The 144,179-nt window shown below is 36.7% G+C and overlaps 8 protein-coding genes and 3 pseudogenes across 10 annotated transcripts; 5 read left to right on the plus strand and 6 right to left on the minus strand.

Annotated features, from left to right (window-relative positions):
- The first annotated feature begins 26,869 nt into the window (after positions 1-26,869).
- Positions 26,870-28,833, plus strand: LOC143633436 (protein RGF1 INDUCIBLE TRANSCRIPTION FACTOR 1-like). Its single transcript, XM_077101753.1, has 4 exons — positions 26,870-26,884; positions 26,970-27,170; positions 27,387-27,602; positions 28,444-28,833. Exons 1-4 carry the CDS (start codon positions 26,882-26,884, stop codon positions 28,669-28,671), a joined length of 648 nt encoding a protein of 215 aa, XP_076957868.1. The 5' UTR covers positions 26,870-26,881; the 3' UTR covers positions 28,672-28,833.
- Positions 28,834-36,755: 7,922 nt separating this feature from the next.
- LOC143633437 (uncharacterized protein At4g17910-like) lies at positions 36,756-41,258 on the minus strand. The gene is made up of 16 exons (XM_077101754.1): positions 41,138-41,258; positions 40,990-41,053; positions 40,845-40,887; positions 40,638-40,765; positions 40,448-40,518; positions 40,266-40,341; positions 40,083-40,172; positions 39,893-39,966; positions 38,692-38,779; positions 38,482-38,608; positions 38,288-38,392; positions 38,052-38,175; positions 37,928-37,979; positions 37,522-37,566; positions 37,113-37,211; positions 36,756-37,014 (listed from the first exon to the last, which is right to left on the minus strand). Exons 1-16 carry the CDS (start codon positions 41,185-41,187, stop codon positions 36,862-36,864), a joined length of 1,389 nt encoding a protein of 462 aa, XP_076957869.1. The 5' UTR covers positions 41,188-41,258; the 3' UTR covers positions 36,756-36,861.
- Positions 41,259-49,441: 8,183 nt separating this feature from the next.
- LOC143633475 (nucleolar protein 12-like) lies at positions 49,442-54,681 on the minus strand. Its single transcript, XM_077101781.1, has 6 exons — positions 54,676-54,681; positions 50,732-51,322; positions 50,592-50,650; positions 50,431-50,500; positions 50,053-50,178; positions 49,442-49,687 (listed from the first exon to the last, which is right to left on the minus strand). Exons 1-6 carry the CDS (start codon positions 54,679-54,681, stop codon positions 49,535-49,537), a joined length of 1,005 nt encoding a protein of 334 aa, XP_076957896.1. The 3' UTR covers positions 49,442-49,534.
- An 11,371-nt stretch (positions 54,682-66,052) lies between these two features.
- On the minus strand, positions 66,053-69,830 carry LOC143633457 (uncharacterized; annotated as a pseudogene). The gene is made up of 5 exons (XR_013153672.1): positions 69,160-69,830; positions 67,946-67,982; positions 67,422-67,658; positions 67,272-67,319; positions 66,053-66,489 (listed from the first exon to the last, which is right to left on the minus strand). The product of XR_013153672.1 is annotated as an uncharacterized LOC143633457 (transcript).
- Positions 69,831-75,337: 5,507 nt separating this feature from the next.
- Positions 75,338-83,058, plus strand: LOC143633458 (inactive poly [ADP-ribose] polymerase RCD1-like; annotated as a pseudogene). The gene is made up of 7 exons (XR_013153673.1): positions 75,338-75,465; positions 75,562-76,670; positions 76,765-77,005; positions 77,079-77,173; positions 82,562-82,741; positions 82,814-82,909; positions 82,993-83,058. The product of XR_013153673.1 is annotated as an inactive poly [ADP-ribose] polymerase RCD1-like (transcript).
- Positions 83,059-84,670: 1,612 nt separating this feature from the next.
- On the minus strand, positions 84,671-87,771 carry LOC143633476 (delta-9 acyl-lipid desaturase 1-like). Its single transcript, XM_077101782.1, has 5 exons — positions 87,418-87,771; positions 85,651-85,791; positions 85,428-85,568; positions 85,239-85,345; positions 84,671-84,902 (listed from the first exon to the last, which is right to left on the minus strand). The coding sequence occupies exons 1-5, from the start codon at positions 87,769-87,771 to the stop codon at positions 84,680-84,682; spliced, it is 966 nt and encodes a 321-aa protein (XP_076957897.1). The 3' UTR covers positions 84,671-84,679.
- A 1,101-nt stretch (positions 87,772-88,872) lies between these two features.
- Positions 88,873-90,845, minus strand: LOC143633439 (delta-9 acyl-lipid desaturase 1-like). The gene is made up of 5 exons (XM_077101755.1): positions 90,400-90,845; positions 90,047-90,187; positions 89,817-89,957; positions 89,626-89,732; positions 88,873-89,183 (listed from the first exon to the last, which is right to left on the minus strand). The coding sequence occupies exons 1-5, from the start codon at positions 90,751-90,753 to the stop codon at positions 88,961-88,963; spliced, it is 966 nt and encodes a 321-aa protein (XP_076957870.1). The 5' UTR covers positions 90,754-90,845; the 3' UTR covers positions 88,873-88,960.
- Positions 90,846-106,900: 16,055 nt separating this feature from the next.
- Positions 106,901-107,803, plus strand: LOC143633477 (protein MOS2-like). Its single transcript, XM_077101783.1, has one exon. The coding sequence runs from the start codon at positions 106,901-106,903 to the stop codon at positions 107,801-107,803; it is 903 nt and encodes a 300-aa protein (XP_076957898.1).
- Positions 107,804-120,766: 12,963 nt separating this feature from the next.
- LOC143633440 (binding partner of ACD11 1-like) lies at positions 120,767-123,526 on the minus strand. Its single transcript, XM_077101756.1, has 5 exons — positions 123,417-123,526; positions 122,806-122,909; positions 122,652-122,727; positions 122,485-122,568; positions 120,767-121,268 (listed from the first exon to the last, which is right to left on the minus strand). Exons 1-5 carry the CDS (start codon positions 123,420-123,422, stop codon positions 120,777-120,779), a joined length of 762 nt encoding a protein of 253 aa, XP_076957871.1. The 5' UTR covers positions 123,423-123,526; the 3' UTR covers positions 120,767-120,776.
- Positions 123,527-124,907: 1,381 nt separating this feature from the next.
- On the plus strand, positions 124,908-131,270 carry LOC143633459 (transcription initiation factor IIE subunit alpha-like). Its single transcript, XM_077101767.1, has 10 exons — positions 124,908-124,930; positions 125,022-125,144; positions 126,340-126,460; positions 126,575-126,700; positions 127,529-127,638; positions 127,718-127,901; positions 128,711-128,902; positions 129,880-130,104; positions 130,196-130,364; positions 130,974-131,270. Exons 1-10 carry the CDS (start codon positions 124,908-124,910, stop codon positions 131,066-131,068), a joined length of 1,368 nt encoding a protein of 455 aa, XP_076957882.1. The 3' UTR covers positions 131,069-131,270.
- A 2,510-nt stretch (positions 131,271-133,780) lies between these two features.
- On the plus strand, positions 133,781-135,093 carry LOC143633441 (akuammiline synthase 1-like; annotated as a pseudogene).
- Positions 135,094-144,179: the final 9,086 nt, after the last annotated feature.

Raw genomic sequence — 144,179 nt, forward strand, 5'->3', positions numbered from 1 at the left:
AAGCGCCACATTGCGCCCATTGCCCAACGCCCTTTGCCCAAGCCCGCGCCCGTGTGCGTGCGCGTTGGGTGCTTCGCACTCTCCGCTAGGACCACTGGGTGCATGCTAGGCATATAAGAATATTATTATGGAAAATCTCTTCCTTATAAAGAGCTTCCATTGCTTTACCACTTTCCATGTGGGATGAGTTTTAATTTCCTTATTTATACCCATGTGGATGCTTTCACTTTATTACATCTTTCAATGTGGGATGGAATTTTTTTATCCCATATCCTTAACATATGGTAACTTTATTTAAATTTTCCCAACACTTATTTTAGGGAATTATTTTAATCTTTCAACATTACTTAGTTGTCAAATTTTGGATCGAAATTTTGGGGATGTTACAACAAGGGATGATGTAACTTCGCCCCGCCTCCTAAAGTGTGTGAGTCATGCAATCGTACGGGTCATGCGGCTGCTGACTGTCGGAAGAAGAAAATGACGTGCTACAATTGTAAGGAGATGGGACGCTTGAGTTTTGAATGCCCCAAGAACAAACCCGCAACTGGTGGTGCGGGTGGAAGTGGCAAAGATAAGAAGGGAAATGCTCTAGTCTTCATACTCGACACAAAGAAAGCCGCTGACATGCCGGAAACCATTACCGATACGTTTCTAGTCAACGCACCTATGCTAGAGTTTTATTTGATTCGGGGCCAATTTAAGTTTTATAGATTATAAATTTTGTAGTCTATTAAACGAACATTTAACAAAGTTAGATAAAACTCTAAGCGTCGAGACTGCTAGTGGCGAAATCATTAAGATCTCCGAAGCCCTTGAAAATGGAAAGGTTCTTTTAGCTGGTTATATTCTGCCTATCTGTTTGTTGCCCATGAGACTAGCTGGTTTTGATATTGTACTTGGTATGGATTGGTTATCCAATAACCATGCCCGTATCATCTGCAATAGCAAAACCGTTGAACTTCAAGCCCCCAATAAACGAACAATTCGAATTGAAGGGGACAAAGACGCTGGCCAAGTTAGCCTAATTTCTATTATTAGGGCTAACAAATATTTAAATCAAGGATGCTTAGCATTCATGGCCTACGTCACTGAAGAGTCAAAGCCAAAGGAGATAAAGGACGTACCTATAGTCTCCGACTTTTCCGATGTCTTTCCTGATGAACTTCCCGGAATCCCTCCCGATCGCGAAGTAGAGTTTAGGATCGATCTTATTCCTGGTACCGCTCCGATCGCAAAAGCACCATATCGCCTTGCTCCGACATAGATGAAAGAATTAAAGAAACAACTCGATGAGCTCATGGAGAAAGGTTTCATCCGACCAAGTTCGTCACCTTGGGGAGCGCCAATCCTATTTGTCAAGAAGAAGGATGGTTCCATGCGTATGTGTATCGATTATCATGCGTTGAACAAAGTCACTATCAAGAACTGTTATCCACTCCCTCGAATCGATGATCTTTTCGATCAACTTCAAGGTGCTAGCTTCTTTTCTAAAATCGATCTTCGTTCCGGCTATCACCAACTCAAAGTCCAATCCGAAAATATTCCAAAGACTGCGTTCCGAACAAGGTATGGACATTATGAGTTCACGGTTATGCCGTTTAGACTTACTAATGCTCCAGCCACGTTCATGGACATGATGAATCGTATTCATCGACGATATACTTATTTATTCTAAGTCTAAGGCTGATCATGAAGTCCTTCTTCGAACTCTACTCGAAATTCTTAGAACCGAGAAATTGTATGCTAAATTTTCCAAATGCGAATTTTGGTTACATGAGGTACAATTTCTTGGTCACATCATCAACATCAACGGTATCCAAGTCGATCCCGCTAAGATTGAAGCTATCTCTAAGTGGGAGATTCCAAAATCGCCAACCGAGGTCAGAAGTTTCCTAGTTTTGGCCGGCTATTACCGTAGGTTCATTGAAAACTTTTCCCGAATCGATGTTCCCTTAACCTCCTTAACTCGTAAGAACATCAAGTATGAATGGGGAACAATGCAACAAGAGGCGTTCGATATACTTAAACAAAAGCTTACTCAAGCACCGATACTGGCCTTGCCAGAAGGTACTGAAGATTTTTGTTGTATTTAGTGACGCATCTCACTCTGGTTTGGGATGTGTACTAATGCAACGCAAGAAAGTAATCTCTTAAGCCTCTCGTCAACTCAAATTACACGAGAAGAATTATACGACTCACGATCTAGAGTTAGGCGCCATAATGTTTGCACTTAAGATATGGAGGCATTATCTCTATGGAGTAAGATTTAACATGTACACCGATCATAAGAGCTTAAAACACATCTTTGATCAAAAAGAGCTCAATATGCGTCAACGACGCTGGATGGAGACTCTCAACGACTATGATTGTGAGATTGTCTATCATGAAGGCAAAGCCAACGTCGTGGCTGATGCCTTAAGTCGTAAAGAGCATGAGAATCCAAAAAGAGTCGGAGCATTGAGGCTAGAACTCCAAGTTGATATCTTCGAACAAATCAAATCTGCTCAAATCCAAGCGATCAATGAAAACCAAATCTCCTACGAAAAACGTAACGGCACCATTGACTCGCTAGTCAAGGGTGACAATGGTATCCTTAGACTTGGTAAAAGGATTTGGGTACCAATCGTTGGAGGTTTGCGTGAGAAAATTTTGAACGAAGCTCACAAATCCAAGTATATGATGCATCCCGGAAGCGACAAAATGTACCATAACCTCAAAGCAAACTATTGGTGGAATGGGATGAAAAGGGATGTCGCTTCGCATGTGGCGAAATGTTTAACATGTTTGAAAGTCAAGGCTGAACACCAAAAGCCTTCGGGATTGCTTCAGCAACCCGAACTTCCCGTATGGAAGTGGGAGTTGATAACCATGGATTTCATTACCAAACTCCCTAAAATGACTCGACAACACAACCCAATTTGGGTTATCGTGGACCGATTGACAAAGTCCGTACATTTCATACCCATTAACGAATCATACTCTATGGATAGATTAGCACGTATCTATGTAAACACTATCGTTGCTTTGCATGGAGTACCGCTGTCTATAATCTCTGATCGAGACAGTCGTTTTACGTCTCATTTTTGGAATAGCTTCCAACAAATGCTTGGTACGAAGTTAAACCTTAACACCGCCTATCACCCACAAACTGATGGTCAAAGCGAACGGACAATTCAAACGTTGGAAGATATGCTTCGGGCTTGTGTGATTGACTTAGGAGGAAGTTGGGATGACCACTTACCCCTAATGGAATTTTCGTATAACAATAGCTATGACACAAGTATTCAAGCCGCACCATTTGAGGCGTTATATGGTTGAAAATGTAGGACGCCCGTGTGTTGGTCTGAAATCGGATACAGCCAATTATCTGGACCCGAGATAGTCTAAGAAACCACCGACAAGATTCTACAAATATGAGAACGACTTAAGACGGCACGTGATCGCCAAAAGAGTTACGCCGATGTCCGTCGTAAGCCGTTGGAATTCAATGTTGGTGACAAAGTATTATTGAAAGTCTCTCCTTGGAGAGGCGTTGTTCGCTTCGGTAAGAAAGGAAAATTGAGTCCTCGATTCGTTTGACCTTTTGAGGTACTTGAACGAATCGGCACTGTTGCATACCGTTTGCGACTGCCCGAGGAAATGCAAGGGATACACGATGTGTTCCACGTTTCGAATCTGCGTAAATGCTTAACTGATGAATCATTAGCTATGCCATTAAAAGACGTTGAAATAAATGAAAATTTAAAATTTGTAGAACGTCCAATTCAAATTGAAGATTCGAAAACAAAGAAGAACATTGAAAATTGTGAAAGTAAAATGGGTCTCGCGTAGAGAGCCCGAATATACTTGGGAACTTGAATCGGAAATGAGAAAAAAATACCCCCAGTTGTTCTTGTAAAGCAATCTTGAGGACGAGATTTGTTTCAAGGTGGGGAGGATGTAACATCGAGAAAATTTCGAGATCTAAATGTCAACTTTCCAAAGTCAAGGGACCAAACATGCCAAATTCCAAACCTTAGGGTTTAAAGTGAAAATTCTGTTTTCTTGTCCTATCGCGATACGCGATGGGACAAAGTAAAATCCCATTGTGTATCGCGATGGGGCTTGGTCAAAGGTTCTGGAAGTAGTCAACAGCGATACGCGTATCGCTGTTGAACCAAAAGTCATCGCGTATCGCGATGACGTGGCCTGACACATTGTGACACGTGTACCGCGTGGCACACGGTGGCACCGTCTGCCGCCACGTGGCAACACGTCAGCCACGTGTCTCCACGTGGCAGGTCTATATGGTGACACATATTGCCTACATCGCGATACGCGACGGGCCAGGCCAGAGAGCCATCGCGTATCGCGATAGGCTCCAATTTTTTACTATAAATAGAAGGTTACGGGTTCAGTCCATTCATACCTCAATTCACACACACAATCATCTCTCTAACATCTCTCTACAATTCCACAATCATACCCTCGATCCGTCTCGTAAAACATGCCCCGATTCCTCGATTTGCGTGCCAACATTTCCTCGAAGTACGTGCCACCCTCCACTCACATACGACCAAGTAAGGTGTTTGTTCTCGGAAGGCGTGTCATCAATTTTCAAAGATTGGTGTTGTCATTGGCGTGTCCAAATTATCGAGAAAGCGAAGCGGCGTTGGAGTGCTGCTCAAGTTCTAAGGTTTTCTAAACGCCAACAAGGTTAGGCGTAATGACAAATGAATATAATATAATATTAGGCTTAAGCCTTAAGTCGATGTTATACTCGATACCTCGATAAAAGAGAAATAAACATAACAAAGAAAAGAATAAAAGAATGAAGTGTAAATACGTATATACGTGTGTAAGTATATATGTATATTCTTTGTTATGAAATTATTATTTAAGTAATAATGAGTATTCTTAAATAATAAAAGAAAAGAATACGTTTCTTTGAGAAGAAGAAACGTTGGGTTTTTATATAAACTAAAGGTTTATAATTTACTTTTAAACTAAAGGTTTTCAAGTAAAAGAAATATATAAACTAAAGGTTCATCGAGATAGAGATATAAAATAAGACTAAAGGTCTTAAGCCGGATTGTATATCCGACTAACAAATGTTTATACTCGTACTATAGGTGCGAGATAAAAAGGGAAAGACCCTCGGACGGTGAGTGAAGCCGATCCCAAAGCGATAAGGTGAATACGCCCCAAACTTTTATAAATTTGTTTTCAAACGAGTCAAACATGTTATATGAAAATTGTTTACAAGGAACTACGTGTTCCTAAAACCATTATAAATGAAAGTATAAACCTAGCCCTCAGGCTGTGGTATACATATGTCTGGATCCTTACATAGGTGGTACTACGCGATGGGCACATCGCACCACCCTGATCGTAGGACGCTTTCCAGCGGGAAGTACGATCGTTGTGTATATTTACAAGTACTTAACTAAGTCAAACGCTGCGGTGTTTGCTGAGATGACCTAGAGTAGAGACTTGAATTTATAAATGTGTTATTTGACTTTGTTATTCCTAAGCCACGATGGGCCGAGGTAGGCGTAGTCTCGAGGGGTAATAAAGTAAAAGAAAATATTTTAGCGTCAGCGTGTTCACCAGCATTCGTTGATGACGTATTTTATTTACATTTTGCAGGTGAACAAGATTAGCGCTTGGGATGTCGAAGTGCTACTTATATCCGATGGCTCGGATTTGTTTTGTATAAACCTTAATATGTAAAAATTGTGGTTTGTAATTAAAACAAGTAATCTTTTGAACTTAAACGGGAATCTTTTATAATCCCGTATTTTGTAATATTACAACTTTGATCCATATATTTTAAGACTTCCGCTAATCAAACGTAACTCTGATTTATATACAAATGTGGTACCAACTATTGGGTCACACGCCTAGGCCCTAAGTAGGGGTGTGACATCTCCGAACACTAGGCTTGTATCACAGACCTCCGGCTTGTATAACAAACACCCATGTGCATTCAATCCGACACCTTTAAACTTTTAATACTTCTATGAACACGACACGTACTATACTAAAAGACCTCTAGTGATTAAATATTAAGTATTATACAATCTGTTTACATACACTCTTTAAACTTAAAATATTATCTTGTATTCTAAAAGTTCATACTAAAATTCAATACTAGTCATAAACAATATTTTATAACACACCGGGGGCTTTTGTGGGTGCATTTGGGTTCATTGTTGTGGCTCGTTTTGGGGTGGGACAAGGTGTTCATTGACTTGCAACACGTGGTTTTACATATTTACATTGGGTGTTCAATTGCTTGTATTTGTGTGAGCAGTTGAAATCATAGAGCGTATGAACCATGACTATTATTTGAGACCATGTCCTGAAACGAGGGGTGTGGGTAAGGGTAAATATAAGGCGCATATATTGCATTTGGCTTCTTGGAATGTAGGAACACTAAATAGTAAGTTGCTAGAATTGGTAGATGTACTTAAAAGACGTAAGGTTCAGATAGCATGCCTTCAGGAGACTAAGTGGAAAGGGCATAGAGGAGCCGAGTGTAATGGATATAAGTTGTGGTACTCGTGGTCTGATGGAGCTAGGAATGGAGTGGGGTTTCTAGTGGCTAAGGAACTACAAACTAGTGTGGTGGAGGTGACAAGACATAACGACAGGATTATGGTGCTGAGATTAGTATTAGGAGAGGAAGTAGTAGCGATAGTTTGCGCTTACGCACCTCATATAGGCTTAGGGGATCAGGAAAAGAGAGAATTTTGGGATTGCCTAGACGCAGTGGTAGGGGGCATACCTAGGGGTGAGAGAATTCGTATAGGAGGGGATTTTAATGGACACATTGGTAGAGTTAACGATGGTTTTCAAGCCGTACATGGGGGTTTCGGTTTTGGTGATAGGAATGAGACCGGAACAGAGCTTCTAGAGTTTGCGGTGGCCCATGACCTAGGTATTTTAAATTCGTATTTTAAGAAAATAGATCCCCATTCACTTTCAGCAGTGGCGGACGCAACACGCAAATTAACTACCTTTTGATAAGGCAAGGAGACCGACGTTGGTGGAAGGACTGCAAAGTCATACCTAGGGAGACGGTTGTGGCTCAACATCTACTGCTGGTAGCAGATATAGGCTTCAGAAATAAGCTGACGTTTTGAGAAAGGAAATGTACACCTAGAATTTGTTGGGGATACTTGAAGGACGAAAATCTTCCACTATTTAAGGATAAACTCATGTTATAAACATTAGCTAGACTAAATGAGGACTCAACTCAGATATGGGAAGCTATGACGACAAAGATCATTCAAGTAGCAAAGGAGACTCTCGAGGTCACAACAGGAAAGACATGTGGGCATAAGTAGTCTTGGTGGTGGAATGAGGTCGTACAAACAAGATAAGGGAAACACAAGTAAGCTTTAGGGAGCTTATGAGGTGCACGCATGAGGAGGAGCGAGTGGAATTGAGGGAGACTTACAAAACGGCCAAGAGAGAGGCGAAGAAGGCGGTGTCGGAAGCAAAAAACGAGGCCTATAAACGAATGTATGAACGTTTAGAAACAAAACAGGGGGAACATGCTATGTTTAAGATTGCCAAAGCCAGGGAGCATAGAAGACAAGATCTAAGGCCTGTGAAGTTTATAAAGGATACAGAGGGTCATGTACTTGTTAAGGAGCAGCATCAAGCTAAGATGGCAAATTACTTCCACAATCTTTTTAACAATGGGAGAGTCTACCAAGAAGAACATGACAACACAACCTCCCAACGACAACAACCGAATAACTGCTACTGCCAACGGATCACACGAGAAGAGGTGCAGACTGCACTTAGGAGGATGGGAAGGGCTAAGACTGTTGGCCCAGACAACATACCCATCGAGGTGTGGAAGTGTATGGGAGAAGATGAGTCATGTGGTTAACTACTTTGTTCAATATTATCCTCAAATCTGCTAAGATGTCAGACCAGTGGAGGACCAGTGTCATAGTTCCAATATATAAGAACAAAGGAGACGCTCAATGTTATGGTAACTACCGTGGAATCAAGCTACTAAGCCATACTATGAAGCTATGGGAAAGAGTGATTGAGGCTAGACTTAGACGGGAAACTCAGGTTATGTTGAACTATTTTGGATTCATGCTGGGGCGTTCCACCACAGAGGCAATACACATTATAAGAAGATTGATGGAAAAGTATAGGGAGAAGAAGTGCGACCTTCATATGGTGTTCATTGACCTAGAAAAGGCGTACGACAGTGTGCCACGCAAGTGCTTTGGAAGTGCCTACAGGGTAGAGGGGTCCCGAGGAAATATATAGAGATAATTATAGATATGTATACCAGGAGTGCAACAAGTGTCTGTGCGCCCATGGGGGATACCGATTTCTTCCTATGGAGGTAGGCCTTCACCAGGAGTCAGCGTTGAGTCCGTTTCTTTTTGCAGTAGTCTTGGATGAGCTATCAACGTCGATTCAAGAGACACTCCCATGGTGCATGATGTTCGCAGACGATATTGTGTTAGTTGCTGCGAGTAAACAAGATCTAAGCGGGAGGCTAGAGGAGTGGCGAACAGCCTTGGAGACCAAAGGTTTAAGGATTAGTCGATCTAAGACGGAGTACCTCCACTGTGATTTTAGTGGGGTAAATGACAATGAGGCGTTCAGATCACCATTGAAGGGCAAGTGGTTACGCAGGTAACGAAGTTCAAGTATCTAGGATCATTTGTTCAGAGCAATGGAGAATTAGACAACGATGTGGCCCATCGAGTTCAAGTAGGATGGTGTAGATGGAAAGCAGCCACAGGTATATTGTGCGACAAGAGATTTCCAACTAAACTTAAGGGAAAATGTTATAGAGTCGCAGTTAAACCTGCAATGTTATATGGAACAGATTGTTGGGCCATCAAGAAGGCACAAGAGCGGAAAATGGAGGTAGCAGAGATGAGAATGTTACGCTGGATGTGTGGGCACACAAGGTTATACCGAATAAGAAACAGTGTGTTTCGGGATAGATTAGGGGTAGCTAACATATCCGACAAGATAAGAGAGTGGAGATTGAGATGGTTTGGACATGTGAAGAGAAGACAGACGACGAACCCTGTTAGATCCGTAGAAAACATTACTGTAGAGGGGAAGAGGGGTAGAGGCCGACCTAAATTGACTTAGGATGAGAGGATTAGACATGATTTGTTAGACCTAAACCTCTCAGAGGACATGGGTGAGGATATGAATTTTTGGAGACTTAGAATTAAGGTTAAGGATTTTTAGGGATAAATGAATACCTTAGGGGTTTTTCTTTACCTTATTTTTGTCACACACAATTATGTTTTTCTCTTTTCATATATCTCTATATTGTTATCTACTCATGTATTAGTATTATTAATTTTACGACGTGCTATTATCAATTATATTACTATTGAACTTTCATGCCCTCTTATTTCTCTCATACATATGTTTCTTTGAGCTGAGGGTCTCCCTGGAAGCCATCTCTCTATTCTATTGGATAGAGGTACGGTGTGCATACATCCCACCCTCCTCAAACCCTACTTATAATTTTGCTATTGATGGGATTCCATTAGGTATGATTGATTGATTGATAATTTGGGTTAAATAAGATCACATATTACTTAGTGATACCGTCGCCCTCCCAACCCTATTGAATACATATATTGAAAATTGCATACACAGCCTATATATATATACACGCGTATATATATATACTTTTCATTATAGGTTTATACATTTCTGGCTACACAATCATACATAAATTGACTCACCTTACCTTTCAAGTTTCAAGTAAGATACCATAATAATTCCATATGTGTAAAGTAGATTGGGACAATGAATGTTGTAATACTTGCTAAAAGGGCGATCAATTAAGAGTTCAAATATAGAGGTGCATGTAACACACATAGCCCTAGAAATTTTCTTGAGCTTGTGACCAAAAGATATTGCTCCCACGATCAACATAGAACGATGCACCCTAAATATAGTAAATCATATAGCTTAAAGAACTTCACCCTGATTTAATTTTATTACCATAACTCATTATAATATTTTGCAACCAACGTTTTTGAAATTTGAATCCGTTATGAACCAACCATATCACGGGTTCGCCAGTTGGCCGACCGGCGACATCATAACTAATTAAATTCGGAATGTGTTTACACATAAATGTTTTATATTTAGCATAGCAGAAACTTACTGTTAAATGATCAAAAGAATAATTTGTTTAAGAATATATAATTTAGATTTTTAATTAGAAATACAACATAAACATCTTATATTAGTTAATAAACGCTTTTCATGTGTGAACAAGAGGCTGTTAAATTCAAATCTTATATTAAAAAAACACATATTAAGTATTCTTAAGTATTACGAGATCATTAGAACATGAGACACTTTTAAAGTAGTATAGAAGTAAGTAAAATTAGTTGTTCTATTTGTTAAATACTATATATATCATCAACTCCTAATCTCCTATATTATTTAACAATCAAACTCATATACTATATATATATATTTAATAAATAAATTACAGAGGGAATATGATGAACACTTGGTGTAAAAAAAACAAAAGGCGACAAGATCACATCAAATCTTTATAATAGTTTAAGATTATTTGAACAAGTACCACCTTGAAATTATAATGTGGTTAAAAAAATATTAACCACATGAAAAACCTAATCTGTACTATAACATATGATATACTCAATGATTGTAACATGTTACATATATTTATGTTGCCACAGCCCACATGTTAATATAACATTAAATAAAAAACATATATCCTGCGCACAATAATGCAAAAAAGCCATAATCATATATAAGTTGAACATATTCAAACTAATGTGTCAACGAATTCCATCTCAAATTAATCTAACTGCTTTCTAATCCTGATCAAGAAACGTGACATCACAAACACCAAAACTATTGTCCTCTTTCATTCTTGACAAGAATTAGCAGCCAATTACAATATTACAAAACTTTTATGTGTCATTGCAATAATGTATAGTTACAAATTTACTTGACATTACAATAATATATATATATAATTACAAACTTGTTACAATAATATTCATTAAAAATATAGGAATATTGGATTTTAATAATTCCTATTAAATGATATTGGCCGATAATAATTCCTATTCGTTTTATCGCCACTGGCGGTCCCAAATTCAAAAAAGTTGGCCCCCAATGGTCCCCCGTTAAAAATGACTTAACGGCGTTATAGTTTTTTCTAAATTTCAAACCAATGTTTTAGGGCTTTTGATCGTTAGGAGGATAGGAGTCGATTAGTGTAAAACTTAGCTCGAAACAATAATCCAAACGACTTGATTTTGGTTAATTGTAAGTTCAAACACCCGAATTGAAGCACTGTTTCGCCATTTTGAAGCAGCTTCAAAATGGCGAAACAATGCTTCAATTCGGGTGTTTGAACTTACAATTAACCAAAATCAAGTCGTTTGGATTATTGTTTCGAGCTAAGTTTTACACTAATCGACTCCTATCCTCCTAACGATCAAAAGCCCTAAAACATTGGTTTGAAATTTAGAAAAAACTATAACGCCGTTAAGTCATTTTTAACGGGGGACCATTGGGGGCCAACTTTTTTGAATTTGGGCCGCCAGTGGCGATAAAACGAATAGGAATTATTATCGGCCAATATCATATAATAGGAATTATTAAAATCCAATATTCCAAAAATATACTATGTGAACACTCCTCTTCCCCCCTTTTTCACCTCTCCCATAACTTCTTCGATGAAAATCTTTCACACAAACGTATTTTCCCTCTTTCCTTCACGTAAGCTTAGAAACATCTTAAAGCAAGACGTTGGGGATAATTTGAAAGTACATGATAATTATTGTATACATAAACCTAAGTAATTATGGATCAAAATTTATTTTGAACTAGAAACAAAAGGAAAATATAACAAATCTGTTATATTTTTATTAATTTGATAATAATAATAATAATTTGTTGAAGAAAAAATCAAGACTATTATGTAACAGTGACAGATAATGGAGACTTGGAATGACGAAATGCGTTGATCGGACTTGGAAAGTACCACCCTTTATGCTTCGAACTCGCCGGAGCTAACCGGTTTCCGCCACCGACCGCCACCGATCTTGACCGCATCATCATCGAACTATTATTATTATTATTGTTGTTATCATCATCCTCCTCATCCACAACCATCATATCATCACTCTTAGTATTTGAAGGGGTATGCACCCGCCTTAACATCGAGCGGGACGGGTCAACCCACAAGATATAGACAAGAGGCTTGAAATCAGGATGTCATGAAGACACAAAGCCAAAACCTATGCACAAGCGCATGAAACATCTGCGCGTGGCGCATATCACATATGCACACAACACACACATTTAGTGTGAGAATAAAGAGAAGACCTTGCGCATCCCCGGGATAGGCGCATAAAGGCCGCGCGTAAGCGACACACAACAAATGAGACAATAGTCTAATCCAAATCAGGATAAGGACAACCATGATTGTACTCATCAGACAACCTTCCAGAAGGTATCTTTTAAGGAATAAAGAATGTGCTGATGTTGACAGCTGCCAATGAAGGGTGGACAACTCAGCAAAGCCCATGTGCCACCGCGTGATGGCACATGGGTCAGGTGAAATACCTTGGTCAGAGAATAATCAATGAAAAAGCACCATGTGTCCTAAGTACACGTGGCGTGAAGCAATAGGAGGAGGCCAAAAAGGCCCTAATTGGGTCTGAGCCCAATCAATGGAAACCCTAATACTATAAATACCACACCACCTCCACAGTTGGAGGCAGGCAAGAAAATATATTCTAAGTCCTTTACTCATTTTCACCTTCTGATGATCCTCTCCTACAATATCTGATTCTCACACCGGAGGGTTACTCCAAAGAGGACCCCTCTGTCCCTTTCTGAGGGGTAAGCTCACGGTGCTGTTCGTTTTGTAGGTGGAAGAACTCGTATCTCGGAAAACCATCGGTGATATAGCACACTCGTACCCGAGGAACGTTGATCGTATACAAGTAAGTCGATACACGCTTCTTCATTGGCGCCATCACCTGTTACAACGGCAACAAAACCACTATTTCATCAATTTTCTCTCTGAAAATCTTCACCATGGTTTCCGGTGTTCGAAACAACGATCAAGTTTTGGAGGATAATGAGCTTGAGGATGTTAATGAGGGACATCAGGTTCTGAGGGCGCCGCGTGACACTGCGTGCACCACCAGTAACCATCCCTTCAACACAACACCTCATAGTCAAACTTAAACTCCCCCAGACGATCTCACGTTCCAAAATCTGACTGGTACAAAACAAAAAGGACCAATGGGCCCGGAAGTTGAAACCAATGACCCTAAAGAATGGCTCATAAACGAACAACGGCGTTTAATGGACAAATACAATGAGTTGGTAAAACACAAAAAGTTAGCCGATTTAACGCAAAGGCTCGCATTTGATAAACAAACCATTCAGGGAACAACAAAAAAGACGCGCGCGCAGGAAGACGGTCATTCTGTTCACACCGAACAAGCTGATATTAGTGATGAGGAAGAGGTGCACAGCATGAAGAAGACGCGAGATACTCATGCAGGAGGTTCACAGCTTCGCACACACATGCACATAGCACCTGGAGCCAAAGCTGATATGGATTTATACACACCATACAACCCACAAGCGAAAGGGCAAGTGGACGTAACCACACCATATAGGCCAACCATCTTGGTAAAACATTCAAAATTCGTTGAGCGCATTGCGAAGGCTCCCATTCAACACAAAACCAAGATGCCAAGTGGTTTAGGCAAGTACGATGGTACAACAGATCCAGATGATTTCTTACAAGGTTTTTATAACACTGGAAACTTAGAAAGCTGGACGATGCCAACATGATGTCACATGTTTGCTCGCTGTCTCACGGGTGCAGCGCGTGTCTGGTTCGAAAGCTTGCCGACAGGACAAATCGATGGGTTCGAAGAGCTATTGGAAAAGTTCCAGGCTCACTTTGTACAGCAGCGCAGACACACGCGCGACCCCGATGACATCATGCACTGCGTAACTCGTTTCAATCAGGAATCTCTTGCAATTGGAGGCATCACTGAACAACTCTTACGCGTGGCCTTTATACAAGGTGCGCGCAGTGATCAACTCCGCAGAGCTCTCGTGAGCAGAGAAGGCATGCCAACCACTTGGGCTAAGCTTATGGAAGCATCGCGAATCTTCGCGCGAAATGAAAAACAAATTGCCTAAGACAGAGCAAGAGATAAAGGGCATCAAACAGAAGCACCACGCAACAATGAAAGGAGGGGCAAACAAAACTCCGTATGGTCCAGGTTGCAACAAACCAATTATTCTCATGCAGAAAAGCAAGCGCAACAAAGTTCACCCCAACCCAAAAAATACATTCTTAATCGCGGAGAAAGTGACAAGAAGGAAGGCGGCAGAGAGCCTAACAGACCTCTACCAAGAATATGGACTCCCCTCACCAAAACGCCCTCGCAAGTGTTAAGCACAGAGAATGTCCAGTTTAAAAACCCCAGGCCATTACTCCATAAGGGACCACCGAACAGTGGCAAATATTGTGAGTTTCACAAATCCACAGGGCACAACACCGATGCATGCCATCATTTGAAGTATGCGATCGAAAAAGATGTGAAATCAGGCAAGTTGGCTCACCTGGTAAAAAATCCAAGACCAGAGAACGAACAACCAGACGGAGCCTCAGCCAGTAAAAAATTCAAAAGAATCTGTGTAGCTGAAGAAAGAAGGCAAGGGCAAGGATCGAGGAAGAGAAGCGCGCAAATCCAAGGGGATTGGCGCGAGCAACAAGTAATCTTTCCAAGAATCAGAGGAGGCCCGTCTATCAGCAGTCCTCTAGTCATCACTGCACACATCACTCATTATGAGGTGTCAAGAGTCCTGGTGGACACCGGTAGTGAGTCAGACATCATGTATGAGCAATGTTTCAGGAAGTTGGATCCAGCAGACCAAGCAAGGCTCGAAGTTGTGAATGCACCAATCTCGGGTGTCTCAAACGAAATTATTCACCCCCTAGGTCAGATACAATTCGAACTAACTATGGGGGATGAGAAGCACAAGCGAGCTGAAATTGTCAACTTCCTGGTCTTGCCCACCACTTCATGCCATAGTATGATCTTGGGTAGAGGAACGATTGCCCAATTCAACGCCATACCGTCACCAGCGCGTGGCGCGTTGGGGTTCCCAACACCAACAGGAGTAACATTTGTGTACCGAGATCATTTATGCGCAGTAATAAGTATACCTCGAGAGGGGAGAATGAAGCTTCCAGTGGCAAACAACGCGCCAGAGGAATGGATTCTCAACCCAAAATTCCCAGAACAAACAATCACAATCGGAGCTAAGATATCAGATGACACAAGAGTGAGAATGAAAAGATTGCTCACAACGTATATGTCAGTCTTCGCGTGGCAACATTCTGATATGACTGGGGTTCCGCGAGACCTGGCGCAGCACTCTCTCAACACATTCAAGTCCGTGGAGCCAATTGCTAAAAAGAAAAGAGTCATGGGAAACGAGAAGACAGAGGCCATGAATGAGCAAGTAGAAGATCTACTGCGCGCGAATATCATTCGCCCAATACGATATCAAACATGGGTAGCCAATCCTGTGATGGTAAAGAAGAGCAATGGGTCATAGAGAATGTGCATTGATTTCAAGGACCTCAACAAGGCGTGTCCAAAAGATTGTTACCCCCTCCCAAACATTGACATGAAGGTGGACTCTGTGGTGCCATTTAAGCTCAAATGTTTCCTGGATGCCTATAAGGGCTATCACCAAATTCAAATGGCACCACAGGATGAAGACAAGACTGCTTTCAGAACTGACAAGGGTGTTTTCTGTTACACAAAAATGCCCTTTGGTTTGAAGAATGCAGGAGCCACTTACCAAAGACTCATGGATGTAATTTTCAACGAGCAGATTGGAAAAAACTTAGAAGTCTACGTGGATGATTTGGTGATTAAAAGCAGGGAGGAAAAACAAATGCTCAAAGACATCGAAGAAACCCTTTGGCGCCTAAAGGAAGTAAACATGAAGCTCAACCCGAGCAAATGCACATTCGGCGTGGAAGAAGGGAAATTTCTCGGCATAATGGTCACCAAGGATGGTTTCAAGGTGAACCCAGAGAAGGTGGAGGCTATCCTCGGCATGCCCTCACCATCCACCATGAAGGAAGTTCAAAAGTTGAATGGTAGATTGGTATCAATTAACAGGTTCCTAGCAAACCATGCAAGCAAATCTACCCCATTCATTAACACATTGAGAAATTGCTTAAAGAAAAGCCAATTCAAGTGGACGCCTGAGGCCGAGCAAGCTTTCAGTGAGATAAAAGAATGTCTGATAAATCTGCCTGCGCTCACAGCTCCACTACCTGATGAAACTTTAACGTTGTACCTGTCAGCAGGAGAGCGCGCCATTTGCGCAGTATTATTGGTGGATCGCAAGGGAATCCAAACACCAATTTATTATGTAAGTCGGGTGCTGACAAATCCTGAGACGCGCTACACCATCATAGAAAAGTTAGTTTTATCACTAACGCATGCGTCGTGCAAGCTTCACAGATATTTCAATGGTCATCCTATTGAAGTCCTGACTGATTACAACATCCAGCAAGTCTTGCGACGTCCCGCGCTCTCAGGAAGGCTGACAAAATGGGCGCTGGAATTAGGGGAGCACACGATCACCTATAAGCCTCGTCCAGCAATCAAGGGACAAGTCTTAGCTGATTTCATCGCAGAAATCCCTAAAAGAAAAGTCGAAGAGGCTCAGCGCGAAGTAGACCCTCCGCAAGCCAATAATGAAAAAAACGTTTGGAGATTATTCTATGATGGAGCTTCAAACAACGAAGGGTCCGGCGCAGGCCTCAAACTGGTGGATCCAAAAAATCATGAGTATACTTACGCAATCAGGTTGGATTTCAAGAGCACCAACAATGAAGCTGAGTATGAAGCCCTGCTGGCTGGTTTGCGCATCGCGCACAAGTTCGGAGTTAAAAAGCTAGAGGCTCATGTAGATTCATACCTGGTAGCAGCATAAGTCAATGGCCTTTATGATGCCAAGGAGAACACCATGCCTCTGTATCTAGAGCATGCGAAGAAACTCACCGAACAATTTGACTTTTTCAGAATCATACACATTCCGCGCAGTGAAAATAAGTCTGCCGACGCGCTAAGCAAGATGGCATCAACCAGCTTTGATCATTTTGGCAAAGATGTCAGGGTGGAAGTAATGAGCAACCCGTCAGTGGGAGCGAAGTCTGTTCTTGTAATTCATACAACACCTTCATCATGGATAACTCCAATAATGGAATTCTTGAAAGAGGGAAAGGTACCAGACGATCGCGCACAGGCGAGGTAGATAAGACACAAGTCGTAGAACTACGAAATGCTCGATGGTACGTTATATCGACGCTCTTATCTTGGACCACTCATGAATTGCCTAGACGCTGAGGAAGCAAGCTATGTGATCAGAGAGATACACGAAGGAATCTGTGGAATACATGCTGGCCCGCGCATGGTGATCGCCAAGGCAATGAACGCAGGTTACTATTGGCCAGGCATGTACTTGGACGCGTTAAAAGAGATCCAAAAATGCAAAGCGTGTCAGAGCTATGCGCCAAATACCATGCGGCCAAAGAACAACTTGATTCCGGTGACCTCTGCATGGCCTTTCCACAAGTGGGCAATCGATATTGTGGGTCCCTTACCACAAGCGCCAGGGCGAGTAAAGTTTTTGGTAGTGGCAGTAGACTATTTCACAAAATGGGTTGAAGCCAAGCTACTGGCAAAAATCACAGCCGAGGCAATGAAGCAATTTATTTGGAGCCACATCGTATGCCGTTTTGGCCTGCCCATGGAAATCGTGAGCGACAATGGCAAACAATTCACTGACAGGAAGATATCCAGTTGGTTCAAGGAATTGCACATCAATCAGGTCTTCACTTCAGTATACCACCCTCAAGGGAATGGCCAAGTGGAACGCGCGAACCAAACTTGTTGAATGGGCTGAAGAAAAGGTTGGAGGGAGAGTCCCATGCATGGGTCGAGGAGTTACCTAATGTCCTGTGGGCGCACAGGACATTAAGAAAAACCAGCAATGGCGAGTCCCCGTTCAGCCTAACCTATGGAACGGAGGCTATGATTCCAGCAGAGATTGGATGCCCATCCTATAGAGTGCTCATGATGAGTAAGACGGATAACGAGCAAGAAAGGAGGTTGAATCTCAATTTACTTGAGGGACGCAGAGAGGCGGATATCATCAGTGAAGCCAAATACAAGAAAAAGCTAGAAAAATACTACAATCAGCGCGTGAAAGAATGCCACTTCAAGAAGAATGATTTTGTCCTTCGGAACAATAAAGCTAGTCGCGCAATACCCCCGGGAAAGATGTCTCCCAACTGGGAGGGACCTTATCAAGTCTCGGAAGAATTGGGAAAAGGCGCATACGCTTTAAAAGATTTAAATGGAAAGAAGATCCCGCGCACATGGAACGCAGCACAACTTAGAAAATGTTTCATGTAAAAGTTGTCAAGTTTGTAATCAAGGCTTTTTAAGCCATTATGAATAATGATACGCTCTATTTTTTCTTAATATGCGTTCTACTACCTTTTGCATACATGTTTCACACTTCCATTTATTAATTTTGAGCAATATGACAACATTGTATTGACATCAAACTAAAAATAAAACGAAGTAAAACATACATGCGCGAGCTTCAAGCTCAGACGCGTTAACGAGTTTTAACTCTAAAACGTCAGGGCCTTAGCCCAATAATATGAGGCTTAGCTCAAATTACTCATAGCATCCATCCTACGTATTGCGCAGCTGGACCATAAAAATACCTAAGCACAACTAAGGCAAAGCACATGCCAAAGCATAGTTGTTAAGGTCTCAGGTCGGGGCCGCGCATGGGATTATAATGGATATAGGCAGAGTAACACATACTGACACGTAAAGGCTAAAAAACTCATTCATAATTCCCTATAATAAATGCACGATAACGTCGCGCAAAAGAGGAATAATGAAATGCCAAGGCACGTGTCAGCATATTCAGAATATCGCAAAATAACTTGAAATATGACAACTGTTAAGGATTAAGTAAAAATAATTTCCTTACAACCTTGTTCAAGTTTCAATGTGTAAGCATACCTTATATTTAACAAGCACACACATGCAATATAAAGAGATAAATTGGGAATGCGCAAGATGCGAATTACTAGGAGAGAGTGGTGTAATCGGAGACCATCTCGCCACCTCCAGCCCTGAAATATATTTGTCGATCGGAGTTGCGAGGAGAGCTAACTAGGAGAGTGGTGCAATCGGAGAGCATCTCACCACCTGGAGCCTAAACTATATTTTGGACAACATAAGTCTTTTTATTAGTAGGGGCAAAGTTAACGTTGCGGCTCCTTGCTACACGTGTTTAGCTTCTTAAATTGCATAAATATGGATCCTTAACAACGAATTTCGAAAATGTTCATAATTGTGATATATGCTTTTGAAGAAAATATGTTGAAAATATATTGAAAATCTTGTACCAAACATATAACATATTTATTAGTGATCGTTAGTTTTATTGCTTTACGATATTCTACTTGAAGTCTCTAGGCTGCTAATCGTGTGAGACCTAATTACTTATCCTTCACTAGGATTGATTTCTTTGAGAACCAGTTTGAGTTTTAAGAACTCGAAAGAACTCAACTTAACAACTTCTTTTTTCAAAAAAATTTTTGCACATGTGTAATACGTAAATGTAAGTAATGTACAAATAATTACAGTATTTTTTTACACACTGAATCAACTTATTACACATGTGTAACTAACATTTAAACTTGTGTAATTATCAAATATACTTATTCTCTCTCCTGATTAATTTTTTAATCAGATTTATTCTCAGCCACATATTCCATACTCATTTAATTAAATGTGTGGTCCATATTGAGTTCTCAAAGTTCTAACAACTCAAGAGGTTCTCAATTTATCTCTCCCCTATATATATATATATATATATATATATATATATATATATATATATGGAAGGGTTATTTTGAGAACCATTGTGAGTTTTAAGAACTTAATTTTGAACCACACATTTAATTAAATGATTTGATATATGTGACTGAGATTAAATTTAATTAAAAAATGAAGCAGAAGAGAGAATAAGTATTTTTGATAATTACACAAGTTTAAACGTTAGTTACACATGTGTAAAGTCGATTCGGTGTGTAAAAAATACCGTAATTTTTTGTACATCACTTACACTTACGTATTACACATGTGTAAAAAAAATTCAAAAAAAAAATTGTTTCGTTGAGTTCTTTCGAGTTCTTAAAACTCAAAGTGGTTCTCAAAATAAATCAATCATATATATATATATATATATATATATATGATTATGAGAATCTCTTCCAAAGGTTAGGGTCTGTTTGGTATGAAGTAATAAAATAAGTGGAGGAATGGAATGGATGAGGTAATGGAATGGACAATGGAATGAAATGAATCATTACCATTCCATTGTCTTGTTTGGTTTCCATATGGAAATGAAATGATTCATCACTTTATTAATATTAATAATAATAAATAATAATACAATTAGTAATAACTAGTTTTTGAACCTATGCATTGTGGTGATATTACCAAACCAAATAAAAATAATCGTAAAAACGTGAATCACGTATGCACGTTATGAAATGTTTTTAATTCACCAAATTTAAATCAATAATAATAATAATGTCGATAATATAATAATAATATTACATTGTATTATACAAATTAATAATATTAAAAATACAACGATGATAATGATAATAATAATAATTATTATTATTGACTTTTCCATTTCTTGAAAGAATGGAAAAAAACACCTTTTATCAAAGAATGAAAATGCTTAAAAAGGAAAGAATTTCATTCCTTAAGAATGATCAATTCCATTACTTCATGAAAACCAAACATGGTTAATTTCATTCCCTTGAAATGATCTATTCCATTCCACCTTTCATTTCTTCATACCAAACACTACCTTAGCTTCAGATGTGTCTGGTTTAAGATTTGACCATTGGTTGTTAGATATTCTAACCTAATTATATATCTGGTTTTGTTTGTAACTTGTTAAATATATTGATGGTTACATTTCAATCTAATTTTTATGAAGTAACGTGTGTATGTGGTTCAACGTTTTAAAGAGTTCAATAGTCCCACGCAACTCACGGGTCAGACAAATAGTTTAAACATAACATATAGAAAAGAAAGTTTATACATATGAAATTTCCAGTTAAATGAAAACAGCACCATTAACGAAGCGTCGAAGAGCATTAGCCCATTATCGTTGTTGATGAATTTAATTGATCCAGTATCTTGTTATCAACTTATCATGGGTTGGAGCCCAAAACATGAAAGCCCAGTAAAATTACGGCAAATCCAACTACTTTTCTTAATATAATAATTTAATAATGAATGAGGTTACATTTGTATTTAACTGATTTTTAAGGTGATTCATTAAATAAACTTATCTTATAGACTATCAAGTATGTATATGGTTTTAAAGTTCAATTGAATTCAATTAAAAACATCAAATGAGAATTGGGGTGTCTCCTGAGCCGACTACATTTACAAAGTTAGTTACTATTCTATGAGATATTCCCTAAAATAATGAACTTCATCATTAACCCTTGACCAAAGAGTGACACTAGGTTTGAAATTTTGATTAACTTATACGAGTGTTTACATCACAATTCCTAACCACATTTTAAGTTTGGACACCCTTGACCAAAGAGTGACACTAGGTTTGAATTTTTGATTAACTTATACGAGTGTTTACATCACAATTCCTAACCACATTTAAGTTTGGACCAAACTGTTCTTACCAATAATAAAACTAGATTTGGAAACTGTTAGACTCCGCTTGGTTCGCGAAATTTACAAGACCGGGATCATCCTCGGTTGCCTAAAGAGGGGATGGAATTGTTATTAGCTCCTTCTAGTTCAAGCAACCCGAGTTATTCAACAATCCTTCATATAAGTTTATTCTGAGCAATTATGTCATTAAATATGTTTTACACATTTTAGCTTGTTTAATTAACTTATAAAGTACCACACCTCTCACAAAAGTTTATAAAATTAATCACAACTCCTTTTGTGCATTTTAGTTATTAATTTTTACCTTTTGGATATGAAACTACATAGTATGTGAAGTATGTGAAATATAGTGAACGATTATAAAAATATGGGTTGGCTGATTTCTCACAGGGTGAATTTAGTGTTGCGGCTTCTTTTTAGTTGTTTAATAAAAAATTTAAAACGTTTTGTCATGTCACGGTCACATAAATAAGAATAAGTCTAAAAAAAGATGTATAATGATTTTACCCATCCAATATAGTTAAAATAAAAATGAAGTTATATAAATAAATTATTAATTAAGAAAATGGGTGATGCAGATGAGAGGTGACATTTTTCAGTTTGCACCCAGCGTTGTGCTCCCACCAACGTTGCTATCCCAAGACCCTTGAAAACCCTCACATATCGATGATGGGGTGTTTAAATGGCGAGATGGAAGTGGGTTCACGCCCGTTATGGATGCCCTCATAGGTTAAAGCAAACATCTCATGCAATTGGTCTATTGGGGCACATGTAGAATATTAAGATGACTTCAAAGTAAAAGATACTAAATTTTAATCCACACCACTAAATTTTGACTTGATCTTAGTTTGAGCTCGTATAAGTTTGGTTTGCACTTAATTAAATCAAAATCCTTTTTTTCTTTTTTTATACAGAATGTCTTAATCCCATCAGGTAATGTTTAGTTTGTTTCTATCAAAATTTTATTCATATGGTAGTGTATTTTTCGATGAGTGTAATATTTTGATTTTATACATTGCACTTTTTTAACAGTAAAATTCATACTTCTCGGGACTTGAACTCAAGATTTTCATGTGTTTAAGAGAATTTGTCTCTGTCACTTAACCATCAACCCAACACTATACATTTTACTTGTACTTGTGGGATTATATTCCTATAAAATTAATTGATGGTTCACAAATATGTTTCACTATAAGTATATCAAAATACAGTATATAATCTTTTAACACAAAAACTTAAATGAATTTTTTTCCAAAAAATATAATTTAAATTTTAAAACCCTTGAAATAAAAGAAAACAAAAACATACCGTCATGATAAAGGTGGTGATGTTACCTGACAAATACTATGATTCAAGACTAACACACGAAAAAAAATTGAGATAAAAATATTAGTTTTTCTAAAAAAAATAAAGTTATTTTTCATCTCAAATAAAAACACTTTCCACTCCATCTTTTGGGAAAGACAATTATTGTGAAAAATACAGAGTATAATAATGTTGTTTTTAAATTTGAAATGATGGAAAAGATTCAGAGGTACGGACATTTTTTCTCCGTATAGCTTTATGGAGTGTATGTTATTATTACATTTTCTTAACGACCTACTAATTACCCGATTACATCTATTAGCAAAAGATTACTCATGTCTGTGATCAGAGACTTCGTTGACCCGACCCACCACGATTTCAAAAGACACACACCACCCGAAAGCCCAATGTGGTAAAACTCTTGCTCGCATCTGATATTTTATCACAAATAAGACTTGAACCAACGACCTCACGTAAGGAAACTCATGAGACTACCATCAGACTAATTTGCCTTTGGTTGGCTATATTATTATTAATATAACATAATGAATCGATAACAATTAATTAATTAATACGACCTGATGAGATAAATTGGATGTGGCTCAATGGTAGAGCATTCACTTTACTAGTGAGAGGTAGGGGGGTCAAACTTCACTATCACCAATTTATATGGGAGATATGAGGAATGACCCTGGCTTGCCAGGGTTCGAGTCCTGATCTCACCCGGTTTTACCGGCTACTCGCTGTCGTGTCATTTGGCGGGCGTGTGGGTCGGGTTTTATCTGGTGAATCCCTCAATAGGTGGACCGCTAGGGGCTCCGTCCGTCCGGACTAGTGGCCGGCTCGGGCTACCTTTAGCCAATAGGGGACACGTACTGAGTACCCGATGTTACTTAGTTAGTCGTTCAAAAAAAATATATATATGACCTTGTGAGTAATTGTTCACACTTCATGACGGGTTTGAAATATTGTTATGACTATGCCAGTTTTGATGATTTTTACATCAGTTTTATGTATTAACCTCGAAAAAAATATCAAGTAAATATTTTAATAAAATTAAGAACATGGTAGTGGGTCAATTTTGAACAAAGTTTATATGAAAACATAGATAAAAACTAATTATAAAAACTAAGATATTTAAAAACTACACTACTAATGGAAATGATCATTGGGTCATCATGTAGACATGCGTTGAGCATTTGTGGTGGTGGAGATGAGGATACCGATGTGGATTGTGAGCACACAAGGGCAAATCGAATAAGAAATGAAGTTTTTTAAGAGAGACTGAGGGTGACTTGTAGCTTGGATAAGATAAGAGATGGAGGTTAAGACGGTTTAGCAAGTAAAGAGGAGACATATGACTTTCCCATTTAGAAGAGTGGAAACTATCACAGTGGAGGAGAGGACGAGCAAAGCCATACCCAAACTGATGGAATGAGCAAACTAGACAAAATTTGCAACACTTGCATCTATTTAAGGTCATGATCTGGAATATGAGTTATTAGAAACGTCATATTAAGGTTATAGTCTTTTAGAAAGTGTTTAGAAACTTTACCTCCGTTTTTTTTTGGTTTGGGGTTGGGGTTGGGAAAAGGGGAGGGGGGGAGTTGTCCTTATGGCCTCACGTCTTGTTCTTGAGTTTTTTAACCAAGGAAAGAAAATGAAAGGAGAGGGAAGGATAAGAAAGGGAAGAGTAGGGAAGGAATTTTTTTTTAATTAGGTGTGTTCTTGAGTCGGAAGGAAATTAGAGGAAAGGAAAAGATAACTATGTTAAAAAATAGTTATCCTTAGTAATCATCTCATTTTTTGGAGGATAACTTAGTTTAATCTATGTTAATTAGAGGAAAGGAAAGGATAACTATGCTAAAACTAAGGATAATCTATGTTAATTTAATCTCTCCTAACTCCTCCTACTCCTTTCCATTCTAAAAAAAACTCAAGAACACCCATTTTTTAACTATCCTTAGTTTTCCTTTCATTTCCCTCCTTTAAAAAAACTCAAGAACAGGGCGTTAGTGTGATCGGTTTTTAGAATTTATTAGAGGGGTATATATATGTACTTTTAAGAGGGTTAGGAGTTAGGACCAGCCTTTCTAGATTATTTGATATTTTATCGGTTGTCATTATAGTTTTATACACCATTGCATGTTAGACGTATTTTACTAATATATTTATAGTATTTTTATTGCTTGTTGCTATGTTCTAAACTAATTAAAGAAATATGTAGTGATATCATCTAATGCCAACATTATTTTTAGTGGTGATTATACTCCATAACACGTCTTTTTATGTTATTTTAGCACAAGAATTTAGTACTAACACTCTAATTATTCCCTTAAGTTGAAAAGTATGAAGGAATAAGGAGTACTTGTAATATGAATATTCGGCCTACAGGTTATAGCCTTATAGGCGGTGTTATAAATTATAAATAGAGAATATGTATGTTGTGACAAGTTTGTTAATTCTTCAACTAAACAACTATAAAATCTTTTGACATCCATTCTTCTGTTTCATTTTAAAATGTTTAAACTAAATGACCGAAATAAAATAGAGAACACATTTAATTTTGATTATTGTCGATGCCTCTTGATGCAGTGGCATCAGACATTTACCCTTACTAAAGAGGTGTGAGTTCGAATCGTGCAAAATAAGAAGCATCATAAGAGTAGATTTTAGGAGTATGAATTTGTCATTAAAATATCATAATTTTGATCATTATGGGTTTATATTGTTCAAATTTAACCTAAAGTTGATGAGGTGATTACGAGGAAAAAAACCATTAAATAATAATCAAATTTCACAATACTTTTGTAAAGTATTTAAATTTAAAAGAAAAATATAACAATGCAACAACATTGAAACTTTGTGTTTATAAGTTTAAAAATGTAAAGGAGTTTATTAGACAAAGATATGGGCTTTGTTTGAGGTGACTCGGATAATCAAACAATTCATGCATGGGTTAACATGATTAACTCGTTTAATCAAATAGTCGAAATATCAATCTAGCTAATTAACTAAAAAAGTCGACTCACTGATTAATTTATGACTTGTAACTAGTATTTTTTTTAAATCCACCAACTCGATCAACATGCTTACAACTTGATTATTACCCATCAACCCATTTAGAAAAATAGGTTAAAAGAGTTATGTTCATGTTACACAAGTTTATGTGCGGGTTAGTATCAATGTTTTTAACACAAACAAAAGAATGGGTCATGCTCGGGTTAAACAACCCAACATGTTAACAAAATATGATTCAGACTACGGATGAGCAAATGGTACCTGGTATCGAACCCGGTAATTTCTATACCAATTTAGTAACCATTTTTCGAGGTTTTGGGATCGGTACAGTTCACTATGGTACGTGTATTTATCTATTTTGTTGTCTTTTTTTGTTTTGATATCAGTATTTTTGGTACCAGTATCAAACTCCTCTGTAATTCAGAACACGTTTATTCACTCTCTATAAATAGTAACTATCGTTATTTTTATCAAAAAATTAAATATGTTTGTTGAACAAATTGAAAATAATAAATGAAACAATATTTAATAACATGATTACAATTATTAGGAGAATAAAATTACGCCATTAATGAATATTTTATATTCTTATAAAAAGTAAGGCAAGGTTTAGGTTTTTGAGACGAGCGGATAAGAGGCAACCACCCTTCTCTTTCTTTCACCCCCCACTTCCCAAAAATCGAAGAATCATGGTTAGTTCAGTTTGATCTTGTTGCTTGATTTTGCGTTTTAGTTGTTGTTTAATTATTCATTTTTTATTAATGATTGATAATGTAGGGTGCCGGAGGACCTGATGATGAAAACGAACACAAATGGCCGCCGTGGTTGAAGCCTTTGCTCCGCGAGAGCTTCTTCGTTCAATGTAAATTACATGCTGATTCGCATAAATCTGAGTGTAATATGTATTGTTTGGATTGTGTTAATGGTGCTTTGTGTTCAATTTGTCTCCATCACCATGAGAATCATCGTGTGATCCAGGTGAATTTTCACATTTTTCCAACAAAATTTGAATTTTAGCATTTCAAATTCAGCCAATTGATCTATCTCATTCATTTCGGTATTTTCAACTTTTTTTTTTCAAAGAAATATGATTTTTTCATCTAAGTTTCTTACAATTTAAAAACATTGGGATGATATTTTGAATCATTGGTTTAATTTTACAATGGTGGTAAAATTGAATGTTTAATTTTGCAGATACGCAGGTCTTCGTATCATGATGTGATTAGGGTTTCTGAGATTCAAAAGTTTTTGGATATTGGTTCAGTGCAGACTTATGTGATTAACAGTGCTAAAGTTGTGTTCTTGAACGAACGGCCGCAGCCGAGGCCCGGTAAAGGTGTGACAAACACGTGCAAAGTTTGTGAGCGTGGTCTTCTTGATTCGTACCGATTTTGTTCACTAGGCTGCAAGGTAATTTTGTTAATTTGGTGTGAATTTAATTTGGGGAATGCTAAATTAATTGTTTCACCAACTGTTTTTCATACCATGATTCAAATACCACCAATGTGTTATTTAATATATTGGTTGTGCGGGTGGAAGTAAAGTTTCCACTCGGGTAACACAATAGCAATTTCATAAGTATTTTTCTAAACTTGCAAAATTGCATATTTCCCTAAATGAAGAGCGTTATACATTATGTGTGTATCGATAATTTGTTCTTGAATAAAATGTGAAATTTTTATAAGTTTAGAGTGGAATATATTTATGTATGTGTCGAAAATTTGTTCTTCAATAAAATGTGTAATTTTTATAAGTTTAGAGTGGAATATATGAAATTCCTTAAGAAAAACAGAAAAGATACAATTTCATACATAGCACTCTCTAAACTGTAAAGTTACATATTTCTTCAAACTTATGTTTTAAATAAAATTTTTAATTTTACCAGTTTAGAGAGAGAAGGGATATATGAAATCTCCAATAGAAAACAAGGGACAATTCATATATCCTCTCTAAATATATGCAAAATTGCATAATTTTTTAAATTATGTTGAAAAGCATTATTAAGAAAACAAAAATATTGATTGATATAAATAATTAGGATATTATGATTTGTTATATTGTTGGTTTCTATTTCAAGTTTTCAACCATTGAAGTGGGTTTTGTTTTATGAACACAACTTTTGACTTTTTTGATGAGTGGGAAGGGAGAAATTGGCATTGAATGAATGATTTTTTGAGGTTGAATTCAAACACATGTTTCCTTTTTTTTATATAATTAACAATTCATGATTAACTTTGATGTTTATAATCAGATTATTGGGACTTCAAAGATTTTTGAAAAGACAAAGAAAACCTCGTCACATAAAAAGCAACTAATAATGGCAGTGCCTGATTCCGATGACTCATATGGCAACAGCAAGCGGCATAGCGCCTTTACTCCATCAACGCCACCACCTACTACCGCGAGCTTCCGTGTAGCCAAGAGGAGGAAGGGTATTCCCCACAGAGCACCAATGGGAGGACTAATCATAGGATGTTAATCCATCCAATTAGTCAACTTGCCCCCTAAACTTTTACTTAATTACCCAAAGGCCCCTCTAATATTAAATGAATCCACTACACAAGTGCATTTTACCTTATAAAAGCCTGTGTGTGGAACCCCTATGTGTACAAAGGAGCAGTTTATATGATATAGTTATGGAACAAAGTCTCAAGGGCAAAATGGGAAAGCAAAAATATAAGCTTGAATAGTTTATTTTTCTTTTTATAAAAATGTAATTATGGTGTTGTGGTATGGCTTAGAGTTTGAAACGTTGAATCATGCCATTTTACTTTAATAATATATAGAAAGTGTGAGGCTGACGATGGATATAAATAAATTGTATAGTTACTTAAATAAACAAGTAATACGAAAACCTAAGTTTTATTGATTTTATGATGAAAAAGGTTCATACCCGTATAAAGGTAAGCTCGAAAAAACTTGTTCAAAATTGGCTCATTTGTAAATCAAGCTGTTCTAGTTCAATTTATAGTCGAATTTGAATTGAGGTAAGCTCGCTCATTTACCTCGTTCTAAATTACACTTAAATTTAAATGTATATCATTTATTACTTAAATAACTGTTGATTTTAATTTTTCTAAACCTTAAGTCTTGCATAAAATGAGGGAAGCTGATATTTCTAGTTTAACTTCCGGGTTTAAGTTTATGATGAAGCTGGCTTGATTCAGTTTTTTAGAAGGATAAGGATATCGAGTCTTTTAAGTTAAGACCACATTGACATTGTTGATTTGCATAAAAAATTGGTTCTATAAAAGCTTATGTTTCTTTTATCATAAAGAAAATAATCAATTTTATATGAAACAATATAATTGATCACAAATCTTATATATATCAACCAATAATACACATTTCCTTTTCAATATTGACGATAGATGTCAAAGAATGTTGATGTCCTATGAGGTTTGGATATTTTGTTATTTTCCCTTTTCTTATAAGAACTTTCTAAACTACCTCATTTATATAGTTAACATCGCAACCGTATTTTTGTCATGTAACATCAAACATCTCTTATTCTCTTGCGAGACCCAAACTGATTAGATTCAATTATATTACAACAGGAACGGGTCCCGGGTCTTGAGAACACCATTAAATGGGTCCGGATATAGCGGGAAAGACCCATTTGCTCCTTAGGGGTGAACATAAACCGAGTAAGACCCACGATACCCGAACTGATTGCTCCTTAGGGGTGAACATAAACAATAGGGTTGGTCCCGAGTCCTGCGAGTACGTTAAATGGGTCAAGATCAGGTAAGACCCGATTGCTCACCCCTAGTAAAATATAGTGAACATCACAATCAAGAACACGCATCGTGACAAGTTATAGGACATCACTTCTTTAAGTACATATTTTCCCTTTTAGTTAGACAACTCTACAAGCAGGGCTAAAAGAAGTTGTTTTCTAATTGAAATTAGTTTTTGTTACTTAGCAATCAACTCTTACCTTACTTTCAAACAATATTTTTGAGCAAATTATTTGAAGAAAAGTTTAAAGCAAAGCAAAGATCCATTAGAACGTGTACAGTAGATAGTGCACTATAGGGACGTTGTGCGTCATATCACTATATGAGCATTATACATAAAATGTGTGTAGTGGAAAATGTTCTCTCAAATATTATCCATTATTATTTTATTACTATTTTTATTAAAAAAAATAAATAAATCAACCATCAATCGTTCACCCTCCAAACTTCCTTTATCAGGCGCTTTGTGAGAGACGCCCCCACATCCAAACACCCCAAGGCGTCCGCGGAAGGAGGGGGGGTGAGGGGTGGAGGTGTGTCCGGCGCTTTTTGGTGTTTTATATGGAGAAAACGTCCCATTACGTACGCTCTTGGAAGTGGGGAATGACTGTTTCATCTTGGGCCACTTTAACTTTCGCAACATGTTGATTGGATACTTTACATGGCTCTAGTAACATATTATTATATCCTATCTAATTATAAAAATCACAACCCTGCCCATTTTTGTCACTATTATTTGTACTTATTTAACATCTCAAACTTAACGCCTACGAATGATACGTTAAAGATAATAAATAAATCCCTCATGAATTAGTGGTGAGTACTAGATTTGCAGATCTCAAAGTTCTTTACAGGTAAAACTAAAATAATACCATGACGTAATAGTATTCACTCGTAATAGACCACGTGTCAACGTTTTATTAGACTTCAGTTTTGTTACATTTTTTAATTCTACTTCAAATGTTAGAACAAATAAATTCAAAATACTATCAACATGACTAATCATGGTTTCCTATCGATATAAACCATAAAACTTAGACTTCAGGATCGAGGGTATATACATTATTGCAATATTGAAGGTAGGATTGTCGATGTTAACCGTCCTTCTACATTAACTAAATGTAAATGTACACTTCATTGTTTGAACAACTTGCTTTAATGACATTCAGTTAGAACCACCGCACCTATATTCTATAATGACTATCAACATCAACGAGTATCGATAATTTTCCAAAAACATGTGTTGAATCTTGTCATAACTTTGAGGCCACTTTTACATGTTGGCCATAAAGCAAAGGACCAAAAAGAATTTGTTTTCAATAAACAGGCAAGACATATAAATATTCTGTTACCCTCTTTGCACTAGCCTTTCAATTTCCACCTCAACACAAATAAAATAAACACAAGTTGCCAAGCTTTTAAGTGGTTTTTTGGGTCCCATTTCACAATCAACAAGACTAAGCCATGATGTCATTACTAAGCCTTATCTTCAATAATTGTGTATTATAAAGGCAAAATGAAAGCCCCATTTCATGCCCACTCTATGCCAAGGTCTTCAATTATTATATGAATTCTTATGGACACTAACTCAAGTATCTTTTATATATATAATCATAGCTTTTAATAATGTGTAAGACTTAATTTAGTGAATTTCCTTTTACACAAATCATGATATATAGTTACCCAAACAAGAGTCATAATATCAAATATATTTGTATTACTTAAATTTTTATATTTGTCTAAACATTAATTGTAAGTTATAATATAACTAATTAAGTATATACCGCTTTCATCCTCTTTCCCTTCTTTAAATCTATAATATATATAAACGAAAACATAAAATTCCTACGTGTCGCGATTTGGACGCTCCCCCTTTTTTTAAGTCATCAGATTTACCTGATTTTTAAATGGAGGCTCCTCATATATTTGACTCGAATTCACAGTATGAGTCTTATCAAACCCATATATTTTTTAAACGAGTTATAACATCTCATTAAATCAAAAATTGATCTATTTAAAAACAATATATATATATGATTTATAATTAAAAAACCAATTTTATAGTAAAAAAAATAAACGGATTTTGGGTCTTATCCAACCCATATAGCTTTTAAACTGGGTTATAAAATCTCATTTATTTATGAAACAATTTATCATCAAACCATAAGTATATTATTATTAACTTACAATAAAAAAATAAATATTCAAATAATAAATATTAAAAACAAATAATATAAAACAACCCCGTAATACAGAGAATAAAAACTAGTAATAAAATATACATAAAAAAACTAAAATATTTTAAGGTTCCTAAATCCTAATACATGCTTGTCCCCAAAATGACGTTTTTACTTGTTTATAATACATTAAAAAAAAACTCATCCCCTTGCTACATCAACTATTTTATCTGAATAAAAAAATATTATGTGAAAATATACTAGTTTATGAAGTCTTGTTTGATAAATATGGTATCACATAAGTAATAAAGATAGTAAATGAAATTATTCCTGATATAAATCTAGAAGCAAATGGCTATAATGAAATAGGGGTCGAGATACTGTACAATAAGGGGGGACGGGGCGATGCGTGATAAGCCACCCATCACGCGTGAAAAACTAAACGCTCTAAAAACGGGTTTCGTGAAAAAAAGTAAAAAGAATGATCTATTAACGATCTAGATCTGTTTTTTTTCGGTGAATCGATGATTAATTGGGTATGTATTGATGATTCCGAGATATTGGGATGTGATTTCATGGATCGATACGTAAAAAAAGGATTCGCGTACCTATTATAGTTAAGGTATTATTGTATTGGATCTTTTGTCAATGAAATAGATTGACAAATTATATTTACTGCATTTTTGATAAAAAAAAATATACATATGTTTTAGGGAAAAGTTAATATATATATTAAAAAACGAAACAAGTAAGATGAGAACATTCCGTCTTAAGTTTGGACAATCCAATTTTGCTGTTATCTTCATATTATATTTTTCAATGATAGTTTTGTCAAATAATCATAAAGTTTATGTTACATCACTTCTTAAACTACTTCTAATTCTATGAAAGCAATCATTTCATTATTTAAACTTAAAATAGATAAGTTGATAATAATTATAAATAGAAATCTCAATTTAGTCATCATAATTTAATTCAATTGAACTGCAGTTTTAATAATCCTTGTTAAATATATCAAAACGTAACGGTAAATTTTAGTTGAGAATATAGGTGTGAATGAGCTGAGTCAAGCTCGTCTAGCTCGAACTAGAATCTTTAAGTTTAAGAGAAGTTAGGTTCGGCTTGTTTAATTTAATAGAGCTTGAATTCGGATTATCTAATTTAAGAGAACTTGATGTCACGAGGTCGTCTTCTAATTAAGATATCCACTTGTGCAGTAAAAAGAATCTTTCTAAAATGAGTTTATATATAGACGTGACAAACTCAAATCCAAAAAGTTATTTCTCACAATTTTTATTTTTTTTACTTTGATTCTTCGAACATGTCCGACCACTAAACAGACAACTTTCACTTGTAAGAATACGTTGTCCAACTAATAACCGTTCAATGGTTCAAGCCATGCAACTCAAATCAGCAAGCATTGCCAAATCAATAAGTTCTATGCCTAAAATGGGAGAAAGAATCCAGTGCATTTTCCAGTATTTTATTGGTTCGTACTTTTGATTTCCATTTCACATGAAAATTATTAAAAAGATACTTATAGAAGGAACTGATATATATTACATAATTGATTTATAAACTAAGGAAATATGGAGTCGATTAAATGGGCCGTGTTCTAATAAAATAAATTGGAATTCTCAACTAAATATTGAATATGTGCATACTTTTAATGTGATAAGAATTTTATTCCATCGAAAATAAGAATTTTAAAACTTAATTCACAAGCTAATACACCAAGTCTGGTGTGCTACTCACTCAACTTCGTGTTGACAAATCTATTATATTTTTAATGCATATGCAGGTAATCGTTTGATGTGATGTTTAAGCTGGATTGAAAGAAACTTAGGATTGCATGCTAGAGAGAATAAATAAGAACTTAAATTTTATTTTGTCTTTATTTATTTTATTGATTAACTATGTATTGTAATATTTGAAAATTGTTTGATTATTTAATTTAAATTTAATAGATATTATAACTTTAATTATTGCATGATAGTACCTTAAAAGCTGTGAGCAATCAGCTCACGCTCCGATATTTCCTCCTTAGGTTGTGTGACAATTTGCCACCACATTAAAACCACAAATTTATCTAAAATAATTAGGAAATTAACATCAAATCTGCATATTCAGTTGCCGTTGTATTTTTTCAATATCCTTTTATTAAGGTGTCATTTAATGCAACAAAAAGCTTTTTTCACCGACATTACTTAAAATAAATAAATATATAAAAAAAATTGAATTTTTGTATGCTAAGTTTTTTTTAACCACAATATTTATTTGAATGATTAAATATTTATACAATGTAGAGTTTGAAACCCTGACCTCTTATTTAATATCGTAACCATCTTATAATTATGTCACTGGACCATAAAGAAAATTTGGGTTTTTATTTCACGTGTTTACCTTAGGAGCGGGATTCAACCAATGTCAAAAACATGCATAACGTAAAATTGTGTAACCGCGGGGCTTCAAACTCGGGCCTCCACGAACACAAACAGGCCATTTTACCACTAAGCTATACATGTAATACTCGTTAATTGAATCAAAGTACACATCCTATACATTTTACATATAAATTTAATTAAAAAGTGACGCTTTGAAGTTTAAGGGTCCAACACCTTAGCTTATTTCCAGCAAGAGGTGCTTGGTGAGACAACTTGGTTCGTGTTAAACGCAAATAATGGATAAAATAATAATAATTATGATCATATTATTTGTGTTGTCATATCAGTCGTCAAATTCACAAACCACCATTGATAGTTGTAGAAATATAATACGTTGAACATGATGCACATTTGCTTGTATCATTTCAATCACCTTCGGGAATTAATACCATTTATATCCGTATAAACTTTATTGTTCATTTATTAATTCCTACAATATGTAAATTAAATCTTTATCAAATAAAAATCAATATAAAACTTTTAAAATGATAATCAATATATATTTCTAATAAATTTTTTAACTACAGAATTCAGACATAAAGAATCCATCACAAGAAGAATTAGTGAAACTATTTTTGTCTAACTTTTCTATGACTACTCTGCCGTAGAAGGCCTTTTACAACAAAAATGTAACGGTTTAACTAGATGTGTAAATCATGTCGGGTTGACGGGTTTCGAATTCAACTTGACCCGATCATGTATTTATTAGTGTCGTGCCAAACCCAGTTAAAATCGTGTGATGTTCAGGTGTGTATAATGTTTTATATGTTTTTATGAGTGATACTTTTATATATCTCATTTTCAATTAACAAACTTAGTTTTATATATTTAGATTGAACTAAGATGAAACAGGGTCGCCCCAACCCTTTAGGAGGCCTTCGGAACATTTTTTAAATTTATTGTTACAAAGCAAAACAACTAACCGTGAATATGTCTGTCTTTTCAAATAACTTAAAGATTATTTTCATCATTTAGTATGTTTTTTTTGTCTAAGTTAGAGGTCATGTCCAAATGGGGGCCTAAAGCCATAACTTGAGTTTACTCTCTCTAAATCGGCCCTGAGATGACACCAACATTAAAAAAAACCAGAGAAACTAATACATAGTTTTTAGAAATTAAAAGGTGATAAATGTACTTCAAGACGGAAAATTTATTACACGACATGAAAATGTTGTAGATGGAGAGATACGTAAAGAACTCATCTTTTAATTTAAATATGAGCATTTTCAAAAACTTTTAAACGGGTAACAAATTAACTTATTTATTAAACACGTCGTATCCGGTGTCAACTCATTTATTAAACATGTTGCTTTCGGATTTGCCGGTTTTATAAAATAATCATGTTAGCAAACCCAAATCCTACTTTTTTTTTTCTCTTTTCATGTCGTGTCAAAAATTGCCGCCCCTAGATTTATTAACCACAGAAATTTTGATTTCAGTTGAGAGCTTTCTTTAAATAAGAAACGCATCATCCCAATAAAACTAAACTTGAAACTTATGGTTATGTTCATAATTAGATAACTAATCACCTATATTGATGATTTGATTCCGACATAAATAGGACCCACTTCCTTCATTGAGGGCTCACCTAAATCAAAAGTGACCTTGCAAACACCAAAAACACATGTACACCCATTAATGCAATCTACGGTAGTTGCTTCTTTTTGACAAAGTGTTTCACCTGCCATTAACTACCACCTTTCATGTTCTTTGTTTTATATGACAATCGTTCACACTTACTGGTCTCTTATAACATTTTAATCATTTAGTTTATGAAATTAATAGGAACCACTAGTGTTGTAACTTGTAATGAGTCAAGATGAACTCGCTTGACTCAACTTTATTATTTATACAACTTACTTTAATACTTTTCTTTTGGACTATATCAGTTATAGGTACCTATATATTATAATCACGAACCATTTTTTTATTTTAAAATTTTCAATACAAAATACTGATTCTATAAAAATAATAAAAAAAATCCAACAGTGGTAAAATCAGCTGGTTCGGCCAAAAATTTTCGTCAAAACGTGTTGAACCATACTGTGAACACCCTTAACACAAAATAGACTCAAACAATCATGTAATATTTGAGTCCAGCACTTATAAGGTATAATTAAACTCTATTCATATATATAGTTTGGTTACAGCACAACAATTGATTGCATGATCAGCCTTTGATCCGAAGAGAGATTCAAAATGTACATTAAGATTGCTTGACTGATGAAAAATCCAGGTTACAACCAGATGATACAAATTAAAACGTTGAATGTACCCAAAAAGAAAAATCCAAACTAACATTTTGTTTTTACCAAAATTTTAACTTAATACTGTTATAATCTGCAAATGCAGCAGCAGCACATATAACAAAACCATAAGCAATCAAGATAGTTAGGGCTGTGAGCGATGACACAGACAGAGTATCTACTGATAAGTTCACCAATCCGGTCAGCAAATTCGCCTGCATAAGTTAGTACCATGTTACTAGGTGGTTGTTTCTACCTTTGATAAACAATTTTTAAATTTCATATTAACTTTTTTTCCACTTTTGGTACTCACCACAATGAAGAATGCAAGCAAGTTTCGGTTGATTGCTTGTTCCAGTATTGATAATTTACCACCCGGGATATAATCTGAAAGAACTATTACTCCCAACATCTGCCAATGGGATTATTTCTTTATTGATATAAGATGTACAATAAACTATTCTCAATTTGTTCACTGTTTTTTCTGTTTCTGTTACTTGTTTCAGTTTAAAAGTAGTTAATCTGCAAATTGATGATGACTTTTAGTTAAGAATTTTAAAGCCATATTACAAAAACAATAAATAATAAATCATATATATAAAAAGTAGTGATTACATCGAAACAGAAGGCTAACGAGCAACAAGCTGCGTTGCGCCGCTACCCCTTTATGAGTTATGATTTAATGATTTTTAATATATATAATAGCAACAAATGAAAATTACCTGTAGATTTGTAGCCAATACCAAAGCCACATATGTCGCGTTACACTGCAAATGTAATCAACAAATATATAATTTCAATGATTTCCCCTTTGTAAATGCTTTACTAATACAAAATAACTTTATATATGGCCCTCAACAAAAAAAATCATATAATTAAATACACACATTTTTAAATGTACTGACATTTATACCCTTCTCTTAAAACATGCATTATAATATGAGAGTTTAGAGTGCATGGAGAAAGAGAAGGGTATAATGATCATAACATGAAACTTTTATGTGATTTCAACGGATATATTTAAATTTTTATTTATTCGGTAAATATGATATTATGCAAGTTTACACAGGTCCATATAAAACTGGCCCAAATTTAAATGAACATTTCATATGAAATTAAGTATTGTACCATTCTACGTGAAGGTTGTTCAACAAAACGGTCCAGAATCAATGTCAAGCACCTGAAAGAGTGGATAGATGGTCACTTAAATGAATGCTAAAAAAATTACTTGTATAAGATATATATATTATACCAGAAGAAAATAGCTAGAATCCAAGTTTGCTTTCTGGCCCGTCTATTAGTTCTCAGATTAGCATTCTTCCCAAACAAAACATTGTTGCCCAACCAAACACCAATCAGATGCAGGCCCCAATACCCTGAAAAAAGATATAAATTATATATAAATAACTATGAAGGTCCAGAATTTTTATTAATAAAAAGCTACAAAAATATATTATGAACCAAAGCAATTTTTAAAAAATACCTCACCAAATATGCTGTAGATTCCTTCCTTGTTTTGACTAATAATGTCCATTCCCCTTTCGGCAGAAAGCAGATAAGAGTTCAACCCATTCATTAGGCAAACTTGGTATCCTACAGATTAAAAAAATATAAAATGAGACAAAAATAAAGATAATGAAGAAAAATGAAATTATGATTTATGAAAGTATGAAATTACATACCTATTAGTACTAATGAACCTACAAGCGCGCAATACTTTGGGGAGATGTTAATAATTGACGTTAAAACCGCTACAACCGCAAGTGTGAAAAAGAAATTCCAGTGAACACCATATTCTCCCACATGGACCTACAAACAGAAAAATTTAGGAGTTAAGTCACAAGGAACAGGCAAAAAGATGTTTATTTACAGAATTTAGGCCGATTGTTGACCTGATAGTCAACGCCAGTTGTAGAAACAAGTCTAGCAAACCCGAGAAACAGCAGTGGGCTAGTGGAGGATAGTGCACTTCTCAAACCCCTAAATACCAAAAAAAAATAGTAAAGCAATTAGTAAAAACGAAAGAACTATTTACTTGTGCGTGTTCTTGGTGTTTATAGAGTTAACAGATCTTCATATGTTTGATTATTCGTAGAGTTATAAGACAGTTAACCAGATTATAATCAAAATAAACTAATGTACCCAATATAATCCCACATACAGCAATACTATTGATAGGGTCTGGAGAGGGTGTGATGGTAGCAAACCTTACCTCTATCCAAGGGGATAGATAGGTTGCTCCTGCTGAGACCCCCGGCTCCGAAAACCTTTTCGCTTGTTCTTTTCTTTTCTTTTCTTTTCTTTTTTGTATAGTATGACATACTAGAACTCTAGAAAAGCATAACAAGTATGAAATAATCGCTACGAATACACACAATGACACACAACAAATTATAGCCGGCGATCATACAAGAGTACTAAACTACTAATCATATAGGATGTAGAGTACGCCTAACATACAGTGATAAGTGAGGTACTCTAGTTACAGATAAAAAAGTTATTGAATAAGTCAATGGTCAAGTCTTAGCATTAAATTCAGAATCAGTTACGTTTATTATTGCAGGTGGTGTCTTTCTAGTATAAATAGGGTAGTAGTTGTGATGCAGGAGCAATACGGGTTGCCAACCCAACCCGTTGACCTAGAATCGGTCGGGAAGAGTACACCTAAATTAAGTGGATCGAGCTGGAATATGGAGATTAACAACTATCCAAGACTTTGAATTTCAATAATTTCTTTTAATTAATAATTTGCTTTATTTCCTTGGTTTTTGTCTCTTCGGGGTATTTATCTTTTAGCTGGGATTGCCTCTTAGTTTTGAACTCTTCTAAATTACTTGGATTCGGTCTGTTAGTTTATTAGTTTTTGATTAAATTTTAAGTTATAAGAACTTGGTTTCTTAAACCCTTGGTTCGATCATAGTCTTTGATTAATTATAAAGTGTCTTGAGCAATTTGATTCCACATCAAGTTGTGTCAACTATCTTGGTTTTTTAATCGATTGTTGTACCATTTGTTTTCAAACATCTGATAAAAGATGATTTCGATTTCTATATTAAAAGAAAAAATCTACTTGGTGTAGATAAACTGACTCACATTGTTGAAATACCCCGAGCTTGACGTGAAACAAAGGCATTTGCAAAGACAAATGCACCTACTCCCATATCCATCTGACAGTCCCAAAAAACAATAATGATACAAATCAGCAATAGTGGCTACTGCCTAACATAACAAATAACTTTTTAGAAAATAAAAGGATGCTAAATAGGCAAGATTATGTTATTACCAAACTAGTACCGTATGTCTCGGTTTTAGCATATCTTCTAGGAAATATTCTGAAGTCAACAGTCAAAATGCAAATGCATGTGAAAAGCATCTGCACAAAAAGGAATTTAAATTAGAATTACAAAGAACATTTTTAGAGCACCAAAGCTGATAAAAATTTAAAATAAAACCATGTTAAGGTTACCATAAAAACCCTGTATGATGAAACATGTGTCCTGAAAGAATTAACTTCTTCTTCCTGATCCCAAGAAGATCCATGTCTGATTGGGTGGAAATAGATATTCAAGATTTTGTCAAATAATAATCACTTATAGCACAAATTGTTAACAAAGTTTTAAGATTAAGACGATAACAGTCATAGATTACCTCTTAGATGCAGCAAAAAGAAGGACCAGTATTAATATAATTCCGTTTGTATACGTCCAATCTGCTAAAACCTGTTATTTCATATGTTCAAATAAATATGCTTGGCTAATTATATGTTCGTATACAGTTTATATAACGAAAATAAAACAGAATGTAAATACGTTCTAATGGTAAAAATGCAAATACTTACTGTACACAATAAAGTGACAGGAACAACAATTGAGAAGAAATCAACTATCATCATGAGGATGTAAACCCTTTGATTTCTTGACGTTGAAAGATCTTTTTTATTTGATGAAGTATCATTGGTAACATGATCTAGAGATGCAAATAGACTTAATTATGTTTCACTTATTATGAACTTGCAGGTTAATATGTAGCAGAATAATAAAGTTACCAATTCTGCAAATGCCCGAGGTATGTCGCAGCAGAATAAGCATCTGAATTAGCCAAAACATAATCAAAATCCGAATATCAGAAACAAGTTATCAACAAACTTCTGAAAAGCTATGTATTGAGAACACATTGTTTAGGAAACGTACAGGAAATATCGCTGTAAGAACAAACAGCTCAAGCATGGAAGATCCAGTTAGGTTGCTGACAAATCTGGTCAAGTACATTACAAATACGTTGATGGTTTGTTAGAAAACCTAAAAATTGATAAGATGATGGACATTGAGAAGATCTTACTGTTCTTTCAAATGCTTGTTTGGATTGAGAGACTTGATAGAAGAATCCATTACTGAGTTAAAAAAAATTTGCCGAAAAGATTGTGTGCACGCAGTGAGGGGTTCACGAATAAATCAGGCTGAAATTATATATATTTCAAAAAAGTACACTCAAGAATCAATATTAAACAAAACCAAAACCCATTATTACAATGCAAGTATGCATAATTTATGGTTGATTTTAGTAAAAGTCTATCACCTTGTATACAGAGTAATATGCCATAAGTATAATATGCCTTAACTACAAAATCAACATCAGAACATGTATTGTATTATGTATGCCCTTAAGTAGTAAATCGAGAAATTTGAGAAAATCAATCCTCTGGTCAGCAAGTGTAAGTTTCATAAAGTGAACATGATCAGTTTACTATTATGTAATCAACAAACAGTTGGAAACAAAATCAAATACCGATTTGATCTGATCGAGACCGTGCTTGAACAGATGAATAATCAATTGGAGATAATAAATGGCGATTGAGGTGGTAGTGGGAGTACTCTGACCGATGATGATGATGATGATGATGATGATGATGAAGCAACTAAATAAGATGAGTATACTTGTAACAAATTAAATCTATATCTATGAACCATAATTAAAAACACAAATGAATGTAAAACTGTGTGATTATTATTAAACTGAAAAGTGCAATTCACCTGCTGCGAATGCGATAGACCACGGGGATCTGATGATGCAAAATTACAGGTAACAATCGATGCATCAGACTCAAAACGGTCTTCCTTATTACAATTGGGCCTTTCCAACCAACCCACACCAAAACTCCACGCAACGGGCCCGGTATTTTCAAGCTCATGCAGCCTGCACCGGCTCTAAGAAAACCAAAAAAAAAGTTTTGATTTTCGTGAAAAAAATTTTGGGTTTTAATAAGTAAAAGGAATATTTTGTTGCGTTTAAACAATTTAATTTTTATATGGGTTTAGTTGGTTATAATTTGGGTTGTGTAAAAAAAATTTGTATAAAAATAAGACTAAACATGTCTCAAATAAGACTAGAACCCATAATTTTTTTATTGGGAATAATACTTCTTTGCCACTAGACCAAGCTAGTTATTATGTAATTGAGTTTAACATTATATATACATATTGTATTTAATAAAAATACATATATTAATTTTTTTTTAAATTTCGGGCCTAGCGGGGTGTCGGGCATGTGGCCGTCGACTACCCTGCCACCCCTATGGGCCGGCCCTACATGCAGCCACGGCGGAGTAGAGGTGCAAATAAAAACCCGTACCCGACCCTATGGATCAGGTAGGTATTTCGGTACTAAAACCCGAACCCTATTTGTACCCGGTAATACCCAAAAACCCGAACCGGTTCCATACTCAGAACCAAGTTTTTCCAATACCCGAAACTGGGTATTTCAAATACCCGATCTATACCCGAAAAATACTCATAAAAAGTGCAACCTCTTAAAAAATCCAATTTATACTCAGAAAAAGCCCAAAAAAAACCCGAAAATAGGTTATTCAAATATTCGGTTTTAGAATACCTGGTTTTATACCATACCCAAACCCGATGCAGATGGTATGGTTTTTGAGACAATACTCGGAACCAAACCCGACCCGGGTATTACCAATATCCGGTCACATCCGAACCCAGTTAAATACCCGGAACCGGGTATTTGAAAAACCCGATTTGTGCACCTCTACGACGGAGTACGGTTATGCACAAAATTTTCATGAACTTGGGACTAGGGATGTCAGTTCGTGTCTTAACGTGTTTAACAGGTTAGAGACGGCGCGAATAACTAGGCTAACAATTTATACACGAGACACGAATACACGACACGTACTTACACGACTTTAACATGTAACATGTAAGACCTTAACATGATTCGTGTACCAAACGGGTATACACGAATTTATCTGTTAATTTTCGTGTCTAAACAAGTAACATATATGTTTACCTGTTAAGTACCTAGTTAGATTTTTATAATTATATATATATATATATATATATATATATATATATATTATAAGTGATCCTTAACCCTAAATTCCTAAAACATTCTCACTCTTTGTTTCTCAGCAGTCACCACTCACCACTCACGAACACTCCCTCTTCGGCTTTTGTTTTACTAAACATATTGTCAAATATGTGTTTCTAAACAACTCTTATCGTGTGTTATCGTGTTTTATAGGGTATACCAGGTAGTAACAGGTTCGTGTTCGTGTTTGGAATACATGTACACGATAAGTTTTCGTGTCGTGTACACATAATCACGTATACACATTTCGTGTTCATGTCTTATCGTGTACGGGCATACACGATATGCCAGCCCTACGAATAACACAATATTCAAATATGAAAATGACTCGTTTAAAATTTGCTTTGGTGGTTTGAGCATGACAGTTATACGTTTTATGTACCATGAAAGAGAAATGATGTACTCTAGTGTCTTAATTTTAATTATTTTTTAAAAAGTATAAAATTGCATAGAGCCCTTTTTTGCTAAACAGGTTTTATCGTGACTAAATAGGTGCCCATTATGACGGCCCTGCTTGGGACCAGACTAAAAAATTTCGGGCGAAAATAAGTAAAGTTACACTACATAAAAAAGTTTCAGATGAAACGAGTATATTTACACTACTGAGCTGAGCATAAACAATTGGGGGAGGGGGTGCCCCAATATAGGTTACGCTTATAGTTATACCAACACCGACAACGAACCTGCTTTCACCACGATAACCCTCTTTGTCGGATCATCGTCGGTATGTGGACTCGGGAGCAACCGACCAACCTCACACATAACTCGCTCTTTAGGTAACCTCACGTCTTATATTAATAAAAGGTCTTTCAATGAATATAATTGTCAGAAATTGGTCCCAAATTCCAATCCAGGACACCAAACATTGTCATATCCGTTCCCACCCTTACGCCTTTATAATGTCCTTCACGTTCCTAATATTATTAAAAATTTAATGTTTGTTCGTCGCTTTACAACTGATAACAACCTTTCTATGGCATTTGATCCTTTTGGTTTTGATTTGAAGGACTTCCCGATGCGGGCACCCATTGTCCCATTCTCGGATGCGACAACATTGGGGATCTTTATACATTTACCAATGAGCCGTCTTCCAAGTTCACAAGTCCAGCCGTTTTGCTTCTATCAACAAGTAATTTTGTGTTCGCCAAATCGAGCATCGTCTGTTTTAAATTCTATGTAAAATATTTTATCGTTTTTTCTTTTTTTTTTTTTGTAATAAAGAAGCTAGTACTATTTGCTTTATTGTGTGTTTGGCAAACATATTAAACTACTGCTAGTCTTATAAAATCATTAATTTGCTATAAAATTAACCGAAGTCCTAATTTTTATTTATGTAAGCTAAAGTATATATGACTTTAGTTTTTATAACCACCATTTACCTTATTTTACTTATGGATCTTGTATTTCATCACTTGATTAATAATGGTTTTCACTTTGTTCACGATATATTTTCTCAAAATCCTTTACCAATGATCAGCGTTCAAATCGTACATCAGCTTTAGTTCGTTCTCTTGAAACTACTAGTTGTTGCGTACCTTGATACGGTCGGTCCCTTGTCTAACCATAACATATACTGATATTTTATAATTCTTAATTTTAATGTTTTGGACGACTTTGTTTATGACATCACAGGAATAGTTATGTACATATTAGTAGTTGTATGCATGGCGACACAGTTTTATGTCTAGATACATTAATAATCATGTTGTATGGTCAATGACATCAACTATTTATATCTGACTTACCTAAAATGTTTTTAAAACAAGGTTTTTTATAAATTATTTTTATATTCATGAGATTGAAAGTAATACTTATATTGTAAAAAAGAATATTCAACACATTTTTGTAAATCTTGAAACTGAGACATTATAATTCTATACGTCTCAACTTTTGGTCAAATCGTAATTTTATTAATGTCTAACCTAATCAATTCATTTATATGAGTTACAAATGATGGAATGATTTTCTTTTTTTCTTTAAGAAGACAAGTGGATCACCGGATTGAACTATGTCAAATCCTTTTTGAACCCGAACTTAATATTATAAAGCCAAAATGACAAAACTCGTCCTTTACGTTTACACGTTTTTTCAATGGTTGTCCTTTAGCAAACTTAATTATAGAAAACATCCTTTATGTTAAAGAAACCTTGCACGGTTCGTCCTTTTCACTAACGAGGGTTAGTTTTTCTTGTTAAATCTAGTCATATGCACCTCATGTGAGGGCAAATTTGTCTTTTTACCCCAGGGGTTATTTGTGTAATTAACTTAAAATTTTGGTCTTTAAATAAATAAAAGTTTATCATTTTAACCCTCATCTTCTTCCCCAAATAACCCACCATCAACACCACAACCAAACACTACCAGTGCACCACCGTCAACCCTTTCTTCTTCCTCTCTCTGCACCTCAAAACCACCACCCCTACCATCACCAACCAAACAACCAACGCCACATCTGAAAATCCCGTCACCCACCTCCACAAACTCCGCCACCACACCAGACCTCACCACCGTCTACATACCTCGGCAAAGACGGCGACGCAGAATTAAATCTGCTCGTCGGAAACATTTAACCGGAAAATTGATTTTGTTGTTGGAATACTTGAAATGGTGTTTGGTCAGTGAGGAATGCTTGTGCAAGTCTCAATATGTCATTCCCCTAAACTACCGCTGCCATCAAACTAACCCATTCCCCCTCGGCGACTGATCCGTGATGCATCACCTAAGCCTAGATCTACAATAATCGAATCCCTAGATCTATGTTAGAACAAACTAAACTCCACCACAAAACCCTATTTTGAATTAATGATGGTTTGTTGTGTTTTGATTGTGGTGTCGGGCCGTTCGTGTTAATAGAATATGTGGATAGTTATGGTGGGTGGATCGTGAGGACGGAGGGAAAGAGATATATTATTCTTTTAGTTTTATTTATTAAATTATTTATGTTAAATTACAAAATTACCCTCATGTGTAATGCACATGACCAGATTTAACGAAAAAAGTTAACTGGGTTAGGACCAAATGATATAACGTGATATAATTTTTAAACATAAAGGATGTTTTCTGTCATTAAGTTTACTAAAGGACGACCATTGAAAAAGCGTGCAAATATAAATGACGAGTTTTGCCATTTTGTATATTATAAAATTTCTCTCTCAAACCAAAAAACAAAATTTTCTCCAATATATGCTACCTTCTTCTTTAATTCTAGTTGTGTTTATTTATTATATTATATTTCTTATTTTTATTTATTTGTTTTATGGGGCTATTTTATATTATTCATTTAAAATATTTTTATATTTTTTGAATTTTAATTTTATTTGTTGTACAAAAGTTAATAATATACTTAGTATTTGATGATGGAAGGATTTCACAAATAAATTGAAATATCACGGAAATTTCGGGCCAAAAATGTCAACTTTTCAAAGTTAAGGGACTAATTCTGCCAAATCCAAACTCCAAGGTTAAAAATGAAAAATCTCTTTTCTTGTCCTATCGCGCTACGCGATGGGGACAAAGGACAAGCCATCGCGTATCGCGAAGGGGCTTGGTCAAACCTTCTGGAAGGGTCAACAGCGATACGCAATAGCTGGTTGAACCTACGTCATCGCGTATCGCGATGACGTGGCCTGACACTTCTAGCACAAGACTGCCACGCGTCCACACGTGGCACACCTCTCGCCACGTGTCCCGACACGTGGCAACACGTGGCACATCGTTCGCCACGTGTTAACACGTGGCACACCGTCTGCCACGTAGCAACACGTGGCAGACCTACGTTGTGACTGTGCGAAGCTACATCGCGCTACGCGATGGGTGACAAGAAGCCTATCGCGTATCGCGATAGGATCCAAATTTTTGTCTATAAATAGCAGCCTCCGGGATTTCATTTCATCACACCAAAATCAGTTTACAACTCTCTCTCTCTAAGCATCTCTCTAAACCTCGAAATTCATGCCATCGATACACCTCGAAAACCGTGCCCCGATTCCTCGATAAACTTGCCATACCTCGATATTCGTACCACTCCTCGACGACGTTCCGAGCAAGAAGGCGGTGTCGTTTTTACAACCCGACGATCACCTCGAAGTGCGTGCCGAGAAGAGTTGGTGTCTCGATTTGCGTGCCGAAGTGAAGCGGCGATCAAGGCGAGTGTTGAAAGGACTAAGCGGCGTAGAAGTGCTTCTCGAGTATTTAGGGAATTATAAGCCGAGAAAAGGTAAGGCTTACTACCCGACTAAAATAATAATAAAATATTATAAAGGCTTAATGCCCTAAGTCGGAATTATGCTCGATGTTTATGGAAATAAATTATATAACAAAGAAAAGAAAATAAAGAAATATGGAAGTGTATATATATGTGTGTGAATTATATATAATTCTTTGTTATGAATATTATATAAGGATATTCTTATATGATAAAAGAAAAAGAATACGTTTCTTAGAAAAGAAGAAACGTCGGGTTTTTATAATAAACTAAAGGTTTATAAATATTGCTTTTAAGACTAAAGGTTTTAAAGTAAAAGATTATTGAACTAAAGGTTCATCGAGATAAATAAGACTAAAGGTCTTAAGCCGGATGGTATATCCGACTAATAAAAGTTATACTCGTACTATAGGTGCGAGATAGCAAGAAAGAGTACGCAAGGACGGTGTTGGAAACCGATCCCGATCAAAGGTGAATACGCCCCACTTTTACAAACTTGTTTTCAAATCAATAAACGTGTTATGTGTAAAACTTTATCTATTTTGTTGTTGGAATACTTGAAATGGTGTTTGGTCAGTGAGGAATGCTTGTGCAAGTCTCAATATGTCATTCCCCTAAACTACCGCTGCCATCAAACTAACCCATTCCCCCTCGGCGACTGATCCGTGATGCATCACCTAAGCCTAGATCTACAATAATCGAATCCCTAGATCTATGTTAGAACAAACTAAACTCCACCACAAAACCCTATTTTGAATTAATGATGGTTTGTTGTGTTTTGATTGTGGTGTCGGGCCGTTCGTGTTAATAGAATATGTGGATAGTTATGGTGGGTGGATCGTGAGGACGGAGGGAAAGAGATATATTATTCTTTTAGTTTTATTTATTAAATTATTTATGTTAAATTACAAAATTACCCTCATGTGTAATGCACATGACCAGATTTAACGAAAAAAGTTAACTGGGTTAGGACCAAATGATATAACGTGATATAATTTTTAAACATAAAGGATGTTTTCTGTCATTAAGTTTACTAAAGGACGACCATTGAAAAAGCGTGCAAATATAAATGACGAGTTTTGCCATTTTGTATATTATAAAATTTCTCTCTCAAACAAAAAAACAAAATTTTCTCCAATATATGCTACCTTCTTCTTTAATTCTAGTTGTGTTTATTTATTATATTATATTTCTTATTTTTATTTATTTGTTTTATGGGGCTATTTTATATTATTCATTTAAAATATTTTTATATTTTTTGAATTTTAATTTTATTTGTTGTACAGAAGTTAATAATATACTTAGTATTTGATGATGGAAGGATTTCACAAATAAATTGAAACATCATGGAAATTTCGGGTCAAAAATGTCAACTTTTCAAAGTTAAGGGACTAATTATGCCAAATCCAAACTCCAAGGTTAAAAATGAAAAATCTATTTTCTTGTCCTATCGCGCTACGCGATGGGGACAAAGGACAAGCCATCGCGTATCGCGAAGGGGCTTGGTCAAACCTTCTGAAAGGGTCAACAGCGATACGCAATCGCTGGTTGAACCTACGTCATCGCGTATCGCGATGACGAGGCCTGACACTTCTAGCACAAGACTGCCACGCGTCCACACGTGGCACACCTCTCGCCACGTGTCCCGACACATGGCAACACGTGGCACATCGTCCGCCACGTGGCAACACGTGGCACATCGTCCGCCACTTGAGGTTGAAATGTAATATTTATTCATCACTCCTAAAACTAAAAAAAAGTATGAAGTGATTTTGTTTAGTTAACGAAATTACATATATGCAAGTCATGTGTATGTTATTAATACCAATGCATAGCATGCACATGTGTAGCCGTGTATGTCGTCCAGGTTTATAAACTATAAATAGCATATGCATTTTTATCTTTTAGACGTTTTCAAGATTAGTTTTATGGTTTTTACGCACACAACATATGCATTTTTATGCAAGAAGCCAAAAGCTGAAAATCGTGAACCATTAATAAAAAAAAGTTAAACGATTTAACTTTGTTTCCCCCCCGCAATAATGTGTTCTGTAATGAACCTCAACCCTATGTGCGCGGCTGCACACACACACACATATATATTCACATAATTAATAAACACACACACATATACATGAAAAACAAAACTATAAATGAGTAGACACACATACCCTAGTTGTAAACAAGACGTAAGCAATGCCCTTTCCCATGCTTGTACCGGGATCTCTCACTACTCGTATTGCCTCAATGCAGTCTTTCAGATTGTTAAAACCAGTAAACAGCTGATAAAGTTCTTCATCCTGAAAATCAGATAAAAAATGTACCACAATTAGTAAATTTAAAGACAGCAATTTCAACCCCTTTACTTACTAATGAGACTATTTGGATTATGTTCTATCTCTAACGAGTCAAATGGGTAAAACCAAAAAGTCTAATGGGTCAAAAGTATTCCCAGTTCCCAAAGTGCGTATTTATAAAGCATACAACCTCCTAAATTAGAAAACCAGTTTAACTTGCAATTATATATATAAATTTCTAAAACACAAAACAAAAGTGCAAAACTTTAAACAAACAGTGGTTTAAGCCAACCCGACAACAATTAGTCGTTTTAACAAATCTTACCTTGACCTCATACGAATTCAAAATCTATGCACAAGAAATGTACCTTGACATCAAATGGGAGATTGCCAATAAAAACAGTCCTTTTGCTATCATAGAGAGGAGCGTTTTCTCCCTTCAATTTCTTGCGAGGCGGACAAGCTCTGTCTACGTGTATATGATTTCCACCCACCTAATAACATGCCCAACACATAAAAGTTACAAAATTTATCAAAATGCATCTACATTTATCAAAATAAACCAAACTGTATATAAAAATTAGGCTTAACAGAAGGGTATTGCCCGAACTGTCACAATTGTCATAAATTGAAATTTTTTAAACACCAAATTATATTCATCTACATACTCACGAGGTATTTCCCGAATTCATGCTAATAATTTCAAAAATCAAAGAAAATCATCAAACATTTAAAAAAAAACTTACAACTGCCATGTTATGTGACAAAGACGCCTGGGCTGAATCCTCTGTTTTAAAAACAATGTAAGCATTAACCCTGCATCCACAAACCGAATTGCAATCAATTAACAAAAATTACAAATTAAATAACTTTCACCCAAATTTTGTAATCTTTCTAAACAAACAACCTGTCAACAGCATCATTAATCTGCTTCTTGATCACAGCACCCTTTCTCGGAGTCTTGTCCTGCAAAACCCGAACCAAATCAACAAAACAAACATTTTATAAAACCAAATTTAAAACTCAAACAAATTAAACAGAACCCACATCTAATAAAGGAATCGATCGAATTCTAACGGACTCGATTTCCCCGAACTGATTAAACTCTTTCATCAACGCCTTCTTCCTCACCTTCAAAGGCAAGTTACCAATAAACACAGTTCTTGATAGCTTCTCATCATCATCAAATCCTTCTTTTGGGACAACATCCTTCTTCTCCCCAATTTTCACTTTCATACCCTCATCTTTGTTCAATTCCAAATCCACCCCTCCATATTTTCTTTCCTCATACTCTGCTTCAATCTCAGCCTTCTTCCTTTTCTTCTTCTTCTTATTATCATTACCATCGTCTTTAAATGCAGAAAGATTCAAGCTTTTTGTTTTCTTGACGTCTAATTTGGTGTGTGAATCATCCGGGTCGGGTTTATTTGAAGAATTGGGGATCTGGGTGTCTGATTTTGTATCAGAATCGGCGTTTAATTGAGGAATTTGTGGAAGATTTGAAGATTGATTGGTGGGTTTAATTCGGAATGGGTTTGAATCGGAGAAGATTGAATCGGAGGTTGGATTATTGGTTTGTTGACGGGTGTTACCGAATAGGGATTTGAATATTGAAGAAACACTAAGGTCTTCATCTCTCTGAGCATGGTGGGTTCTGCGGGGCCAGTTAGTCTTTGCGCAGACGTACCTCTTCAAGGTGTGTCTTGCGGGTCCAACTGGGCTTTGTGGGGACCTACCTCTTCAAGTCCCCCTAGTCCATTGTTCTTCTCATGAATTGTTAATAAGTGAGGTGAATTTTTGAACTTTAAGCAAGGGTTTTTAAAGAGGTTTTTGTTTTTTAAGGTTTTCCGTGGGGATTCTTCCCACGGTTTTCCTAATGTCCCTTGCAGAAATTCCCGACTTTTCTGCCTGATCTTTGGTTATGATGCGGGTAGGTGTTTAACCTCTTCGCAAGTCGGGAGCGTTGAATTTCGCTTGTATACTCTTCACGAGGTTTTGGTAGTTTTGGACATAGTGATCAGTTATGTTAAACTACCAATTCCACCTTGAAGTTTCAAACAATCTAGTTGTCAACGTTCCCGCCATGCGGAGGTGTTATTTCCCTTTCCGCAAGCATGGCCCACAAGATCCTTCTTGGCTTCAATTCTCTGCAAGTGCTAAGTATGTGAAAGGTTTCGCCTTGACACTGTACCCGCACTTGTCTTATGGTTTTTTGCTTCCCAAGGTGAGGGGGTATATTCCCTCTTATTTTTGAATCTTTTTGAAATCTGAAGAGTTGGTGAAAGGATAAGAACAGTCCAAACTGTTGAAGGGACGTTAGCGTCTTCCGACGGTTTCTTCTGGCAGTTCAGGATGTGCAGGAAGTTATGGCGACGTGACAGTATATGGTCATTCCAGACGCCTTTTCAGGCGCGTGGGCGCAGGTTTTCGGGCGCGTGGGCGCGAATTTTACGGCACGCGTCCTGTCGACAGCTGGTTGCCAGCTTGCTTTCCACGTGTCGTCATCTCATTGCGCCTGCGTTCTTCTCTCTCCCCCGCATTAAATTCATCGCATTCATTGCGATGAGTATATAAAGGGGGGAGACGATGCATCTCAACTCACACTTTCACTTCCTTCTTCTTCTTCTAAGCGATTTCCGGCGAATACTCTAACTTTTGTCGAGCATTCTCCTGAAATCGTTCATTCTTTACATCTAAAACATGTCTTCCATTCACGATCCTGAAGTTACTGCTGAAGAGTCCGACGTGTATTCCGAGAACCCGACGTCCACGTCTGACAAGGACGATAAGAGTACTGCTGGCGAGTGCCAGTGTGCTCTTTCCGTCGACCTGTATCACTACATCGTGAAGAAATTCATGCTCGAGCCCTTCGAGCCTGAGTTTCCAGAGCCCCACCAAACGGTGTATGATGCCCCCAAGGGCAAGATAGGGGTATATGCTGCATTCTTCATATATGGGAATCTCAGATTCCCATTGACGATGTTTGTATATCGTGTTTTGGAGAAACACGGTGTACACTTGACGGAGGTACACCCAATGGCGATCGCTAAGATCCGCCACTTTGAATGGGTGTGCCATATTCTGGGTGTTGAGCCCCGCGTCGACCGCCTGATGACCTTCTACTCTTGGAGGTGCATCCAAGGCTGGTACACCTTGGTCACTTGGATCAAGGGTTTGAAGATTTGTGCTACCGAGCGCAGTCTTCGATCTTGGAAACGGGAGTTCTTCTATATCTCTGCCCGTGTCGTCCCTATCGCGATGACATTCAAGAACGGGAGAGCACTCCCCAACCTTCACGCCTCCAACTACCAGGAGGCGGAATGGTTTACCAAGATCTCCCGGATCCAGACTCCGGTTTACCGCTTTGCGGAGTCTGGGATGGTGATGCTCGGGATGTGCCGGGTATGGAAGGATGCCGGGGCAGAGACGCCGCAGATACCCATCGTCCTCGAATACGGTTTGAACTCTATCTCTTACGGTATGCTCCGTCTTATTTGCCAATTTAGGGTTTTTTTTCTAACCATTTCTCTTTTTATTTTCAGATGGAAACAACTTGCAGTCGCTTCTGCAACCGCAGGAGAGCGGTGGTCCCGCTCGGCTGGGTACTCGTGATCTTGATGAGAACGAGTTGACCATCCTGGAGCAGACGGCGGATCGGTTCGTGGAGGTCTACCCGCCGGGCCATGAGATTCTGAGCGCCACGCGGCCAGGTAAGGGATTCTTTAACCCCCGCCCTCTTCATGCTCAAACCTCTGCTGGAATTCCTCTAATTTTGTCATCTTCTGATGAGGAATCCGCATATGGTCTTTTCTTCGCGAGGAAGAAGAAGGCTGCCGGCGTGAAGGGCAAGGCGAAGGTTACCTCCGCCGATCAAGGGAATCGGTCTGATTCGGAGACCGAAAGCGAGGAGGCGACGGGGAATCCTGGTGATGGTGAGACCGCTGTCTCGGAGGTTGAGACAGCTGTTACCTCCGAGCAGCCCAGTACGACGACGGTGACCGGCATGAAGAGGCCGGCTCCATCGGGTTCGTCCCCACCTGCCAGAACCTTCAAGATCAAGAAAACCCGTAAGTATAAATTTCATTTGTCTTAACCGCATTTCTTTCCGCCATTATATTTAATATCTTGTCTTCATGCAGGCGTGGATGCAACCGCATTCCAGAGTGTTGCGGGAAGAAGCAGTTCTGGACCCACGACGGTAGGTTTGGTCAACCTACCCGAGGCGATGACCCAGGCGGCCGCGCCTGTTTCAAGTATTGGTTCAGTTGCTCGTCCCGTTGAGCCAACTGTTCCAATTGTGACATCTCCGCCGGCTGTCAGTGCCATCTTCACTGCCTCCTTCACTGAGCCGGCGGTGGTTTTTTCTGCGGGTTCCTCCGCAGCGGCGGCCACGGTTGTGAGTTCACCTCAAGTGAGTTCACCTCCGATGGTTTCTACCGCGACGGCTTCTACCGTGCCTCCTCCGGCAACGGCGACTACATCGTCTATGGCCGGTTCCTCAGGTATGTCCAGGGTTGGGGCTTCTAGCCAATCTCTGCCTCCTTCCCATCTCCCCGACCTCTTGGATGGATATCCCTTAGGTTCGGGTGATGGGTTTGGCGGCTACCGGCCTGTTGTCGACCCTACAGGGGCGTAGGGTTATTTTGGCCTATTATCTTTTTTTTTATCATTTTTTCCTAACTGTTTCTTGTTTTTGCAGTTTCAGATTCCAATGAGGTGTATGTTCCACGGTGGAACATCCGCTGGGGAACAACCCTTCGAACGGCTGTGGACTGCGTCGAATGGGCGCGCCACGCCGCCCCAAGCGGTGCGCTGGGGGAGGCCATGGCTAGCTACCAGGAGGGTAGGCTAACCAACGAGCTCCGAATCCTCCTTGCCCGGATGCAGCCGCGCGTCGAGTTGCTCTGTCGTGAAAACGACAAGTTAAAGACGGCGCGTAGCCTGGAAGTGGCTCAGGCGCGAGCTATCCGGGAGGAGAATAAGAGACTTGCCGCCATCGCTGCGGAAAAGGAGAAGGCCTTCAAGGACTTCGAGGTTGAGGTTCAGGTCCGGCACGAGGCTCGTTCCTAGGCTACCCAAGCTGTTAACGAACAGCTTAGGTTGGCTAAGGAAACTGCAGGGAACGCAACCGAGAGGGCCACCAAAGCTGAAGCCGTTGCTGAGCCTTTGCGCACAGAGAATGAAGAGCTTAAAGCCGAATTAAAAGAGCTCCGGCAGGCTCATGATGCTTTGGCTTTGGAAGATGCCAAGAAGCTCCAGGAGCTACTGGACCAGAGGGGTATGCTTGACCATGCTGAGCGTAAGCTGAAGGGCGTTGAAGAGGCTGCTGCTAAGGATGTGTTGCTCGCCAACCTTAACAAAAATGAAACCGAACGCGCCCGTGATCAAGCTCAAGCTGCCCTCCAGGAAGCTCTGGTCACCAAAGAATGGCTTCTACGAGAAGCGTTGTCGCAGGTATGCGTAGTTCCGTAGTTTTTTTACGCTTTTCTTTATACTTAGAAAAGTTTTTGATATATTTCTATTTTGTAGGTTGTGCATCGGATCTTCACGAACACATCCTATGACGATGCTATGAGCGCAGCCCTCAACGCTTCTCATGAGGATGGGGAAAAGGCTGGGTTCCTGCTTGGTCTAGGGTTTGTTGAGCAAGGCATCCAGCCTTCCAACTTCCCTCTTTATGACGTGGACACTGAAGCTGCTTATGACCAAGCAGTGAATCAGTATGCTGTCTTCCCGCATCTGGTGGTGGAGAAAGTGAACGAGATTGCTGCTGCTGATGATGGGCTAACTATTCTCAAGGCTTTCCTTGACCCGCCACAGTCAACTGATGGTGCGGGTTCAAGTGGGTTTGGAAGGAGTGGTCCTGAAGCTTGAACCCTGAGATCCCTTCCACCCGCTATGATAGATTTACATTTTTGTAGGCGGGTAGATGCCCAGCCATTCTTGTAATGTTTGAATTTTTATGGAATATAAATGTTTTGTTAATGCTTTGCCTTGTAAACCTTATATGTTTTGCTCATGCATATTTTAGTTTAACTTAGCAACTTTCTAAATGTTTTCGATAAGTTAACCTGTCAACGTGGTAGATAATAAGTTCAAGTTTTGCTTCCTCTACCATGATTGTGCGGGTAAGACCGTCACTTTCACTGTGTAGGATGGCCAAACTTTACCTATATCTGACCTGCGTGAAGGTTTTCCTCATCTTTTCCTTAGAAATTTTTACCGTTTTTATGTTTATGCGGGTTTTGCCGCCTTCCACACGCAACGACTTACTTCTTTCCCCACTTATTTATGCGGTGAATACCGGCATATCAGTGTGGAAAGTTCATAAGTATAAAGGTAAGGCTATCAACACAATGTGATAAAGGAGAATCATTTCCATTAGAAGTGGCTCTAGGCCTTTTCTTTACAAGTTTGGAATTGATCTACATGTAACATTTGCGTAATTGAGCTCCATTCCATGTTCTTGGGATGGGGGCGCCATCGAGCCTTTCGAGCCGGTATGCGCCCTTTCCCAAAACTTCTTTAATAGTGTATGGCCCTTCCCAGACCGGGGCCAGCTTTCCTGGGCGCTCTTGGTTCGAAGCCTCGTTGTTACGCAGTATGTAGTCTCCGACATTGAAGTTGCAGAGTTTTACCCGCGTTTGTAGTACTTTTGCATTTGTCGCTTATATTTTCATCACGCGCTGCGGCTAAGTTTCTGCGTTCTTCGGTCAGCATGAGGTCTAATCGTCTTTCCGCATCATTGTCTTCTGGTTGAGTCAAGACCCTTGGTGAGGGTAAACCAATTTCGACCGGGACCATGGCTTCAGTGCCATAGGTGAGGCTGAACGGGGTTTCTCCCGTACTTGTCTTTTTTAGCGTTCTGTTCGCCCAAAGGACATGCGGAACTTCATCCACCCAGCCAGATCTATGTTCCAAGAGTCTTTTCTTTATGCCATCGACGATGCTCTTATTTGCTCTTTCCACCTCACCGTTACCCTGCGGGTGCGCCAGTGAGGTAAAGGTGTGGGTGATTTGAAGTTCTTCCAGCCACTTTTGTAGCTTCTTGTCAGTAAAGTTGGTGCTGTTATCGCTCACCAAATTCTGTGGAAGTCCAAAACGACAAATAATAAATTCTCAAATAAATTTTTTGATATGTTTTGCGGTTGTTTGGGCTAAGGGTTTTGCTTCTATCCACTTGGTGAAGTAGTCGATGGCTACCACTAGAAACTGAACGTTCCCTGCTGCTGTGGGAAATGGGCCTGTCACATCGATAGCCCACTTCTGGAATGGCCATGAGGAGGTGACTGGAACAAGTTCATTCTTCGGGCGATGCGTGTTGGGTGCGTAGAGCTGGCAAGACCTGCATTTTCTGATGTAAGCCAGCGCATCCGTATGCATCCCCGGCCAAAAGTATCCCGCGTTGTTTATCTTGGCTACAACAGCGCGTGGACCTGCGTGTACTCCGCAGATGCCTTCGTGTACTTCCCTTAGGAGGTAATCAGCATCTTGGTTGTCCACGCACCTTAGAAGTGGGCCAAGAAAATTACGTCTGTAAAGGATGTCATCAACGAGTTGATAGTTCAATGCTTTACAACGTATCTTTCTTGCCTGTGTTTTTGATTCTGGTAGTATACCCGCCGCAAGGTAATTTATGATTGGTGTCATCCACGTTTCCGTGCCGGTTTGGATGACACAAATTTCCTTGTGCGGGATTGATGGTGCTCCAAGGAGTTCAACGCGAATGTCCTTTCCCAAGTGGGTGAAGGCTAATGATGCAAGCTTGCTTAACGCATCCGCAGATTTGTTTTCGCTACGCTTGACGTGTATGACTTTACAATCGTTAAAATCGCGCATAAGGGTTTTTGCTTGTGCGAGGTACAGGGCCATTATGTCGTTCACGGCCGTGTACGTCCCGTTTATTTGGTTGGCTACTAACATGGAATCCACGTGGGCTTCCAAGTTTTTCACTCCCATCTTACGCGCAATTCTCAACCCGGCCAAGAATGCTTCATACTCCGCTTCATTATTCGTACTTGGAAAATCCAGTCGAATAGCTTAAGTGTATTCTTGGCCTGCTGGGTTGGTTAGTTTCAACCCTGCGCCTGAACCCTCGTTGTTGGCTGCTCCATCAGTGTAGAGTCGCCAGACATCATCGATGTCCTGTGCTGGATAGGGTTGGGCCTCCTCCTGGCACTCTTTCTCGCGCGAAGCGGGGACTTCTGCAATAAAGTCGGCCAAGACCTGGCCTTTTATGGCTGGTCTTGGCTTGTACTTTATCGCGTATTCTCCCAATTCTATTGCCCATTTGGCTAGACGTCCTGACAACTTGGGTTTTCCTAGAACGTTTGCAAGTTTGAAATTGGTGAGAATGGTGATTGGGTGACCCTGGAAATATCGTCTCAGTTTGCGTGAAGCCTGTACAAGCGCTAAGACTAATTTTTCCAGGGTAGAGTACCGGGTTTCTACGTCTGTTAAGACGCGGCTAACATAGTAGATTGGCATCTGGATGCCTTTCCGTTCTACTAGTAGAACTGCCCCGGTTGCTCTGTCTGTGGCGGAGAGGTATAGGATTAATTCCTCCCCCGCTTCTGGTGCTGTGAGCGTTGGGAGTTCGATCAAGCGTGACCGAATTTCCTGAAAAGCTGCTTCCGCTTCTGGTGTCCAGCGGAAGTGCGTTTTCTTTAAACAGTTTCTCAATGTTGATACGAATGGGAACGACCTATCCGCATGGTTCGCCAAAAAGCGATTAAGTGCGACTAGTCGTCCATTCAGTGTCTGTGCTTGTTTGATGGTAGTAGGTGATTCCATTTTGATAATGGCTTCGACCTTTTCAGGGTTCGCTCTGAAGCCATCTTTGGTAACGATGACTCTTAAGAACTTCCCTTCTTCCATCCCAAAAGAACACTTGCTCGGATTGAGCTTCATGTTTATTTTTCTGAGCGTGTTGAAAGTTTCTTCGATGTCTTTCAACATCGCTTCTGGCTCAAGGCTTTTGATGACCAAGTCATCCATGTAAACTTCCAAGTTCCTCCCAATTTGGGCATGAAACTCTTTGTCCATCAGGCGTTGGTATGTGGACCCGGCATTCTTAAGTCCGAATGGCATCATTTGATAACAAAATGTGCCATCGGGCGTCCGAAATGCGGTTTTGTCCTGATCGTCAACAGTCATGTGGATTTGATGGTATCCCTTATACGCATCAAGGAAGCATTTAAGGCGAAACGGTGCTAACGAATCTACCTTAAGGTCAATTTCGGGTAACGGGTAACAATCTTTGGGGCATGCTTTGTTTAGGTCTTTGAAATCTATGCACATGCGCCATTGTTTGTTAGATTTCAGTACCATGACGGGATTTGCAACCCATGTTTGATATCTGCTAACGCGTACGATGCCCGCGTCAAGGAGTTCCTTGACTTGGGTTCTATACGCGTTAGCCTATTCCGCCCCCATTACTCGACGCTTTTATATGACTGGCGTAAAAGCCGGGTCACACTTGAGCTTATGCTCTGCCTTACTTCGAGGTACACCAGTCATGTCAGCTGGTGTCCATGCGAAGATGTCAGCGTTTTTCTGCAGTAAGCGTTTGAGTAAGGTGCGTGTAGGATCGGTAATTGTTGGGCCAATGGTAACAGCCTGGTCAGGGTATTTGCCATTGAAGGCCCATTCTTCTGGTTCAGTGATGGTTGGTTTAGCCATCTTTGGTTTGGGTTTAGATGAGACAGATGCGATGCATACCTGGGGAATACCGGTGATCATCGCTACACCCTCAGCTGTTGGCCACCCCATCATGTCGTGGACTGAAGACACCATGGCATTGAATCTTGCCATCCCGTCTCTCCCGAAGAGAATGTCGTATGTGTGGTGTGGCTTCCTCATTACGACGAAGTCCACGTCTTCTGTGTGGGAGTGTTTCCCGTCCGTGAGAGTGACGGGGAAAGATAGGATACCCAGGGGGGTGTTTGTGCTGCCATCGAACCCTTCCATCGAGGCGTAAACCGTTTCCAGGCGTTCTTTGTCTTCGTCGTCTAGCTTGTCGAAGAACTGCCTGTACATGACCGTTGACGAAGCGCCATTATCATCAAGAGTGCGGGAAGTGATGTAGTGCCCCAGCTGGCTTTTTATGACTATAGGGCCTTCTTTGTTGGGCCCTCCTGGCACTCGCGGGAAGCGCACTTCAGCTTCCTTCCACGCACATGGTTCTGTCGTTCGTCGTTTTCTTCCTCTGACGTTACCATGAACCATGTGGATGCTGATGTCAACAGGCTTTCGTCCGTTGCCCTTGTACCGATTATCGTTCCTCCCTCCATTCTTGATTGATGCCACAAGGTGTGTAAGTTTTCCATCTTTGACGAATGTTTCGACAACATCCTTCAAAGATGTACACTCCTCGGTGGTGTGGCCCTTTGTCCCGTGGAAGTCACAGGATTTGCTCTGATCCGCGTTATGACGCTGCCGGATCATTGGAGCTTTTGGCCATGGGAGTTTCTCGGTGGCAAATATCTCCGTGACGCTTTTGGTGAGTGGCGTCCATCGGGGGTTTCGGTTTGGTGGGTGCGTGTTATCCCTTCCGCCTAATAGAGGGCGAGAGCTGGATGAGGTGTCAAAGTTTACCCTTGACTGCCAAATACATAGCTTCCTCTTCTTGTTTTGTCGGGCGGTGCGGACATTATTCTCTCTGGTCCTTTGCGTGTAGAGGTTTGTACTTTGGGGAAGATTTCTACCCAGTTGCTTCTCCGTTTCGGCAAAGCGTTTAGCTGCCGTCATGATGGCATCCCATGTGGATGGCATGCCATCTTTACCCGTCAATGTGCGGATAAGCTCTGGGTATTCGGCGCCCTGGATGAAAGCGGCGCGAACGAGATCTTCACTTATGGTGCCCAGACTCAGCTTCTTTGAGTTGAAGCGAGTGATGAAGTCTAGCAAAGATTCATCCTCCTCTCTAACGCATTTGAGGATCGTCCACTGCTCTTCAGTATATTTTCTCTGTCGACTGAAGTGCTGGCTGAACTTGTGCTGGAAGTCCGCCCAATCATAGATGTGGTGGACCGGTAGACGATCAAACCACGCCCTGTCCGCTCCGACCAGCGTCATCTGGAACATATAACACCACGTGGGTTCCGTCAAGTTGCTGACGGTTACCCCCGCTATGAATCTGTTCAAGTGATCGTCTGGGTCGGATATGCCATCATAAGTGCCGATGTTGGACATCTGTTTGGCACTCTTCGGGGCGATTGCTTCCGCAATGTCCTTTGCAAACTTGGACGTTCCCGCATTTGCAACAGTTGGTCTGAAAGTTTTGGAGAAGTCACGTGGGTTTCCCCCCGCGTTCCTTGGTTTGAAGGTTTCTCCAAAATTTCTTCTCGGCTGGAGGTCCGTTTCTTTACGCTTCCCTTTCGTCTTATGACGAGGGTTTGCGTCACTGTCAGATTCTTCCCACTCATCATCCGAATACTCGCAATCATTGCTCATGTTGAGCTGTTGTCTAGTGCTTCCGAGTTCGTCATTAGTCTGTTGTCTGATGAAGGTTGAGGTGAGGAATTAGGGTTTTCGGGTTTGGGTTGTTTTGATTTCTTACCCATTAAGAAGAAGATGAAGAAAGTGGTGGGTGGATGGATGGATTTCAGCTCTTGGCTTAAACCCTAATTTAGTGGCCTCTTGTTTCACTAGGGTTGTAGTCTAGGAACGCGTAGATGAAGTTTAGGGTGTTGCTTAAAAATGCTTTTGTCTTTTTGGAGAGGTAAAATATCTAAAATGACACTTTAAAAGCATCTAAAAGCTCTAATTATGACTTTTTGGAGAGACAAAATATCTAAAATGCCCCTCTAAAAGCACCTAAAAAATTTGGAGCTTTTAGGTGCTTTTGGAGGGTCATTTAGAGCTTTTAGGTGCTTTTGGAAGGGCATTTTGGATATTTTGCCTCTCCAAAAAGCCATAAAAAATGCCCCTCCAAAAGCACCTAAAAGCTCCAATTTGGAGTTTTTAGGTGCTTTTGAAGGGGCATTTTGGATATGTTACCTCTCCAAAAAGCCATAAGCACTTTTAAGAAGCAATCCCAAACATGCTCTTAATATTATATGTGATTACTACGGGTTGAACCTACAAACACGTTTAGCTGAACGGGTTGTGTCTGTATTGAAGAGACGTGTTCCGGAAATGTGTTGTTTGAATATAACAAATTAAAACGGTTAGCTATTTTATGCATTGTTGTAAAAGTAGGTCGGGCGAGTATTCTCTACAAGGTATAATGTCGAGGTGAGATTATTTAACTCCGCCAAGTTACTAAGAATTAATCAAAGTTTGTCAACCTCAGCCAAAATCACATCTAGTCGGTTAACTTAGGCCGATTTTAACTTAAAAAAATAAAACATAATTCATATTTATGTAATATTAAAAAAAATCATTTTTAATTAATGATTAATTGGTTAGCAATTTTTAGAATAATTTAGTATTTTAAAAAGTATTTCTCTTATTTATATTGATATTCACTTATTTTGTTATAAATATCAGTAAACTTATAGTATTTGACATATATGTAATCTCGAAAAAATTAATTTGTTTTATATTTACCATTTCTGAGTATACCGAGTACACCCAACTCACCAGTTGAGCCATATAAGTTCTGTCTAGCGACTTTTACAACCTTGATTTTAAGTCAAAATTTCATGAAGAAATTTGAGATTGAGATTAACTTATAAGTATATAAATAAAATGTAAGATTTTTATATGTATTAGTATGTTTTGTTATAACTCATAATAAAATATTAACACGCAAAAGATGAAAAGATAATAAATATGGATTTAGACCGATCGTCTTTGTGACAACTCCCAAGTCACAAACATCAAGCGGTTGTTTGGTTCATTCAGATCTGAATGAACCTCTGTCCCATTCAGCAACAACAATAAGTTTGAATGATTCAAACATAATTTTAACCATTCAGATGTTTTTCTGTTTGAAACCAAACAGTCTGAAGTCTGAATGATTCAGATGTTTACATCTGAATGGTTCCATTTAAATGTAAATAAACAGCCCCTAATACTAATGTTGAAATTCATGTGTCCATAGAGTGAGTCATTTTCTGTGTGTGACCAACAAGCCCACAACTTGAGCACGGATACTAAATATGTCATTTTCTAAACACTAACACGATAACACGGATATGTTTAATAAGTGGGTTATACAACATGACACGGTTAACACGATTAAAGGTAGTAACTTATTCAATAACACGAATAACATGACAAGTTTTTCACGATTATATGTAAGCAGTTCAATAACACAAATGATTGAATGGCATTACAAATTAAACATTATTACTAGCACGATTCATTAAACAGGGTTAAAAAAAAATAATAAGACACAATTAACGTAAGAAAATAAAAGTTACCACCCATATTTAATTTAAACTAGTGGTGTGACCCTCCGCGTTGCGGCGGAGTTGCGAAAACGGTATTTTGGGTTCGTCTCAAAATTCGTTGCCTTGCACGTCATGCCAAAAGTAATGATGAACCATTGTAGTACGTCAAATAGAGGTTAACATTTTGTGGTATTCGTGGTTGCTTAATGAATAGCATATATATGCGGAGTTGCTGACATACGTCCATTCCCTTCAACTCTTCAAGTGGCCATTTTTGCCAAAATACATTAGACCTGTTAAATATTTGTTTGGTCAGTGGTATGAAAAAATGTCGTGATGTTGAATATGTTTCCTAGTTGCCATTTTGTTTCAACTCGAACAGCCTTGTGTACATGTCACTTGATCATCAATGTCAGTATGTCACATTGACATAAGAACTCAGTTTGGGCTTGTTTCAACTCGAACAACCCTGTTAACATCAACTTATGATGTTTTTTTTAATGTTTTGTGTTCTAATTGTTGGCTTATTTCAGCTGAACAATTGTTTTACTTCCCCATAATAAGAAGTTCAATCTGTATTCTCAGCATTCCAAAAATGCCCAAACTGCCCTTGGTCGTAATCCTTTTGCTCTGATCGTAAACCAAAATTTGAAAGTATGTCAAAGGGATCCGCCAGTAAAATAATATATATTTTTTTCAAACCGGCCTACATCCAAAAATACTCACAACCAGTGTTTTGGCCCAAATGAAAACTAACATGGAATCAAAATGTTTAAAAGATTATTTTTGTAAATACTTGCAAACAGGTTCAAGTTTCTGCTAACGGTCGGTAAACACCTAACAACTGTTCCACTTGTATATCGAGATACATATCAAGTATTTCAGAATTAAAACAGTAGTTTATATACCTTATTGAATTTAGGTATGCAAGTTATAATACAGTCTAGAGTCACACTACAAATATATATATATATATATATATATATATATATATATTGTTACTAACTACTACATTTGTGGCATGACTCGTAATGAAATTACATATCATTTTGATGTTGTTTGGAAACTATAAATGTTACCTCTGCGAACTATTGCATTGTGATGGGATGTTGTTGAAACAGCTCCATTCCCTCATAGTCAATCTCAATAAGTGAAAAGGTAAATGTCAAAATAAAAGGTTAGTAACGAATAGAATCACATATGCTCAGATATGCGCTCATCATAGACTCTTATCAATCAAACTGACCCAAAGTCACAGCCGGTAATACGGCTCACAATCGTGGTCCACTGTGACCTCAAATGAATATATAGGCAACAGTCGGAAAAGGTTGGCTTAACCAAAACAACATAACCCCAATGTAACACCTTCAAGTGTCCAAAAGCACAATGTGAGTGTCAAGAATTCCAAACAGATTAGTACATTCACAAAGCAACACTCAATGATTAAAAAGCCCAAGCTACTTGGATAAGGTTTGATGTTAACCCTTCAACAATTTAATCAATAGATGACCTAACCTTGTGTTTGATCTCAAGCAAATGAGAGAGAGGGAGAGAAACCATGGTGTAGAGAGAGTGCAGATAAATTCAAGGGAAGATTAAAATTAAAATGTGAGAGAACCAAGGGACATCTGTCAGTAAGGTAGATAACCAGAATGACATACGCTGTGTACATTCGTCATTACGCAAGGTACTACTCACACTGCACAAACCCTCCCGAAAATGTAATTATATAAAACTATATCGCTTAAGAAGATTTATAAGCATGCCGTGTCGACCTATTAACATATTTAAACGTTATGTTGGGCCCATTTAGCCACGTTTCGAATCACCCAAGCTTATTTAGACCAAATAATAACCCGTCCAACTTCGCGTCGACTAATGTTGTGTCATTGTTGCTAACCCTATTTTGATACTATAATGAGACTTTAAGAAAAGGAAAATACAAAGTGTCACTGTATTGTTTTCTAATAATTTACAAATGTGAGATTCATTACCCTTATCTATAGAATAATACAACACCAAGAGTTTAAGACTAGTAACCCAACAAATTATAGTGATTTAACTAACTATAGTTAACTATTACAAGTGGACAAGTGAGCCACAGCCATCTAATGAGACTGATAATTACTAGCTTTAACATCTCTAGTTAATATGATAAATTATATAAATAAGGAGTCGGTCTTGAGAGATTTTGCAAAAAAAAAATCAATGGGTTTGAGACAGATATGATATTACGAAATACACATGAACGATCTCATACAGTCATACACGTTTACCCGCATCAAGTTGGAACCAAAAAGTATGTTCAAACATAAATATTTGTGTCCTGGAACATGGTTTATACCATTCCATGCTAACTTAGAGATGTTCAAAACGGTTTGGGACTAGGAACCGGAACCGGTTCCTATATTCAAAACCCCCTTTGAAACCGGTTCCAGGCTCGAACCGGTTAGGGAACCGAACCGGTTCTCCCACCCTCGGACCCCTAACCTATGGAACCGGTTCTTACCGGTTCCTAAACCGGTTCCTGTACCGTAACCGGTCAAAAAACGGCTATTTTTGACCCCAACGGCCAAAAAAACGGTTAGGAACCGGTTCCGGTTCCAGAACCGGTTCCGGTTCGTTTCCAGTTCCTACCCGCCCACACTCAGAAATGCAAGAACCGGTCACGGATCATCGGGTTGAATCAGATAGGGTCCGGTTCCTACAAAAAACGGGTAGGAACCAGTTCGGTTCCACTGGTTCGGTTCCAGGAACCGGTTTTTTTGATCATCTCTATGCTAACTAGTGAATTACCACATACGCGCTTGAAACAAAAAGAATCCATAAAAGAACGAGTCATCATAAAAACACTAAATCCCTATCGTTCGCCAGCTTCAGGCTCCCATTAACATTAAAAACCTATACATCTTTATAACCTCTCCCTGCTCCAAATCCCAACACAATGTATACCCACCCGCTCGTAAAAAAAACAACCCAATATCACCAACAAGAACACTTCATGCACTTGCATGAACATACGCATCCACATCTCCAACACGAAGGGCATTTAGGTAACTTCACATCCCGGCATTTCGGTTTTGGCAGCCAGCAACAACTATATTTCCAGGTAAGACAACAGCAGCCGGGTTGCAAACATTTTGGGCAATGAGGTTTTGGGCATCCCAGGCAGCAACTTGGCTGCCCGACTCTTATACAACAACAAGAGAAGCCGACAGTTGACTTCCCGGCTTTTGACTTCGGCTTTCTTGGTAACCTGAGCTTTTGTTTGATCTTTGTGAGCCGGATTTTGGTGGTCATAGTTTCCATGTCGTAAATGAACTTGTAAAGATGACGGATGTAGTCGGGATAGAGTTCTAAGTTGCAGTGGTTACCGCCTTTGATCCATAGAGGTTCGTATGGGTCCTTAGCTTTTTTCCATAGTCGGTTTCCGTGTAGCCAGCTTACAACGTCGTCCTCCATACCCTGTCGGTTTAGCATCATGCAACAAACAAGGTCAGGTCAAATAAAGTCAAACCAATTATAGCAGATCAATAGGGGTGTTTGTGAGGCTGTTCTGGCATTTGACCATGTTTTTTTGTGAGAAAAAAAAAAGAAACATAATAAATCATTCATTTTTTCAAATTTAAAACTTTTTTAAAATACAAGAAATGGTTGAAATGCAATGTTTATTCATCTCTTCTAACATTCTAAGAAATATATAAAAAGAATTCATTTATTTATAGAACCTACACATGTGTAAATCATGTGTAGGTATATTTCCTACATATAACCAACACGTAGCATTAAAATTAAAAACAAAGAAAACATATGAACAGAATAGTTTTAATGGTTTTTTTATGTACATAGCATAGACATTTGTATGTAAGAAGTAAAAGTTTTAAAAAATATGAGCCATTAAAGGAAAAATTAAACGAATAAGGTTTGCTTTTTGTTCTAGCAATAATTTAGTCTTTTATATAGTAATAAATAACAACTATATAAATAAATTTAGAAATTTTAAAGCTCAACATAACTGTTAGATTCCAACATTTTTATTTTCATTTATAATTTTTAGAATGTCCAATTTTCAAATTATGTAATATTTGAATTTCAAAATTTACAATTTTCCCAATTATATAAAACCGTATATTCTTTTATAGTTTTTATTATATCAAATAATACAAAACTAAAAAATTAATTTATTGAAGTACAGTAATGATGTGGCACGTTTTTGGGCGTTTAATATGTGAAGGGGGTGAACTTACGTGTATCACGAGTGTGGGGCATTTGACCTTTTTAATCTTGTTAACATTCTGCAATTACCAAAAACCGTTATTAGCTTCGTCGATAACCAGCAATTCATTTAAAATACAAATTTAATTTTATTTAATCATCACGTAAATCAAATAAACCACCTTGTAAATATCGAAGCAAAATCTGCAATTAACATGACACACAACACGAAGGCCAGAAAGAATGGCACTGTGTAACACAACACCTCTTAACCTAGGTAACTTAGAAGCCAAATGCAATGTGGGCCCGCTTCCGACCGACTGCCCGTAAAGAATCAAGTCTTCCTGGCTGACCCCATATTCGGTCTGCAGACACTCGTATACCGCTTCTATGTCTGCATATGTATTATGCTCACTTGGCTGAAAATGAACATAGAAAATATTACAATTAGTTCACTTTCTTGACTTTTCGACATTTCGTTAATACAAATGTTTTGACTAGATTTTCTTGTACTTAAGGGGAGTTTGGATGTACGCTTTAAAAAGTAATTAGATAATCTCAGGATCAGTTTAAAATCAAAATCCAAACACTGACTTACACAAATTGACCTTACAATCTTAATGTTCAAAATTGATTTAATTTAAATAACTTGTGTTAGTTATAATCTATGTTTAGTACTTTAGTTAGTGTCAGAAGACCGGTTTACCTTGCCTGTTGACGCTCCATAGCCCGAATAATCATATCTGTAAAACAAAACCGAGACAGAAAGAGAATATCATTAATCATATAAAACATTGAACCGAAAATGGTAGTCGAATCGTATCCAAGCACCCCTAAAGTTCAACCACCAAAATAAAGTTTATTCAAAATAAATCAAGCCCAAAAGTTTTGTAAGCCATATATTAAAGAAGTAAAAAATCTAGAACAAATATGAAAAAATGAAAAAAAAAAAACTGTCAAAATTCCACTAACATTCTTTAACCAAAAAAGCAAAACCCTAATTGGCAAAATGGTAGATGTGGTAACAAAAACAATCTCTATCAAGATTTATCAGGAATTTATGCTTTTACTTTTACCCTTTTCCAAGATTATTGATCAGTGAAAAATGGTCCCTTTAAAGATGCAAACTCTAATAAAAACTAAGAGCTTTTATTTTCTTTAAAGATGCAAACTCAAAAAAAATTTCACCACAAGATATAATTAATAGAGCCAAAAACACGGGAATGTGATTTAAGGACCATAGAAAATAATGGTAACGAAACACAAAGAGTGAAAACAAAGCGGAATAGTTTCATGAAAGCAGTCGTGTTTACAGATCCTTTGCTAGTTATACAGATCTATGCGTGTATCTATCATGGAATCTTCTGACATTTTGATGACTTCACATTTTAGATGCGAAAGATGAGAATATGATTTAAGGACCACGGATTCGATGAGCATAACCGTAATCACAGGTGAAGCGTGAACACAAAGCGGAAATGCGGAATCATGACGAAATCACTCGTGTTGACGGAATGACGGGTCCTTTTGCTTACTATATAGATCTCGATATGTATCTATTTATCTACCGTAGAAGTCTTGTAATGACTCCCCACATCTTATATTCAAACCTTAAACTCATCAAATCCAATTTCTAATCAATGTCTAGAAATAAAAACAAACATAATCCATACCGCATCAAGATCATGACCCAATATAGCAACCTAACCAAGACTAATGGATCAGGTTCAAAACTTTATCCAAAACAAGATTAAATTAGGGATAACACAAACCTAAACAGGAACATAAATACATAATAAACAAACAAACACACCACACATATAAAGTTACAAAGATTGATAAATAATATTATTTATTAAAATGTTAATAATTAGGGGAACATGAACTAAAAAAGAAAAGTTAGGTAAAGTGAAAACGGACCCCATAAGATTGACTCGGAGATTGGCTTTGAGTTGAACAAACAGGTCAACGAGTTGACCCAAATCAGCAGCATTACCATGAGAATACAACAAAGTGAGTCTTGCATATGGGTTCTTAAGATAAAAAGCTACAATCTTGTTACCGCTTTTAGTGGGTAATGATAACACATCAATTGAGCAACCACCGTCATTGCCACCAGCACCGGCAACGGCAGCCGATGTGTAACTAGCGTATAACTTACCGTCGTCTTGTTTATTGATCTGGTAAGTGGGTGGTGACGGAGGAAAGAAGGCGAATTTGGCGCTGAGGTTAGAAATTACACAACCCATTCGCCACCGTCCACGGCCGTTATAACATTCCGGCGATGACAAAATGCGTTAGTTAAAGCGATTGAGATCGATTTAGGTGAAAAGATTTGTGGGTTTTATGTTGATTGAATAAATCTAGGTGGATTTTGAAAATGGTGAAGTGGGTATCGAGTTTGACTAAAAAGATGACATTTTTCTGACGGGTTGAAGCTACAACATTCCGGCGATGACAAAATGTAATAAATTTATGCGATGGAGATCGATTTAGGTAAAAAGATTCGTGGGTTTTTTGTTGATTTAATAAATCTAGGTGGGTTTTAAAGGGTTTTGGAAATGGTGAAATGGGTATTGGATATTGGCTAAAAAGATGACAACTTTACGGTGGAAATGGGTGGGAGAGAGAGAGATAGTCGCGGCGGAGAGATTGAGAATCAACGGCGGAGAGAGAGAAATGGGGCGGAGGAAGGTGGGGAAGTGTGAGAGCAGAGATTGGTGTTTGAGAGAGGTGAGTTTGATGAGTTCATTGCTGGTCAGTGTGGGCCCCACTTTGTTCTATATGGTGGGATTGGGGATATTGAAAGCCTTCCATTGTGTCACGTCATGACCACGTAAAAAAAGGGGGGCTTCGAAGCCTTTTTTTCATAACGCACCGATGTAGTTTAAAGTCCCGTTTATATATATACACACACATATATGTACGTGTGTGTGAGATGGAGAGAGGGAGAGCGGCGCCCACCATTGTGAAACCACTCTTAGAGCATTCACATCTAACCCCTATCCCTAAATTCAAAATTACATTAAAACACACTACATTTTTCTCTCATTTTCAATTAAATAATACTATTTTATACCTTTATCATTACCATTTCTCTTTCCATAATTTACAACCACTTTCAAAATATATTAAAAAATTATAAAGGGTGAACAGTAGCTTTTCAAATATACAGAAAAATCATTACATTTTCTAAAATATAAAAACTTTTCACTCACATCACTTTAAATCACTCTCTATATTATAAAAACACTTCTTCACATAATATGAGGGGTTGGATGAGAATGCTCTTATGCGCCCCCAACTTTCGCGCCCATGGCGGTGCGCCACGCCTTTCGCGTCTCAAGGCCACCCCCAAGGGCGCTCATAGCGGACGGTCTACGAGTGACCGTTGGCAACAAGTTGGTTTTTTTGGCGATAAAGGGCTACAATACCGCCCCTGGTGATATCCGAGCGTTAAGTGGGCGGGCGATATAGATTTGGCGCCAGTTGGGGTTAAAAGTTAAAACAATATTATTTTATTTAATGGGGGACGGATTTTGACTTGAATACCATTACACCCCTAAAATAAAAATAACGGCTCTGCTAACATGGCGTCACATGTCAAAATCTACTCATTATAGCCCTCCTTTACACATGGCTAAAGGACGATTTTTGTTTTCAGCCGTACTATAGAAGAGTAGATGAATAATGGTACTATACTGCTACACTTTGCATTATTTACTTGTACTGGGTTGTATGTGTGGAGATATGACGTACAACTCGTCTTTCTGCTTGAAGATAATGTGGAATGCATCACGAGGGTCCTGTAGGGGCGTTTGTATCATCCGTGGATCTAATATTAAATCCATGACATAATAAGTTTTTTAGTGTAATATATAACTCAATGGACCACTAGTTAAATGTTTTCAAGAAGTGATGAGATAAAGAAATATAGTTAAATGTTTTTCAAGGAGTGATAAGATGAAAAGGTTATGGATTCATGGATCCTCAATTAAACATATGTAAAAAAAGAATTTTTGTAAAGTATTGCTACTGAAAATAAGCTCCAAATTGATATAATCTAGCTACAAGTATAATGCTGAAGTGGGAATTGATCGGGTAACAATGTAAGTCATCTTATAATTGAGTGTTAGATTGTGAGACCATAGTAGTCTCGTACTAGTCCAGAAAATAGTTGGACCACAAGAACCAGAGGTTACGTCAAAGATCAAAGGGCAATTATCTGGACCAGGCGATTACGATTTATCTGGACCTCAAATACTAATTATGAAAGAAGAGTCCCGACATAGTGAGGTGAGCAAGCTAGTGAGCATTGAACGCCAAATAACTCAACAGCTGGTAGATCTAGTTTATAGTCTCATGCCAATCAATAGTAAATACACTAAAGCCAATTCGTTGAAAGATACATAAGATTCTATTGAACATACAAAGTCATTTAGTTTCCTCTCAACCACACGTTCTCCATAGCACTTGATACTACTATCTCATAATCGATACTTATTCCCATGTCAAAGTCAGTCTACAAGAAAAAAAACTCAGGTAATCACTGTGATGATGCTAACGATTGTCTATCTTACAAAATAAACCTAACCCTCTGTGGTGAACCTGTATGTTGCACTTCTACCCCAATTAATGGTCAACCACACATATTTCGGTAACAACACTTCGTGTTATATATGGGATCCTCACCCTACTCATTTCAAATCATAATACATCCTTTTTATTTACCCATGCTAAGTTAGAGTTTAACTGATGTTGTCACTATTAGGTTTTGTACACGGGTTTTACAAAAATCAGTTAAACGCAACGAAAACATAAACATATATAAACTAAACTAAACTAAACCAAACCAAACTTTGGATCGCCCACCATAGGGTGTTCAGTATAAATACCTTTAACTGGTTGTAATAGACTTGGATTCGCGTAACACTCGAATCAACAACTCTGGGCGCTAGAACCGGAAAACGAAAAACTCCACCAAACAAGTACTCCCAAAACACGAACATCGCCGGTTCTTTGTATACGATCACACTGCAAGAGTGCAGAATTTCTTGTCAACTACATAGACAACTCCCATTGAAGTTTATACATAAGAACGATAGCTGAAACTTTTATGTATATACCAGCATATGGTGTAATTTGCTCTGAACTATAACTGTGAAACATGTGTTTGTAGAAAAATCTTTTTTGCTTAAAGATGTTTCATTTTTAATCCAGCCATGGTTTCATTTAGAATTTACTATAAAGACTTGCCTTTTCAATGATTATATTCTAGTAAGGAGTTGCAACATTTTGGAAAAACATACAAACCTTATAACCCAAAATTTAAATTTGAGTAAAGATCAAACCGTACATACGGTGTTCAACAACAATCATAAACAGTAAGGTAATAATCACTTCAAGGAGATAGTGAAACTATAAATGTCCAAAAATATTTGCTTACAAACAATTTAACTCACACCATCGTTCAAACCAGAGCTTGAGTGACGAATACAAGACAAGTGCCAATTATGTTCACTAAAAGGACCCTAAGGTAACTCATCGGCAACACTAAGGATATATGAAACAACTCTTGCAAAGGGCCGAAAGGGACTAAGATTTAGTGAGCACACTAAGAACTATTTACTTAATTTCGTGTGTAGTTTTGAATTTAGCTTGTGTATATATGTGATTTTGAATGGTTTACTTTCAATCATGTGTGACTGAATTATTTAGTTTATGATTCGTGTGTTTTTGAACACTTGTTTCATTTCAATGACATATTTTAAACTTGACATCGTTTGACATTGTGTATAGTTAATATACATCTACAACAAAAAAATATCTTTATGACAAAGAACCTTTTCAAATATTCTAAACACATTTTTTTTCTAACAACCAAAATTGGGAAGAAAACATATAGAAAGTTTGACGTGTCATGCCATATATATGGACGACTACCCTGTAATGCATGTCATTTCACATCGAAGCATCACCATCTACCAAGTCTAGCCGCTCGAGGTATTGCCAATGCCTGTTATTGAGCTTCAAGACACACTATTTAACGCTCGATGACCTGAAATCAAATAACATGAATGAAGTACCGAAATTCATACTAAATTTAGACAAAAAAAATATATAAAATAAGTAACAAAAATACAAGAAATACAACCCGCCATCACAACATCAAATCTCTGACTTTTGTTGGTTAAGAGGTCGCGCCTTTAAATTTTCTCAAAAGTTTAGATAACTCGAATATCTAAAGGTGACAAGCCTAAAAGGACGAAGTTAGGGTTAATCAAACTTTAAACAACTTAAACATTCAGGATAAAAATAAAGGCCAAGGTTGTGAGTCTAAAAAAGTTTCACTATAATTAGCGTTGTAACAGGCAAACCAAGTATCGAGTTATGAAAGGCTTTGGTCTTCAAAGCATGTTGATCTAACAAAACAAGACATTGCATTTATGAAGTTTGTGTTGCCACAAGTATAAGATATTTAAAATTTGGTTTAACAAGCAGTAACAAAAAGTTTGTTATAGAAAATAATGGTAGCATTCCGTGAGATAATCACATATTATATTACATTTTATACACACATACGTAACATATTTTTTTAAAAATATCATTGTAGTTGATAACATACCCTTATTTTTTTCTCGTTCTCTATACCGGTTATAGTCACAAACCAACACTTTCTCTTTTTCACTCTCAAAACCTATCTGCAGTTATACACTTAATGTTCGTAACCGGTGCCATTTTTTGCTTCAATACTCTAGATTAACCCATAAACATCTACAAATCCTAGTCATACGTTAGTAAGTTACAGTATAATCAAATTAAATCAACGAATATTATCCCAATTTTCTTACATAGAAGCAAATCATAAGCATAACAAAAATGATATCCAGAAATCTACATTAATACAGACACAATTAAACCAAATCACAATCAAAACACCTTATATAAATCATAATCAAAATAGTAAATTACCTAATAATAATAATAATAATATGTGTCCATCCATCCATCCTTCCCCACTTGACTTACAAGCTTATCTTGTTGAAACCCTAGAATAGAATAGAACAACTGCAAGAAACCCTTGAATTCAAATAATCTCTCATCTCGCCGACCTACTAATTAGTAATTACCCTTTCTTTCTTTCTTTCCCAAGAAACCCTAACTTTTCAATCAATTGACACATGAATCTCACCGCCACTAAAGTCATCGTTTCTGTATTGTCGCCGTCTCTTCCTATATCTGCCCTAATAATAATAATAATAATAATAATTCCACACCTCTTTTCCGATTCAGAGACGGCGACTTCAACAACAACAACAAACTATCCATCCATCATTTGATCCATACCTATCTATCTTTATTCACAGGATATTAATATTATATATCAAACCGTAAGTTCACTTCATTTCGTCTTTTCATTTGGGAATTAGGGTTTTTTTTAAGCTGATAAGTGTTGTTTTTCATTTCGTACTTGAAATTGAAGTATAAATGTCCATGAAATGCATGCTAATCACTTGTTTTCGAGTTTTCTTAAACTGTATGCTATTAGGTTTTATATTATATTATATTATATTTTCAATATGCTGGATAGTCCTTACGTTATTATTACTTTGATGCAATTGGTGCGTAAATTCGATGCGTTTATTATTTACTGTTGGAATTAGTACTAGGAAGTATGTTTATGAAAATTTATGTGGATATGCAACAAAGTATAAGAAGTTTGTTACTTTTACTGGTTTGGGCTAGTGAATGCATTATGCATATCGTTTTAATGGTGACGGCACAACTGATAATATATATATATATATACTACGAAGTATTCACTAAATTATACTCTTTGTGTGTTGTAAAAAGAGCATGCTTTTGACCTTTTGGATTCAAACTCGGTTTAAAAGGTTTTCTGCTTGATTCTCTATGAATGGCTGGTTATATTTAGTTACCTTTTTTTTTGGAAAATTAATTTTTGAAGATAAAACGCGTTTTAAATGACATTTTATTGTGTGGACTTTTTTGACCGGAGACCGTACAAGGATTATACAACGTGGATTCTTTACAAAAGAGAAAATATTTGTTATATCTATCGTTTCAGATTATGAATTCTGATGAAACATTTGTGTTTTTATTAGAGCTGTAATTACTATATGATAGTATTAGAAATTAGTCGACTTCAAGCAGTTACAGGAAGATGTTCGCATAATAAGGAAGTCAAGCTGAACTCAAAACATGGTATGCTTTCATTAATTGCAGTTTGATTTAAAAATAACTTTATGTATTAAATCGTCATCATTTGTTTGCTATGTTATTTTTTTTTTTTTTGTGCAGGGCAGGCAATTTCTTCAGCATCTAGTTTTAATAAAATGTACAAAACACCAAGTAGTCAGCTTTTAGGCTTACAAGTGTAAATAGGATTAAAACAGTGTAGATAGCAAAATGGCATCGAAGATTGTGAAAGTGTCAACAAATGGTCGTAGGGTTTTTGTTGATCCAAAGAGGAAAACAGTAACCAAATGCAATGCTCAGCTAGTGGGTGCCTCCAACAAATCTTTAGGTTTGAAACCATCTTTGAACAAGCTCGGTAAGAGAAAAAGATCAAACGAATGTGTAGACACATGTTCTTCATGCTCAAGAAAAACCTACCTTAAAAACTACTCAAATTTCATGAAAAGTGGCTTTCCTCAACGTTTATTGTTTTCTCAAGATGGTCAATGGGTTGACTTTTCACTAGAAGTTGTTAACCTGATCAAAGAAGACTTCCTGTCAAAGAACGCGGCGATTGAAGTGAAATGTAACGAGTGCCATTTCATGCTAGATATTCTACATATGGTTCAGGTTGATTTGAAAACCGGTGTGCAAAAGCCGATTGCTTGGATTGATGATAAGGCTAATTGTGTCTTTCCTGAGTTATATTCCAGCTGTCACGGTAATCATGAAGATTTAGATCTTGGTGAATCTTCTAAAACCAATGAAATCAATTTGCTTTTGGAAATCGAGTTCAACGGGTTAGATAATAATAACAAAGTTGAGGAATGTGTTGGAGAGTCAAACGTTAAACGGCTCAAAGTTGACCAGGAAATGCCAAATAAGAATAACAGTGATGAGTATGCATCCCCGTTAACTGGACCTACCAGTGGGATCGTGGATGTAGAAACTGCTGAAACTATGTTTATAGCGGGTTTGGGTTCCAATGTGAAGGTTGACTCTTTTGAAGTCAAGAAATGCGATAATGGTTTTATGGAAGCAAAACTTGAACTGTTTCAGAAACAGGTTGAAATTACTCAAAAGATTCGTGGTAAGGCTAATGTGCAATATGGTTGGTTTTCAGCTGCTGGTGGTGCACCATCTGGGCTTATGTTTTATGGGCCCAACGGGCCAAAGCTCGGGAGCTATGGTTATGGAATTCATTTTGTAGCGGTTCAGTCTGCTCATATCGGGTATGCATAATAAGTCTTGTGTTTTTTAATTTTTATACCTTTTAGTTATGTCGTTTTCTCAAAAAGCTAATATTATTTTCTGCACTTACTAAAGGGCAACAGTTTGTGATGATGACGAAAAGGGACTAAAACACATGGTGTTATGTCGTGTAATACTGGGGAACGTGGAAGTTGTTCACGCGGGGTCTACACAGTTTTTTCCAAGTGACCAGTGCTTTGATAGTGGAGTCGATGATCTGAAAAATCCAATCATTATGTAATTTGGAACTCTAATATGAACACACACATCTTCCCTGAATGTGTTGTCAGTTTTAAGATGCCTTCAACCATAAAAGGTTTTAATTTTCACTATTAGCATGTTAAAATTTAGTTCCAGTTTTTTTATTAAAAAACATGTTCATTATCCAGTTGGTGAAGAAAGTAGGCTTCATATGTCAAGAGTTACTACAACTCAGGATCCACATGGACCCTCAAACGAGGATTCCTCTTCGAATAATAAAACGGTATGTTCTTTATCTTACTATTTAGTCTGTAAAAGAACCGAACGTTTATTGAACCATTCGGAGAGAAGTTTGATTATGTATGTTCATTTAATAAACGAACAAACATGAATTCGAATTTTTGTCCACAGTTAAAGGAACGAGCATGAACGCATGCTTTTCTTTCATTTATGTTTGTTTGTTTACGTTTAGTTATGTCCTTTCATATATGTTCGTGTATAATCGTTCATTTCTGTTCGTTTGTTCGGTTATTTATTAAAACTTTTCTAGTACTAATGTTTATTTGTTCATTTATGTTTGTTTATAATCGTCTGCTTTGTGTTGGCTTGTTTTGAGTACTTATTTGAATTTATCTATTACTAACATCAACTTAAAATCAATTTAATTCTCATATTTTTGAACGCTTTGTTTAGATCATTTTGTTTTTTCTTTTGACATAGTCTGATACAATGATCATGGTATTTTAGGTTTAAATTATTTTACTTGGTGTTATTTTACTTATTCATTTTATGTTCGTAAACCGCTTGTTTAGAGTTTCAATGAACAGACATAAACGAACTTGACGATGTTCCCTTTTTAGCAAATGGACACAAATGAGAAAATTTGTTTGGTTAAAGTTGAACAAATGAGCACGAACAAGCCCCGTTTGTGAACCGTTTGGCAGGAAGTTCGAATTGTGCTTGTTCATTTAATAAATGAAAAAACATGAACTAAAAGTTTTGTTTATTTAGTTAAAAGAATAAATGCCAGTGCATGTCCCTGTTCGTTCATTTAAGTTTGTGTATGCCCTTCCATTTTTGTGCGTTCATTCACCTTCAATAATGTTCGTTTATTTATGCTCGTTTCTTCTCGTTCGTTATATTGTTCGTTTATGTTTGTTTGCTCAAATATTTTTTTAATTTATCAATAACTAATATTGCTTTGAGTTTGATATAATTCTCATATTATATAACTCTTTGTTTAGATATCTTTATTTTTACTTTTGAAATGTTGATGTTATTTCATATTCGTTCATTTATGTCTGTGAACCGTTGTATTAAAATTTTAACGAACGAACATAAACGACCATGAACATATTCATTTCTTAATGAACGGACACAAACAAGGAAAGCCTTTCCATAGTGTTCATGTTTGTTGTCGTTCATTTGTTCGGTTAAATTTAAACAAGCGAACATGAACAAGCCGCCTTCAAAGATGGCGACTAGGGTTGCTGTTTCCATTATTATATAATTTCAAGACCACAATGGATCTATGATAAGATCGTTTATTTACAATGGGATGGTATACAAAGTCAACATATTTCAATGAATAAAATAGGATTTATGGCTACACAAACTGTTGAGAACGATTCTAAATCTGGTCCAAGACGAACTACTGTAGGGGTTTTATTAAAACCCTTGAATTTTGAATATGGTAAAGTAGCTCCTGGGTGGGGAACGACCCCTTTGACGGGTGTCGCAATGGCTTTATTTGCGGTATTTCTATCAATTATTTTAGAGATTTATAATTCTTCCGTTTTATTGGATGGAATTTCAATGAATTAGATCTATAAGAACCCCCAAGTCCTAGCTTTTAAATAAAAAATGAATCCTTTAGAGCTCGGATTTCTAGCTAATTTGATTTTGGTAGTTCGATCGTGGAATTTCTTTGTTTCTGTATTTCTGGAATATGAGTGTGTGACTTGTTATAATTGATCCTATTGATAGTACAGAGAATGGGTCTGTCATCTTGATAGAGATGGTTCTCCTTCGTCGGATATTTATTCTAGTATCTGGAACACGGAATATATGAAATATATTAAGAAATATTTAAACTATGATTCATACTTAATATTCAAACCTCGCGGCCAGACTCCAAAAAATTTCCAAGAATTAGAATTTAGATATATAAATCGAAATTTTTTCTTCTTTCAAATTTCAAAAGCCTTTTTATACTTATTTTGACGCAAAGATAAATCTTTCTTCAGATTTTTGGGAAACATATCGTGAATATCTATAAAAAATAAGATACTTGTTTCTTTCTCTTGTTTGAGACAAGTCGTGAATATCGAAGTCTTTTTTTACAGTGAAAGAAGTGTTGGGTTATGAAGGCCTTTGGGCCGGTTTTATTAGGAGGCCCGGTTTTGGCTCCTAATTATGTTTAACCCTAATCTTGTTTATTATATATATCCCATCATGTAATTGTAATCTTGGTTCTGAGCTAATAAGAAAACCTAGTTGCAGCCCGTGGACGTAGGTCCCCTCGCGGGGACCGAACCACGTTAAATTCTTGTGTCGTTTATATTTTCGTTTATGCGTGTTTATCGTTGTGCATGTGTGTGCTGTTTCGCTTCCGCGCGCCGCTTTGTTCCTAACAAGTGGCATCAGAGCTTTGGCTTGTTGGACACACGGTTCGTTGCACTGGTAACGATTTCGCAGAAGGTTTTGGTTCGAATCTGTTTTTTGGTGATTAGGGTTGGGTAGGTCCGTCACCGTGAATAACTCTTGGAGATCGCAGGGTTAATTTCTGGTTCGTGTTCATCAGTGATCGACAGTCAAGATTGGTGGCTGTCAGGCTGAGTTAGGGTTTGACTATTTATTATCAACCGTAAATTAGGGAACCGGGTTTTGTGAAGACCATTTAGGTTCGGGTTCAGATTTGTTTGCAAGAGATTAGTCTGAGGTAACTTTATATAGTTTATTTACAGTTAGTTGATTTATCGGTTATTGCAAGAGCAAATCGGTTTATTTGGCAGTGTTATGTTGAACAATCGTCAAGTTTAGGCCCGTGCCCTTGTTGTGTCTGTTCACTGTTTTCGATTTGTTCTCGTTTGTTATTGTTATAACTGAAGACGAGGTGGTTATGATCGGAATGTTGACGGTTATGGATTTTGGTTGATTGGTTTGTCATGTGAACTTGGATATAGTACTGGTGATGGATAAACTTGGAGAAAATGGAACCAGCGGGTGTGCTGGTGACGGCATAAGTGAAAAAAAAAAAATGAGGTTAGTGGCAAGTCATGTTAACTATTGCTCGTTTGGATGATCTTTCGGTTAGGGTTTGAGTTAACTGATCGTGTGCACGGTCATAGAACCCTTGGTACCGCTTGATTTCATGAAAGTTCTACTGTTGTTATAGCTGTTTGCCTGTTAGCTGGTTCGAAACTGTGATTATTACTTCTTGTTCGTTTGGAATTGTGAAGTTATATCTTGTTTGGTGGTGATCAGTGGTACACCATTTGAGAGGTTCAGGATCTCGTGTTGGGTAAAGTTATTTGCCGGGATAGTACGAGTGGGGTTCATCTCATGGAGTGTTGGTGTGGCATGGGTTGGGATAACAGAAACAGTGGGAGCTGGGCATAGTCGACTTGATAGGTTGCGTAGAGGTGAGACATTTTAAGAGTCGATGTCGAAAGGTTTGGAATTCTGCTTTTGAGAATGTATCTGAGGTTGATGCATTGGGACTCAGTGAAGGCGGTGACGACTCTTGGGTTCAAGATTCTAGTTTGCTTTATTTCTTGTTACTCACTTCAATGAAGCATTTGTTGAATCTTTTAGTTAAAGACTTTGGAAGATACGGTCTCTGTATCGTCGGAAGAAGAGAACCAACTTTCGAGTTATAAAGTCTTGGCTCGCTAAATCGGGTAGAGCTAAGGGGTTTCAGTTTGCAGACATGAAGCCTGGAGCCACAGTGATGTTAGCTTGAGCGTATTCGGAGGTCTGAACATGTTCGGGGTTTTGGTAACAGTGGGAAGGTTTGTTTCCAAAGGGACGTTGGGTTCGGAGGACCAGGAATCCGAATGTGAAAATCTCTCCTGGTATAGTCTGCTGATTTGGAGAGTGTTTATCCTCTGGAAGTCTTTGAAGCCGGTTGTGTGAGTAAGTGAGGGTCGGTTAAGATTGAGGATGAGTCATTGGCGAGTTTTGTCATGGCTGGGTCTGGGATGACCGGATTGGAGTTCTCGGGAGCTTCAATAGGCCTTTCAGGTAACTGATGAGAAGGGCGGATGCAACCAGGGTGTGGATTAGTAGAAATCTTAGTTTGTTCCTAGAGAACTGGAGGCTTGGAGAACTTCTTTTGTTGAAGTTTTAGCTTGTTCTTGGAACTGGAGGCTTGGTAGATTTCTATTACTGAAGATTACTAGAGTTACTGGATGAATGAGATTGTTATATTTACTTGGATGGCAGGCTGGAATTTATCGCAAGGCCTTCAAGTGGGAGATTGTTGGGTTATGAAGGCCTTTGGGCCGGTTTTATTAGGAGGCCCGGTTTTGGCTCCTAATTATGTTTAACCCTAATCTTGTTTATTATATATATCCCATCATGTAATTGTAATCTTGGTTCTGAGCTAATAAGAAAACCTAGTTGCAGCCCGTGGACGTAGGTCCCCTCGCGGGGACCGAACCACGTTAAATTCTTGTGTCGTTTATATTTTCGTTTATGCGTGTTTATCGTTGTGCATGTGTGTGCTGTTTCGCTTCCGCGCGCCGCTTTGTTCCTAACAAGAAGTTGGAAAGAAGTTGTTAATAATAGATTACCTAGAGAAATAGGTAAAAGAAATTTCCATCCAAGATTTAATAATTGATCCATTCTCAGCCGCGGTAGAGTCCATCTTGTTGCGATAGGAATGAACAAGAACAAATAAGTTTTAGCTAATGTAATAAAGATACCAATTATTGTTCTAAAAATTCTACCCCTTTTAGTAATATCAAAAAGATCAGGAACATATATGTACGGAATAGAAAGATTCCAACCCCCCAAGTAAAGAACTGTTACAAATAATGAAGAAACTAGTAGATTTAAATATGAAGCAACATAAAATAGACCAAATTTGATACCGGAATATTCGGTTTGATAACCTGCTACTAATTCTTCTTCTGCTTCTGGTAAATCAAAGGGTAATCGTTCACACTCGGCTAGGGAAGAAATTAGAAAAACTAGAAACCCTATAGGTTGACGCCACAAATTCCATCCCCAAAAACCATATTTTGACTGCGCTTCAACTATATCAACTGTACTTGAACTGTTAGATAATCATAGTAGATGATAACATCACTGTTCCCATCCCTATTGCAAAACCGTACATGAGATTTTCATCTCATACGGCTCCTCAAAGTCACAAATAAATCCAAGGACCCATCCATTATTCTTTTTCTTGATATGTTTGTAGGATAGATAGATATAAAATGAAATCCATTGTAGGGTCCCCATTAGACACTGGAATTCTGTCTGCTATATATATATTGCTTCTGAATTCATCTTATATTTTAATAATTTAAATTCTTCTTTGTTGAGTAATACGTTCGGTTCATTTACAAGCCTGTTTATCATTATAACTTGTAAGCATTTACAGTATTGATCCAACTAAAGTAAATTTTGAGATTTTAATTTTATGTAGATATTTACTTCTCAGGGTAAAAACGGGGCTGAATTTGAAGTTATGAACTATGAAAAGGTTCCAAGTATTGGTTCAAGTACACCTAAGGAGCCAAAATCCCCCGGGATGCCTATTTCTACGCTGTTTGATGCCATCTCTGCTAAAGTAGCACCAAATGACATGAAATTACTTTATATATTTTATGAATCTTTTAGGGTATGTAAAATTTTCGGCTTTTATTGTTTTTTATTACAAGAAATGTTAATCTTTTTCTAGTGAATAATTCAGGCTAAGAAAATAAACCGGGAAGAGTTCATTAGGAGGTTAAGATCCTTAGTTGGGGATCAGATATTAAGGTCTATATTATCTGCCCTCCAGGCCAAGGTTTGACCAACCCTTAATATTATTTCGGTGTAAATAATATATATATTTTTCGAATAAAATGATATAATATGAGGTTTTTGCAGAAGAATCCTAATTCTGCAAGCATGTTGGAAGCAAAGGTGGTGCAAGGTTGAAATGGTTAAAAAGTTGAAGCCTTTTAAATGTTTCTTTTACTTTTTCTGGATTATATGCAATTGTAGGAAAGACGCTTGTAGATTGATGTTTTGGTACTAGTTGGCTTGTATGTTTCATAAACTAATGATGTGGGTGTTTATGAATGCTTATTTATGAATCGTTGATTTGGTCATAAGGCTTGGTTCCCGTGGATGCATATTCAAGGACCTTGATTAGTCTTTTTAACATTGTCGCTCGCCTGTGATTTCCCTCGACATTAACCCTCTGGTGGTTGCTAATTAAAGTGTCTTCGCCAAATACTTTACTGTCACTCTTATGGATTGAAATCGACATGTCCGAGTTGATCCTACTTACCGATGCTCAATCTCAATTTTCAAGACCGGGACATCATGAGCAGTGAGCACCCTGATATAGCTTTTCACCCTCTAGCGGTTGCTAATTAAAACCTTTTATCAAGCATCATTCACAAAGAAATCGAAATGAGCGTGTGATAGTTGATGTCACGAATGAAGAAATCTTCTAAAATTCATAAATACACCTGCTACTTAAGAGTTAGAAACCATGACTTCCTGCTAACTGAGGAGGCCTAAGTTCTGTCCCAACAACTTTGGAAAAAATCTTTTTGATTGAAGATTCTGCCTAAAAACGTCGCTATTTCTCATACACTTTACACAAAGCTAGCTGAAATGGCTAACATTGCTTTCACTAGATTATTGCGACCATTTTGAACCCGTGGGAACTGAAAGTTTGAAACCCACTGTAAGCCAGCAGAGAATCAACCAAAGTCATCGACTTCAAAAGGCCGCCATGCTAAAATGGTGTCTCAAAAGTCATCATACAGTGTCAACTTATATGGTAATAAAAATTATAAAATGAATGAGAAAGAGAGCATTTGTAGAAGGTGTCGTGTTGGTAAATACGATGGTGATCAACCAATGCCACAATGATTGGTTTAGGGACAGCAGTTTTCCAAATGTGCAAATGCGATACATGTTGCAATTGATAATCTAGGAGCTAAAATTGACCTAATGTTGTTTAACAAACGAGTACGAAAACACAGGCCAGTTTTGCACATATGGCCATAGATCATTCACTTTTTGCGCACACAAATTTGTTGGAGTTAATGGTCTTGGAAATTAAAATGGCCATGGGGCACATAATTCAATGTTAATTACATTTGTATATTTTAGAAAATCTAGAAATTTAACGTGCTACAAAGATTGTTTTTTTTCGTTTTTGACATATATATAATGTATACTTTGTTTATATATAGTGTGTCATGCAATCACCATCCGACTGTGTTAGGATCCAAGCACGATTCTTTAGTGTCACACCCCACGAAGTAAGTCTATTTTGAGAAGGATTCTATATGCAATGCTTCATTGTATCATGCGAGGTGATTCAACATGCATCATTATGTACAACTTTCGATTAAACAGTGCGATGAAAATTATTCTAAGTATAGAGAGTAGTTGTCTTGAATCAATAAGTTTAGATCATGGTTATGTAAGTTATCCACACACTGATGGAAATATTTCAGCCAAGATTCATAGATCTGATAACTTACATAAGCAAGCTGATCAATCTTTATTTGAAAACCACAAATTAAAAGAAAAATCATCATGATCAAGAACTTCAAATCATTTTATTGGTTTCGATAGAGCCCAACAATACCATTCTTCTTTTGTCAGCCTCAGAAGGTAACTTAACGTCTGTTGCTAATCCAATCAGTTGAAGAAACTTAATCAACTCCCATGTCAAGTCCAACTGCCACCATTCCAATCCATGTCGAGCCGAATTTGGAAAAGCATGATGGTTGTTATGCCAACCTTCTCCAAGAGCCAGTGCACCTGCCCACCTGTATCATGTCGATTTATTATACAACTTGTACAAGTTCTTTCTTCAGCGGACTAGTTTGGTTTACGAGACTTGTTGTTAACTCATTCGTACTTATAAACTAGTGAAATATTTTAGCTTTTATGAGCAAGTAGAAGTATTTAAAGTCTTAAGAATTTAAGCTTACAATTGTAGGAAAATACACATAGCCACACTGGACTATACTTTGTAGTGTAGTTATCAATCTCTTACACTTATTTCGATCATCTCCAAAAAATTGTAGCTTTTGCTCATTACACACACACATATATGTATATGTAAATATGCATAATTGTAGTTGATGGTTTTTTAAACAAACCAGTTATTGGTAGAAGTGTCAGGAGTATTCCAGGACCTCTCACCCCATATATGGCTAACTGAGCGTACGGCAAATGTGACGTGACAAACATACACCACTCGTATACCCTGAATGATAATATTTACATGTGGAGTGATGTTTTTCTTTCTTCATAAAAAGCAAATTTTTAGATACATCATACATACATACCAGTCCCCAAGCCAAGTAAGGAAAACCTCCATAGACATATAGTAGCACTGCAAGTGCAATTGGATGCCAAAAATAAGTTTCATGAAGAAACCTATAGAACCACTGTGCCTTTAGCTCTGGTACATTAGAGTATTCTCCACACTAAATCAGGCCATTAATGTTCTGTTAAATATTAATAAGGTATAATAATTCAAATGATTAAACCAGAAATCTTTGTAATCACCATTGCGACGATGTAGTCATGGTAACAGAACCAACCTAAATGACTAAACCAGAAACCTTCTGTTGGAGAATGTGGATCCCTATCTGTCTCAGCATACTTGTGGTGACTCTTGTGTGTGCTTACCCAAGATATTGGATCTTTCTATAATTTCAAATGAGTAAAGTAATATTTAATTATACAATTAACTACATATTAGGGGACAAACTAATAATATATTAGAGTATTAGACCAATAACTCATTGCATTGAAATGTTAGATTTTCAGAATAAAGATACTACAATAAAATTTCAAGTTAAAGTTATGGTTATAAGGCATATTTGAAAAGTGTACATAAAAACACCCTCTTTCCTATCTCCATCTTCTAACTTTGAACAAGTTTTTTAATCTCAATGAGTTGATCTTGATCGATGTTATCTTCTCTCTTCTTCGCAATGACAACCATAGTACAACCAAGAAGTAGATAATGATAGTTCACATCACATATGATGATCTACACCACCAAGCTTTCTGATGTGTGCAATTTTCCCATATTCACATAAAAGAAGCCGAACACATGTTCACAACTATTTTCTTTGTTCCCTTGTTTTGCACACTTTGAGTATTTGAGTCATGAGCAATGGGTTAGTGTACTTAATGATGGTTTCCATTGTACGACTATACATTAGGAACAACTAATGCACTAAGTATATGCTGAATATGATTCGAGTTACAGCATATGTAGCTTACCCCCCCCCCCCCCCCTCCTTCTCTCCCACACATCCCCTCCTCTTGCAAATGAACCGAACATTCAACAAACTATTTGGCTTCGTTTACGCTCTTGTTTAATAAATGAACGAACATGAACAAGGAAGTTTGTTCGATTAACTAATTAAAACGAACGAACACGAACAGAGCCCAAGTTCGTTTATTTGTGTTTGTGAACGTTCGGTGATGTGTTCGTTAATGTAATTTGTTTGTGTATGCTTGTTCATTAAATCTTTTTAAAGCAGTAATATATGATCGATAATTTATACGTAAATTTATCATACGAATATTAAACACATTGTTTGTGTCATTGAACCGTTCAAGAACAAGTTCATTTCCTTAATGAACGGACACGGACAAAAATTTTCGTTCGTTTAACTGTTCGTGGACCATCCATTTATTCGTTAAAGCTTGACGAACGAGCATGAAGAAGGCCTTGTTCCGTTCGGTTCGTTTACATCTCCCCCCTCCATAGAGTATTCGAAATCAAGTATTTTTTAGTATTGTAAACTATACCGAGTGTCGTTACCGTATCAACATCGTGATGAACTGAAACAATATTGACCGAAGAGCATTGGTATACGTGTCAACATTATCGGGGCTGGACCAATATTCGATTTTATGGTTTTCGGAAGATTTAAACATGTGTTGATATTCTTTACAACATTAATTGGTGCCGGTGTTAGTATTATCAAGACTAGTATATGCATTATTATTTTCTTTTGTTTTTCAGTTGATGTAAAATTCTGCTGAAACGTGCGGATACGTACAATTATAACGGCTAACTATTTATTAATAGTCATGTTGTAATTGAAACAAATATCATGTTCAATATTTTGAGTTGATCATCGTTTAAAATCAAGGGGGAGAACACCATTGTTCTAGGTTCGAACATGGGTAAGAAGAGGTTGATAAGTGTTACGATCCTTTGGGAGAGACACAACGGCAAACAACTAATAATGCTGTTAAAAAAGTTGGTCTAGCGATGAAAAACAAACATGCAAATGTATATAGGCATGATACCTGGCCAGCAAGAACACCGCAATAAACGAAGAAATATTCTAGCCCTTTAGAGATCTTGAAACTTCTATGTGTAAGAAGCCTATGATAACCTAGGGTCATACCCATTCCGGTAAACATACCCAGGATATAAGTAACCATCACTGCACCCCAATCAAACACAAAAGGTGCAAATGCAGCCAACACATGCATGCCAGTGATCCAGCAAAGGTTAGCCACGTCTACCGACCTCCATTTTCGTACCCAAAACCCTCCTTTTCTCATCTTCTCCAACCCTGACTGTTGGGACATCTTTTGGTCAGGACCAGCTTCCGTGGTCTTCCTTGTTTGATTCTTTGTTGTAACGGTCGGTGGCATTGATAATTCTGTGGTCCTTGCTAGCTGTTGCTGTTTTCAGATGGAGGTGGATCGAGGACACTTAAAGAGATGTAAAATAAAATCTAGCTAGAGAAAAATGTAAAATTTAAAGTATATATTATGCTCCAGGTTTTGTTTAGAAATGGATAGATAAGGTTTTGTCTGAAAATGGAAAGATATAGATGGACTGAAGATTATGTACAGGTGTCATATGTTGTGTACGTATCATCTTGTACGTATAATAAGCCCAATCCCAGTTTAGGTTGGCCTATATCAAATAAGGCCTTTTATTTTCATTCAATCCATCCTAGTACTCCATACATAACATCATACATCAGCCTCTTGACTTTCTACATTAGGCTACTTGCATAAGACTAGTTGAGACCAAATTTTAGAAAAAAACACACATGAAGAATTGAGAGAACAAGAAACAAAGCTATGATATGTTTAAGGCAGAAAACAAATGTCGGTTTTGGAGAACTTGATGAACCAAAAGTCGTATAACAATGGAGTGCGAAACAAAGCCTGGTTTTGCGCAGTGCTTGTGGATCCGTCACTTTTGGTGAAGGTACGTAGTTTGTTGGAACTTGATGGTCTTAGAAATAAAATAAGCCCTAATTAACGTATGCATATGTAATTTATTACAAACATTTTTTGTGCTTAAAATAGCTAATTATGTAATGTATTACAAATATAATTTGTATTTTGCTGTATATGATATATGATTTGTTTATATTTCTTGTATCACACACGTCTAATGTGCGATTGTCTTAGGATGAAAGTACGATTTCTTAGTTACTTGAAATCCTTACTTACTGATCATTATATTTAATCAATCACCATAAAGTGCAATGCTGATAACACTTTTACATTTGTTGCTTCTTTGTATCTGGGAGGATATTGGTCTTGAAACTCATGCATAATGCATAGTGTTTTATTAAATGGCGTGGACAGAATTAAATTAAGGATAGAGATCATATGCCCTGAAATAATTATTATCATTTCACAAGTAGTGTTTGAGAGTTATACATTACCCATTATTTAAGAACACGAAAATATTACGACCAAATATCGTACCAAGAACTTATTATTTATACAACGAAACTGCCACATGAAAGCAAGAAAAGTTCAATATTTATTTGAAAATCATGAATTAAGGGAAAACCACTTGATCATCATGATTAAGACCCTAAATTGTTTTGTTTGTTTGAGCAGAGCCCAACAACACCATTCTTCTTTTTTCGGCCTCTGAAGGTAACTTAACGTCTGTTGCTAATCCAGTTAGCTGCAGAAGCTTAATCAACTCCCATGTCAAGTCTAACTGCCACCATTCCAATCCATGTCGGGCTGAATTCGGAAAAGCATGATGGTTGTTATGCCAACCATCTCCAAGTGCAAACGTACCTGTCCACCTGTATCATATCGATTTATTACATTACAACAAGTATTCAATCTGCACAAGTTCATTCTTCAAGTTTGGTTTATGCATGTGTGACTTTTTGTTAACTTGTTCATATTTATAAACTTGTAAAATATGTTATTTTATAAGCAAGTAGGAATATTATAGTAAGTGTAGGAAAATACACATATAGTTATACTTCAAATTAAGTGTAGTGACACCATGTTATCATCACATATAAGAAACATGAAGAAATAATGTGTAACATATTAACTCACATTTTCTCTGTTTTTCTCATTTATAAGAGCAAAAATTTGTATACTATTATATGTTTTTCCATGCTCATATGTAAATATAACTTGCATGTTTTGCTGTGTCGAAAGATACGTATGCTTATTTATGTAAATATAACCAGCAGTTTTCATACTTCAGTTTTAAGGGTTTCATGAACAAACCAATTATTAGTGGAAGTATCAGGAGTGTTCCATGGCCTCTCGCCCCATATATGTCCAGCTGAGCGTATCACGAATGTGATGTGACAAACGAACGTTGCTCTTACGCCCTGAATTATCATTTACATGGAAACCGAATCTTTTTTTTTTTTTTGGAATTATAATCAAGTAAGTTATAGATAAGTCATACATACCAGTCCCCAAACCAAGTAGGGAAAACCTCCATAAAAGTATAGTAAGCCTCCAAGTGCAGTTGGATGCCAAAAGTAAGTTTCATGAAGAAACATATAAAACCATTGTGCCTTTAGCTCCGGTACATTAGAGTATTCTCCGCACTAAATTAGTTCATCAGTATGATATCAAATTATGATTAACAAGTGATATGAATACAAAGGACTAAACCAGAAACCTTTGTAATCACCACCTTTGCAACAATGTAGTCATTGTAACAAAACCAACCCAAGTGACTAAACCAGAAACCTTCTGCTGGAGAATGCGGATCTCTCTCTGTATCGGCATACTTGTGGTGACTCTTGTGAGTGCTCACCCAAGATATTGGATCTTTCTGTAATTTTTAATGAGCAAAATAATTACTGATAATTATACAATTAACAAATATAATTTACTTTTAGATATGGGATAAAGTGATCGATAAACTAACGATATTAACTAAAGCGCGCAATAATATTAATCTCAATCTTAGGTTTTGATATGCTGAAAATTCTTTTGCTTAAAAGACAGGCGGAAAAAACATGCAAACACATATAGGCACGATACCTGGCCAGCAAGAACACCACAATAAGCGAAGAAATATTCGAGCCCTTTAGCAATCTTGAAACTCCGATGCGTAAGAAGTCTATGATAACTGAGGCTCATGCCCACTCCGGTAAACAAACCCAAACCCAAAGCCACCATCACCGCACCCCAATCAAACACAAAAGGTGCAAACGCAGCCAACACATGTATGCCGGTGATCCAGCAAAGGTTAACCACGTCTACCAACCTCCATTTTCGTAACCAAAACCCTCCTTTCCTCATCTTCTCCAACTCTGACAGATGGAATTTCTTTCGGTTGGCATTACTGGCGTTAGCATTCACGGTCTTCGTGACCGGGTAGTTGGTGGATGGCATGGTTCTAACGGTTGGTGAGAGTTTAATTTGTTGATAGTATAAGTTGATATATATATAGAAGCACAGCTTGCAAAATGAAAGTGCTGGAGAGGTTGGATTGATAACTAGTGTGGGATAGTAGTTGAGAGATACCAACGGTGACGGCCCAAGGTTTTCGAAGACCTCAAGCTAACTATCAAGATGGGGCCTTTTTACAAAAAAAAAATAATAAAAAATAATAATTATATTAAAACACAATTATATAAACCACCCCCTTTATCTGGGCTTGAGACCACGACAACATAAACTATAAAGTTTTGGTTGACGGAATTAAGTTTAATTTTTAAGTTATATCTTGTGCTTGTGACAAAAAAATGTTTACATGAAATTTTCCTTTTTAGCTTTATTTGATGAAAAGTGTCTAATAAAATAATCAAAATCAAATTCTACGTGTGGAAGTCATCAAGTCGTTTCAGTTTTCCAAGTTAATTCTAAACCTAATATATGTGCAGATGAGCCGTGAACGATAAATCTAGTAAAAGAAAATAATACATTGATATATTCATCATGGTAATTTCAGAATTAAAAACCAAAACTTTAGATCAATAGTTATATTTATTTAACAAACAATCAATTAAATATTTTATATAAACTATTTAACTAAAAAATTGACTAGTGTCACCTAAATTTTAAGTTATAAAATTAATGTGAAGGAGTGTTGTAGACAAAATGCAAGATCTTTAGCTTCGTAAATTACTAGCACAATGTAATATATTTATTTATTTTAAAATATGGGGCCTTAAAAAAATGTGTGGCCTCAAGTCTTTGCTTGAGTAACTAAAGCAATTGGGCCAGCAGTGGATACCAATACCATTGATGATGATACGGATACCTTCAATATATCTCTAGCTTCTTGAAATTTCATTTTCAGCATGTTTCTATTGTGACATGTGGGATCCATCAACAACAGTTATACACAGTAGATATTAATTCCGTCAATAACAAAGTTATTTGCAACGTCCGGGAAGGGTGGGACATAGGCATACCGTATCTCAATCCAACAAATAAAGATGTTTGCTTCTAGAGAGACCCCAAACTTAAAACTATATATATGTATGAAGCGTTATAAAAGAAATACTAAAATTCAACACTACATCTAGACAATATCAATCAATCAATCATACCCAGTGAAGTCCTACCAATAGCAAAGCTATAAGTAGGGTTTGGGAAGGATGGGATGTAGGCACACCGTACCTCTATCCAACTGGATAGAGAGGTGGCTTTCAGAGAGACCCTCGGCTCTTGACTACATATGTATGTGGCAATATAAAAGGAAATCGAAGTTCAACTATAGTATAATTCAAAGTAACACGTAGTAAAAAAATGATAATACTATATATATATATATATATATATATATATATATATATATATATATATGAAAAAAATACCATAATGGTGTGTGACCAAAATAAGGTAAATATAGGCCCCTAAGGTATTCATTTCTCCCTAAAAGTCCTTAACTTTAATTTTACTTCTCCAAGAATTCCTATCCCTAACCATGTCCTCTGAGAGATTTAGGTCTATCAAATCATGCCTAAACCTCTCATCCCACGTCAACTTAGGTCGTCCTCTACCTCTCCTCTCCTCTATAGTAATGTTTTCTACGGATCTAACCGGGTTCGTCGTCTGTCTTCTCTTCACATGTCCAAACCATCTCAATCTCCACTCTCTTATCTTGTCTGATATGTTAGCTATCCCTAATCTCTGTCGAAACACAACGTTTCTTATTCGGTCTAACCTTGTGTGCCCACACATCCAGCGTAGCATTCTCATCTCTGCTACCTCCATCTTCTGCACTTGTGCCTTCTTGATGGCCCAACAATCTGTTCCATATAACATTGCAGGTCTAACTGCTACCCTATAAAATTTCCCCTTTAGTTTAGTTGGGAAACTCTTGTCGCATAATATACTTGTGGCTGCCTTCCATCTACACCATCCTACCTGAACTCGATGTGTCACATCACTGTCTAATTCCCCATCGCTCTGAACGAATGATCCTAGATACTTAAACTTCGTTACCTGCGGAACCGGTTGCCCTTCAATGGTGATCTGGGCGTCCTAATTGTCATTTACTCCACCAAAATCACAGTGTAGATACTCCGTCTTAGAGCGACTAATCCGTAAACCTTTTGTCTCTAAGGTTGTTCGCCACTCCTCTAGCCTCCTGTTAAGGTCTTGTTTTCTCTCAGCAAGTAACACAATATCGTCTGCGAACATCATGCACCACGGGAGCGTCCCCTGAATCGACTTTGACAGCTCATCCAAGACTACTGCAAAAAGAAACGGACTCAAGACTACTGCAATCATAGGAAACTATGTCGGTTATAACAGTGAAAGAGTAATTCTAAGAAACTATAACGGTTTTTGTTAATTTTAAATCTCAACCATTGATTGACATGATCCAATTACTATAATTTATTCCTAGTCTTCCTAGGAAACTACTTGTTTTTATGATAACTCTCCTATATATATATATATATATATATATGGTAAGGATACTAAGAGAACATTTTGCAAATTGAGAACTTTGAGAACCATTTTGAACCACTAAAAACACATTTAAAAAATATTTAAAAAAATCATAAAACAAAAAATAATAAATTTTTTAAAAAATTAAAAAAACCAAAATTCTTATATTTCATTCCGGTTTCATTAAAAAAATAAAAAAAAAAACTTCGTATTATACACGTATGTATAATTTTATATAATCTTTAGTTACGTAATATACACTTATGTACAGTATCATTTATCTTAAATTATACACATGTGTACAAAAAAAATATAAATGTACATATATGTATATATTATATATATGTGTATATAATTTAGCTAAACCGAGTTTTTTTTATAAAACCGGGATGATAAAATAAGAATTTTGGTTTTTTTACTTTTTTTATTTTTGTGTTTTTTTTTATTTTATGATTTTTTTTATTTTTGGGTTTTTTGTGTTCCAAAATGGTTTTCATAAAGTTCTCTCATGAACCTGATCCTATATATATATGTGTGTGTGTGTGTGTTTAAGTTTAAGAGAGAAATCAAATTATTGTGATAAGTGTGAGAAGTCAATATAGCCAATCAGAAATTTTCTTTTAGTTTCTTATTTATTTAATACTAGGTTACTTACCCGTGTACATCACGGGTTTTAACAAATTTAATTTTACAAGTCTGAAAGCATTCGAAATATCATAAAAAAAATTGGGTATTAAATATAAAATGTAGAAACATACATTGTAGTTAAAAAAATTACTAACACTTCAACCATAAAACATGTAAAATATGATATGATCGGACAAATATAAATGACACATTTTATTCATGTAATGAGTGAAAAAAAAAAGACAAAAAGTGGTGAATTAAAGTAATGAAGGACGAAAGTAGGTTACAATCAAATTTGACTAAGCGAAACATAAATCACAAATCCCGAAATATCTCTTTGTACACAACATTAGATGTCTTATTTGTAAGTTTACCATCTGTGTCTAATATTAATACTTTGACTCCGTCTCTGCTCTTGACTCTTGATAGTGCCACATACAACTGTCCATTGCTGAAAACCGGATAGTGCCACATACAACTGTCCATGGCTGAAAACCGGATTTTTTAAATACAAACCAACTTTTGATAGTGACTGTCCTTGGCTTTTATTAATCGTCATTGCAAAACATACTGAAATTGGAAATTGTCTTCTCTGAAATTTGAAAGGAATCTTGTTGTCTATAGGTATCATGTTTACTCGGTCAAATTATTGCGAGAAGTGTGAGAAGTCAATCCAGCCAATCAGAAATTTTCTTTTAGTTTCTTAATTATTTAATATTAAGGGCATATTAGTCTAATGATTTAGTGTTATATTGGGAAACTCATACAAACTAATTAAGAGTTACAAAACAGGTACTTTTAATGGATTTTTTATTCAAAATAATTCTTAATCAAAATGAATTCAAATTTTATATCTACAACTAATCCAGATTCTAGTAGACGATCAAAATTGGATTACATTTTTTGACTTTGATTTTAATGAGAAATAAACTCGTGTTTACCTACACATACAACGAACAAAAGAAATAATCCAGATTCTAGTATACGATCATAGTAACTACTACACATAAGAAATAAACTTGTGTTTACCTACACATATAACGAACAAAATATATATTATATCTATGAATTCAATTATATGCCTACACAATTTCCAAATTTCCTACATAAATCTTATAATATATAAAACTTTCTGTGATAATACCATCATAACGATTAAAATCTCTTTGTTGTAGTCTTACACTAAAAGCACAAAACATATGGTGAAAATGAAGGTGTGTTGGTGAAAAACACAAACAAATGGTGAAAATGAAAGTTATGTGTCGATGAAAAACACAAATAATGATGAACTGACAATTTATGTACACAAATCTGAGTTATGTGTAGGTTAATATTAGTTATTTATTGGTGGAAATGAAAGGAACTAGCAATACGTGTTGGCAATTTGTAAACGTACACAAAACTAACAATCCGTGTAGGCAATATGTGTACTACCTACACAGTACATGTATAAACCTACACATAACACATGTGTATCAAGAGAGAAATCAATATCGTCGTCATTCTTTGGATATGCGAATATCTTTCTCAAATAGTCAAATCTCTTTTGAGCACAAGTTTTCATTCCTAAAGTCCTAAATGGACGTGAAACTCATATTGATCGAGCAGATACATGAATGTTTTTTTTAGATCGATGCAACCCAATTCCTTCTCTTGAGATTATTGTCTAAAAACTTTTGAATGCCCTTCATATTTGAGCATCACGTCAAGACTTTTGTTTCTGAAATAGATGAGCGGGCCTATCACTCACTATTAGGGTCTTATCGTTTCACTAAAAACATAATGTCACAAAAGAAAACTATGCAAGTGATATAGTACATAAAATTCTAGAAAGACGTATAACATGTATAATACCGCCTCTAGAAATATTATTTTTATTTCAAGCTATATGGATGGATGTACATCACATATATTGTCTACAAAATTAATTTGCTATGAAATTGACATATATGCTCTAAAATCTAAATCAAACAGAATATGTCTTATTGCCATTATTAGCCTTTACCAAACCAAAAAAACAATCAGTCATGTTACAATCAATAAATAATAATGGCTCCCGCCCCTCGTGAGTCGTGGTAGTAACTAGTAAGTATGACCGAGGTATTTTACATTATTTCTCTACAATTATTTTTATTTCTATTATGATCCAACGGTTAGTATAAGTTCTATAACTATTGACCTTAAATGACTAATGTCCGTCTATAGGCATAAAAATGTGGACAGTTTCGACAACTCTCACAAGCTTAACCATTTAAGGGTAGTAATCTCATGTGGAAATAAGGTCACTCACGTAAGGACATTATATAAACAGGAATTGGAGTTTTCAGTACCAATTTATGCTCAAAATATATTTAACGAATTTAATTCCTTGTTTTTAAGCTATTTAGTATTTACCGACAATTGATTTATATTGATGATCATATCAGTTTTTTATCACTATATAATATTATTGAAAAAGTTATTTCATTTTTCAGAATTAACAATAAAATGATGTTTAAGTATGGTGTATCTATATGTTTAGTAGCGTTTAATCCATCACACAATCTTTTAAGTGTTATTCAATAGGTTTCGTGTCTAGGGTTTTCAATAACAGTTACCGACTATCAATTACATTATCAAACCACAATTTTTATCGTTGCATTGAACACGCTCAATACCAGGAATCAAAGACAGAAATTTAATTTTATTCTTCTTGTTGTAGTCGGAGACCATCAGGCGTATGCGGTATGCCTATTTTTGGTTATCTGATAAACGATTAAACCAGTGATCGTTTAGTATTCGATTTCAGGCGGTACCTGAAGAACATCAAAAGTATTATTCATTCTTACTCAAACCTGCATTGCAATGAAGCATTTTGGAATTAGCATAAGACCAAAGCATCTGTTTATTTTCGGTCTTCGATCAAACAAAACATAAGAGTTTGGTTTGACTTTTTCTTTGACAAGCTAGTTATCAAGGTTTGACCATATTCGAAAATTTGGCCAAACCGGCCATCCTTTGGTGTTTTATTGTTACAAAATTTTCAGTCACAAGAAAAATAAGTTAATAGTGATAGCTTAATAGTTTTTTAATTCGATATATGTAGTGGAGACTATTAAGTGAAAAAAAATATTGTATGGACTAATATGTATATATAATGTTAAGAGCTAATAGTATTTGATCTACTAAGTTCAGAAATGCGTATATTCAGCAAAAAAATGGTATAGAGGCAGCGGCGGACCCATGAATTAATTTCTTGGGGAGCGACATCGGGTCGGAACTTAACACTAATTTTAAGTTCAGAAGATGCCCCTGTGGGTACGCTTAGCGGCCCACATAGTGATATTATAAAATCTATAAATATTTCAAAATTCTGTCACGAGGCATGTATTGTCGTAACATGGGAAGGACAAATGTGACTACAATCAACTTTCTGCGTATCCATAAATGGCATAATGCTTCCCACCAAACCTAGCACACCTCTTGATAGTAGCGGTAAGGTCTCAAATTTACTCTCTTTAGTTTTACCTCTATGACAGTCCACCTGTTACTATATATTATATTAATAACGAGTGTACGTCCTGCATGCCGAATTAAAGATCTGTACGATTTTTGACAGTTTTACACTTAATTATCAATAGCAATCTCATGGTGAAACTCATTTGTAGTGTTGTTTGTTGTTTTCCCATGGGTGTCTAAATTCTTGTTCATGCACTAGTAAAATAACTAAGATTTAAATTTACGAAGTGTTTATACAAAAAATCGCTACAAAAACAAGGTCGAATGCTCACAACTCATTCATTCCTATTCTTGTAACATTTTTTTTTTAAATTATCTTTGTTAGACACAAGGTCGAGATGCTTCATATGGCAAATACAAGCGTTCATGGGCCCCTGAATAAATCAGTCTCATTCATATGAGTGTGTTTAGTAAGATGCTCGTGAGGAATACACGAATGTGATGAGTTCGACATTTAAGTTTGTGGGAGCTTGGAATATTTGAAAGATTGTTCCTCCGGTTTAAAGTAACTTTGGATGTTTAAGTTTATATTTTGTATTTTGATCTTAGTTATATGGTTTATTGAATTTAATAATCCCTTATTGACTGGTATTGACCAATAATAATCTATATTCATTTTATCGCCACTGGCGGTCCCAAATTTAAAAAATTTGGCAACCAGTGGTCCCCCGTTAAAAAGGACTTAACAATGTTTTACCTTTTTTCCGAATTTCAAACTAATGTTTTAGCGCTTCTGATCGGAATGAAGATATGAGTCAAAAGTCACCATCTCTTTTCTTCCTCCCATTACCCATCTTTCACACAAGCACTATCCCCCAATTTGCACATAATTCTTTTTGGACAAAGCCTAAAAATGACAGTAAAAACCATGAAACTTTTCTTTTATAAGATGTCATTTTTTTAAACACGTTACAACACCCAAAATGAGAAACCAAGCTGGAACCAAACCTTTAGTGACCTTTAGTTTCGTTTTATCATTTTTATATGTAACCCGACCAGACCTGAAAACCCAAAGTCCCAAACCGACAATAAATTTCAACCATAAAATTATTTCGGATCCTGATTAAAAAAATTCCTAGGTCAATTGATTAAATGCTAGCAATTATCGTAATTCAATAATAAAACAATCATACAACCAAGTTAACTGCTATACAACTCCACAATAAATACCACATAAACAAACAAACACCAAAATGTGTGATTCTGCAACTTGCTGTGTGTATCATGTGTAAACAAGCACCAAATCTCATCTTTTAATGAATCTTCATAATTTTGAAACTATACTGATTACAAATGGGATTACACATGTAAGAATGGTGATGATTAATTTATTTCTCCCCATAGTTACTTTTATGATTTGAAGGTTTTGTTATAGAATTTCTTGAATATAATTTTTTTTAGTTGTGAACTTAGAGCATGTTTGGGATTGAGTTTGAAAATTGTTTATTGGTTTATTGGCTTTTTCAAAAAGTCATTTTGAGGGAATGTTTGGGATTGTGTTTGAAAAATGCTTATTGACATATGTGTTTTTTTCAAAAAACCATTTTGAAAAGCCAGGATTTGAGGCTTTTGGAAAACTGTTTTTAACCATTTCAGAAAACTAAAATAAGAAAGTTTTTTGTGATAGCCAAACACATTTAAACTTTTTGACTTTTTGAAAACACCAATAAACATTTTCCAAACTCAATCCCAAACATGCTCAAAAAGCCAGGATTTGAGACTTTTAGAAAACTGTTTTTTAACTCTTTCAAAAAGCTAAAATAAGAAAAAAAAAATTATTGTCAAACACATTTAAACTTATTGGCTTTTTAAAAAGCCTAATAAGCCAATAACCATTTTTCAAACTTAATCTCAAATATGGTCTTTAAGACAATTTTTTTTTAAGGAGAGAGTTATGTCACATGTGAGTGAAGAGAGGAGTAAGAAAAGTGTGTGCTTGAAGGCTGTAATTTGTAAAGACGCTTTTGTGAATTGTGACTGTCTTTTTAAAACGTTATTATGGGTTGCGGTCTTGTGGATGGGAAAAGGCCCACACTCAAATCTACCTAACGTAGTACATAACTACATATATATTAAAGGGGTAGGCTTTTGCAGTATTTATTAAGAGGCCCATGATGCATGTGAAGAAAGATACAAAACGTTAAAATTTTAATTGTAAAAAGGAAAAAAGGGGGGGGGGGGGGGGTTGCAAAAGCATGAAGATGGAGTAACCATAGATAAAAAGTAAATGAATAACTCTATGTGAAAGAGAGAAAATATACTAGTGAGCTCACGAACCAACTCTTTGATGATCATTTTGCTATGTTTGTGTTTAAACGCTTGTGTTTTACTAACTAGTCCAGACTTTATCGAGCACGGTCTCAACAAGATAAAGACGTGAGCATGCCTAGGTGTTCTTGCACACATAACCACGCAAAACCCATCATTGGTTGCGAGTTCTTCCCGCTCGCCTAATGATTCTAAAGTATGACGAAACTAGCGGACCTTAATCATAAGTTGGGGCGAATTGGCTGACCTTGGGGCAAATCATGGCGTCACACGGGACCTCGAAAGGTAACCCGTGACAAGTGGTATCAGAGTGGGTTGATACTTGGACAAGCAATCATGGTCAAGTACTTGGCATCATCGGTGTCCTAAAGTTTTGGTACTTTAGAGCCAGAAGTATGAACCTTGATGTATCGGTGCCTAATCTGTTACATGGTCACTGGAGCCGCAATTCCAACACGATCTATTAGTGCTTCATGTTTGGGGCTTAATAACCAACTGAACTGGTCGTGAGAATAAATTGGCCGAGCTCTTGAACTAGCAAGATCACCAAAGCAAATGAAGAAACACTAACCGGACCCCGGGCAGATTACGGGTAACCTGGGGGTTAGATAGATGTTTCCCACGAGGGGTTAGACCCAGAGAAGATGGTTCTTCTGATAACCTGCAAAACAGACATCGTGAGCTTGTCACTGAGAAGGGGGGGTTCCTCCTTGTGACCACCCTCCGGCGTGAGAATCAGACTAGATTGCTCTTTAAATATAAATGTATATTAAGAGATTGCTAGAGTAGATATCAGGTATAATATGATGATAATATGATAAGATATGATAAGATATGATAAGATATGATGATATGATGGTCATACCATTTGTGGTATTTATAGCCGAAGGTAGGTTTCCAAGGAGGTGTGGCCGGCTGCAACAGTGTTCCTGTTCCACCAACAGTGGCCTACGCACGTGCCCTGCTGGTAGTTGGTGGGTAGGCAGCGGCTGATAGTGACCAGGCCTGCTGTGTACTGTTCATTTTCCACCAACTGCCGGCTATGCACGTGGTATGGCAGTAGTTGGTGAGTAGGCAGCGGCTAATAGTGACATACAGTACAGGAGCATACTGCTCGCCATACTGTTGTCAATAAGCTGTCGTATCTTTAGTCAGATCTTTTTCCCATACCTCGTCAGGTACAGTACAGAAGATCTTCCCGTATCGTACGGACTGGCTTATTTGGGCGGGAGTATTCCCCCTCCCGCCCTTGTGCGGGATTGTTCCCGGCTTCGCTCATTCCTTCAGGTGACACTGAGTGATTGAGAGCTAAGTGCCTTGTGCGTGTAGCCTTGCTGCGCGGGTGGCCTTCCCTGATGGCTTGTATCCGAGGCTGCGGGGACAGGCGGAGTCCTTCACCATTGGGAGGCATTTCCTGCGGGAACAGCTTGCGTACTGCGCGTAAAGACGTCACGTCTCTGAGCATGGTTGGTCCTGCGGATCCAGTTGGTTTCTACGCAGACGTTCCTCTTCAAGGTGAGTCTTGCGGGTCCAACTGGGCTCTGCTGGGACCTACCTCTTCAAGTCCCCCCAGTCCAATGTTCTTCTCATGAGTGTTTAATAAAGTGAGGTGAACTTTTGGACTTAAGCAAAGGGTTTTTGAAAAGGGTTTTTTAAGGTTTTCCATGGGGATTCTTCCCGCGGAAGTCCTTGTCACTTGCAGAAATTCCCGAGTTTCCTGCTTGGTCTTTGGGTATGATGCGGGTAGGTCTGTAACCTCCTCGCAAGTCAGGAGCGTTGAGTCCCACTTGTGTGGATTCTCCATGAGGTTTTGGTAGTTTTGAACATAGTGATCAATTATGTTAAAACCACCAATTCCATCCTGGAGCTTCAAACAACGTAGTTCTCGACGTTCCCGCTATGCGGGGATGTTATTTCCGTTTCCGCAAGCATTGCCCAGAAGATCCTTCTTGGTTTCAATTCCCAGCGGAGCGCTAGGTATGTGAAGGGTTTTGCCTTAACACTGTACCAGCGCTCGTCTTACGGTTACTTTACTTCCAAGGTATTCCTGGCGTCAATTCCCTGCGGGTGCTAGGTATGTGAAGGGTTTTGCCTTTACACTGTACCCGCACCCGTCTTATAGTTACTTGGTTGCCGAGGTATACTTGGCTTCAATTCCCTGCGGGTGCTAGGTATGTGAAGGGTTTTGCCTTAACACTGTACCCGCATCCGTCTTACGGTTACTTGTTTGCCAAGGTTTACTTGACTTCAATTCCCTGCGGGTGCTAGGTATGTGAAGGGTTTTGCCTTAACACTGTACCCGCATCCGTCTTACGGTTACTTGTTTGCCAAGGTTTACTTGGCTTCAATTCCCTGCGGGTGCTAGGTATGTGAAGGGTTTTGCCTTAACACTGTACCCGCATCCGTCTTACGGTTACTTGTTTGCCAAGGTAAGGGGTATTTTCCCGCTTACTTTTGAATCTTTTTGAATTTTGAATTTTGAAATTCGAAGAGTTGGTGGAAAGATAAGAACAGTCCAAACCTCTGAAACGTCGTGCGACGGTTTCTTCTGACTGTGTCAGGACGTGCAGGAAGTTATGGTGACGTGACAGTACATGGTCATTCTAGACGCTTTTTCAGGCGCGTGGGCACGATTTTTCGGGCGCGTGGCCGCGAAATTAATGGTATGCGTCCTGTCAACAGCTGTTGCCAGCTTGCTTTTTGCCACGTGTCATAGTTTCATTGCACCTTCGTTTTCTCTCTCTTCCGCATTAATTTCATCGCATTAATTGCGATTAGTATATAAAGGGGGAGAGGGTTCTTTGTAATCCATACTTTCACTCTTCTCTTCATCTTTTAAGCGATTTCCGGCGAATACTCCCCTTTTCAGGCAAGCATTCTCTCGAAATCGCTTTCTTCTTTCCTTTGCAAGATGTCGTCTCGTGGTCTCGAATCTACAGCTGACGACAAGAGTACTGCTGGCGAGTGCCAGTGTGCTCTGCCTGGCGATCTGTATCGGTACGTCGTCAGGAAATTCATGCTCGAGTCTCTCGAGCCTGAGTTTCCTGAACCCCATCAGACGGTGTACGATGCCCCCAGAGGCAAGATCGGGGTTTATGCTGCATTCTTTGTTTATGGGAATCTTAGGTTCCTATTGACAAAGTTTGTTTACCGTGTCCTTGAGAGGCACGGTGTTCATTTGAACGAGTTGCACCCTATGGCGATCGCCAAGATTCGCCACTTCGAGTGGGTGTGCCGGGTTCTGGGCATTGAGCCCTATGTTGACCGCCTGATGACCTTCTACACTTGGAGGTGCATCCAGGGGTGGTATACGTTGATAACCCGGGTTAAGGGTTTGAAGATTTGCGCAACCGAGCGCAGTCTTCGCGCGTGGAAGCGGGAGTTCTTCTTTATATTCGATGTCCGTCACTTCGTAGTGCGGATTTTTGTTATCTGTCAGTTACAGATCTAGTTCGGTTTATTCGTATGAGATGTTTATATTAATTTTATAGCATGCAATAGGTTATATATATTTTGAATTCATTATTGCATGTTCCTGTTTGAATATTTTTAGTTATACGATTTTAGTTTTTGTACTCTGTTACCCGAGCAATTTCTGACTTGTCGTTGGGGCGTCAACGACATGGCACTTATCGTGACAGTGCGTAATCAAAGTTCACGGCGTCTCTGAAAGTACTCATGTAGTACCTTGGCCACTTAGAGGCGTATAGATCGATCTTAGCTCCGACTCCTGACTCCTGACTCCTGACATGGCACTTATCGTGACAGTGCGTAATCAAAGTTCACGGCGTCTCTGAAAGTACTCATGTAGTACCTTGGCCACTTAGAGGCGTATAGATCGATCTTAGCTCTGACTCCTGACTCCTGACTTCTGTTTGAGATGGAACAATGTGTGCACGCCACCCACACCGTCTCCTTGGTGCATGGACTAGCTAGCTGTGTACCCCTCTGTTTAGGCTCTGGGTGCTTCCGTATTACACGACCTATTCATTTTAACATCATCGTCGTGTATTTTAGTAATTATATTTTGTTTCGCTATATTTCTGGTCCGTTTTGATATGTGTATATGCATTTGATTAAATTTGAGTATATTCAGATTACGTCCCGATCGTATATCGGATTATGTTTCGCATTTAATTATAGTTCAGTTAAATGTTACACGATATATGTTACACGTCACACATTATATGTTACAAGTTATATGTTTCTGGCTCTGGGTGTTTTTGTTATAGTTCTGATATATTTCCGCATGCGTTTGACCATGTTCTGGCCAAGTGTCGGATCATACATCCGAATTTTATTAAGTATATGTTTAGGTAAAAAGGGTTGGTTTCGAGTTTGAATTGAAGTTCGTATATTTATTCTCTTACGTCTGTCCTTACCTATACTATTGTTCTTTCCGTTACTGGGCAATTTTTGGCTCAGCCGTGTTTTCTTGTTTTGTTTTTCTTATTTTGTTTTCAGGTAATCCGGGATTCTGGGAATTTAGTGATGAGAGATAAAAAAAAATGAAGTGCAAGCTTCTAAAAGTTAATTCATTTGGTTTAATAATATGACGTAGGTTGCATTAATTTTTGTTGTATTTTGGATTGTGGCGTTGATTTGATATCTGTAATAGTGACACGTCAGCCTGCTCCGGGTTGGGGTGTTACAAAAGCACTTCTCACACTTCTCGCAAAACACTTGTTTTTTATTTGAACTATTTTCTATATATATATATATATATATATATATTTGGGTTATAAAAAAATGTAAATTTCCGTAAACACACGAATATGTCTATCAAATCAAATTAGTTATTGACTATATCAACACAAAGTTAACAGCAAAAACTTAAAACAACAAATTTGAAAAACAATATAGTATATTAACACAAATGTTGTCAACATAAATAAAATTAAAACAAAACATAATTAATATTTTTTTATATCAACATAATGTTGTCAACAAAACAAATTAATACGGAGTATTAAATTTGTATCAGCATATAATACTAATAAACAATAACAATAATACTAATAAACAATAACAACATGATGTCAACAAAAAAAATTAATATTAAATTATATAACAATATAACAACAAAGAAAAATAGTTTACGGATAATAAAAACAATAATTATTCATGAATGGTTGTTTGTAATATCTTCATAAATTGAAAATTAAATCAAAAATATATCATTCACCTCTTCATTAGTTTCTTCCAATTAAAACGTTAGTATAAGAATTATGATTATGAACGATAATAAAATTGTAAACATTAAACTAAATATCTCCATAATAAAGCAAACATACCCACGTCCATATATAACTACCATATAACTATCGATATTTAAGGGATTGTCAATTGACCATTAGAGGGGGCGGGGTGGTGCGTGAGCCGGCCTCCTCATGCGTGATGGCAATTTGCACACCGCCGCCGGTCCCCCATCACGCGTGATGAGGGTGGTGTGCGTGATACCCATCACGCAAGTGATGGGTGTTTATCGAGGAGAGACGTTGGGGGGGATTTAAATAAAAAAAATTGATTCTAACGTGCTGAGTGTCCTCCGGAAGGGTTTAGAGACGAATTGAGAAACTGCTGAGTGTCCTCCGGAAGAGTAAAATCGTCAAAAGTGATATCGAAGCTTTCTTCGTCGAAAAACTGGAAGTCGTCGGAGAAGGTGAGAGGTGGAAGCGGAAGATGAGATAATGGATCGGCGGCGGCGGTGGCTGCCGGATCGTCGGTGGACATTGTTAGGGTTTTGGTGTTAATGGTTAATGGTCGTCGGAGAAGATGAGAAGAGTCTAGAGGTTTGAGTTTGTTTGGTTGTTTGTTTGAAGGTGTGAAATAAGATATATTTTTTTTAAGTTGCAAAAAAAAAAATCAAAAAACTAAAAATTCCTATCACACCACACCACCACCCCTACTAAATTCCACCACATGTGATGAATTTGGGGAATTGGCGTTGGTGATGTGGCACACCACAATTGGGTGTGGTGTGTGAGGAGAATGGAACCCCCCGTCCCCCCCCCCCCCCCCCCCCCCGGTATGCCCTTTGTAATTAATTTATTTCTTACTTTGTGATTGTTTCCTTCATTTCTCATGTTAAAAAAGTTTTGTATTTGATCCTATATATATATACTAGTATTTATCCCCCGTATTACGGTGAGTTGTTTTATATTATTTTTTTTAATATTTATTTATTTTTTGAATTTTTATTTTTTTTTATTGTATGAAAGTTTATAATATAGTTATGGTTTGATGATAAATTGTTTCACAAAAAATGAGATGCCGGTTTAAAAGCTATATGAGTTTGATGAGTCACAAGACCCGTTTATTTTTTTTACTATAAAATTGGTTTTTTAATTATAAATAATATATATATTTTTTTAAATAAATCAGATATTAATTTTTAGTATATCCTTAGTTTATAAGATTTTTATATCAAATATTTGGTGAGATTAGTTTTTAATTTAATGACATGTTATAACCCGTTTAAGAAACATATGGGTTTGATGCGACCCATACCCGTGAATTCGGGTCAAATGCATGAGAAACCTCCATTTAAAAATCAAGCAAATCTGGTGACTCCAAAAAAAGGGGGAGCGACCACATCACGACACATAGGATTTTATGTTTTCATTTATATATATATATATATATATATATATATATATATACTAAACACAAACACATTTCGCCTGACAATAATTGTCGCCCCCCTCCTTATCGCCCCCAAAATCGCCCAGGGGGCGGTGTTGTAGCCCCTATTCACTCAAAATCGCTCAAACATATTGCCCACTACGGGTAGCCTTATATGCCTGTATATTATAATTTGATTCTTTTGTTGCTTAAGCAAAATTATATTTACAATAATAAGGCAACAATTTAAAAATAACAATTTAATCAAATCTCCATAATCATCATATAGTTACACTATATTTCGGTGTTAGTTCACATAACTTTCGTTTCATCAATCTTACAACTGTAAATTTAAATACAACCAACATAAACTTCCATGATATAATATATAGGATACAAATTAAACACATTTAAGCTTAAAATTTGAATTTATACATTTAACAACAAATCTCATTTTATACTTCATTTTTTGCCTTATATATATAACTACAAGTTTTAGCAATCAAGAAGCACCCACATTGTAATTCGAAGCCACTGCTGTTAAACTCAACTCGAACATCTTCCTTTTCACATTTCAAGGTAAACAATCGATCTCCATATTATTCTTGTATTTTGTTCTATGAAGAAACTATCGTTTTCTTTTTCATCATCAACCCCAGCCAAACCTACGCTAAATATCTTGCTTGATCAATCATCATCATCATCATCATCATCATCCGCGAAGAAAGCATTCGTCACAGGCGCTAATGTGATCATTCCACTTGCCAACGAATGGGCACCACAAAAGAAGGCAAAGAACACCAATGTATCAAACAAATACGAAGTTGCAAATATTCCTACAGTCATTCCCATCAATCCTAGCATATCGAACGATCTCAACATTCGCTCCAAGAAAGATTTCAAACGTAATTCCCAACGCAAAGTCGATAGATATCATTCCAACTCATCAACTGAGAGATTGATATTGGAGAAACTGAGGAATGATCTGGATAACTTGCTGGATCATAGAGGAATGGATGAATATGAAGATATGCCGGTGGAGAATTTCGCAGCTGCGTTGTTGAAAGGCTATGGATGGCATGAAGGTAGAGGTGTTGGAAAGAATGCTAAAGAAGATGTTGGATTGTTTGAAATTAATCAAAGAAATGGGAGAGAAGGATTAGGGTTTGTGAATAATAATATGCCTAAATCTCCGAAAACGATTCACGATAATTCAAAATCTTGGTTACATAGTCATATTCGGGTTAGAATAATAAGCAAAGAACTAGAAGGTGCAAGAAGATTGTTTTTGAAAAAAGGTGAGATTGTGGATGTTGTAGATCCAACAAGTTGTGATATTTGTATTGATGATAGTGAGGAGATTATACAGGGTGTTGATGAAGATTTTCTTGAAACTGCACTACCTCGGCGTGGTGCGCGTGTTCTTGTTTTGTGTGGGAGGTATAAGAGTGTTTATGGGAGTTTACTGGAGAAAGATATGGATAATGAAATTGCAATTGTTTGTGATGAAGATACTTGTTAGATTTGAGCAGATTGCAGAGTATGTTGGGGATCCTAATGATATTGGGTATTGATTGGTGTATGAAATTTGACTTATTTTAGGATGATTGATTTATGTATGCATACCAGAAAGGAGTTTTAAATGGGGTTGTAACTAGACTTATCTTTTCTAATATGTCATTAAATAGCTAGTAAGTAGTTCTCGCCAAACAAACTAATTAACTTTAATGAGTTGCAGTGGCACACACGAGCTCGATTTTTCCAAGCATTAGTAGGTTTAAGAGCACAATCTCTTTGTTCGTGAAAGAAACAGAATGATAGCGTACTCTCTTAAATGAGAGTGTATCATATGAGTTTTCGGTTCTTTTTCTCATCGAACACTAGTAAAACCCAACGAAGCCATAAAGGATAATTGCAACAACACTAATTCCTTGGCATTGCCTTACACAGCGCCGTCTCCGAGATTCTAGTGCTCGAGACGAATATAAAAAATGGACCTTATATAATTTTTTCTTCAAAATATGAACGATAATTGTAATAATAAATAATGCAAAGTAGGAATCAATACGATGGCAAACATTAAAAAAAACACAGTTATAAATGGGTTGATTCCTAAATTGCTTATGGAAATATAAACCCACTTTGATTACTTGTATGATAGCACATCCAAAAGTTTGTATCCTACTCTTCTAATAAAAAAAAATAATTGTGACACATTTCACTTTGTTGTTAAACCTTACATTATTTTCCCTCCAAAACTAAAATCTTAATTGACCTAACATATGTCATAAATAAATAATTATTCACTTTCCATTTATACTCTATTTATATTATCTCTATATATTTTTATAAAATAAATATTAACTTATTATTAATATATATTCTAAAATATTTGGTGAAATCCAAAAATCAATAACAAATCATATTTGTTAAAGATTAAAAAGAATATAATTTCTAATGTTATCATTAACATACTATACTATGTATATTGTTGAAGATTGTAAATAAAAACAAAACTCGAATAACTTTCATTTTACAAAACAATTTTTTAATCATTTAAATTATAAATATATGTTTAAAAGTCTATCAATTTTCAAAATCTCCAATTATCTATCTATTATTATTATAATTAATATTATTAGTATTGTAAATTGTCATATAAATTTATAAATTATAAGTATATGTTATAAATCAATCCATTTATTTTTCGGTTAATTTAGTAAATTATATATATGTTAAAATGTAAGGATAGTATATACCAATCACTTTCATATATAACAAAATTTATCATATTTAATTTCTTGGTTTTTTTTTCAATGATTGTTTTGGGTTTTCTTGTGAAACTTTAATTTGATTTTTACGAGTCAAGAACTGGTAAATAGATTGTTTGTTACAAGTTAACTATATTTGGTTCAAAATTTGTTATGGGTAAAAAAAAGTTTTGTGAATGCCAATAGATTTTTCATCAAATTTGTTATAGGTTCAAAGTGTTGACTTTTAAGTATCAAACGGATGAAAATTAGAATTTTAAACATGATTCGGGTTTCAAATTTATTTTCAAGGGCATTTTTGGAGACAAATAAAAAGTCCGGGATTTGACAAATTGACTATTTTTCTTTCGGCTATTAGAATTAAAGAAAAGATAGTGAACACTTCCGACATGCCACTCAGGTCTATCAATGCTTCTAACTTTTACCAAATATGAAACATGTTTGTCGGCGTTAACGTTTTCTTAATTGGTGATCAGAACGTTGTATAGGAAGCATGTCATGCAAAATTATGCTCAAATAAAACAAAATATTCACAAAATTAAATAAGTTAACATGTTATTTTTATGTTGTCATTATGACAAAGTCGAGAAGTCCTCTAAAACTTATCAAAATCTTTCTCATGTTGTAGCTCAGAAATATATAGTTCTTGAAATACATCTGTCGTTACAGTTTATTGTTGTCATGACCTTCTATGGGTGGTAAGTTGATAAATATATCAATAAAGGTAACTTTCCATCTGTATTTAGGTTGAGTTGTCAGAATTACTATTGTATGGGAAGTCTTCTTTTCCGAAATTAGTTTATAACCAAAATTCTTTCAATTATACATGTATGATATTGAGAATGAAATTTTTAATAGAATGAGCGTTCTTGGATATGTTTTTGTATGTGCATTTTTTTTAAGTTCATTTTAAAAAAATTCATTATGTGATATAAAAAAAATCAATTTATGCACACATAATAGATTATATAGATACAAACATATATAGATGTAATACACTTTTTCATATACGCTATGTAATTATTTGTTTTACTTGTAATTTTATAATTTGTATCAGTCCGTGTGTTACACGGGATCTAAAACTAGTTATTTATAAAAAAGAAAAGAAAAAAGAAAAGTCAACAAGCATATTGAAAAAGTAGCCAGAAAAAAAAGTACAAAATACATAATAAAATATTAATTTCTTTTATCATCTTCTTCAATTCCCCAAATCAACAAAAGCTATTTCTCACTGTAACTTATACACGCCAAAAAAGTTTCCGGCAACATTTCTTTATCTTTTATCTTTATTACATCCTTCTTCTTTCTCCTTTTTTCATTGCCACTTTCACTTGTTAATGTTTATAAAGACTTATATATGGATATACACATATAAAACCTTTTAAAATTTTTGTGCCCTCGACTAAAACTGTGCCCTAAACAGTCGCCGAGCCCAGGATGGGGTCTAAGCCGGCCCCGGCCTTACAACATTATTCGCTAAAACACGACTCAACGCTAAAAACTGATTCATTTACAAAACAACCACCACGGTCACACCAAACCCCTCAAAAAAAGGAACTTTACCTATAACTCAACCATTGCATAATGTCACTCCGAATCACTCCATTCTCCATACGATTGGTGCCAGACACCAACCGTCTATACTGAATATTATTCATAACCGGCACATGTCGCCTCAACAGCCTTGAAACAGTAGGGTACGCCGTAACCAAAAGGTTCCTGGACGAATTAACCAAGCGCCTTCTCTAGACTCCTGATACCAAACCCCCGGGTTGTTATCCGAGGACCAGAATAAGCACTCCACAGCTTGTTCGGTACTCTAATTGTGTCACCAGGTGGTTGAATCTGAGCAGCTGGTTTCATCCTGTCAAGCCAGCGGAGAATCCAGTTCCCCAAATTCCGGCCAACTTCAATGTCTCGCTTTTGTATCTCACGGTGAACCTTCACCGTTACGTCAAATACTGCTCTCGTTTTACTGCGTATAATATTATAAAATCAGATCAATTGTAATTGATTGTTTATGTTTGTAATTGGCGATATGAATAATCGGATACCTGTGAAGGAATTGACGGGTTTTGGGATAATTAGGGCTAACGAGACGACGCTGAATGCGAAGAGCGTGCTTCAATCCTAAGAAATAGGCGGTGGCTAATGTGATTTCCCATAGCACCATTGTTGTTGATATTGAGTCAGGTAAGAAAGAAAGAAAGATAATGTTGGATTCACGATCTGAAAGTTAAGTAGAATAATATCATAATTAATATCCTTACTTTGTCTTGTCGCTCAAGAATATATAGATGTGTTTTCTTTTTCTTTTTCCCCAAGGCAACAGTAAAACGTTACAAAATTGGTTTTTGACAAATGATCCATTCCACTTTTAAAATGTATAATAAGTTTAAATTCGATTTGGTGTTATTGTAGGAAGTGATAGTTTTTTTAATGGAGACATAAGTTCATTCTTCATAAGTAACATTTTATGTGGTATATGTGGTTCTATGGCAAGACACTGAGATTTTTGTGATCTTTAGTTTCATTATGAGGGTATCCAGGTTTTATCAATAATGGACCTTTGGGTGGATTGTTTTCCCAAAACTGGAGATAACTTTGAGGTACTTAAGGGCTCCGCACGACTAAGTTGGGCAAGCAGGCGGTGGCATTTTGCGGTTTGCCATTGAATCACCCTCTACATAGTACTTAAGCAATTCTCTATTTTAGACATTTATTATTCATTTTTTTAAAGTATAACAAATCTACCTATTCTAATAAAGTAAAATAATTGTAGACACGTGTCGCTTTGTAGTTAATCCTCACAATTTTTTTCCATCTAAAACTAATATATGTCATATATACATAATTATTCACTTTCCTTTTACACTTCATTTATATTATATCTATAACACGGTTAAATTATTCACTTTTCTTTAAACTCTATTTATATTATATCTATACACTTTTATAAAGATAAATATTTACATATTATACTACTATACGTTGTTAGAATATATTTCACAACATACTTGGTGAAATCCAGAAATCAACAACAAACCATGTTTGTTAAATAATGAAAAAAATATAATTTTTAATGTTATCATTAACATATTGTAGCATGTATATTGTTGAAGATTGTAAATATAAAAGACAAAAAAAAAACTCTAATATGCTTTCATTTTACGAAGTAATTTTTTAATCATTAAATTATAAATATATTTATTATTTAGATCATCTTGTGTGCTACACGGGCTCTAAAGCTAGTGTCTAATATATATTGTTGTGTATGGATATATGTTCTAAGGGTCAAGTTATCTTATAAATGGGAACAAAAATGAGAAGGATGTGAATGATTTGTAGACAAACAAAAAAACCTCTCATAAAAATTTTAAATAAATAAATAAACCATAACTCAAAACTTAAAAAAAATGAAAAAAATAAAAACACAAAAATGTTTCCATTGTCTTTCTCGTTCTTATAAACAACAACAAAACAATGGGAAGTGAAAAAAAATTATTGTGTCTTTTTTTAAGTGTTTGTGTTTATTTTCGTCATTGATTGTGTATTTTTTTTTCTTGACATTGTTTCTTTTTTCATTTATATTGTGTTATATATTACTCAACATTGTGCTATATTTTGTTCGGTATTGTGTTATATTTTACGATCTATTGTGTCTTTTTTAGTGATAATTATGTTATTTGTTCATTTTCGGAATTGTGTTTTTGATCTTGGCATTGTGTCTTTTCATCAATTTTTTGTATTTTTTATTTTTATTATTTTGAACGGGAATGATGGCGGAAACATTTTAGTTTTTTGATTTTTTTTTGTTTTTTATTTATATTTTGAGTTATGATTTTTTTTATTGTTTTCTTTTTATTTATTTTTAAAAGGTTTTTTGTGTGGTTATAAATCTTTCTCACACTTCTCATTTGTTTCTCTCTTTGTATTTTAACTTTATCATATGTTCTAATTTGAAGTTTGTAAATACAATGTTAATTTGTTTGGATAATGGGTATCTATATTTTGAATTGAAACCGTCTAATTAAATTGATATGTGTTTACTTTTGTAATATGCAGTCTTTAATTATCTCACGGGTATCTGATTGACCCGGTTCGTTAAAAAACAACATCAGTCGTTGCTATCCCCGTTCCGTGAAAAAAAAACACAACAGTCGCTGCTAGCTTCGTTTAGAAAAAAACAAAAGCGACACTTTTCAAACAAACAAATTTAATTTCAATCAAACAAATGGAAACCACGAGGAGTAAAAGAAGACTAGCATGAGGAACTAACCTTCTTAATCATCCCATGAGTCCCCGATAACCCCGTTCAGTGAAAACAAAAGCCCACCAGTCACAGCGAACCAGTTCATTCAAAACAAAAACGATGCTTTTCAAACGAACAAATGGAGACCCAAATGAACAAATGGAGACCCAACGAAAAAAGAAGACTAGAATGAGGGACTCACTACCTTAATCTTTCCATGTGTAACATCCCAAAATTTTGAATAATAATATTTTATTTCTTATAACGGAAAAGTTTACTCGAGTTAGTAAATAAGTAATAATGAAGAGGGTAAGATAAGTAAACTAATTAGATAGGTTAATCATGGACTAAAAATGAAAGATGGGCCTTAGGTCCATGGGCTTAAGGGAGTATAAATACCCCCATTAAACCCTAAATCTATCCATTTCCATCCATCTTATCCATATTACACCTTAAAACACACACTTAAGCCAAACAATCCCTCCTTAGCCGCCGGCCACCATCCAAATCCACAACCAAGCATCATAACTTAGGATATTCAATCATACAATAAAGATAACAAGTCCAAGATCGTATATCAAGCAAAACCGTAACCTAGAAACATAAAAAAGGTATGTTCTCTATGATTAAATGTTACATTTTTATAAAACGTTTTGCCATGAAACTTGACCCTTGAGTAGATTGGGTCTAGATGTTTCATAAAAATACAAACTTGATGATTAAAATGGATGAAATGGACTCATAGGTATAAATGGTTCATAAAGGAACCCTAGAACTAGCCTAGAACGTTTTAACACAATAAAGGTTTAAACTTTATGACTAGAACGGGCTAGATCTTGAAGCCGTAATGGTGATGGGTGCAAAACGGGTATGAATGATAGAGAAAAGTGGTCAAGATCATGATATGAACCTTAGAACAGTTAGCTAAGCTGGGTAAAAACGATAAAGGTCGAAAGGTAAGCTGAACACACCTTACCTGAGAGTTCTCGGTCCAAACTGGGGGTTCTCGGCCAATACTGAGGGTTCTCGGTGACAGGGTTCTCGGTCAGCTCATGTTTTCGGTCAACACGAGATCTCGGTCAACACGAGATCTCGGTCAAACATGGATTTCGGTCAAACATGGATTTCGGTTAAACTTGGGTTCTCGGTCAACAAGGGTTCTCTGCTTAGAGTTCTCGTCCGACCCAGTTTCTGTTTGGGCCTGATCCTAGTGGGCCTAAGTGCTTTAATGGACAGTTTGGGCCTGACCTTACTGAGTCCACAAACTTTAAGTCCATAACTCATCAAAACTAAGCAAGCCCAACTTAGAAAATAATTTAAAATGTTAATGGAAAATGTGTTAAGACAGTTAATGAAAATAAAATTTTTTCACAGCTTAACCCCAGCCAGGGGCTCTGCCCCTTGGACCCCGCTAGGGGCTGCCGCCCCTAGAACCCTGTTGCCATGGGCGCTGCCCCCGGACCCCCGTTCGTTGAGAGTTATAACTATACTAGAAACGCGACGTGAGTAGTGATAGTTAATTGATACGTGTAATTGTTATACAGTTAGTCGTGCTCAGCTCAAGAAAGGATTAACTATAAACGGTGAATGTAACTGCATTCAGGTGAGTTTCTAGCCCCATTTCCTTGTTATGTTTTCGGGGCTGTGTGTATACTCGATGTGATAGTTAATACACTTACCTTAAATGGTAAGTGTATGCCATGTATGATTTATGTGATAGATATTATGTTATGATATGATTATGAATGAAAGCTTGTCGGTACGCGAACGATCTTCGGATATTGCACGTATCGACAAGGGAGGTATGCATATGAAAGATGAATGTGTATGATATATATGTGTATAACATATGAGTATGTAATAATGATTAAAGGGAGTATATGTATGTTACGGGTATGAAAAGACAGTATGTACGAAGATGAAGAAGTAAGGGATCAGACCCTAATAATATATGAGATAGAGAAAAAAGGGATCAGACCCTAATAATATCTGAGATAGAGAAGTAAAAAGGGATCAGAACCTAATAATATCTGAGATAGACAAGAAAGGGATCAAACCCTAATAATATCTGAGATAGACAAAGGAAAGAGGGATCAGACCCTAATAATATATGAGATAGAAAAGAAAAGGGATCATACCCTAATAATATCTGAGATAGAATGGACAGTAAACATAAAGTATGAAAGTAATAAAGTATGTATGTATGTACGAAAGTATGAAATGAAAGTAAATTAGTAGAGTAATTGTTATTCATCTTCAGATGCATGATTGAAGGTAAGTGTATGTACTGTATGATGTATGATTAACTAGAACTCACTCAGCGTAGCTCACTTTTAGTATGCACGAGGTGAGTAGGATGCGACAGCTGGCGTGAGCAGGACACATGGCAGAAGAATAAAAGCCTGGCATCTGAAGACCTGCTATGTTTTATAAGTTATGTTTTGATTTTGGAAAGACAAGAAAAACGTTTTAAGACATGTTTATGATTTGATATGTAATGTTTTATGAAAGTTTTTACATTCCGTGTATGTTTATTATTAACTCTGATAAATGGAACTATGTTGATGAGTAAATCCAACGTCCAAATGTGAGGCACCGGTAACGGGGCCTTACACCACGAGTCTCAGATAGCCCCAATCAGTGATAACAAAATCCCACCAGTCATTGCTAGCCCTGGTAGTGGAAATAGAAACGACACTTATCAAACGAACAAATGGAAGCCCGAACGAACAAATGAAAACCACATCGAGCTAAAAAGACAATAATGAACGAATCCCTTCCTTGATCATCCCACGACTCCCTGAAAGCCCTGTTCAATGAAAACAAAAGTCCACCAGTCGCTGCTAGCCCTGTTCAGTGAAAAAAGAAGCTACAATATTCAAACGAACAAATGTAAGCCCAAACGAAAAAAATGAAACCAAGACGAATAAAAAAAAATAGAATGTAGATCGAACCTCCTTAATTATTCCATGCTTCTCTGATAGTCCTGTTCAGTGAAAATAAAAATCCAACAATTGCAGTTAGCCCCATTCAGTGAAAACAAAATCGACAATTTTCAAACAAACAAATGAAAGCCCAGATGAACAAATCGAAACCACCACAAGAAAAATAAGTCTAGAATGAGGGAGTCGCCTTCTTAATCATCCCACGAGTCCTTGATAGCCCCAATTCAGTGAAAGCAAAAGTTCACCAGTCGCGACTAGACCAATTTAGTGAAAACGGAAACAACACTTTTTGAACGAACAAATGGAAACCCTAACGAACAAATGAAAACCAAGACGAGTAAAAGAAGACTAAAATGAGGGACTCGCCTCCTTATTCATCCCACAAGTCCTAGATAGTCCCGTTCAGTGAAAACAAAAGCCCACCGGTCGTTATTTGTCCGTTCAGTGAAAACAGAAGGGACATTTATCAAATGAACAAATGGAAGCATAAACGAACAAAGGTAAACAAAAACAAGTAGAAGAAGACTAGAATGAGGGACTCGCCTCCTTAATAATACCACGGATCCCTGATAATGTCGTTCATTGAAGACAAATGTCCACCAGGCGTAACTAGCCCAATTTATTAAAGCAGAAGCGACACTTTTCAAACGAACAAATGGAATCCCAAACGAAAAATGGTTACCACATAGACTTAAAGCATACTGGAACGAGAGAATCACCTCAATAATCATCCCACTAGTCATTGATATCCCCGTTCAGAGAAAACAAAAGCTAACCAGTCGCAGCTAACCTAGTTTAGTGAAAATATAATCGACATTTTTCAAACAAACAAATGGAAACCACCACGAGAAAAATAAGATTAGAACGAGAGACTCACCTTCTTGATCATCCCACGAGTCCTTTGTCGCACCCTCAAATTTCAATTAACGGAGTTTTACCGCGAGACATATGACATACCAAGATCTAGCTCATTTGTTATACCAACGTCCAATCTAAACATCAAAAACATTATACCAAACCAACCCAAACCAAACATTTAGTTTTGCGGAAGCGTAAAAGCGAATGGTTTAAAACAATAAACAACGTGCTCAAGCATGCACAACCTATCAAATGTATACAATTTGAAATAAAAGTTCATGTGACAAGTGTGAAAAAATATGTATCTTTAGTGTTTAAATCTAATTACTCGTTTCATTTAAGCATTTTTCTCATAAATAATTTTTTTTGCACAACTCAAATCATAATTAAGTAACACATTTAAAAATTTAGTTGTTTAAACCCAACTAAAAATCCTTTTACTCGAAATATTTTCATCTTCAGCCAATTTTTTTTAACAATTCTCTAAAACGACAAAAATTCAAAACATGGATTGGTCTTTTTAGTTTTAAACACTATTTTTCTATTATATTTAGGTTTTACACTTTACTTATTATGAAGGTTCAATGGACGGAATTCCGAAACCAAACTGAAGCAAATCGAGTAATGTTTGAATTAGTCTGGTTTGTTTTAAGTTACAAAGGTAAAATAAACCTTAAATTACAGTTAGTTTGAAAACCATTAAAACCAACTAAAATAACCGTCTATATTATTAGAGAAACAAAAATATCAAAATCTTTTAACTAGGTTGGTGTGTACTTAATACAACATCAATTTTAAGTAGAAAACTACGATAATCATATAAAGCGGACAATCGTTCAAGATTTTTTAAGCAAATGAAAGTTAGCTTTTGTCAAATGTTTGGTTCTTAAGGGTAGCTTGTGTAAAATTATAAACTTCATGAGGCTTATAAAAATGAGCATATATACTTTCAATTTACTCACTCAAATAAAAATATTACCGTAAACATGCACCGACAGTCACTCGGATCACCGGCTTCCAAGCTTCAATGCCTCCTCTCCGGCACCGGAGCTATCAACAACGACAACAATATTAATACCAATAACATAATAATCTCAGAAGATCATCGGAACGACAAGTTAATTACATCGTCCTCCACCGACAAATCACAAAAACCTAATCCTTCGAGACTCGTTCACTTCATTCCGATCCTCACCTTCTTCTGCTTCCTTATCCTCTACCTGTTCTCACATGATCCTTCCATTATAGGTAATTTCATTTTTATATATAATTGTTGCTTTTTTACTTTTTAAATAATAATAATAATAATAATAATAATAATAATAATGTGTGTGGGGTTTAATTGAATTAGATGATGATGTCGGTGGCGGGTCTATGGGGATTCGAAACGTGAGGAACTTGCAACAGCAAGAACGTCGTCGTTTTCACCGCAAATTCCGGCATTAACGTTAAAGTAATGATTCTACGTCCGGCATTGGTTAAGAATTCGTCGGTGCTAGAATGCGCGGGGTATAAGAGGAGGCGTAAGTTAGAAAAATAAGTGTAAAATTGAAAGTGGAGTACAGGTGGAAATGGAAAGTATAGGAGCGTTTGGTGGAGTGCCTTGGTGGTGAAGAATGAGGCTATTTTGGTAAATTTGATGTCAATTATTTGTGGCTGATGACGCCGCAGGATGTAATTACATATATTATTATAAAAGATTATAATAATTAGCTAGATTACCATAATAATTGGTTGCTTATTTTTGGATATGATCAATGATGTTTGAAAGATTGCAACTGTCCCTTGATTTTGTCTTTAAATATAATTTTTTTTGTCCATTTTTACGACTATAAAACTGAGCTCCTATATATATTTTAAGTTGTCAAAAACTAACATGAATGAATATCAGGATTTTAATCATCACCCAACTGTATTTTAATAATTTAATCCATTCAGAATATGCCATGTGTCAAAAAAATTCCAATCGACCAGACTACTTTTTGGGAAATCGACGTATCGAGGTGCATTTGATGTCCGAATTCTAGGTGAAACATAGGGGAAATGAGAGTGTATTTAATCGGAAAATTCATATAGAGGAAAAAGATGAGAGACGAGGAAGCGTCCGAATGGTGATGCGCTGCTAATGCTCAAAATCACAAATATGTGGTGGGTACATTTCATAAAATCTGAATGGGTAGAAATCATTCAAGATTGAAACTAAAACCAATCTTAATCTACATCATTCACGAGTGGAGCCTTTAGGGGACATGGGGCATAAAGAGATCATTCAAGTCTTGAAATCAAATGGTTGTACAAACGGTCAATAATTTGAAAATTCTATGTTAGATGCCACCTTATCTTATGTAATAATCTCTTTGAACTTTAATATATTATCAAGTGTTTCAAGTTTTAATATTATTTAATTATTACAAAAAATTTTAAGTGGCTAAAACTAAGTGACATGTTTAACTATGGCAATTGGCAAGCCTAGAATTAGCTGTTTTCATAAACCTAGAATGACGATGATGTGTAATAAACACAACGTTAACGTTCATGGTTCACCTAAAAAAAACAGGAAAGGGAAAAAAGAAAACCAAAGCTAACACAATTAGTAAGTCAATTAATTAAAGTAAGATGTGGTTGATGACTCCAACCATATATGTTTTCAACAATCTACGGGCTCAATCGATTTTCAATAACAAAATATATAGCGGATTTATAAACTGTTATAACAAGGTTTATTTAGTAATTTGAAAAGATTCTTGTTACTACATGAATCCAAGCCTAGAGAATAGCTAAGAACCAAGTTGTAGTGCAAAGAATGGGAATAGGAGATCTACAAAATAGAAGATCGTTAGTCTCGTCACAAACAGGTAAGAGATCTACAAATGTTTATTTGTTTTCTTAGTATTCTAATCAAGATTTGTTTCCTTAATACCGTCTGATGTTTTACCCTATGGGTGTCCTAACTCAAAAATGAGTCCCTTTATCAAAGTGTTGTCATGACGAGGACACACACCCTTTTATTAAAGGGTTGTTGTCATTGATACATGTGTCTTTTTTTATTAAAGTGTTGTAACTTGGACATACTCATTGGATAATTTGGGTGTTACCCTTCAATTGTAATGCCTTCATTTAATATAACAAGAATGAAAAGAAAAAATTTCAACATGATAGACTTATTAAAACTTCCAATGAAACGTTTATTAAATCACTAATCATACTTTTAAATTCTAAAAATTTTAAATTCATCACTAACTTTATTAACAATAATTGTAGCTCAAAACAAATTCTACACATCAAATAATTGTAGCTCGAAATCAACTCATTAAAAGTTTGAGTCAAGCCAAGCTTAAACAAGCTTGGGGCTGATCTCGGGACTAGAAATAAATTTGTTTAATAAACGATTTCAAGTTCAAGCTTCACTAAATATAGCCCTCGATGTTTCTGTTTGATGAAAACACATGATCATGTTGTAACCAAGTTGTTCATATCAAACATGTTTTTTGATCACTTTAAACCTTGACCAATAAGCAAAACATAAACAAACTAGTTAAACACATACAAGATTGAAGACTATCAATGTCCAATAGTGCATAACCCGAGTTCAAATAAATATAATAATAAGGTCTTACCAAATAATTTGAAGACCAATACTTTAACAAGAATAGACACAGCCAGTCTTGATTAACAAACGGTTTGATTCAAACCTTGGACCAATGCAGGCTTGGGCTCGGTTTGACCCAAGCCTTTGGGTGACTCCGATGAATAAACGTTTTGTTTATTTCCATTTTCACCCTTACCCGTTTTCTCCTCTGTCTGTTGACCCGATTGCGATGTTTTGACCACTTTATTAACCACACTAGTTACCCATGACACACTAGTAATAACATACTTGTTTGTCATAATAGCAGAACCGGCTTTACTAACTGTTTGTTCAGCGGCTGCAAATGCTGACATGGTGTTCTTGGAAATCTGAAGCTTCTGGTTAATATCTTTGACTTTTTCGGTGACCATGGACGTGCCCGTGTTGACTTTTTGAGTAAGTCCATGTTTCTGGTCAAAGGACTTGGCTTTAGTGACTGCATCTTTACCCAAAACAACACCCTTTGCAAACATATTGCTCAAAGTGGATTCTGGTTTAACTTTAGCAGGAGCGTAAGCGTTCCTTCCACGTGGCTGTAATGTATTTGTTGATGAGAATATGTACAGGTGGCAATTTTTGACACGACATGAGAATAATAAGGTTTTGGGTTGTCATATATTCATATATCTAACTCGCCTATTAAATGGGTCATGTTCATGTTGACGTGGTTTAGCCTGTTTAATTAATGTCGACCTTCTAACCCATTTAACCAACTGTTTTAAAAAGACGGTCAGGTTGACATGTTTAGCTTGTTTAATTAAAAACGTCAATCCGTTAACACGTTTAGCCCTTTTTTTACGGCCTACCAACCTGGGTAGTGTTTAGATTGACCTGTTTAATCAAATGGGTCTTGTTCAGGGTGACCTGTTTAAACCGTTCCATAGTTATTAAAAGCGTTGCTTTTTTGCACATAGGCGTTTTTTAGTAGAAGCGCAATTTTTATTTTTTGTTTTTTTATTTAAGTGCGCTTTTTTTTAGGCCCACGCTTTTTTTGCGCCTAGGCCCTCAGAGAGGACTATGCGCCTTAAGTGCACCTAACGCATTTGATAATTATGAACCGTTCAGTTAAACAGATCGACCTGCTCATACGTTTAACTCGTTTGATAAAACACGTCGACCCGCTTAACCCGTTACTTAAACATGTCGACCTGTTAACCAGTTTAACCGATTTTTTAATTAAACGGGTATTCCAGGTTGGCTTTTTTGGACTCGGTTAATCCAACAAGTTGACCCACTAACCCATTTAACCCATTTTTTACCACCTAGCAACTTGGGCCATGTTGAGATCGGCCTGTTTAATTAAAGGGTTTGTGTTCATGTCGACCTGTTTGCCCTTTTAAGTAAACACGTCGACCTCCTAACCCTTTTAACCTATTTTTTAAATAAATGGGCTTAACTAAAATGGCCGTGTTCAGGTTGACTTGTTTAACCTGGTTAATTTAACATGTCAACCAGCTAATCCGTTTAGCCATTATGTACAACCCGATTAACACACTTGTAACTTGGCCCGTCAACCCGTTTGACTCATTTAGATAAATAGGTTAATCGGGTCATGTTAGAGTTACATGATTTTAAGTGTAGACAGGTAAGGGCCGATCGATGTTTTTACATGAATAAAGTTACGTATTCAGTTCGAATTCAACCCGCCAACCCAAAACCTGCCAACTAACCAACCTGATATGATTGACACCCATGTTAATAACGTATGGAAATGAAAATTGTGAACATTTGGAAAAGGGGCTTTCTTACAGGAAGAGCCGTTGCAGCTTCTGGTGGAAGGTTGTACTCCGGTGCAAGGGTTACAGTGACAGTCATATCAACTATCGTTGCTCCCTGATCAACACATATTACTCTAAACTTATTTGTATTCATGTAAAGGTAGATATAATCTTCCAAGCTAAAAGCTAGTTACTTACCGAAAGAAGAACAGCAGTATCTGCTCCTTGCGAGTCTGTGAAGGTGACGAACGCGTTTTGGGAACAATCATCATTACTGCAAAGAAAGTTCATATTTAGCGTTAACAGTAAAAACAAAAACAAAAAACACGAACGTGGAAATTACTACACTAACCTTTGGACCTCAACATACACAATATCGCCTGAAAACGAAAAGAACTCGCTAACATCTCTTAGTGAAGCCTTTAAAGAAAGATTGCTAACTTTAACACTTTTTGCCTGCAGATATGGTACATACATTTAACATTGTGGTTTATTAAAGCATGTTACATTTCAGTGCATTTAATTAATCCTGATGAATATTTCCCCTCACAATTTCTCTTGTTTTGGATATACGTCCCCAAAATCATTTATATCGGAGCCTTGTGTATTTTTAAGTTTTCTCTCTTTTGGACTTCTATGTATTAACTTCACACTGCACAGCCGAGCTTTGGCTCGTTTAAGCCTTCAAGGTACTACACGAGCTCGAGCATTTTTCTTAAAATATATAAAAATAATTAAAAAAGTATACAAAGTAATTTATTTATAAATAATAAACAAGCCAAGCCCAGAGCTTGAAAAACTGACTCACAAGCTTAACTCGAGGTTTAGAAAAGGAGCTCGAAACGAGCCGAGCTCCTGAACGTCAAGTTCTCAATTCACATACTTAATTTGGTTAGGTTTTAAAAAGTTAAGCAGATAGATGTATAGGAATTGAAGAAAAATAGAGGTGCAATAATCACTCACCGACATTGCGAATGCTAAATATGAGCTGATTCAGCCAAGTGAACTGCTATGGAAGAGTGAGGCAGGCACAGAGGGTTTTGATTTTTGAAAACGTATTTAAATTTCAAACATGGCGCCGTGGGTATAGTATTTATATGAAATAAACGTACTAGTGTTGTTGCATTAGGTACTACTTGTTCATGCATCAATCTCATTTTATCATTGCATGTTATTAATTTTTTTAAAGGTTTTTGTTGTTGTTATTAGAAGACTATGTGCGTGTTTGGTGATACCATTAGCACAAATCTCAAAATCTTGTGATATGTGTCTCAAACTTGTTATCCTTTTTGTGTATGTATGTGTGTTGATACTCATTAACACAATGTGTATGTATATGTTACGCGACATAGGGACTTTTACATATGCTTCTTACAATATGTTTTTAAAATGCATCATGACACTTGACATATGGCCTAATGACAATGTTCGACATTAATAAATCTACTCACATTGTAAATATAGTCCCTCCAATGGTATTGCCATGTCATCGTCGAGTAATAAAAGAGAAACTTCTGTGGATGGTTAACAATGCTCTTTTACTTGTAGGGTTGTAGTTGATTTAAAAGACAGTCTACACTATGATTTTCGTACTACAAGTCATGAAGAAGTTCTTTCCATGGAGAAAACTTCTAATACATCGTCTTTGATACAACAACTTTCATCAAGAATCCAAACGATCCTAGATAAACCCTTTCTAGCCTCAAAACATGTAAAAAAACTTTAAATTTCACTTAGTAAAAGAAGTAAGTGTAACAATCACTTTAAGAGTGTAAAAGTCCCTCCCATCCATGCGCTAACCGTCCTTAAACCATGAAAATAATCACCTTTTACATACATAGTCATCCTTCAACTTTTTATTTAGTTTTTTATACCAATAACGATACTTATTCACATATTTTTTTTAGAACGACGACTCTCTTCTATTTTGTCTACCACACTCTTCAAATCTGGAGAGACCTAATGCCCCACTTTGGCCAGATTACATTGTCTTAATCGGGCTCACATTGGTTTCAGAGTTTGACTTGGGCGTTCCCCCGAGAAACCATACCGCCGACTGCCACTTGACAGTCACTGTGCCACCACAAGAGTAAAACTCTTTGATGTAACACATGGTAGGATGAAAACCTGGGTGGGTTCTGAGTTCGAACTAACAACCTTTGCGTAAAACCTAGCTCAAATTATTCATTGATAATATCCACCCAAAGTGACACACCGTTAAAAATTAGTCGGTGTCAATTTGACTTCATATGGGCCAAACCCAACCCAAATTTGGCCCGACTGGTCCTCTTTAAATGGAGATAAACCTCACAGATTTCCTTTCCTTCGAAACAGCATCCTTGCCCGATTCGTTGTTTCCAGTTCGACGGTAGTGAATCGCCAGATCGGTGCCGGAGTTAATTATCACCATATTATATTCAACGGTCAAAACCCTAGCTACTTGATTCTATTAACATGAGTATCGAGCCATTCAACAAGTAAACAAAATCCCTAATTGATTCAATTATATTACTATTACAATTACATATTGATGAATGAGTTTGTCTGTTTATGAATCAATTCAATCAGATTGGTGAAGTTGGCTGCTCGGGCATTCTACGACGATATAACCGCAAAAGGAGATAATCAACAGAAATCAGGCAAGACTGATAATCGAGGCATTGCTGTTGTTGTTCTTGATGCTCTCACCAGGTTTATTATTATTATTATTATTATTATTATTACTTCATTTCCATGCTTTGATTTTTCAAGTGTTAAATAGTCATGATAGTATTTGCTTTTCTATAGTTATCACATAATCAGTCAAAACCACTAGATAAATATCACTGCTTTATAACTAGAGACTGAAAGGATTCCTATTAATCACCTTTGCACTCAAAACCGAACACGACGACTTTGGAGAGAATAAGCTCGATACAATAAAACTAATTACAGAACCTTCTGTATGTACTGACTTTTAGATTTATTATATTCTAACTCAAACTCAATTAAATAACCAAAAATAAGTCAAATAGTAAACTAAACACTTCAATTTAATCTTCGTATTTAGCGGCTCTTTTATGGCAAAAGACAAGCCCAACAGATCTTTTTGAACATCGATGATGCATGTGTCATACTGTCATTAGAGATTCAACATGTGGTCGACATACGTATGATTTAGTTTTGAGTGAACGGATGGCTGCAAACAACGGTGCTCAAGGCGAGCGATAAACTCTATTTGCTTCAAAATTTTCATCCATTAGGCTTGATTTAGTGTTGTTAACTACTCAGTTGTAACATTAAAGATGGTTTATTGATTAGATTTTATGATTTGGTTTGTTCATGATATAGAGGCATTGCGATTCGATTAAGATTTTGAAATCTTTTACCTTGAGAACAGCTTTATAATATAAATATACAAAGTTATATTGAAATTTACGTCAACTCACACAAGGCCATGTGTGGAATTTTCTTACCCTTTCTGACTTTCTGTACCAGCAGGCACCCAAAGGTCTCCATCTCGCCATCGAAGCATTGAATTAAAATAATATGAACACACCATTTCTCTAAATGACAAGGCTTTTATTAATAGGAGAGTGAAATAAGATATCTATAGTCTATGTGATGAAGACAGTATGAGCTAGTAACTAATCAAATTTGATAACCTTATCAGTGCTATACTGCATTATTGTCGCTCCTGTGAACTAACTACAAATAGGTAGTCTGACTAATCGAATACATGATGTGAAAGATGCAAGAAAGAAGCTTGAATTTGTGTTTTTTAGTAAGTCAAACATTTAAAGTTTCTAATGTTGTTAATTTGTTTACTAGCTTCGAATCTTTAAATCATTTTTTTCTTGTCATTTTTTTCTCGTTATGATTATGCATTGCTTTTCTGTTATTGTAGACGACAATGGGTGCGCGAAGAAGATTTAGCAAAAGACTTGAAGTTGCACTTAAAACAACTTAGGAGAACTTTGCGCTTTTTTGAAGAAGAAAAGCTAGTGACCAGGGATCATAGGAAAGAGGTTAGTTTTTAAATTCATAACATAATTTTAATACAGGGTTGCACATAATCTATCTTATCATTTTTTACTACAAAAAAGATGTTAACTTTATATGTTTCTATATATTCATTATAGACTGCAAAGGGTGCAAAAGCCTATAGTGCTGCAGTTGCTGCCACTGCGGAAAGTCTGCCTGGAAGAGATGGTGAAGAAAAGATTAAGCTGCACACTCACTCTTATTGTTGTCTTGACTATTCACAGGTCTCTCTCTACCCTCTCTAAAAACTAATCTACATTTGCCCTTTTTAATTGTTAATTCAATTGGAGTTTCATTATGGAAGTTTCTAACGAGTTTCGTTATACTGGCTCAGTTGTAGGCCTCTGTAAACAAACTGAACGGAACATGTTTATGTTCCTTTAACTTTAATCGAACACAAGATCAAACACGGTCAGTTAAATGAACGGGTTTTCTTGTTCGTGTTTGTTCGTTAAGACGCTAAGAAAGTGAGCATGTTTGTGTTCATTTGTAAATAGTATAAGCGAACGATTCACGAATGTAAACAAGCTAACATAACTGAAAATAGATGAACAAACATAACTCAATGTTTATTCGTTAAGAAATTGGGCATATTCATGTTCGTTTATGTTGGTTTGTTGATAGTATACATGAACGCTTCACAAATGAACATAGCTGAAAATAGATGAACAAACATAACCAATCAATTGAGCAAACACCGGTTAAAAGTAAGTGTGAATATCAATACGTCGGGCCTAAAAATTAATTAAACTAGTCTAATTTGTAGTGGTTTTAAAGTTTTTTTAATGAATTTTGTAAATGAACGTAACACACGAACTTAAATAAACAAGGAGCAGACATAAATGAGCACAAATGAGTGAACAATAAACTAACATTCACAAACAAGACACGCGTTCATTTTCGGTCGTTTAACTAATGAACAAAAAAATATGTTCATGTTCTTTCGTTTATTCAATAAACTACCTAATTGCCTAACGGTTCACTGAACGTTTGGTTAGTTTACAGAATTACAGGCATACGTGGTTGATCAATCTTTATTTTAAATGTTTCAGATACATGATGTAGTGAGGTATAGAATACAACGGATGAAGAAAAAGTTGAAAGATGAACTAGACAACAAGAACACGGTCCAAGAATACGTATGCCCAAAATGTGGGAAAAGGTTTAATCTTTGTTGGTTTATCTTTATTCAAAATGATGAATCAATAATCAAATTCAACTAATTTTCTAACAACTTTCAGATATAATGCATTGGATGCTATTCGATTGATCTCTTTTGAAGATGATTCGTTTCATTGTGAAAGTTGCAACACAGAATTAGTTGCAGAGAGTGATAAGTTAGCTTCCCAAGATATTGGAGAAGGTGACGATAACGCAAGAAGACGACGTCGTGAAAAATTGAGGGATCTGCTTCAAAAGATGGAGGTACTTATATCGAAAACGAACATTTAAACGGACAAGATTTCTTGTTCGTGTCCATTTGTTAAGAAAATGAACATGCTCGTCTGTTAATATTATAAATGAACAGCTCATTAACGTAAACGAATGAACATTATTGAACATAGATGAATGAACATAACTGAGCTAACATCAAATAAATAAATTGAACATCAATCTATTAGGCCTAACAAGTTATTAAAAGTTGACTAAATTGTTATAGGAGATATCTTTATTTCATAAACTAAACTAGATTATAATGGGCCTAAAAAGTAAGTGATATATAAACAAACGTAAATGAACAAACTTAGGGGCTGTTTGGTAGCCTCTAAATCGGTTAGAGGTAGAGTGTGTTTGGTTCACTAAAAAGACACATCTTAATGGTTCATGGAGCCTCTTAATGGGTAAGTTTCATAAATATGTTGAATGATTCAGAAGCTACCTCTTAATCGGTCACGTCTTTTAATGATTCTGCACAAGATTACCAAACAAGCCCTTAAACTAACATAAATGAACAAACGAGGCATGTATTCACTTTCATTTGATTAGTAAACAAATGAACATAAACGAACTTTCTGCCTAACGGTTCACCGTTTGTTTACAGGCCTCTTTTACTTATTTATGTCTTGGTTTGGCTACAACAATAAGCAGTAAAATTACTGTATCCGAACACCCCCTAATGTCTGCTACAGTAGTACAGTTTTGTTTTAGTTTGTTTTCCAGTTTAGTATACCATTTATGTCATCCATGCTTGTTTTTCTTTTCTTTAATAAAATTTATTGGTGGTAAAAATGCAGGTAGAATTGAAACCTTTGATGGAACAGCTTGCACGAGTAAAAGACTTAGAAGCCCCTGATTATGGAACTCTTCAAGCATGGGAACTTAGAGCAAGTGCTGTTGCACGTGCGTCTAATTCTGATAATGCTGGCAATGATTCTTCTAGATCTGGACAGGGAGGTACCCCCATGCCATTTCTTGGAGAGACAAAGGTATATATGTGTGTGTGCGTGTGCGTGTGCGTGCGCGTGCGCGTGTGTCGATGTGTGTGTATATATGCACATATATATAGGGAGAGGTCCGTTACAAAAGGTTCTAAAACTTTAAGGTTTACAATGTTTATTCAAAATCCAAAAACTAGCTATAACAAAGACCCATACATCCTATTTAAGCTAAACAATTTAAACTTGAAATGGAAACTAGATAAATATAAAAATATAAAAGATAACAAGAAATAAAAGTAAATCTTCTTCTTTATTTTCTTAATCTTTGTCTCAAACCATTCTTGCATCAGTTTACCTGTAATTCCGTATAAATACAACTTCAACTCAAAAAATAACCCTAGAGACATTAATAAACATCACACTTGAACCAGATATCACATGAACAATGATCGAGTCAAATAAGAAGTTTATACTTTGTATATGAAATTAATCAATTACAAAAGATGTAAAGAAACCAACCTTGGATTTGCATGATACAAAATTGGTTGATTAACGAATCGTTGTTTACAGTGTGTACTCATTTTAATTTTATTCGCTAGGTTAAAAGTTATTTTTAAACAATATGGGCCGCAAAAAAGTATTAAAAATATCTTCATTTTAGATCCGGTATTTAAAAAAAACCCGGCGATATGATGTTAAAGCAAACCGTCTAAAAATACGGACTCTAAATACCGGTAGTCTTACCGAAATCCGGTATAACCGGTTCAACCGGCCGGTACATACCAGTTTTTAAAACATTGCGTATAACCCTCTCCTACATATATAGGTATATATGTGCATTCGCTATATCTGTTCATATTATCTGTTTTTATACATGTAATTTCATGGCTTGTGTTACAATGTTCATATATCGGATTGTTGGGGCACATGTTATGTCAAAGTTCCATTATAATGTACTTTTATAGTAATATGAACATCATAACAAAATTTCAATGAATAATTGGTATACAATAATTCATTTACAGGTTGAAGTGGCTTTCTCTGGTGTTGAGGAAAAAGGAGAAATAAAATCTGAAAATGCACCGATGAAAGTTTTGCCTCCATGGATGATTAAAGAAGGAATGAATCTCACAAACGAGCAGCGTGGGGTCGTAAAGCAAGAACCAAAATTGGAGGGAACTTCAGCTTCTATGGATATAAAAGACGAGAAGAAGTCAGTAAGTCAAGAAGACCATGCAAAGAATCTTCAGGTTAGTTCAACAATCATATTTCATGTTTGTTATTATATTAACTTTTTTTTACTGTTACGAACTTATTAATATGCTGATTGATGTTTTGTAGGATGAGTATGTGAAAGCATATTATGCTGCTATACTTCAAAGGCAAAAAGAACAAGAGGAAGCCGCCAAGAGGGAGCAAGAATTGTCAACCAACACTGATGTTGACCCGTCAAGTTCTAGAAAACGCCAACGGGATGATGATGTTGAATGGGAAGAGACTCCCACTGCAGGTAATTTGTGTTTCTCTCTCTCTCACGCACACACACGCGCACATATATACATACATGCATGCATACAAAAGAGATCTTAATGTGAGAAGCATAGAAATAACGTCAATAATTACAACACTAGAGTAAGTGTTTTTTTAAATATAGAGTTAAGTGTTAACATACTTACTATAGTTATCTGTACCCTTGGTGGTTACATAACTGCTCACCCCATTATTTCACTAAATCATTAATGCACAACGTACGAGTGCTTTAATCTTTATGTGGTTCTTGCTCTTCTCAACATAAATGTGTTTCTGAAAAGAATGCATCCCTTTATGTATATGAATGTAGATACATTTGTATATGTATGTATATTATGCCACTGCATACTGATTCGTGTCTTATCCTATATAAAAGTTACACCGTTTGGGTTACGTTGACCCACTGAGCGACACTTCTTTTTTAGTTTTTCTGATAGTTCATAAATAATTTATGCACAAATCATGTTGTTTACAAAAACAATACTTATACTGGGACTTTTGACTAGTTTCAAGTTTCACCTTTTGATCCATTTGACTCGTTCCCCTTTCTAGCAGAATTTAATAATTTGACCCGTTTGACTGTTTGCAGGGGAGACTTTCAAGGTGGACTTGAATGTTGAAGCAGCAGAGTCAGGTGATGAAGATGGTGATGATGACGATGGCATTGACTGGGAAGAAGGCTAAAGCTGATCGTGTAGCTGTTTTTCACTTCAGAATTCGTTTTGAAACGTGTTCATTAATCATTATACATGGTATAAATATGAATTTTTTTATTGCAGATCCTAGTGTTAGGGATGTGTAGTTTACTGGATTTACAAATGATGTTTGTGTTGGTGGTTTGTTAATCATCTCCGATTTCAATTGGGTCATTTAATGTTGTAAACTCTTATTATTTGTTAACAAAAGCAACCATTAGTACTCATAAACTCATAATTGTGGAATTGTTAAATGAACACTGAAGTACTTCAAATAGAGACAGTTTAGTGTTATAACGACAAATTAGTTTCGCAAACGATTTCATATTCTTGTAGTACACTGCATTGAAGCCGTTAACAGGAATATAATTAGCGCGGTACAGCACGTTGAAGTCTTTGTGGTACACGGGCATTGAAGTTGTTAGGTTAACAATAGTGTTGTCGAAGTCTTTGTGGTACACGGGCATTGAAGTTGTTAGGTGAACAATAGTGTTGCAGTTGAGGATAAGTAAAACTACATGATGTACATTGCTGCCACTGCAATGAGTGAGCTCTCTAATGGATTCTCCCAACATGCTCTAGGTAATTATCAATAACCTTATTCTTTACATTTTTATTTTGTTTACTTTTGTGATGAGAAAGAAAGTGATAGTTTTATGAAGTTGTATAATATTCTTGTTTAATTTCTGACTGTATTTGTTATGAAATTACTAGTTTTTATCACTCGTATTACCGATTACGGGCTGTTTTACATTATTCGTTTTTAATATTTATATACTTTTTGGGAGTTTAACTTTATTTATTGTAAGAAAATTAATAATATACTTAGAGTTTGATGAAAAAAGGGTTTCACAAATAACTAAGATGTTATAACCCGGTTAAAAAGTTATCTGAGTTTGGTGAGACTCAAAACCCGCTTATTTTTTTTATTATAAAATTGTTTCTTAATTATAAATAATATATTTTTAAAAAAATTCACATAATAATTTTTAGTATATCCCTATTTTATAGGATTTTCACATCAATAATTTGGTGAGATTAATTTTTAATTTAATGAGATGTTATAACTCGTTTAAGGAATATCGGGGTTTGGTAAGACCCATACCCATAAATTCAGGTCAAATGTATGAGAAACATCCATTTACAAATAATACAATCTGGTGACTTGAGAGAATGTAAAGAGCAACCAGAGAGCTTTTAAAGTTTTCGTTTATATATATTATTTGCTTTTATCCCCCGTATTATGGGGTTGTTATATATTATTCGTTTATAATATTTATATATATTTTTTGGATTTTAATTTTATTTATTGTAAGTAAGTTAAAAATATATTTAGGATTTGATGATGAAATGATTTCACAAATAAATAAGATATTATAACCCGGTTTCAAAGTTATATAAGTTTGGTGAGGCTCATAATCTGCTTATTTTTTTTACTAAAAATTGTTTCTTATTTATAAATAACGTCTTTTATAAAAAATCAAATATTAATTTTTAGTATATCCCTACTTTATAGAATTTTCAAATCTTATGAGGTTGTTTTACATCATTCGTTTATAATATTAATAGATATTTTCAGAATTTTTTTTAATTTTATTTACTGTAAGAAAGTTAATAATGTAATTACGATTTGATAATGAAAAAGTTTCATAAATAAATGAGATATTATAACCCGTTTTAAAAGTTATATGGGTTTGGTGAGACCCATGACCCGTTTATTTTTTTTACTATAAAATTATTTCTTAATTATATATATATATATTTTTTTTCAAAAATAAGATATTAATTTTTAGTATATTTCTACTTTATAGGATTTTCATATCAAATATTTGGTGAGATTAATTTTTAATTTAATGAGATGTTATAACCAGTTTAAGGACTGTCTGGGTTTGGTGAGACCCATGCCCGTGAATTCGGGTCAAATGCATGAAAAACCTTCATTTATAAAAAAAAAAAATCTGGTGACTTGAAAGAAAGTATGAACCAGAAAGCTTTTAAATGTTACATTTATATATATATTACTAGTTTTTATTCTCCCCCCCCGTATTACGAGGGTTGTTTTATATTATTTGTTTTTATTATTTATATATTTTTTGAATTTTAATTTTATTTATTATATGTAAGTTAAGAATATACTTATGGTTTGATGCTAAAAGGTTTCACAAATAAATGAGATGTTATAACCCGGTTTAAAAGCTATATGGGTTTGGCGAGACCCAAGACCCGTTTATTATTTTACCATAAAATTGTTTCTTATATATAATAATATATTTTAAAAATATAATATATTAATTTTTAATATCTCCCTATTTTATAGGATTTTTACATCAAATATTTGGTGAGATTAAGCTTTAATTTAATGAGATGTTATAACCCGTTTAAGGAATATATGGGTTTGGTAATACCCATACCCGTGAATTCGGGTCAAATGCATAAGAAGCCTCCATTTAAAAAATCAAGCAATCTAGTGGCTTCCATAAAAAGGGGGAGCGACCACATCACGACACGTAAGATTTTTGAGTTTTCCACATACTTTGCGTTTAAACTTGGATGCTTTATGATATATATATATATATATATATATATATACACACATGTTTACTGCAGATAAACTTTGGCTATAAACAACGAGTGAGCGGAGTAAATGAGTAATCGTCACCTTATTTGTTATCCATACTTGCAACTGTCTCTGAACAAAATGATGATCAGCAAGCTTCTAAGATTTAGTCGAAGACGGCTACACACAATCGTCTCTAGAGAGATCATCCAACCCTCTTCTCCAACCCCTTCTTACTCCAAAACATATAATCTCTCATTGTTTGATCAAATTACGACAAGTTCACACACCCCGATTGTTGCATTCTACCAAAATCTTGATCAAAGTCCCCATGATAATACCCTCTGTCGAAAACTTTGACTCATTACTATCCTTTTAGCTGGCAGGCTGAAGAAAACTAGCCCAACTTATGTTGATTGCGATGACGAGGGGGTCGAGTATATTGAAGCATGCAATGACAGCTCCCTCTCGGATTTCCTCAAACAATCACAGCACGAAGATTTCGATCCGCTCTTTCCAAATGATCTGATATGGTTCAACCCGCACATCAGAGGTGATACTGAAGGTATCACTTGCCCATTAGCGGTTCAAGTCAACCGCTTTGCATGTGGAGGAGTAGCAGTGGCAGCTACGTTATCTCACAAGGTTGGTGATGGACGAACTGCGCTAAATTTCATCAATCATTGGGCAGCGGTGACAGCCAAAAAAGATACATGACTCATCAATCCCCATATCATTTCTCACCAAACTAGAGATTATAGTTATTTGTCGGAACTTTTAAGTGCGAGATCACGTGTTGGTTGTGTTACAAAGAGTTTTTTGTTCCCTAAACAAAAGTTAAATGATCTCAAAGCCAAGGTGATAGCCATGACCAGGGAATCCGGACATCCCATCGAGAACCCGACTCGGGTTGAAGCTTTGTCATGGCTAATCCATAACCGTGAATGGCGGCTGCTAACAAGAAAAGAAATTCAGGAACTTTCGAGTCACTTGCCATGGCCTTTCCAATGGATATGAGAAGCCATTTGGTAGAGAAATTACCGGAAACAAGCGTAGGAAATCTTTACTTTGCTTTAGAATCTCCCACAACGAATCAAAGTAAACTCGCACCACATATAGCAATTGGTGAAATGAGGGGAAATAAGGCAGCATTTCAAAGTATACAAAATCTGGAAGTGGCGATAGAAATGTATGATCAAATGGCACCTGAAATTATCTTGGAGGCGAAAAAAAGATTTGATGCGAGTCACATATATACTAGCCTGTATTGGTTTCCAGCATATGATATTGATTTCGGGTGGGGGAAGCCTGTAAAAGTAACTGTTGGGGGAACAATCTCAAACTTTACGGTTTTGATGGCGGCTCCTGATGGCAATGGCATTGTAGCCTCCGTGTGTTTGGAAAAAGAAGACATGATGATAATGCAAGATGACCCTGAACTACTAGCCTTTTGTTAGTTATTTATTTGATGGTTTCCTTGATTACTTGTTTGGTAGCTTTTTTAAGATCCAAATAACTGTCTTGAATTAATTGAACAAGTGTGTGAGTTGTGATATTGTGTTGTATGTGTTCAGAATAACGGAGTGTATGCAAATGGATTTTGAAATAGGTGTCTTTGTTGAAATCCTCTTAACATACATATATAATATAAACCATTCAGTGTACTTGCATCTATTTTCGATCCAGTATATATGAACTAGTTGTCTTTGTAGAAGTCCTCTAACATTCATTAATGGTGGCTCCAGATGGTGATGGCAATCTGGCATCGAAGCATCCATGTTTTTGGAAAAAGAACACGACAGTCGTGTTGGGTCTGCCGCTCAATTGAAAACTATGAAACAATTCAAAACTGGAATTGACACAATTACGTTTATTAGAAGTTGACGGTCTTACTAGCCTTTTGTTAGTTTCTTTATGTTCTAATGCTTTCCTTGATTACTTGTTTTGTTGCTTTGGTTTTATAGATCTTGTGTTCTTCTATCAACAGAATTACTCACTAGCCTTTTACTTATTTTGTTGTTTTAATTGTGTTCCAAATTCCGTGTTCATATTTCAAATTGTGTAACTAACAAAGCAAAGTAAAAATATGTTGGAATAATTTATACTTGTCACACCTTATTATTTTGTGATAAGCTTATTCCATCAAGAAACCAAACACGATATTGCATAAACCATATGTGTCACGAATATAAAGAAGATCAAGGACTATTTTGGTAATGATACAAAATTAGAAATATTACAGGGATCAATTAGTAGTTGTTTGATAGTTGTGGTCTGTTTTGTAAAAAGGGTTAGGGGCTGTTTGGCAACTGCTGAATTATTAAGTGCTGAACCATTAAGAGGTCTGAATGATTAAGAGACTCTGAACCAGTAAGTGCTGAACAAGTTAAGTCTGTTTGGTTGGACGTCTGAATAACTGTGCAAAATGACTATCTTACCCCTTTGAACTATTTCGTACGAAATGAAATGTGTCTGTTTGGTTTCAAACAAACCCACCACCACGATTACATCTAGAACATACAACACATCAAATCACATGCCAATTGTTGTAGTAAAATTTAATAGACAACACTAAAACAATCAAAAACACAAGATTTCCATTTCCCCATACATGTGTATCAAAGAAAAATAGAAACTTCCAGCATAAATTTCAAAAACTTAAAACAAAAAAGTCTTCTAAACCATAGTAGTAAGTAGTAACTGCAAGCAAGCCTGCAAGAAGCTTAGAAAAAAGTTCTCTAGCCGTTTTTGTCTCCACCAATTTCAAAATGTTTGCATTTGGATTCAACTTATTTGCACAAGATATCAAAACAAACAAAAAGTTAATCCAACATATCACATAATAATATTACACATAACAATAAACTGAATCTGTCACATTTAACTACAATAATTTGCATTAAAACATAAAAGACAGACAATGTGAACTTATACATAATCATAGTTGTAAAGCCCTAAATGAAACAGAAGATTTAAACATACAAGATGGCAACAATCAAAAAACACCAAATTTCTCCTAACAAACAAAAAATTAATCCAGAATATGGCAGTAATATAAACTTAACAATAAACTCAAAAATGTAAATGTGAACTCGTATACAATTTTCATTCCAAATAATATTTCCCAATGTACCCTTCACATTTTTTCTAAATATAATAAACTTTAATGAAGATACAATTTTGTATAAAATGATCCATCCCTAAATAAAACAGAAGGTTTAAAGTTAAAACACACACAATAGCAACAAACAAAAAATTAATCCAACATATCACAATAACATAAACATAACAATAAACCCCAATAATTTGCATTAGTATGTGCAAAGAACAACAAGAAAACATAAGTAATCAAAACAACCATACAAATGTAAATACATACACATACAAGAACTGAAGGTTATCTTTGTTTTGGTGCTGAGACACATGCTTGCAATTAATCCAAAACCTGAACATACAACATCTAGTAATTACTGTTAATCATTACTATTTTTAGCTGCATACCTCATTCATGAAAAAGCATATTCATTGCTATTGTTGAAGAGTTTGAAAGTAACAGATTGTAGTAACAACAATTAAATCAAAACTCATTATGATCAACCACCTATATAACATATAAATCAACTCTCAAACAAAGAAATACATGACAAGACAAATATGACTAATGAACTAGAAAAAACAATATGACTAATGAACTAGAAAAAAATACTCTACTCCAAGCCAATATTGGAACTCAACAACAAAATCGAGTTGAATAACAACTAGATTTAGAACATGTATATAGCTCTTTATGGATCACAACAAACAAAAGAAATGAATAAAAGAATAAAAAACTAAACGATACTAACAAAAAAAAAATATTCTCATAATCAAACTTCTATTACTTTTGATCTTCAACTAATGACTATCTTCGATTCAATATGACTCATAGATCATACAATAAATCACAACCAAAATATCTGATACAAACACAGATTATTATCTCAATGAGCTAAACATTATCTCTTAACTAAAACACACTGAAGAGGTAGGTCCCCGCAAAGCCCAGTTGGACCCGCAAGACTCACCTTGAAGAGGTACGTCTGCGCAAAGACCAACTGGATCCGCAGGACCCACCGTGCTCAGAGATGAAGACCTTACACGCAATAAGCCAGCTGTCCCCGCAGGAAAGCCTCCCTTGGTACAGTAACCTGCCTGTCCCCGCAGCTGTGGGTACAAGCCAAAAAGGAAGGCTACCCGCGCTAACAGTAAGGCTACACGCATAAGGCACTAACTCTTATACTTCAGCAATGTCACCTGAAGAAGGAATGAGCAGGGCGGGAATATTCCTGCCCAAAAGAGCCAGTCCGTACGCTTCTAGAAGATCTTTTGTACTATACCTACCAAGGTATGGACAAATAGACAAGATCTGACAAAAGCAACCCATGAACCAATCACAGGGTGACAGCTCACTGACAATAGTACGAGGAGGAGCACGCTCCAGTACAAAATGTCACTATCAGCCGCTGCCTACCTACCAACTCCCATCGTGGCACGAACGTAGCCCATAGTTGGTGGAAAAGGAATATTATATACAGCTGGCCGTACTTGCTTGGAAACATACCTTCGGCTATAAATACTCCAACACCTTGGAACGGTATCATCATCTTCTCTCTAGCTATTTCTCTCTATATACACTTATATTCAGAGCAATCTAGTCTGATTCTCGCGCCGTAGGGTGGTCACAAGGAGGAACCCCCCTTCTCAGTGACGAGCTTACGGTGTTTGTTTTGCAGGTCTAGAAGAATAACCATCTTTGCCGGACCTAACCCTCGTGGGAAACATCTACTTAACCCTAAGATTATCCTTAATCTGTCGAGGTCATTTAATGTTTCTTCATTGGCGCCATCCGTGCATTAAGCTAGAACTTACTCTTCTTTTTCTCAGTTTTTCAAACTTCTGGAAAGATGGTTAAGGTTACTCAGATGCCAAAGCCACCGGGTAACCAAGAAGCTCTGGTAACCACAACCCCAGCTACTGGGGGGAACACCGGTGAATACACGATTGTTACGAACACTACCCCGGTTACCCAAGCCGGGGCAAGTGCAGTAAACAATCCTCTCCTGGGATTCATTGATACCCAGTTGGGAAAACAACAGACGAGACTTCTCCGACAAACACTAGAACAAGTTAAAGCTTGGGCGGAAGCACGTCAGAAAGAATTCCAAGCCGAGTTGGACGAACGTTTACGTTCACTCCAACATGCTAATAACGAATTCGGAAGCACTTGACAACAGCTCAACATGAGCAATGATTGCGAGTATGTGGATGATGAAGATTGAGAAGAATCTGACAGTGACGCAAACCCACATCATAAGGCGAAAGAGAAGCGTAAAGAAGCAGACTTCCACTCGAGAAGGAATTTCGAAGAAACTTTCAAACCAAAGAACACGGAGGGAAACCCACGTGACTTCTCCAAAACTTTCAGACCAACTGTTGCGAATGCGGGAACGTCCAAATTTGCAAGGGACATTACGGAAGCAATCGCTCCAAAGAGTGCCAAACAGATGTCCAACATAGGCACTTACGATGGCATATCTGACCCGGACGATCACATGAACAGATTTATAGCGGGGGCAACCGTCAGTAATTAGACGGAACCCACGTGGTGTTACATGTTCCAAATGACGCTCGTCGGGGCAGCCAGAGCGTGGTTTGATCGTCTACCGGTCCACCACATCTACGATTGGGCAGACTTCCAGCACAAATTCAGCCAGCACTTCAGTCAACAAAGAAAATATACTGAAGAGCAATGGACGATCGTCAACTGCGTCCGAGAAGAAGACGAATCTTTGCTAGACTTCATCACTCGCTTCAACTCAAAGAAGCTAAGTCTGGGCACTATTAGTGAAGATCTTGTTCGCGCCGCTTTCATCCAGGGCGCTGAGTACCCAGAACTCATCCGCACGTTGACAGGTAAAGACGGCATGCCATCCACGTGGGATGCCATCATGACGGCAGCTAAACGCTTTGCCGAAACAGAGAAGCATTTGGGTAGAAATCTTCCCAGAGCACAAACCTCTACACTCAGAGAACAAGAGAAAACAACGTCCGTACCGCCCGACAAAACAAAAAAAGGAAGCTTGGTATTGGCAGTCAAGGGTAAACTTTGACACCTCATCCAGCTCTCGCCCTCTCTTAGGCGGAAGGGACAACATGCAGTCGTCGAACCGGAATCCCAGATGGACGCCACTCACCAAAAGCGTCACCGAGATATTTGCCACCGAGAAACTCCCATGGCCAAAGGCTCCAATAATCCGACAGCGTCATAACGCTGATCAGAGCAAATCCTGTGACTTCCACGGGACAAAAGGCCACACCACGGAGGAATGCACATCCTTGAAGGATGTCGTCGAAACATTCGTCAAAGATGGGAAACTCACACACCTCGTGGCGTCAATCAAGAACGGAGGGAGGAAAGACAATCGGTACAAGGGCAATGGACGGAAGCCCGTCAACATCAGCATTCACATGGTTCACGGCAACATCAGAGAAAGAAAACGACGAACAACAGAGCCAAGTGCGTGGAAGGAAGCAGAAGTGCGCTTCTCGCGTGTGCCAGGGGGGCCCAACAAAGAAGGCCCCATAGTCATCAAAAGCCAGCTGGGGCACTACATCACCTTCTGCACCCTTGTTGATAATGGCGCTTCATCAACGGTCATGTATAGGCAGTTCTTCGACAAGCTGTACGAAGAAGACAAAGAACGCCTAGAAACAGTTTACGCCTCGATGGAAGGGTTCGACGGCAGCACAAACACCCCATTGGGAATCCTATCTTTCCCCGTCACTCTCACGGACGGGAAGTACTCCCGCACAGAAGACGTGGACTTCGTTGTAATGAGGAAGCCACACCACACATACGACATTCTCTTCGGGAGAGATGGGATTACAAGATTTAATGCCGTGGTGTCTTCGATCCATGGTATGATGGGATGGCCAACAGGTGAGGGCGTCGCTATGATCACGGGCATTCCCCAGGTATGCATCGCATCTGTCTCATCTAAACCCAAACCAAAAAGGGCTAAACCAACCACCTCTGAGCCAGAAGAATGGGCCTTCAATGGCAAATACCCTGACCAGGCCGTTACCATTGGCTCAACGATCACTAATCCCACACGCACCTTACTCAAACGCTTGTTGCAAAAAAATGCTGACATCTTCGCGTGGACACCAGCTGACATGGCTGGTGTACCCCGAAGTAAGGCTGAGCATAAGCTCAAGTGTGACCCGGCGTTTGCGCCGGTCATACAAAAGCGTCGCGTAATGGGTGCTGAGCAGGCTAACGCGTGTAGAACCCAAGTCAAGGAACTCCTTGACGCAGGCATCGTACGCGTTAGTAAATATCAAACATGGGTTGCAAATCCCGTCATGGTACCAAAATCCAACAAACAATGGCGCATGTGCATAGATTTTAAAGACCTAAACAAAGCATGCCCCAAGGATTGTTACCCGTTACCCGAAATTGACCTTAAGGTAGATTCATTAGCACCGTTTCGCCTTAAATGTTTCCTTGATGCGCATAAAGGGTACCATCAAATCCACATGGCTGTTGACGATCAGGATAAAACCGCATTTCGGACGCCCGATGGCACATTTTGTTACCAAATGATGCCATTCGGACTAAAGAATGCCGGATCCACATACCAACGCCTGATGGACAACGAGTTTCATGCCCAAATCGGGAGGAACTTAGAGGTTTACATGGATGACTTGGTCATCAAAAGCCTCGAGCCAGAGGCGATGTTGAAAGACATCGAAGAAACTTTCAACACGCTCAGAAAGATAAACATGAAGCTCAACCCGAGCAAGTGTTCCTTTGGGATGGAAGATGGGAAGTTCTTAGGAGTCATCGTTACCAAAGATGGCTTCAGAGCGAACCCTGATAAGGTTGAAGCCATTATGAAAATGGAATCACCTACTACCATCAAACAGGCTCAGACACTGAATGGACGACTAGTCGCACTCAACCGCTTTTTGGCAAACCATGCGGATAGGATGTTCCCATTCGTGTCAACATTGAGAAATTGTTTGAAAAAAATGCACTTCCGCTGGACACCAGAAGCGGAAACAGCCTTTCAAGAGATTCGGTCACGCTTGGTCGAACTCCCAACACTCACAGCACCAGAAGTGGGGGAGGAATTAATTCTCTACCTCTCCGCCACAGACAGAGCAACTGGGGCAGTCCTACTAGTAGAACGAAAGGGCATCCAGATGCCCATCTACTATGTAAGCCGCGTCTTAACAGACGTGGAAACCCGGTACTCCACCCTGGAAAAATTAGTCTTAGCGCTTGTACAGGCTTCACGCAGGCTAAGACGATATTTCCAAGGCTACCCAATCACCATTCTCACCAACTTTAAACTTGCAAACGTTCTAGGCAAACCCGAGTTGTCAGGGCGCCTAGCCAAATGGGCAATTTAGTTGGGAGAATACGCGATAAAGTACAAGCCAAGACCAGCCACAAAAGGCCAGGTCTTGGCCGACTTTATTGCAGAAGTCCCCGCTTCATTGGAAAAAGAGTGCCAGGAAGAGGCTCAACCCTCTCCAGCACAAGACATTAACGATGTCTGGCGACTCTACACTGATGGAACAGCCAACAACGAAGGTTCAGGCGCAGGGTTGAAACTAACTAACCCAGCAGGCCAACAATACACTTACGCTATTCGGCTTGATTTCCCAAGTACGAATAACGAAGCGGAGTACGAAGCATTCTTGGCCGGATTAAGAATTGCGCGTAAGATGGGGTGAAAAACTTGGAAGCCCACGTGGATTCCATGCTAGCAGCCAACCAGATAAACGGGACGTACACGGTTGTGAACGACACAATGGCCCTGTACCTCGCACAAGCAAAAACCCTTATGTGCGATTTCAACGATTGCAAAGTTGTGCACATCAAGCGAAGCGAAAACAAATCTGCGGATGCGGTAAGCAAGCTTGCATCGTTAGCCTTCACCCACTTGGGAAAGGACATCCACGTTGAACTTCTTGGAGCACCATCAGTCCCGCACAAGGAAATTTGTGTCATCCAAACCGGCACGGAAACATGGATGACGCCAATCATAAATTACCTTGCGACGGGTGTACTACCAGAGTCAAAGACACAGGCAAGAAAGATACGCTGTAAATCACTGAACTATCAACTTGTTGATGACATACTTTACAGGCGTAATTTTCTTGGCCCACTCCTCAGATGCGTTGACGACCAAGATGCCGACTACCTCCTAAGGGAAGTACATGAAGGCATCTGTGGAGTACACGCAGGTCCACGCGCAGTTGTAGCTAAGCTAAACAACGCGGGATACTTTTGGCCGGGGATGCACACGGATGCGCTGGCCTACATCAGAAAATGTAGGTCCTGCCAGCTCTACGCACCCAACACGCATCGCCCGAAGAACGAACTTGTTCCAGTCACTTCTTCATGGCCATTTCAGAAGTGGGCCATCGATGTTACAGGCCCATTTCCCACAGCAGCAGGGAACGTTCAGTTCCTAGTGGTAGCCATCGACTACCTCACCAAGTGGATAAAAGCATAACCCCTAGCCCAAACAACCGCAAAACATATCAAAAAATTTATTTGGGAATTTATTATTTGTCGTTTTGGACTTCCACAGAATTTGGTGAGCGATAACGGCACCAACTTTGCTGACCAGAAGCTACAAAAGTGGCTGAAAGAGCTTCAAATCACCCACACCTTTACCTCAGTGGCACACCCGCAAGGTAATGGTGAGGTGGAAAGAGCAAACAAGAGCATCGTCGACGGTATAAAGAAAAGTCTATTGGAGCATAGATCCGGCTGGGTGGACGAAGTTCCACATGTCCTTTGGGCAAACAGAACGCTGAAAAAAGCAAGCACGGGCGAAACCCCATTCAGCCTCACCTATGGCACTGAAGCCATGGTTCCAATCGAGATTGGTCTACCCTCACCAAGAGTCATAACTCAGTCGGAAAACAATGATGCGGAAAAACGGTTAGACCTTATGCTGACCGAAGAGCGCAGAGACTTAGCCGCAGCGCGTGAAGAGAACTACAAGCGAAAAATGCAAAAGTACTACAACACGCGGGTGAAACTCTGCAACTTCAATGTTGGAGACTACATACTGCGTAACAACGAGGCTTCGAACCAGGAGCGCTCAGGAAAGCTGGCCCTGGTCTGGGAAGGGCCATACATTATTAAAGAAGTTCTGGGAAATGGCGCATACCGGCTCGAAAGGCTCGATGGTACCCCCATCCCAAGAACATGGAATGGAGCTCAATTACGCAGATGCTACATGTAGATCAATTCCAAACTTGTAACGAACAGGCCTAGAGCCACTTCTAATGGAAATGATTCTCCTTATCACATTGATGCTGATAGCCTTACCTTTATACTTATGAGCTGACCACACTGATATGCCGGTATTCACCGCATAAATAAGTGAGGTAGGAAGTAAGTCGTTGCGTGTGGAAAGCGGCACAACCCGCATAAACACAAATAAACGGTAAAAATTTCTAAGGAAAAGATGAGGAA

This window comes from Bidens hawaiensis, unplaced genomic scaffold, assembly GCF_021521415.1.
Source record: "Bidens hawaiensis isolate Kalapana, Puna unplaced genomic scaffold, B.hawaiensis_p1.1 tig00006734_1, whole genome shotgun sequence".
Classification (NCBI taxonomy): Eukaryota; Viridiplantae; Streptophyta; class Magnoliopsida; order Asterales; family Asteraceae; genus Bidens; species Bidens hawaiensis.

What these genes read in the sequence shown, in the direction of transcription:
- LOC143633475 (XM_077101781.1), bottom strand. An exon ending in GATCGATTCCTTTATTAGAT is followed by an intron (nt 50,651 to 50,731) that starts GTGGGTTCTGTT and finishes CGGGTTTTGCAG; the next exon opens with GACAAGACTCCGAGAAAGGG. An exon ending in ATCTCCCATTTGATGTCAAG is followed by an intron (nt 49,688 to 50,052) that starts GTACATTTCTTG and finishes TCTGATTTTCAG; the next exon opens with GATGAAGAACTTTATCAGCT.
- LOC143633437 (XM_077101754.1), bottom strand. Translation starts at nt 41,187, where the DNA reads ATGGATTCTTCTATCAAGTCTCTCAATCCAAACAAGCATTTGAAAGAA. An exon ending in CTGTCACTTTATTGTGTACA is followed by an intron (nt 40,519 to 40,637) that starts GTAAGTATTTGC and finishes ATGAAATAACAG; the next exon opens with GTTTTAGCAGATTGGACGTA. An exon ending in TATTGGCTACAAATCTACAG is followed by an intron (nt 37,212 to 37,521) that starts GTAATTTTCATT and finishes TCCCATTGGCAG; the next exon opens with ATGTTGGGAGTAATAGTTCT.
- LOC143633439 (XM_077101755.1), bottom strand. Translation starts at nt 90,753, where the DNA reads ATGCCATCCACCAACTACCCGGTCACGAAGACCGTGAATGCTAACGCC. An exon ending in ATGACTACATTGTTGCAAAG is followed by an intron (nt 89,958 to 90,046) that starts GTGGTGATTACA and finishes GAACTAATTTAG; the next exon opens with TGCGGAGAATACTCTAATGT. An exon ending in CCTACTTGGTTTGGGGACTG is followed by an intron (nt 89,733 to 89,816) that starts GTATGTATGACT and finishes ATGATAATTCAG; the next exon opens with GGCGTAAGAGCAACGTTCGT.
- LOC143633436 (XM_077101753.1), top strand. An exon ending in AGAATCATCGTGTGATCCAG is followed by an intron (nt 27,171 to 27,386) that starts GTGAATTTTCAC and finishes TTAATTTTGCAG; the next exon opens with ATACGCAGGTCTTCGTATCA. An exon ending in TTTGTTCACTAGGCTGCAAG is followed by an intron (nt 27,603 to 28,443) that starts GTAATTTTGTTA and finishes GTTTATAATCAG; the next exon opens with ATTATTGGGACTTCAAAGAT.
- LOC143633476 (XM_077101782.1), bottom strand. Translation starts at nt 87,771, where the DNA reads ATGCCACCGACCGTTACAACAAAGAATCAAACAAGGAAGACCACGGAA. An exon ending in ATGACTACATCGTCGCAATG is followed by an intron (nt 85,569 to 85,650) that starts GTGATTACAAAG and finishes GGCCTGATTTAG; the next exon opens with TGTGGAGAATACTCTAATGT. An exon ending in GACACTTCTACCAATAACTG is followed by an intron (nt 84,903 to 85,238) that starts GTTTGTTTAAAA and finishes GACATGATACAG; the next exon opens with GTGGGCAGGTGCACTGGCTC.
- LOC143633440 (XM_077101756.1), bottom strand. An exon ending in ATACTGCTGTTCTTCTTTCG is followed by an intron (nt 122,569 to 122,651) that starts GTAAGTAACTAG and finishes TGTGTTGATCAG; the next exon opens with GGAGCAACGATAGTTGATAT. An exon ending in AAGCTGCAACGGCTCTTCCT is followed by an intron (nt 121,269 to 122,484) that starts GTAAGAAAGCCC and finishes AATACATTACAG; the next exon opens with CCACGTGGAAGGAACGCTTA.
- LOC143633477 (XM_077101783.1), top strand. Translation starts at nt 106,901, where the DNA reads ATGAAGAAACTATCGTTTTCTTTTTCATCATCAACCCCAGCCAAACCT.
- LOC143633459 (XM_077101767.1), top strand. Translation starts at nt 124,908, where the DNA reads ATGAGTATCGAGCCATTCAACAA. An exon ending in GTTCTTGATGCTCTCACCAG is followed by an intron (nt 125,145 to 126,339) that starts GTTTATTATTAT and finishes CTGTTATTGTAG; the next exon opens with ACGACAATGGGTGCGCGAAG. An exon ending in ATCTGCTTCAAAAGATGGAG is followed by an intron (nt 127,902 to 128,710) that starts GTACTTATATCG and finishes GTAAAAATGCAG; the next exon opens with GTAGAATTGAAACCTTTGAT.